Source organism: Talpa europaea (genome assembly GCF_964194135.1).
Source record: "Talpa europaea genome assembly, chromosome: 3".
In the NCBI taxonomy this organism is placed as follows: Eukaryota; Metazoa; Chordata; class Mammalia; order Eulipotyphla; family Talpidae; genus Talpa; species Talpa europaea.
In genome coordinates, this window is record NC_140069.1 from 32,692,049 (window position 1) to 32,836,227 (window position 144,179).

The 144,179-nt window shown below is 38.0% G+C and overlaps 3 protein-coding genes across 3 annotated transcripts; 1 reads left to right on the top strand and 2 right to left on the bottom strand.

The window, feature by feature from the left end:
* Window positions 1-31,624: 31,624 nt before the first annotated feature.
* Window positions 31,625-68,652, bottom strand: TMEM67 (transmembrane protein 67; the record flags this gene model as incomplete). The annotated part of the gene is given in 29 exon segments (XM_084229144.1): window positions 31,625-32,031; window positions 33,178-33,320; window positions 35,262-35,364; window positions 35,912-36,016; window positions 36,120-36,236; window positions 39,494-39,610; window positions 40,068-40,148; window positions 44,693-44,833; window positions 46,680-46,819; window positions 46,914-47,013; window positions 48,021-48,107; window positions 48,355-48,453; window positions 50,015-50,113; window positions 51,137-51,193; window positions 52,261-52,366; window positions 53,943-54,066; window positions 54,641-54,797; window positions 56,841-56,906; window positions 57,234-57,320; window positions 58,265-58,373; window positions 58,481-58,635; window positions 60,065-60,127; window positions 61,425-61,499; window positions 61,592-61,661; window positions 63,356-63,449; window positions 64,532-64,625; window positions 66,226-66,314; window positions 68,428-68,625; window positions 68,628-68,652. Coding segments are annotated over 29 exon segments (2,982 nt in total). The 3' UTR covers window positions 31,625-31,950.
* Window positions 68,653-83,311: 14,659 nt separating this feature from the next.
* On the top strand, window positions 83,312-86,194 carry RBM12B (RNA binding motif protein 12B; the record flags this gene model as incomplete). The annotated part of the gene is made up of 1 exon (XM_084230892.1): window positions 83,312-86,194. Exon 1 carries the CDS (start codon window positions 83,327-83,329, stop codon window positions 86,192-86,194), a length of 2,868 nt encoding a protein of 955 aa, XP_084087018.1. The 5' UTR covers window positions 83,312-83,326.
* Window positions 86,195-90,537: 4,343 nt separating this feature from the next.
* Window positions 90,538-111,906, bottom strand: CIBAR1 (CBY1 interacting BAR domain containing 1; the record flags this gene model as incomplete). The annotated part of the gene is given in 9 exon segments (XM_084229791.1): window positions 90,538-90,624; window positions 92,475-92,594; window positions 97,657-97,770; window positions 102,729-102,833; window positions 106,825-106,830; window positions 106,833-106,967; window positions 108,785-108,853; window positions 111,122-111,356; window positions 111,881-111,906. Coding segments are annotated over 9 exon segments (897 nt in total).
* Window positions 111,907-144,179: the final 32,273 nt, after the last annotated feature.

Sequence of the window (144,179 nt, forward strand, 5' to 3'; positions counted from 1 at the left end):
CAGAGAGATCTCCTATCCTTCTTCTTATCTGACAGTAAAATTCTTGCTTTTCTACCTAACTCTGGACTCGGCATTGAATTCTTTCCTCTCTGAGACAAGGTCTGAGAAGAAGCCACCTTGGTGTCCACTTCTTGGACCCAGGCCCGAGTCAGTGCCCCACATTAGTAAAGGACTTTGTGGAAACAACCTCTGGATTTAGAGTCTGACTTCCTGAGCATGAATAATGTGATCTGGTTAGGTTTGTAACAAATTTGGGGGGCTCACTTGGGATCCCCTTTTGCTCAGGGCCCAGGAACCATCCTTTGGGACTGGGAGGAACCAGCCTCCTACTGGCAGCTGCCTGAGTGCTTTTCTCAGGGGGCTTAGCCTGGGTGACTGTCAGCTATAACCACATCTTTCAATTTTCACAAGGGAATTAATGCCTGCACAGCAATCCATATTGGTGAGTAACTGAAAGTGGGGGGCATCATTTCTTCTAGGGTGGTGTTTAGAGACTACCATCAGTTCACAGATAATCTGCTTTTTGTTGAGTCCCCCTGGGGGTAAGCGCCAGATACGAAATCTTTGGAGATGCTCTGATTCCTGACTGACCTGTCTGTTTCCCTTGAGCTCAGTCAAGTAAGTGGACTTTTTCAGGTCCCCTTGAGCTAATCTTGTTAGTGAATGAGGAACACCATACTGGCTGAAAGTCCCTTAGGATGCATCCTGAAGAACAAGACTATAGTTATGAGCCTATGTAATGGAAGAAAATGATCTTCCTCTGAAACAACACACAGCCACCAGCAAACAGCTCTTACAGGATTCCAATTTGAATTCTCGCTGTGATTACCTCATAAACTCTTTGTTTAACTATCATTGAGACTTAGTTTTCAGCTAACAATGTTCATTAGGAATAAGTCTAAAGAAGATAGAAGTTGCTTACTCATATAGAGGAGCTCAGAGGCAGGATCCAAAGCTGATATGACCAAACTATGATCTCCAAAGACTCTAACTCTTTCTCCCTTGCCTTTTTTTTTTTTTAATAGAGGCATGTTTTATTTATTTATTTATTTGTTTATACATGCACTGGGTACAGTCAGAAGCGCGGGAGGGTGAGAGAATTCACCAGAGCCAGAGCGGGGAGCAGAGCAGGCAGAAGGACCGAAGTACACTGCTGAGGGGAGCAGCGGGCGGCAGGAGAGGTCTGCACACCATGTGAGACCCTCCTCCGGAGGCCAGGGAACAGCCGGGGATTGAACCAGCCCAGCAGAGGCTGCGGGCAGCTTCGCAACCCAGCGCTCAACTGCTGCGCCACCAGGGAGGCCCTTTCTCCCTTGCCTTTTTTGGCCATCTGACAAGGCTGTCATGTCTACCTTCCAGTTACCTTGAAGGAGGAAGAGCTAAAAAGGGCATACATGCTGTTCCCTAATCCTCACACTTTGGAAGTGGTATACCACACCTTCACTTGCGTTTCTTTAGTCAGAACTTAGTCACTGGACCGTATACAGCTACAAAAGAAGTCAGGAAAATATAGCCTTTATTGTTGGGTGGCCACAATACCCAATACCAGAATATTAAGTTTCCCATTAATAGGATAAGGGAGGAAATGGATTTGAGACAGACAATTGGCAATCTCTGCAGTACTCAACTTACATATTGCCTGGACCTTGTTTGTTTAGGTAAATAAATACTATTGTGCAATGTAGTATATTCAATGCCATTTATGCAGCTAGTTCAGCAAAACAATACATTTCATGAGAAAATGAGGGCCTCCCTGGTGGCATAAGGGTTTAAAACGCAACCTATGAAGCTATCTGCAGCCACTGCAGCACGAGTTCAATCACCGGCCAGGGAGGTGACCCACATGGCACAGCAGACCTCTCCTGACTCGCCCACTGCTCCCCTAAGCAGTGTATCAGTCCATCTGCCTGTTCTGTTCCCCACTCTGTCTCTGGTGATGCCTTTCACTCCTGCCCACACCTCTGGCCTGTACCCAGTTCTTGTATGCATAAATAAATAAATCTTTTTTAAAAAAAGAAAATGAGCTTGATATTTGGTCCTCTAGAATGAACATGGCATGTAATAAGTAAGAGGAGGAACACCTCAACTTGCTTTGGACACAGTATCTTCCTGATGAACCTTGAAGTGTTCTCCATAAAAGTCAGTTTTATCATTCAGAAGGAAAAATTTGAGGCACATTTTCCACTAAATGAAATGCCTGCAGCTATCTTACTACTGAGTTTGTTGTTGTCGTTAGCGACATGGACCAGCACTTTGGTGGAAAATAGCAATGCAGCATACAGCTGAAGCAGCAAGCTAGCAACCTCAGGCTACGTAGGAGATAGCAATCCCAGCATGTTCTCTTTTATAAATTGGGAAGAAATGATTCCTTCCTCCCAGAGAATTTATGAGGACTAAATTAAGTGTATGTGTGTGGCGGAAGTGGGGGGGAGGTGGGGTGAGGGAGAGCTTTCAATTTACAAAATATACCACTGTTGTAAGACTTTTAGGCAGTAAGCAGCTATCCAACCATTTAATATAAAAGGTAAAGTAAAACACAAGAGCAGGCGTGCTCCAGCTAACAGAGCCAGAGCTTTAAAAATAGAAGGGCCTCTCACCCCTTGTTTGACTCGTGAGATTGGACAACCTTCTCAGAGTAGTGCATTTCTTGCATACCAGGCCATGGGGCAGAGTTTCTGGGAGTTCTACACCACCCTGTTACTCTCAGAGACAACCTGTGTCCACCTCCCACTCTGGAGGAAGGAGAGGGGAAGGCAGAGACAGTAAGGGCTGGGTTGTTCAACTTCTGACTCAACGACCCTTAGACTGGGTTTGGGCTGTGGAAGCTGAGGCTGGGATTGGCTACCTGGCCAAACCATTGTACCAGAGAGAAAGCCCGGACCCAAAGTCAGGAAGTATATTATATGTGCCTATACCGAGTTGAGAGGGGCTAGGAGTGGGGACAAGTATAAGGGGTCACATTAAGAGCTGGAAATTGAAGAAGAACAAAATCAAAGCAAAAGGAGAACAAGAATTGGGAAGTTAAGAGGCCAGCCCAATTCTGAGGGATCTGCTCCAATAGCTTGAGGGTGTACAGAGTACACAGGAGTGGCCTGGCCCACAAAGTCCTCTGGCCAATGCAAAAAAAAACTCTAAGTGAAAATTTCAAATCTTGCTAGGAGTGGCTAATCACAGGTGAAATTATCGCCAAAATGGACTACTTGAAAAATGAATTTACAGTCACTATCATGAACAATAAATCAAGCTGTAAGGGAATATTATGCCTGGAGATATTAGTCTGTGCTAGTATTAAGCCATCATGACTATCAAAACATTTAAAAATTAAGCATGCAGAACATTACTAACAATAGCAATGAGAACAAAGGGGTGGATAACAATAAAATAAAATGTAAGATCATTTTAAAAGTATTCTATATTTCATCTATGTCTCACCATTGTTGTTTTTGTACTTATTTTATGGTCCATGTATAGAATTGTATATACCTCATATAACTCATTACTGATAGGAGTACCCAGTGCTACATAGGATAGGACAGTAGGACTGCACCCTGGTGGTCATGCTGGTAATCAAACGTGTGATTTCATGTGCATCCATACATAAGAGAGAAAAAAAGTTTACTTAGCATAAAGCCAGGCATCTGGGAGATGAGTTCCTATCACTGGAGATGTTCAAACACAGACCAGAGAGATGATTATTTGTAGAGGGGATTCAAATAGCATTTGGAGAATTAGAACAGATAGATGGTTTTTAAAGACTTAAACCCCACATTCTATATTCCCATGCTCGTTCTGTTTCTCATGTATTTTAGTGCAACTTCTTTCCTGGAGTTTATCTCATTCTGCTTTTTATTATATTGATTTATGGCATGTTTGTTCTGGTAGATTAAATTCTTCGAAGGCACAGATTATGTTATATTTCTCTTTGTATCCCCAAGTTACATGAAACTATGTTTTGCACATTGGAGGCACTCTATACATGCTTTTTAACTTAAATAGTAATTTCAATAGTTAATCTATTAAATAGTAGCAGTATAAAAGCAGAAATTATTTGGGGAACAAAATAAACCAAGTACTAAAAAAAGCGGCAGAGGAAGTTGTTCAGAGGCCTCAGATCATGTTTGATTTGAGCACAGCTCCTTTCTAGTACTGACTACATCACCACTAATTAAAACATTGACCTTGTGTAGAGAGGATCAAGCTACCTCTTCGCGAACAGGTCATGGCATTGCATGGGGTTGGGGTCTCCCAACGACGACCCACCCACGTGAATCTGCTGAGCAGTAATCTTGTGTTAAGTGCTGTGCATTTGACAGTTACACACTGAAGGCTACAACAAATATGGCATCTGTTCTCAAAGAAGCCAGAATTCAATTCAGGAGACAAAGGAGAAGGCCTGTTCAGGAAACAGGGAATGCTGACATACCAGAAACTACCTCATTATACACTGGTCCCACTAAATGTTCTAGAGGCCTGGGCACAAGAGGATCCCTGTGGGTTGGAGTGGCTGGGCAAGGTTTCTTAGGAAAGAAAAACTTTCGAGCAGAACTGTGAAAGAACCTCCTGTGCCAGTATTGGTGAGAACGGCATCCCATGTCAGGGATTGGCCCCTCTTGGTGATCAGTTCCAGACATTTGCCCTTAGGAATCAGGGTAATGTCAGAGAACTTCGGTCATCCGCCATGTGACACTAACAATACCCTTTGTCTGCTGCCATAATAAAGCCCCCAACTCAGTAAATGTTGAATTGTGTTTGATAAGATGTTGATAGTTACTTCCAGTTATAAAAAAATTTATAATTATATAAGCAAAGATAATTTACTGAAGGAAGGATAATTTACTGAAGATCCGGGGAAGCTGGTCTTGCGAGGTTGTCTATTTAGGCACTGTCTGAAGAAAGGAGCATAGCGTTGGGAGCATGTGGCAGACACAGTTGGGTAAGGTAGCAAAAGTACTGCACTTGGTCTTTACCTGTGACCTGAGCTACCAAGTGGCCCTAGGCCCCTTGTCCTTTCCTCCCAATCCTGACCATGCAGAGGACATCTCCAGCATGGTGACCCTGCTGAGGCTGTTTAGCACGTTTGTCCTCACTAACCTGGCCAGGTTGTCACTGGGCTCCACTGGAGCTGCAGAGAACTGGTTTGGTTTCATCCTTAGGGCAAATCCTTATCAGCTGCTAAGCACAGAGCTCAGCTCTGTGACCAGAGAGACTCACAAATGACAGTTTCTGGAGGGAGACTTTGCTATTAATGGGTCAAGAGAGCAAGTGACTTTGGGCACAGCAGACACAGGACAAGTGGAACTCAGACAAGTATCGTTTTCTATTTGTTGTCATCAGAGATGAGGACCACGTGGGAAATCAGCAATCAGAGACATTTGCATTTGCTAATTCTTTTTCCATTCAGCAAGTAAAAATTGAGCTGTATCTCTTCATTTTTTTAAGGATTTATTTATTTATGCATACAAGTACTGGGGTGCAGGCCAGAGGTGTGTGTGGGGGGTGTGTGTGAGAGAGAGGATTCACCAGAGAGAAGAACAGGAAGACTGACTGAAATGCACTGTTGAGGGAAGCAGCAGGAGAGGTCTGCTACACCATGTGGGTAGTTCCCTGGCCGGGATCCAACTGCAATGGCTGTGAACAGCTTCACAGTTTGTGTTTTAACCCTTTGCGCCACCAGGGAAGCCCTGTATCTCTTCGTTTTTGTAACTGTTTCACCAACTCATTCATTCAGCAAATTTCTATGGATGCTTAAATATATCAGGCCCTGTTCTGTGGGTGTACCATGTAGAGACCTGTCCTGCCGCCCGGGAGCTAAGCCGTTCTTGGAAAAAGCAGGAGAGACAGCAACAGGTACAATGTGACTGTGGATGTTGAGGGGACACAGAGTGGATGTGGTAGTTCATGACAGGGAATTGAGGAAAATTCCAGGGATTAGAAGCATTTGTTAAATCCAAAAATAGTGAGAGGTGGGATAGGAGAAGAAAACCCAGACAAAAGGACCTGCTTAAGCAAAGGCAGAGAGGAAAATATGATCAGTTCTCCTAAAAAAATACGATCAGTTCTCCTGAAAGTTCATTCACTCAACAAATATCTACTGACCCTCTATTATGTGCCAGGTACTGGGGTATAGCACAGAACCCAACAAACTAAGGCCCCTGTCTTTGTGGCGGTGTTATGCTAGCAAGACAGACAAACAAGAAATAATAGACATAATATTCATAATTAAAGCATGTGACAAGCACCGCCCAGGGTAGTTTAATGCTTCCAAAGGGCAGGTGCAGTAGGGGAGCTGGGGGATGACTTGGAGTTACTTTTCCCCAGCCCATTACCAAATTTTTGCCCAAGTGATCATCCTGAAGTCCTTCCTGTCATTCCTCTGGTTAGATCATTCAGTGGCTGCCACTCTGAACACAGGTCCAACTCTGAACCCTTAGCATGCCTTAAGTGTTCTACATCTGCCTACACCAAGCTTCACTTCTGGGGTTGTGGATGCCAATCAAATGTCTCTCCACTACCTACTCACCCTTCAACTTTCCCTCAGTCGATCTCCAAGTAGAAGCCCGTCCACGTGTCCTGCATGCCAGCCAGAATAACTAATTGTAAGGGCATCAGCTCTACATCGATCAAATGAGGCTTGGACCTGGTATGTTGTGGTAAAGGGCTTTTCTCTTTGACTGCACCACATGGTCTGCAGACATAAGATCTCAAACTGGGAAAGACATTTTTGCTCATGTGGGCAAAATCAGCCTGAAGAGAAATCATAAGATGGAGGTTCGAAGAAGGGCCTGATGTGATCTGGAACCTGAGCTCTGATAACAGAAATGACACAATCCTGCCCTGGTGGGTCCTGATGCCACCTCAGCACCACATTACAATGGGCTGGAGATGCAATTTCTCAGCCCCACCCCAGACCTACTGAATCAGAAACTATAGTCCCACCATACATGTTTTTTTTATTTTTTAATTTTTTTCAAAGATTTATTTATTTATTTATACAAGCACTGGGTATAGTCAGAGGCGTGGGAGGTGAGAGGATTCACCAGAGCCAGAGCAGGGAACAGAACAGGCAGACTGACGAAGTACACTGCTGAGGGGAGCAGCGGGCGGCAGGAGAGGTCTGCACACCATGTGGGACCCTCCTCCGGTGGCCGGGGAGCAGCCGGGGATCGAACCGGCGCTGCAGAGGCTGCGGGCAGCTTTGCAACCCAGCGCTCTGCTGCACCACCGGGGAGGCCCGCCATACATGTTTTAACAAACCCTGCATGTGATTACCGTGCTCCTAAAAGTTTGAGAACCAAGAACCTAGAGCAGTTACCTAAGCCAACGAACTGCTTTTCATTTTTAGTCAGGGGGAGTTGGGACTTTGGCTGCTTGCATCATCTGCACTTTGAAGCAGCAGGACTCAGTTCATGTAACGACGAATGTGATTTCATTTGTATCCCTTGCTGCCCCTGGAAATCAGCGCAGTGTGAGCAGTCCTCTTGCCACTAGGTGAAAATTTAGAAAGGCCCCATAACTTCAATTCTTTCTCTTTCCTCTCTCTATTTTTTTTATTGTGGTAAAATATACATAATACAAAGAAACATAAAATGTACCATTTTAACTGTTTTTAAGTGTGGTCTGTGACATTATTTTGATATGTGTTATAAACAATCACCACCACCATCTACTTCCAAAGCTTTCACATCTTCCCCAACTGGAACTCTATACCTATTAAACTTTCTCTGCTCATTCCTCCTACCACAATTCTGATTTCCTTGAAATGACTTTCTGTCTCATAAACTTGCCTGTTCTCAATACCACAGGTAAGTGCCATCACATAATATTTGTCTTTTCATGACTGGGTTATTTTATTTAGCACAATGTCTTCTAGGTGCATCCTTGTTGTAGTATAACTTAGAATAGTGTAGACTTCTACTTGCTTTAGGCTGAGTGAGTTCCATAGTATGTACATGCTACATTAAAAAAATTTATGTGTGGGTCAACCGACACCTGGGTTGCTTTCACCTTTGGGTTACTGTGAATAACCTGTGAGTAACCTTTAGGTTACTGTGAATAACCTGTGAGTAACCTTTGGGTTACTGTGAATAGTGGGTGTATGAATAGCTGCTTGAGTCCTTGCTTTAACTTTAGAGACTTTTCTTATCACAAACCCGCTGTCCTTTCTTGGCCTTTGGGATGAGGGGATGTAGTGTTCTGAAACTGGTTCTGGATATTTGGAATACTTTCTCTTGTGCCTCAAAGCCTCCGTTGAGACATGCAGCTCAATGTCCTGTTATACAACGGAAAACACATGCATGGTTGTTAATCTCTTGTGATCATTCTTCAAGTATGAGTCATAGCCCTGCCTCAAAGTGAAAGCGAAGCTCACAAGTACTTAGAGACTAGCAAGAGCTGGGTCACAGAAAAGTTTTCACATTTTTAGGTCATTTAATCTGTGTAATGACCCTACCAAATGAGGTTCTTCTGTCCTTTCCAGCTGAGAAGACTCAGCATCAGAGAAGACAATGGCCTGTCTGTGGTCCCACACCCAGAAAAAAGAATCCAGACATGAGTCTATTGGTCTGCTAAGATCTTCTGCCATCTTTTCATCCTCTATTCACCTCTAACTGGAGAAACAAAAATGTGAAAAAGTAAATTATAAAGTACTGATGTTATATGTCAGATTTCAAAAAAGGGAAATACCAGTGTGGACTACACTGATTAAAGAGTAATCTATGTTAAGATCAAACTTGGGGCCTCCTTGGTGGCGCAGGAGGTTGAGACATAGCGCTGTGAAGCTAGCTACCTGCAGCCACTGCGGAACAAATTCAATTCACGGCCAGGGAGGTGACCCACATTGCACTGCAGACCTCTCTTGACTCGCCCGCAGCTCCCCTCAGCAGTGCATTTCAGTCAATTCATCTGTTTTGTTCCCCACTCTGTCTCTGGTGAATCCTCTCATCCCCCATACCTCTGGCCTGTACTCCAGTACATGTATGCATAAATAAACAAATCTTTGGGAAAAAAAAAAGATCAAACTTGATCGGGGCTGGGGAATGAGTAATATTTAGATGAACAGGAGCTAGAAGGGAGGGCATTCCTGGGGTATTAGGCAGTGGGAAGGAGCTGGGAGTTAGTGTGGAATATGTGAAAGGCACAGGCTGGACCTTCCTAGTGGAGTAGAGGGTGCCTATCAGACAGCAGGAGAGGTTAGACCAGGAGGACCTCATGCACATCAGAACAGAAATGGAAATCCACATGAGCTTTTTGAAAGCAGCATGGTAAAGCATGTACTGCTGGGGTTAGATTTGATCTTGACTCTCTGCCATGTCCCCATGGTTCCTGTTTCCTTACTGATACAATAGGGATGATAATACATACTCTGTGGATATTAGTAGTAATACCCACATTATTAGTATTATACACATAGTGTATTACGAACACTGTGTGTATAAAGTACGTGGTAGCAGGTGTTACTATCATCACCTCATCAGTGTGTTCACCAGTAGAGATGTACCTGGGGTTCCTAAATAGAGTGGTTGAGCAGAGGGGCTGTTTTCAAAAGACATATGTAGCAACAGGACACAGTCTGGATTGCTGAGGGTAATAACTGAGGCCAAGGGGCGAGGTGGGGTCCCTCAGGTTACTGAGATGTGAAACCAGGGGCTAGAACATGGTGGAAGAGCTAGAATGGAGAGGGAAGAGCAAACTAAACTTCTTTGAAGGGAGAGATGGCATGAGGAGATGAGGAGGAGGCTGGGAACATCGGTGTCACTGATGAAAAACTGGAGAGCAGAGATGCCATGGGGAAGCTGCTGTGTTCATTTCTGGGCACTTAGAGTTTGAAATGATGATAAGTCACTAAAATAAGAGCAAACCATTTGTTTCAACAAAATGGAACTGATACCAGAGAAAGTGGGTGGGGGGGGGGGGATCAGTGCCTGAGAGAGCAAAGCAAGAGTAGAATTGGGTTGAATGAACTGGTAAAGTCCTCATTATATAAAGAATTCTCATGTAAAGCAAGTAACAGAAAATAGGGCTATATATATATAGAGAGAGAGTGCGTACTATATATATATATTATATATATATAAAATATATATAACACTATTCCTCCACAGGAATATATAACGTATATAATATATATTTTATATATATATATACACACACATATATATTACTGTGGAGGCTGCCACACAGACCTAGGACCTTGAGGGCTGCATGCATGTCCTTTGCTTACTTAGCCCGTGGGTGCCACCATGCTGGGCAAAGAGGCAGTGGTGAGTGCTATGGCGGGAGGAGGAAAAGGCAATGTCGTGGAAAGTTGCATGTTTCTACTGCTGGGGAACTCTGATCCTTTGTCTGCATATAGCTCATGTGCCCGTAATAAAGTAATAAAGGGAAAGCATCAGCATTGACCCTAATGATAGCATACTGACATTCAGAGCATATTCTATTGGATTTTCCCTTCACACTCCTAGGTTGCTAGGATACCATTCAGAACCATTCCAGCATAGATTTCTTGAAAGTGATGAAATTTGAATCCCCCAATATTTTAACTGTGAGTCATTATTTTTAAAAACTAAAATGAAATGCATTTGATTTAGCAATGGTCACAGGGTTGTATTCTTCTTTAGATTTTTTTAAAAAATCTTATTTTGTCAAAAATTACCTAATCCAAGAGCTTTTCTCAGAATGATGAGTTTCTCTTGATTTTGAATCACCAGATTTTTTCTATGTAAATCACAGTGTCCATAATTTCTCCAAGGAACCAAAGCATCAGAACATCTGTTATTTACATTTGTTATGTACATTTGTTATTTGAAAGAAATGGCATGCATCATTAGTTGAATCTTTAATATGGGTTCCGTCTTATTGTTATTCTGAATTCACGCAGATAGTAAATGAAAGTCTTTAAAATTTACATAAGCAGTACTAGGTCATTAAAAGTAACCTCAGGGTAGGAAAGAGGTTAGAAAGAGAAGATTTTATTCTTGTTTTTGCTGCAGGGCCAGACAGCTGCCCAAAGCCAACTTGAGAGTTTGTATGTGCAGATGGCAAACCTCAAACTTGAAATTTTCTCATCACTAGCTTTTCTGTTTGGCAAACGTGAACATGAGCTGGTAGCTCTGGTAAAACCAACAGCCAACCATATGGAGATTGTTTCGATGACCTCTGCTCCCCCCCATTTCTTTCAAATAACAAATGCTCTCCTTCTATAATACTCCTATTTCCCCCAACATTCTCTAACATAGAAACACTGAGGTGTGTTTGTTCACCCCTTTTCCCTGAATTGTGGGTTTTATGAGAAAGAGACACATCTGCCTTATTCACCATCATGTTCCCAGTGTAGTTTCTGTGTCAAATTGTAATAGCATGCACTACATATTTGAATATGTAAATCCAGGAATGACAGCATTAAGCTGGTTCATTCAACCAGTTATGTGAAATACTGAGATAAATTTCTTGATTATGTCAATATAATATTTTACCTATTGTTTAGGTCACCTATGTCACCTATTGTTTTATCTAAGAATCATAGAAACTTGGAGTTACAAAGGCCTTGTAAGTCATTTAGTGCAAAGCTTTTCAACTTTAGATACACACTGGCATCATCTGCAAAATCCTGATGTTCCTAGGAGGAGGAGATTCTCATGCATTGGTCTGGGGTGTGGCCCAAGCACTGGAAGTCTTAAAAATAACTCAGGTAATCCTTATGTGCAGCCAAAGCTGAAAAGCACTGATTTACTGCAACTTTTACAGGTAAGAAAGTTGAGGCCCAGAGGTTTATTGACTTGCAACATGTCATACAGATGTTAGTGGCAAAGAACACTCTAGTGTCCTGGCTCTCAGACCATTGCTCTGTTCCCAGTATCTGTGTTGTTCAGTCCTTACTCATTCACAAGCCACTTACTCTATCAGTCAGTATTCCTCTCAATATCAGCTCTCTTTTCAAAACTTAACATATCTACTTGAAAATTAACTTTTGTCTCATATGATAGCTGGAAAAATCTTTCACCTGTTATCCAGAGGTGAGAACTAAAAATCAGGAAAATAAAATGTTGCTACTGAGTTTGACCTAGATAAAACTGTCTGCTGGAGACTCTAAGTCTGAAATTCATTCTCTTGCTAAAAAGAACAGCAGGTGACAAAGTTGTATGGACACACAACTATCATTATACTGAGGATTTCTCCTTGTCAAGAGAATTGAGAACTGAAGTGGAGTGATGTTTTCATTGTATGAGTCAAATAAGAAATTTCAGAAGAATTAAATAATGATTTTTTATTAATGAACATATTTTATGTCTACACAGCATCTCTAATTACCTAGAATGCCAAGGTGCTGGAAGCTCACACTTTGTAAAATGCTCCTCTGCCTGCATAATTGAAGGCATGACTATTTCACTGATATCTCTGCAATGACCATATAATCAAAATGATTAAAGGTCAAAATACACAAATTGTATAATTCTGGCATAGAAAGAACTGGACATAATGAGGAAGAGAAGAAAAAACAGAACTTTCTTTTGATATGCCAAAAAGAGGAGAAATTCAGCATGAACATCTTTTCTAGAGCTCTTGACAAATTATGTAATTGAGTTCTGATGCCGGTTATAAACCAATACATATTCAGAGTGTTTTCTCCAAGTAGAAAATGCAAAAACACTGAGGGGAATGAAAATAAAAGGTACCAAGGGAAGGAAGACCTTGCTGAGACTATCAGCAAAATCAAATTCAACTAGACCACATTTTCTAATGCAAATTTCTATTTCTGAGGGAAAATTTTTCTTACCAGTGACAGGGACCAGTAGATTAGGAGCCATTTTTTATATCACCCCCAATTATGAGAAAACCAACCTAATATGTTTCCTCAAGCATTACTCCATAATGAGAAAACATTAGCTGGGACAATTGTTATAGTAGTTATCATAAAATGCAGACTTATTGACACTCAATTTTTTTTTTTTAGGCTGAAAATGTCTTTGTCTACTTTGTGCTGTTTAAAGTTTGCCTAATCAATGCTGGTCTAGTGCTCTGTCCTTCCTGGAAAAAAAAAAATGCCAGCTGAGATCTTTGGTTCTAACAAGGGAGAAGTCACGATACATTCCTTTTCCTTTCAACACATTGACTAGGAAGGTTCCCCTGCCAGGAACTAAAAGGCTTTAATTTTATGATCCATCAAAGCTTTTTCTTATACATGATGTAGAATAAGCTTTTCTTTTCAGAAGGTCTAATCCAATAGCCTCCCAGACCTCAGGATGTCACCCAATGGCAGGTGTGTGATGTGGAAGAAGAACAAGGGAGAAAACTATTCAAAGCTGAGCTGCATGTTGCATAACACCCTGTGTTAGAAAATCTCGATCCATAAAACGCTTACCTACTTTGTGGAGTTTAAAGCAGAATGGTGTTCCTTTTTAAAGAATTGCTTTAGAGTTATCTTCCTGTCAGCATTCCAATTATTCTATGACTCAGTGGGTGTATATCTAGCTTTTTTAAAATTCTTTTTTTGGGTAAGAATGTTGAAGAAGTTTTTATGAGAAGTTTGTAAAGGAAAAGTTTATATAATAATGCTGAACTACATCAAATACATTTCAGGATTTGAGATAAAATGTTTAAAAAACAGTGTTTGAAAATGGAGCCTTAACTATAAAGCATTTTCCTTGGTGCGTCTGAACATATGTTAATCCTCTCCTGCGGAAGAATTAACTGATATTTATGGCAGGATAGAGGGTATTCAATATTCACCTCTCTCAGGTTTAGGGATTGGGACTTTCATCAAAGAGGAAGGGCGGTCAGTTTGCATTTTTATACACAAGGGATTCATCTCTCCTAATTTTTACAGAACCTGAGTGTAGGCATTTTCTGTTTCATCTGTAGTGGAGACTGGCTCACTGCTCACCATATCCACTTCCACCTTCTCCTGAGGTAGACCATTCCCAGGCCCTCAGGCATATTCGTGAGAATCTGTGACTAGTTCTGGCAAACGGAACCGGTGCAGACGCATGTTGTCATCTCCAGAGCTGGCCCAGAAACATGCTCTGGTCCCCACTTCCTGAGTTGCTCTGCAATGGCAAAGCATCCAGGTGAGGACCCTGAGGCCAAGTCACAGGATGAAGAAGGGCCACAAACATCCCAACACTGAACTTTGAAGAGGTATGAAAGAAACTTTCACTGTCTTGAATCACTAAGATGTTGTAGTTGTTTCCATTTTGGTGATTTTTAACAATAGCTACTAATACATCATTACACAACTTACATAACATTCAGTAGGCTACTAATATACCCAGTGCTTGCTTCTCTCTTTTGGTCTCCTGCCTTCCTCTTTTCCTTGCTCCTATTGTCTTTTTCATGTGATTAAGTCCTTCTAATTAGCAAACCAAAATGCTCTTATTGGATTTAGTATTAAGGCCTTAATAATGTAGAAATGATAAGCTGACCCAATTAATTTAATTAGGAGAAAAAGTCCAATCAGTTCAATTTTTTAAAAAGTTCCCAAGTTAAATATCTAAAGATTTTTTATTAAACAATTGAATAAACTGGTAGCATTTATCTACAAGAATCTCCTGGTAACTGTACAAGTGAGGTTATCTCAGTGCTAATGACTCAGCAGCTGTGCACACAATAGCCTTCTTCTGATGAAGGAAACCAAGTGCACAGACTTGAAAATAGATCTAAACTCTGAACCATCTATCTTTAAGTGATCAGCACTGTGGTTTCCAGGGGGTAGCCGCTGACATTGTAACACAGTGCCAGGCAGAAAAAGTATCCTCAGTGCTAGTGGCTGGGGAAGGCTTGGGGAAGGTTTCCAAAAGAAGTAAGAGTTTCAACGTGGCTTTCAAATATCTGAAACTAAATTCCAATCTGATTTTGTGTGAGCTGTTTTCTCACAGACTCAGCATGGCAATTCACCTTTCTGCTTCTCTTTTTGCTCCAAGTTTGTGGTTCTCAAACTGGGCTCAGGAAGTGCCTTCAGAGGCCTTCTCAAGAAATGTACTCCAGTTAACTTACCCCAGAAGTGACCAGGAGATTTTCATTTCTTTCCATTTTGCAAATTGGGCTTTTGCATAAGCATCTATTTTTTTTCATGGAGAAGGTTCCTTGGTGTAAAAGATGTAGAAACCATCGCTTTATGTGATCTACCTGGACATCAGATCTATTCTCATAGCTTTCATTACACAAATAGCCAACTATGTCCAAATGAGAATCTACAGCACACCTCTTTCCTAAGGCCCCCATTCACAGTCCCACTCATATTTCACCATCTCTACTTGCTGGCTGCCTCAGAGCCACCTCTTCACAATATTCCTGAAATAGATGGCATTACCCTGCCTACCCTCTTCCTGCAGAAATGACATCACCATTCACCTGATGACTCAGCAGAAAATGGAATCATCCTGATCCCGTTCCTTTCCCTCCCCAAGTCCTATCAGTTACTTAATCCAGTTTTTAAAGTGTCCTAATTACCCATTAAATATGTCCTGCCTCTTCAACTTCATTTCCGCTACCTTAGAATAGTGTAGGCCCTTGTCATCCTCCTTCATTCTCATTATATATCATATTATTCTGGCCAGGCCTGCCATGATTTTTCTAAAATACAGAAGAAATCATCAAAACTCTCTATTTATGTATTGCTGTTGTGTACATTATCACCTGCAAGTCTCACAGCATTCCAGAACAAGAAGACATTGTTATTATTTTAATTCAGAACAAGAATTTGACGCTTCAGAAAATTACCTTGATCAGGCATCCTTACAGTCATAGAGCTGTGTTTGAATCCCAAGATGCTGAAATTTATGCTGTTGATCACCATATTATCAAACACATCCATCTTTGATTTAAGATCTTCAATTCCTCAATATTGCCAACAGGAGAAAATTCTGATATTTTAGCATGCCACGAAAGACTTATTATAGTTTGTGCCTGAAGGGACTTTAGCAGTTAACAGTAATGGCTAATTTAGTAGTTAATAGTCCAGCTCCGAAGTCTGGAGCCACATTCTAGTGTAAAATCTTGGATAACTTACCTGGGGCAGGTTACCTCTCTAAACTTCCTATTCTTCATACTCAAAATGAAGATAGCAATAGAGTCCATCTCACAAAGCTGTGGTGGGGCTTAAATAAGCTTGTACACATCAAGAGCTTCACCCCCTGCTGGCCCCATAGGAAGTGCTCAATGAATGTTGACCCTTGGCATCAATTCACAAGACTCATTCTGCACTATTTGCTTTCTTTCAAGCAGTCGCACTTCCTGTTACCTCCCCTGTAAAATCCCAGTTGAAGATTCCCCCTACCACTTAGTGTAGGCTTCTATAGTTAGACTCTTGTTTGGGTAACACAGCCCTAAGACAGCAGGGGGAATGCCTGTGGGGTTGGTCACTATGTCTTGGAGACAGTCCCCACTGCAATTGCAAGCACTTCCCAGTTGTTCTGCTTTAAGATTCTCTTTCCTTGATTGGCCTCTCCCCTCACTCTTGCCACTTCAGATGTCAGATTTGTCCTCCAGGTTTGTCCTTGTCCCAACCTGCCAGCCCTGTGCCCAAATCCAGCGATTTGACGATTGTCTCACCTCAGCTCCATGCCAGCGCCGTGTCCTTTTAGTGCAAGGCTCTGGCATCTGGGCCACGCTTTCTCTGCCATGTGACCTCAGTCGTCTCAGTTCCTCTCTCTTCTAAAGCTGACAACTCTTAGGCTAACAGTGGCTTAGAAAGGACATTCACGGATCTTATCAAGCTGTTATGTTATTTGTCTTTCTTGTCCATTTGATTGAACTCTTTCAGGACAGAAAGATGTTGGCTTTGATCTTGATAGATCCTCCCGAGCACCTGGTTTAGAATAAAACCTTAATGGGCGCTTGTGAATTGAATAGACTATTTTTCCCCAAACAAGTAACTGTGAGTCTTGGGGGGCCTTGTATATAATAACTTAAATCACACAGAAGTATCTAGTAGTCTACCAGATCTTCTGAAACTTCTCTGATATAGCCATATTCACATCAGTGGGACATATATGTAGCTTTGGTCATATGTATTTTTCCCCCCAGCAGAATATAAAAGCATCCCACCTATAGTGGTTTTTTTTTTCTTTCATTTGTGATGATAGGTTTTTAAAAATTTGCCTATATCACCAACAGTCTATTCATTTATATCTTCATTCCATACATTTTCAAGGTTATCTCTTTGCTATTCATCAAAAACTTAGTTATCAGTGATTCCCTCACTATTGTAAATTCCTTGAAAGAGGTCTCATCTTTACTTTTTTGATGGTTTTACTGTTTTGGTGGCATCTTGAGGAAATTGATGCAACATGTATGCTATAAAATTTTGCTTAAATTGAAATAGATAACTGTCCAAGTTTTACAGTAAAATAATATTTTGTGTTTGAATCAATAATCATGGCTTTCATTTGGATAAAAATTTTTTACCACTGGAAATACATATATTCTGCAAAACATATATTCTGCAAAATGACAAGGTTGTCTAGATGATCACTGTCTCTTTTCAGTTCTGAGTATCTGTAATGTATGGTTCAGTGATTCAGTGAAAATCCCGCAGTCTCTGTGTCTCAGAATTAAAATTCTGGTGTCTGTCTAAAACGAAATCCTAAAATTCAATTTTGTAACTAAAAAGAAAATTACACTTTGAAATTATTAAAATTTTATACATATGTTTTAGGGAAATGTTAACAAATGTAATGAGGAGAAATCACTTTTTACCTACTAAAAATCGATTACCACTGGTGCTGGGAGTACTGGACGCCCTGGTGAAAGCACAATATGGTACTTTTAAGGAGAGTGATTTGACAGTGTGTATCACCTGACTTAAAAACACATATTTTAAAAATGCATGTAAACTTTGAACCAGTGATTATTCGTCTAAAAGGTTCTCCTAAAGAAATAATGGAAGGTAGATACAAGTTTAGTTAAATGGTGATTCTTCTCAGCATTTAGATTAGAAAAGAAGAAATTCATTACATATTTGTGTCTAAATGAGCGCCACTTCTCAAACAAGTCAGATGAATCTTTAGGACTACAGCACTCTAAAAATTGTGAGCTGGGTGCACTAAAGGGAAACAACCCCAATCCATTCCTTTCTGTGACTCCTTCTGTGGATGAATCATTTTTCTGTTAAACCTACAGGGTCACTTTCCTTTATTCCTTCCCAACTTCATTAGGGAATTGAGCTTCACCAGATAATTGAGAAAATTCAAAATAAGAGACAAAGTCGTTTGAAGGGAGAGAATCTGCATGGGATAAAGGAGCTGAGAAGAGGTCTAAACACATGTATACACACATGTGCATACACACATGTGTATACACACACATACATGCACATACATACATAAGGTAAATATCTACAAGAGGCAAAAGAGGAGGCTAGAATGGAGCTTCTCTCCAAGCCCTCTGCGGGTCGGGCAACACTGATGACGCGTTTAGAAAAGGAAAGAGCTCTCCTGCGCCACCTGCTGATATGAACGTGTATATGCACCAGACAGAAAGATCGTGTTACTAGACCCCTAGTCACGCTCCTAAATGGTTAGGTCCTATAAATCTGGGTTTACAATAGGAAATAGCCTAAAAGTCCAACGATGGAAGATGGGTTGAGAACATTTTTATAGAAAACTATTGTATGGGAGGAAAAATTATTTTCCTTCTGCTCTTCTAAGTTCTTGTCCTGAAAGACAAAGTAACTGATAAAACATGCAGAATTTTAGGAACATGTATAACTTATGTGCACATGGGAGACCCCCAGGCAAAACTAAGTAACTCTGCCAGTTGGCTTAGAATTCAGGAGTGAATATGTAGGAAATGTAGACTCCTTAGGGGACAGTAAATGATTTTTAGGAAAGGTAAATGAACACTTACAAGAATCAATGTGAGGTGTGATAGTTTGTGACAAAGTTTGTCTGGGTGTGGTGTCTAGTCTAAGTCTCTCCTGCAATAAGATTCAGTCAATCTTCTTGGGCTGATAAAACTCCCAAGATCAATGATAAATGAGTCTGACCCAAGGAAAGGGGAAGTGAGGATGTGGCACTGTTTAGAAAAGGGACACCTTACCTGCCTGTGGAGGACCAGGACAAGCTTTCTGAGGAGGGAAGTCCAAGCTAACAGTTGAAAAATGAGGTAGGCTTTAGCTGAAATAACAGAGAGCTTTCCACAAAGAGACCATGGCATGTTTGGAAGCCTCAAGGGAAGGTGGGAGAAAAGACAGACATATTGATTGAATGACAGCGAATTCATTCCAAGAACTTAGTCTGGAGTCACTGGTACTTCAAAGTTGGGCCTGGATGGAGCAAGAAGTTGGAGGAGCAAACAAGAGTAGAAGATGCAACCTCTTTAAGAAGTTTTTGGACTTGATCTTGAATGACCTCTCAAAGGTCATCATGAGAAATTCAAGGAGCTGTCACTGGGGTGGGGTTAGTCCTATTGTGTACCTCTTTAGGAAGAAACCATTTTTAAAATATTTTTAAAATCAATGTCTGAGGAATACTTAATCATTAGGGAACATGCTTATTTTGTGTAGTTTTTTTAAATCAGGCTACAAAGCAATTTACAGTATATTATACCATTATGGAAGCAAGTATAACTATGGCATATAATTTTAAATGTAAAAAAAAAGGGGGGGGAGAAATGGCCTAATGTCCAAATATAGTAGCTATTCTAGTGATAGAATTACAAATAGTTTTTGCTTTCTTTATGCTTTTCTGTATTTTCCAGAATTTCTACAAGGAATATGTATTATTGTTATGGTCAGAAAAAAAAATCAAATGCAGAAGAAATGTGCATTAGAGACAGCAGTTTTCTAAGGGTCAGAAGTCACCAAGGATCCCAATGATGTAAAAAAAAAAAAATAGCTATTTGGTGGGGAAAAAACCAGACTCAATGCTGAGGCCTGATGGAACTCAAGGGCCATGACATTGCATTCTCATTCTTCTATAGTAATTTGAATTGTAATCTGAGCAACGCCAAAGGTCACCCTGTTTATCTTTTGACATACAACATAAATTTCCCTATTGGCAGATAAGTTTCACCTGTACAGCTAATATATGCACATATTTTTACATGTCTAATTATGTTATTTGCATATGATTTCAATCCATAAGTCATGGTTGTAAGAATTCTAAGCCATAGTGCTTGCACTGGACAAACAAGGTGAACAACCAAAATTATATCTTGTCTTGATATAACTATTTTCAGAGCAGCAGTGGTGTCCTGAGGACGATTTAACCTTCAGTTCTCCATTGAGGACTTTGCCAGCAACCTACCATAGAACTGCTTCTGGCCTTAGTTTTCTGATCCACAGGTATGAGAAGGAAGCTAATGTTGCTAAGGTCTATGATTTGGGATTTCTTTTTGCCCATGGTAAAATCTGACAACATCCTAAAAATACAATCAAGACTAAACACTTTGAATACTAGTAATCTTTATTCTACAACTTTTACACGTAAGGAATAATTTCTATTTTTTTTTAAAGATTTATTTATTTATTTATACATACAAGCACTGGGTACAGTCAGAAGTGCGGGAGGGTGATAGAATTCACCAGAGCCAGAGCGGGGAGCAGAGCAGGCAGAAGGAGCGAAGTACACTGCTGAGGGGAGCAGCGGGCGGCAGGAGGTCTGCGCACCATGTGGGACCCTCCTCTGGTGGCCGGGGAGCAGCCGGGGATCGAACCAGCGCTGCAGAGGCTTCGGGCAGCTTCGCAACCCAGCGCTCAACTGCTGCGCCACCGGGGAGGCCCAATAATTGCTATTTTAAAAAGAAATGTCTGAAGCTGCTTTTGCATTCTGGAAGGTGAAAGAGATAAGGGTGATATTTAAGAAATACCTGCAGAGGGCTTTTGGTTATAATATGCAAGGCATATTCTAGAAAGAAGTAATTTGTGACAGAGAACCAAATTGTTCTGTAGGTAAAGTAGAGAGAGGGTGGATTTTCAGTGTCAAAATAAGTAGTGACTAGATCAGTAGGAGTGGTCTTAGTTCTTTATAATCTCCCACGATGTACTCCAAGTAACACGCAATGTAAGTAAAAGCCTCCAAAGAAAGAAGGCTATTAAAACCAAGGATAAATGGTCAAAATGTTCTCAGACCTTGAAGTACAAGAGAGAAAAAGAAAAACTTATCTAAACTTTGTTCTGAGAGTTGCTTTTATGGACACAGCAGAGACTGGAGGCTTGTTGACAACCTTGAGCTCATCTGCAAGTCTGAGATCACAGAGGCGGAAAGGTGCCCCAACAGAAATCCAAAATTCCAGTTCTCTGAAGAAAACCTCTTTATACGTTATGTATGAAGTGCCCTGTAACTAGCCAATGAACTTCAGTCAAGTCCAAATTTCTTTGCCCCTAACTTGCTTCTTAGCCAATAAAGTTTAACTCTTTTGTTTTCAAAGGAGTTTGAAACTTTGTTTTCAAACTCTGGTCCCCCAAACCTATATAACCTGGTTTTCTTTCTTGATCAGGGAGGTAGATTTGATCAGGTAGGTATCTCCTACCTCTTTGCCAACTGACTAACAAATGAAGTTGATTTCTCTCTTCAAATACCTGACGTCATCTTGTTTTGCACAAATAGGGTAGAGAACCCCATTGCTTGATCACACTTCGAGGAAAATCCTTTAGCTCCAATCTTCAATCAGTTGTTCTGCCCAAGGCCATTTTTCTGTACAGATTGAGAATCACCACTGGCAAAGGAGGAAGGCTTAGAAATCCTGGGGATACCAGGAGGAGCCATGAGGGTGAGGGGAGGCTGATGTCCCTGGAGCACACAGCAGTCAGGGTCTAAAACACAAGACAATGTAAATTCCCCAAAGTGCAGAACTGACTCTGGAAACAGCAAAGTTAAAGTTGTTTTCTGACCTGTGTGTGCTGTTATCCCAGAGGAGGGGCTACAGCCTACAGTTGCTTAAGCATTCAATTATCTCATAAGTAATGCTTTGAGGAGGAGCGGGGCCCTCATAGGAGTGAAGTGGTTGAAGTTACAGGAGGTAAGGTAAGAAATGGGAATTCAACCAAACCACTCAGAATGAGAGGCAATTTGAAGAACATTAAGTCAACACACCTCTACACACTCTGGTCTTCTGCTATGACACAGGTCACACACATCTGCACACATGCGCACATTCACACTCCTACACACTCTTCTACGAATCCTCAGAAATCCTGGAAGGAACCAGGACTTCTTACAATATTTGGGTTGAGGGCTGGAAGCTCATCATTTCATCTGGACGTTAAAGGACAAGATAGTCTCAAAAGGCTGGAAGGCTGGTGAATGGTTTTCTTTGAAGGGTATGATTTTTAATAGAGTACACATTCTTGTCATCTTAGTAAAATTTAACTTCAATTGGCTGAATATTTTTTCTTTAAAAGGGAGTGGCAGCTTCCCTTGTAGTCATTTGTTGGTAAAATTTTCGACAAATTTGATTTCTATTTTAACCTGATTAGCTAGTTGAGCTCTACTCACACTCATCCTCACATGTGCTCTCAGCCTGGTCATTCAATCAATTCCAAAGATGTGTCTATCCTAGGTCCTCCCTAAGATCCTTTCACCTAAGAGGGCCAGAAGAAATGCTGATCCAACACATGAGCCACCTTGTTATTAAGTTTTGTTTCCCTCCCATTTAAATAATGGAGTTTTAGTATCAGATGGTATGTATAGTCCCTCACTTGAATGCATAAAACTGGGAATACTTAATGGGTAACTGCCTGACCTTTCAAGGTTATTATCTATTATTTTAAAATATGTAAAATTAAATTTACATTCAATGACTTGTCCAAGGACAAGTGAGCTCATTATGAAAATTACCTTCATCCAGAAACTTACATGCAGAAAGCTATGAATTATAGCTCTTGGATTTAGAGATAGAAGAAGTCCTAGAGATTACTGCAGTTCTACATGATGGAACAGAAGCTTTGAAGGCATAACTGACTTAGCCAAGGTCTAATTACCAAGAGTGACAGGACTAAAACCAAAACCTTTTCACTTCTAGTCTATCATATGTCTATTAATGAGTTGTACCACTTTTACTTCATGTCCAACCATTTTGTGTTCTTTCCCAAGCCACTTTTTATTTGGAGGACCTTCAAGCCAACCTTAATAACAAAGCTTGTTATTTTATGGATATAGATACACATGTATGGGAAAAATTATATTTTCCAAAATGATAGAAATACATACATAAGAGTCTGTTATGATCCAGTTAGCTTCTGACCCTTCAATTTATGCTGTGTGCCAGGCAACTTGCTTGGAAGGTTCTTTAGCATTTCATGTGATAAGGTTCACTATCCCAGAAGGCCAAATAGGCACCCTCCGTTTATGAGATTTTGTCTGAGATGTCTTTGTGTGCATACCCAAATAACACCAAGCAATCTATGTGGTCCATCCTTTCTCCCAAAGAAGGTAACACCTCTGCATTCCAGACTGATTGCTGGGAGGCATCTATAGAAGGACCTGCATGACGAGGAGTCTCTATCATTCTAGCAGCTCTAAGTTATTTGCAAGTTCTGCCCTATCTTGAACTGAAATCCATAGTAATATGGTTACAAATAATTGATTCTTGCTCTTGGGAGTTATGTGGATGTCAGTTCCTTTCATGGAACAAATATTTGAAGCCATCATGGTCCTGCTAATCTTTTTTCCAGTTCCTTTTTTATTCTTCCAAGGGGCATCTCAACATTCTTCACCATTCTGATCACCACCCTCCAATTAAAAGCCAATCCGTGAAGACCCTAGAGCCAGATGCATTCAAAACTAGACATAATACCACACATAAGATGTGTAAGGCCACTTCTTCCTTTATTTTGGATACTCAATTAATACGGTCTTAAATTGCATTAGCCTCACCCAACTGTTGCTCCATATTGAGCTTGTTGGTTAGTTGAAACTGTGACTTCTTCTAGAGCACTGTTTTCAGGCCAGGTCTCCTCTGGGCTACCATATCTATACCGAATTCAGATGTGCCATAAAAGTATTCAATAAATATCACATTAATTTGTTTTGTGGTTGGCATAATAATTCAATCACAATGATGTATTCATTGTACACCTGCCTTTTCCAGACACTGCTAACAGCTCTATGTCTGAGTCTTCCAACAACCCTCTTGAGACAGATTTAACCAGTTTTATAGATGAACAGGCTAAGAAAGGATGAAGAGTACACTTATAACCAAAAGCAAATAAAATAGGGAAGTGGAGAATTCAGATGCTGATCTCAGAATGCAATACTTTTCTTCTTAGCTACCATAATACTCTGCCTCTTTACTGCATAAGCATTAAAAAAACAAAAATAAAAAAGTCAAATTGAGACTTTCCATGCAGCTTAATCATACTCAGGGGCAGCAGACAGAATAAATGGATTTTGAGTCTCAGTTTGGTTTATGTGGGACAGAGATTCTGGTGCATTCAATCTTTAGAAGGTAACCCTTTACTTTCTGAAGGTTAGTGCTAAATTGGGTTGGTAAGTGATCATTTGCTTTGGCAGCTGGCATTACTGTGCTCCTATGACAATTAGGCAGTTAAAGAGGATACATGGAGGGTCTCCCCGGTGGCGCAGCGGTTGAGCGCTGGGTTGCGAAGCTGCCTGCAGCCTCTGTGGCGCCGGTTTGATCCCCGGCCACTGGGCGTGGGTCCCACACACCGGTTGATCCCCGGCCACCGGTGAGGGTCCCACAAGGCGTGCAGACCTCTCCTGCCGTCTGCCGCTCCCTTCAGCAGTGTATTTCGTCAGTCTGCCTGTTCTGCTCTCCGCTCTGTCTCTGGTGAATTCTCTCACCCTCTCGCACTTCTGGCTGTACCCAGTGCTTGTATAAATAAATAAATCAATTAATTAAAAGAGAGAGAGAGAGAGAGAGAGAGAGAGAGGATACATGGAATGACATCCAAATATTTATTAAAATATTGGGAATCAAATTGCCATGCAAACACCAGCTACAGTTATTTCCAAGCTGACTTGAAAGTAGTTCAGTAGTGATGTAATTGTAAAACAGCTCAGTGATTCATTTTATGTTTTTTAAAGATTTATTTATGCATATAGGACCAGCGTAAAAGCCAGAGGTGTGGGGAGTGAGAGGATTCACCAGAGACAGAGTGGGGTACAGAACAGGCAAATCGACTGAAATACACTGCTGAGGGGAGCAGCGGGCAAGCCAGGAGAGGTCTGCTGTGCCATGTGGGTAGCTCCCTGTCTGAGGATTGAATTTGTGCTGAAGTGGCTGTGGATAGCCTTGCAGGTTGCGTCTTAACCCCTTGCGCTACTAGGGAGGCCCAGTGATTCATTTTAAAATTGCTCTTTATATGCGTTGGTCTAATAACAGCTGTTTGTTTCCTGCTCTGTCAGTTCTGTCCTTCAGTTCCTCATGAGGAGAGTGGTAGCCAAAGAAAACCGCTAACAGGGAAACATGATCAGAATAACAGCCACTCCCAGCAAGGAGCAGACCAATTCTCAAATAGGATTAGGCCACTGACTTTGCCTATGTGCTTGGAGCTTGTGCTACAACAATCCTTTGGAACTGTGTGTAATAATGATGGCTTTGAGAGAGGCTCCAGAAAATAAGAAATGTTCAGTGAATAAAAATGCATTTAGCTACCTAAAGCAATGGGAAAGGCCAGAAAGATAGACTAGTTGGAATTAAGAGCTTAGTTTGTTTACCTGTTTATACATTATATGCTTGACACTAAGCAAGTCCTTTCTCTGCTGTTGGTCAGTTCTGTGAAATGGCAGATCCAGTCTTCATAAACAGGGTTGCTCGCCCTTAGGGCCCTTGCACATTCTGCTCCTGACGTCTGGAAATTTTCACCCTCATTTCTTTTTCTTTTTTTTTTTTAACTTTATTCCTGAGTTTCTTTTTTTTTTCCTAAGATTTTATTTATTTATACAAGAACTGTGGTACAGGTCAGAGGCATGGGAGGGTGAGGGAATTCACCAGAGACAGAGTGGGGAGCAAAACAGGCAGATGGGCCAAAGACACTGCTGATGGGAGCAGCAGGCGAGGCAGGAGTAGAGGTCGGCCACGCCATGTGGGTTTCTACCAGGCCAGCCAGGAATTGAACCTGCGCTGCAAAAGCTGCGGACAGCTTCACAGCTTGGTGCTCAACCCACTGCGCCACTGGGAAGGCCCTTCACCCTCATTTCTAAAGCATCATCCTAGCTGATTTTTGTTATCCTTTTACACTCAGTGAAGATATCCTCTGGTACCCCTCTCTGGACCATCAGACTATTTGGTGAAATACCAATATATTTTAGGTAACTTAATTTTATGTTCTTGTATCCTATAGGTTTTCTTTCGGTGCTTGTGGCAGGCAGAATAATGGCCCTTCAAAGATGTCTACATCCTAATCCCCAGAACCTATGAATATATCACCTTGCATGGTATAATTAAGGATCTTTATATGGGGGATTATCTGGTGGAGCCTTTGTAATTACAGGAAACGTTTTATGTGAAAGGAGGCAGAACCTCAGAGTCAGATATTGATTTGAAAGGGCTGTGCCGTTGTTCTTCAGTAAAGGGGGAGGGACCAAGAGCCAAAAATTGTAGACAGCTTCTAGAAGCAGAGAAAGACAAGAAAGCTGAGTTTCCTCTAAAACTTCTGACAACTTGGTTCTAGCCCAGGAAACCCACTTCAGACATCTGATGTCCATAACGATAAGAAAAGTTGTGCTTTTGCAAACCACTAAGTAATGGTAATTTGTATAGCAGTTACAGGAAACTAATACAGTATTTATTACACTTTCATTTATTTTTTCTTTTCTGTTCAAATATAAGCTCCATAAAGGTAAGGGCCTCCATATCCTTAGCATCTAGTGCAGTGCTTGGCATTTGTAAAATATAGGATAACTCACTGCAAATTGAGTAGGCAGATATTACATACTCTGCATGCGATTTGATTTTTTAAAAGATTTTAATGTAAATGTGTATTTTATTGAAGTAAGGTGAATGATTCCATATCATTACTCAGCTTTTTTCCCCTGAGGCACAATCTGTTCTATGATTCTTCCCTAGGAGATGATGAAAGCAAACTTCTATTTTTAGCTTCCCCGACCTGAGGTGAAACTCTCAGCATGCCATCTACCTTTACCTTCTGAGCTGCCAGAGGCTCTGGTGCAGCACCAGCGGGGACAATAGAAGTAAGGGGCAGGGACAAGACATGAAGTGAGGACCCACACTGTGCGCGCTACTGCCATCTGCTGTCACTGCGCGGTCAGTCAAATGAGACATCAAGTCTTCCTGTCTTTAAGAACTCCCTTTGCTTTATGTAATAAATGTAGGCTGGAAGTTCATTTGCCCCTGGTCCTTACCAATACCTGGTATTTTAAGTTTTAGAATTTTCACCACTTTAGTGGTTTTGTTGTGGTAGTTCGATGTTATTTTTGCACTTTCATAATGGCTAAAGTTTTCATATTGTGTTTTTTAGTCATTTGAAAATCCTCTTTTGAAAGATGACTACTTAAGCCTTTTGTCCATTTTTCTATTGGGTTGTCTGTCTTTTCCACATTGATTTAATGAGTTTTTTAATCTTGATGGTATTTTGTCAGATTTGATTTTAAACATTTCTCAAATTGAGGTTTGCCTTTTTATTATATCTTTTGATGAATAGAGTCCCTAATTTCAATATAAATTTATGTAAGTATAAATTTAATGTAAACTATAAAGTCCAACTTACCAATCTTTTCTTTAATGGTTTGTTTTCTTTTGGGTCGTGGCCTGCACCAAAGTCATGAATCTATTCTCCTATGTTAACGCCTAGAAGCTTTAGATATACCAACTACCTAAAGTTGATTTTTGAGTGTGATATAGGGGCAAAGATTCATTTTTTTTCCATCATGATGACCAGAACACTGTTAAAGTCACCCTTGTCATAAATCAAGTCAGTTAAATCTGTGGGTGTTTCTAGACATCATTCCACTAGTCATTTGTTTCTCCTTGGGCTACAACGATGTTTTTTTTTTTTTTTTGTTATAATAATTATAATGCAAAATTAATTTTTAAATAAAAAATTTATTTAAAATTGCTTTGTGCTGCCCCTGGCACTCCAGCAATTTATCAGTGTCTTAATACTTGCCCCAGTAGAACTAAATTGGGTCTCTTTCAGAATTAAGTGTTAATGAGACTCACTGCCACTATGACTAAAAAGCTAACACTCCAGTAGCATTTACTTTGTATGAAGTACTCTTCTAAGCACTGTACAAACACAAACCCACTTAATCTTCCCATTAACTTTATGAAGTAGGTACTATTATTCCCTTTTACAGATGAAGAAATTTAGTCTGAGGGAGGTAAGTGACTTGTCCCAAATCACTCAGCTGGTAAGTAGTGGAGCCTGGACTTGAATACGGACTGTCTGCACCCATTCTGGGATCTTAACTGCTGCTCTGTGCAGCCCCTCACATAGCAGTTTATCTCCTTGTGAACCACGACATGCAGCCAGTAACAGAGGGCAAGTGTGGGAGCACCCTTCCCCTTAGCCCATGCACCATCAATTATTCCAGAGCAATTACCTGTGGATGACTCCCTCTTGTCCCACTGTCCACTCACTCACTCTTTCAGGTATTGAAGAATTCATCAGGTAGACTCAGTAAATTTAGCTTAGTTAAACCTTCCATGTGCTGTGGCTTAATTTAAAAACCTAATGATAAGGCTCCTGTTTTCTTTTCCAACCTCATTTTCCTCCAAACCTCCATAAGAAGTGTTCTGTGTTCTCTTATGTGATGATCAGTAGAGAGTAGACACAAAAGACAACACTCAGGAAGCTTATTATACTCACAGGTCCTAGAAACAGGAAGCACAGCATACAGGGCAGATAACACCACCCCACCCCACCCTGCACAGGGCCACATGGGGAAGCACCCGTGCTGGTCAAGAGGCCTAGGTCACAGCCTTCATTAGTTTCTGTAAGAAAGGCAAACAGGGTAAAGTTTAAGACTCTAAGGTATAGGAAGGGTTCCTAGTTGCCTGGTACCTAGTTCTGGGATACTTAAGACAGAGGGATTTTTAACTTCTGTTTGTAGAGGTCAGATAGAGAAGGTGTGGCTCTGTACTGCTTAATTTGAATGTTCCTATTCTATTGAGCCCTTTGCTAGCTGTAAGAATTGGCTAATTGGCTAGTCCCAATTCTTCGTATCTCCCCAGCCAGAAAAAAAATTTAATATCAAAATATCGCAATATAGGAATATTAAAAATCACACTCATACTCAGTATTTAAATTACTTCTACTATCCCAACTGCCATTTGCTTCATGTCAGAGTACAAGCTGTTCCTTGCTTTGATTGCTCATCTTATCTTTAAATCTTAGATCAAAAACCATATTTCTCAGGTCAAAGCAATGATGCTCACAGATACAGTTAAGAGCTTTCCCCATATCACACCCTGATGGCTGTAGCATTGTTCAGATCACTGTAATTATTGGCTAATAAACTGTCCCTTCTACTAATGATAAGACCCTCTGAAGGGTGGGGTGTGGGAAGTGGTAAAAATATTTGAATGAATTATAAATGAATGAGGCAATGAAAGGAATTCTCCTCTCCAGAGACAATATTCTACTTTCCTCCCTCTGGAGCCAGATCTACAACACAAAGTGATGACAGCTCCTTCTTGCCTCCTTTCAGAGGCTTGTGACTACCAGAGCCGCTTCTTGGCAGGTTGGGGTAGTTGAAGTAGAAGGATGGTTCAGAATTTTCCTTTAATATCATGGAATTAATTTATTAGCAAGACAGAAAATATATACAGAGGCAGATATTTAAACTAAAAATTATAAAAATGTCAGTGTTCATAGTTTACTCACTGTGATGTCTGTCTTAATGAGTTAATCTGCAAGCAATAAGCAAATGTTATTCCCATTGTGGAGATGCAGAATGATGCTCAAGGGTACCAGATAACTTGTTTAAAGTCCCAAAGCCAGTGACAGGAGCTAAATTGAAATTCAAATCTAGGGCTTCTGTTACTAACCTGGGGCATTTTCCATTAAGTGATAATGTGCAACTTACATATGTCCCCTCAGCTTTTACTTAGAGAGAGATAAAAAGATACATGTTTTATGATTGCAAGCATTGAGTTAATGTTGTTTCTCAATCTAGAGAATGAGCAGTCTTTTCAAAAGACAGCTGTTAGGACAGTAATGCCAGTGAAATAAGTAAATAAAAACATCTCAACAGGGAGACTGATCTGTGGAATATTTTAACGGCCTATGCATTTGTAAGGAGGCTACAAAGCACATAGTAGCTTGTAAATGACTTCTAGGTGAACCTAGAGTTTGGGCCATTTTGAAATGATGAAGAGATTTTTCAAGTATTTCCAGGTAATCAGTAAAATTAGGAATATAAGACACAGAATACAATGACTTGGTGCTACAGCAACAGACAAAAGATAATGGATTTAGTGGAAAATTATACCTGTGATCATACAGTTTCAATTGTTACCATGTGAACAATGGAATCCACAGTATATTAAAATCTGAACACATCACTAGGGATCTAACCAAATAAAAAGTAATGTATAAAACTAGTTTAAAATGATTTTTAAAATGTTTTTTCTCTGTTCTAATTTATCAGCAGGTGAGTCAAGATATCCCTTTTTAAAAAAAAATTTCCATTTAAAAACATTCACACTAATATGAACTTTTATGTGGAATGAGAGTTGAGTTTCTTTCATATGCTTCTGAGTGGGTGGTTAAAAAAAAAACCCATGCTGGCACATTTAATTATGTCTTAGGCTTTCATAAAGGCATTCCTGTACTGTGACCTGTAAGAAACTGAAGTTTCAAACACTTATTAGCCCTCCCTCTTTCCCCTCAGTCATCCTCAAGATTTGGGGAAAAGCAAGATTTGATTTTGGCATTGGCTTATATTCCTAAATGCTATTTCATGAAATATATAATAACACCAAATATTTTATTCTTTATTTACAGTTCAGAAATATAGACATATTTTACACATATTACACATAAGTTTTTACACAGCATTAAAAAGAAGGCAGTAAGAACTGTTAGTTTTGGGGTAAATGACACTAATTATACTTGAAATGCAAGGTGTCTTTCAAGCACCTTATATACAATGAAAAGAATCATTAAAGAACATACTGAAGAAAAAAATCACATCATGGAAAAGAGTCACATGGCTCAATATTTATTAATTATATTTTCAATTCTAATTTTTTTCTTCTTAAAAAAAAAAAAAATCAACCCTAATGTATGAAGCCTGAAAGTTTCCTTAGGCAAAATCATCTTGTCACTATAACATGGTAATTTTACAGTTTATTTTGTTATTTACAATCTTTAAACTTTATAAAGGGCAAAACTTTGGGAGGGCTCTTAAAATGTTAACTGAAAATATGTATTAAAAAAACTGTATTGAGGGAAATGTCACACATTATAGCTTAAAAAGTATAAGTGACATTAGATTTGTAAATACACTCAATGGGCTGACCTAGTAATATAGACACACAAAGGAATTAAATTGTACCATTTCATGTGATGCTTACTAATCCAACAGTGAATTATCCACTACGAAACAGGGTAAGCAATTAAAAGGAGGCAAAATGAGTCAGTAATAATATATTTTAAAATTTCTAAGTAAATTTGAAAATATTTTTTAACATTTTAAACTATAAAATATTTAAAATAAGATACTGAACTAAAATCTAGGCTTCAACTTGGAATCAAATAATTTTGTAAAAATGATCTATAAATTACAAGGACATTTGTTCTGATTATCATAAAAAAGTGCTGAAAGCTGAAGTCAGGCTTTTGTTTTGCTTCATTGTTAATGCTTCTAAATTATGAGTTGGTAAGTAAAATACCATACATAATAAGAAAATATATTCCATTATATCACATTAAAGTCACAAAGTTATAAACCCACAAGTCATAAAAAAATAAATCTTTTGTATATTAAAAAACAAAAAAAAATTTGAAAAAATAATGCAAACTAACCTGCTAATCATGACATTTTCTTTTGCCATGATTATACGGCATCTTTTAAGTTACTCAACAAATTAAATCAGAAATCTTTGATCCACCAATGTTTTAGAAGCCAAATTCTTCTGCCCTACTGTATTACGGATAAATCTAAAAATCTGGAAAAAAATTAAGCAATTCAGAATTAAAAGAAATTTATAAAAGGAAAATTATATATGCACTTCAATTAAAATATTTAAATTAAATATTTAAATGAAACAAGCTAATTATCTCAACTATTCACTTTCCTCTACCAGACATCTGAATGCCATGGTGATACACAGAATTACTTAAGTCTATTATCATCTTAAATAATATCAAAGTAGCATATGTTCCTATTTAGAATATATTTTGTTAATAATACAATTCCTCTGGCCTCCATGGTGCTGCTACGTCCCTGAGTTCAGTCCCTGGCCAGGGTGCTAACCTACATATGGAGCAACAGACCTCTCACCCGCTGCTCCCCTCAGCAGTGTATTTCGCCTGTTCTGCTCCCCACTCTGTCTCTGGTGAATCCGCTCATCCCCCGCACCTCTGGTCTACACCCCAGTTCTTCTACACACACACACACACACACACACACACACACAAATCCTCTCAAGTTTATAGAAATTCACCTTTAAATATTTGGCAAGGCAGCTTTCCTCCAGCTCTAAAAGCTACAGATTAGGGATAGAATTTGTTCGTAATTCTAATTTCTATCAGCGACTAATAAATTATCTTATTTAGTCATATACTTCCTCAATATAGTGGGGAATATTTGGGTAATATTAATAACAACACTTTAAAAACAAAGCTGTCATTTCTTGAAATCGCCATTTCAGCCTGCAAACCCATCTATGCAGATGCTTTTTGTCCACACCGGTGGGAATGCATGAGTTACAAATTAAAGGGGCTGTCTGGTGGCTAAGCTCTGAGCTAGATGTCTAGGACTTGTCTTTTGTTGTGTTAACATCTGGTGCAGAGGGTGAACAGGACTGTTACTGACACTTCTGGCACTTAGGAGATCAACAAATTAAGTGCCTTCCTACTACAGTCCTTTCACATTTGCTCAAACAACCTAGACCCTCCCCTGATGTATTTTCCTAATCTGAAGGAGAGTGTAGACTGAGGTTATTGAAATTTTACTTCCTTTTTGGTAGAGTTAATCATAGGACAAACCTTTACAAAGCCCCTGTTTGTAAAGGTTACTCTCTGCTACGAGAATATATATCTATTTCCAACAAGTCTTTTAAAAGAAACACAGAAAAAAAATTTAAACTTACCTCTTGTTGGAGGTATGTAAGGCAGGCTGCTAAAATAAAACTCTGGCAAGCCAAATCCACAACACAGAAGAATAGCAGGTCAAAAATAAGAAGAGTGGCTTCATTTCCATAATACAGAACACTGCTGAAAGAATAACCTTCATCTATAAAAAAAATTATAAGATATAAGTTAGAAATTAAAAAATAGAATAAACCGGTGACAATTTCTGGTCATAAAATTTGGATGTTTAATAACAACAATATAAACTAGTTACTACTTATAATACTTCATGAGTTACCAAAAAAATAAAGAGCATTAAAATTAGCTAATCTACAAGATAAGGAACTTTGCTTTTTAAAAGCAGTTTTAACACTTGCATCATGGGTTGGTAATTGCTAGCACTCTGAGTATACAGTTAATATAATACTTTTCAAAGACCAGGTAATATTCTTCCTCTATTTGTTTAGAAATTTAAAGGCTAAACTGAGTTTCAAAAGATTTTCTCAGATAAGGTAAGTTAAAAAACAAGATCTTCCACCTCTGTTCCAGCAATGAATGACCTCATGTGAGACTGAACTTATTGCACACCTTTACTGTCCCTTACAATTAATGCCTTATTGGACATCTCTTCCTAGATGTCCCAAAGATACCTCAAGACAACAACATAGGGCCTCCCCTGGAAGCGCAGCGGTTGAGCTCTCGGCTGCGAAGCTGCCTGCAGCCAATGCAGCGCTGGTTCGATCCCTGGCCGCCGGCGAGGGTCCCACATGGTGCGCAGACCTCTCCTGCCGCCCGCTGCTCCCCTCAGCAGTGTATTTCATCAATCTGCCTGTTCTGTTCCTGCTCTTGCTCTGGTGAATTCTCTCACCCTCCTGCGCTACTGACTGTACCCAGTGTTTGTATAAATGAATAAATAAAATCTTAAAAAAAAAAAAAAAACAACACAGTCCAAAACCAAATTCTTTCTCTTCCCCTCACAACCTGTTCCTCCCAGGACGTAGGACCACCACTCACCACCTAATCAAACAAGCTAGAAACCTGGACAAGTTTGACCATTCTTTTTCTTCTACCTCTTTTTTTCCTTAACATCACTGGCAATCTCTTCTTTTTCTTTATCCACCATCACTACACCAGTGCAACCTGTGCCTGCAGAGAATTCTAGCCCAGCATCGTTCCAATCACCCATTCATGGACCTATCTTCCATCATTTACTCAACAAGATGCCCAAGGGAAGGACCACTGATCTGGGTACCCAAGGACTGGCACAACAGTGATGCTAAGTAATGTGTAGGCCAGGACATTGGTTATACTGGTTCTATTCTTATCAAGCCATACATGACACTATCATATTCAAAGTGATATATATATGTAATATACTATCTTTGTAATACCAAAAAACCAGATTTAGGCACTATTCCTGTTGCAGATTATATGCAAATTTTTTTTAAAGATTTTTTTATTTATGCAAGAACTGGGGTACAGGCCAGAGGCATGGGAGGGTGAAAGGATTCACCAGAGACAGAGTGGGGAACAGAACAGGCAGAGTGATGAAACACACTGCTGAAGGGAGCAGTGGGCGAGACAGGAGAAGTCTGCCGTGCCATGTGGGAATCTCCTTGGCCGACCAGGAATCCAGCTGGTGCTGCAGAGGCTGCAGATAGCTTCACAGCGCTGTGCTCAACCTGCTGCACCACCAGGGAGGCCCTATATGCAATTTTTAAGAATTTGGATAAAATGAAGGATTAAAGATTAATCACAAATATTATTCTTTATGTATTTCATAAATTTGCCAATGAACTAATAACATTCAGAAAAATAAGAATCCGTTATATTTGTTTTACCCTCTCTTCTACTTGCACCATTGAATTTGGAATTCAGTCTTTTTACTATCTTGTAGAATGATTATTCTTATAGAATGACTATCTCTTATGTTTTTCTTACTACATGATATAATAAAATGGAACAAAGAAAACTAATTTTGTGATGTTAACTAAATTACATTTCCTGTTTTTATGTGAAGTTATAACAAAAGAAAAGTAACAAGCTCTTCTTGTTCAAACTTTGCAAACAGCAATCAAGCTCAACAAAGGTATTTGAATGGTACCATTGTAAAAGATGCTTTTTTCCACTGGCTCCATAAATTCCATGCCCAGAATTCTTTCAAGAAGCAACTTATCTTTTATAAAGTAGTCCATTTCCTTATGAACCTAATATAAAAAGACAGTCATTTCAAAAATAGCAATGAAATGTTTCCTAAATTAATGTAAAATCAGGAGAGAAATGAAAATTGAACCGCATGCAAAGAAAATATGGTCTTTAAAAAGAGTGAATTTTCTACACCAAGGTTTTATAACCCGGTTTTATATCCTAAAATATTTAGTAATTTTTTAAATTTGAAATGCCCTTAATAAAAGTATTTAGAGCTAGATATAATGAAAATCAATTTATAACAAGCTTTTCAAGTGTACACCCATAGACTATTTCTACAGTGAATAGTACTATTATTTTGGTAACTGGCTAACAAAATTCTAGCGCAGACATGTTTTAAAGTAATCATTGTGCCAATAGACATATAAAGTTCCATCTTATTTTTATATAACTTGACTCTAGCCCTACCTCACAGTATTTACTTTGACAGCCAAAAAAAGGGGGGGAGTGGGTTTTCTAAGTTCACTGACTTAATTCTCTGTCTTGGTTAATTTTTTTAAAATTGCATTTTGATTCTGTCTTAAATAGAATTGCTAACATACATACATGGTCGATGAAAGATCCAAGAAATTTATTCATAGTATGATACGCTTTTATACTCTGCTCAAAGGAACTTGCTGATGAACTCAACAGTCTAGCAGGGCCATTTTTCTAATGTCAAAAAGAGACAAGAATAAATTCAACATGTCTTACATTTGTGGTATTTAAATAACAGATATTGGCAATATATATCTGAACTGTACTTTATACAAACCCTTGTTAGTGTTTCATGAATTCTGTCATAGTGTTGTCTCATCTGGCTAGAAACTGCAATCTGAAAAGTCTGGCCATCTGTGTTGGGTACCAAACCTCTCTGGCTACACAAGTTTTCCTGAAAAGTTAAAGGATTTAAATTAGAATAAAGATTGTGAAAATTTGGTATATCTCAAAAAGAAAATACAGTTTTTAGCTAGTATCACATATTACCAGGTTTGGAAGTCAAGTGAAATTTTACTAAAACTGCATTTGAGATAAAGATTCCTTGTTACCCAAGGTTCCTACTTCCCTCTAGGTTTGACTAATTTCTGTTTTGGGATACTGTCTCGAAGGTTTTTATATACCTTTTATATAATATCACCTCATCTCCTCTGCCCTACTTAAAAACAAATTTCATATTAAGTTCGCTGTATGCTGAAATGCTCAGCATTTTTTATGAATCACTTTATCATTCTGTAAAGGATACCAAACATCTAGTTTTAGAATTTTTTTTTTAAGATTTATTTATTTATTTTTACAAGCACTGGGTACAGTCAAAAGAGTGGGAGGATCAGAGAATTCACCAGAGACAGAGCGGAGAACAGAACAGGCAGACTGACGAAGTACACTGCTGAGGGGAGCAGCGGGCGGCAGGAGAGGTCTGCGCGCCACGTGGGACCCTCACCGGTGATTGGGGATCAAACTGGCACTGCAGAGGCGGTGGGCAGCTTCGCAACCCAGTGCTCAACCACTGTGCCACCGGGGAGGCCTTAGTTTTAGAATTAACTACAATTACAACTGCAAATGATCTCTTTGGTTTTCTAACATTTATAAAATGCTTTCTGAATTAACACCAATAAAAATGTAATACATGAATGAAGAGTTAATGTTAAGGGCTAGAGACCCTTATGAGAGCTCCTTGACAGAACTCGAATCCTGACAATTATTAACATGTAAAATTTGCCCCCTTCTAGAAAATTTCCATTGATGTTTCCAAGTCAGTGCAAGTCCTCTTGCCTCTATTCTCTTGCCTTTATTTGCCTACTCCAGAGTTTCTTCTTTGTTTAAACTGAATTACAAACAATATAACATGTGGTTTTCCATGGACCTAATGGAAATAAACATGTAGTGAATTTTTCTATCTAAAAAAGGGGAGGCAGAGATATTTCCCTGATCAAAAAAAGCACAAGCTATTGCAGAGAATTTATAAAATATGGAGAAGTACCCAAAAAAGGGGGGGGGAGGGGAATCACCTATAATCTCAACACACAAAGACACAGGCATTTTATTCCCAGTTTTGTCTAGGATATTCCAAGATGGCATAAAATAGGATCATACCAATTTCTTTTTCACTTAACATTATATCCTGGGCAGCTCTCCATCTCATTTGATATTCTATAAAACATGATTTTTAATTTCTGCCTAAGTACTGGTTTAACCAATTTATTTAATAGTCTCTCATTTTTACATGTTTTTGCCCTTATTAAAAAAAAAAAAACCACCCGAGATAAAGATCTTGAAATGAATTAGCTATTCACTTTGCTAATTATTTCCTAGAGTTACATTCATAGAATAGTAATATTTTACTATGTTCTTAGGGTTATTAAGCATTATCTTTTAAAAAAGTTTGCTAATTTGAAGAAGGCAAAAATATTTTTTTATTCATTTCTTTATAAGTCAAACATTTTTAAGATCTGTAAGATTGTTGGGCATGTGAATATTCTATACTAATAAAATAAAATCAATCCTTTCTTGATGCTTTCTATTCTCTATGCTATAGAATGTCATCTCCCAAATGGAAATATTCTTTTCTAGGTTTTTTTTTTTAAATTTTACATTACACTTTCAACCAGTGTGATTTCTAATAGTTAACCAACTGATCTAGTTTAATGGATTTAATAAATCATTCTCCTTAGAGGATACAATTTTTATGTATTAAAATTCTTATAAGATGAAGGCATAGTATCTTAATGAACCCTCTTAAATTATATTTTTCTTTCAAGTTTTATTAGGGAAGTTTTCTAATGTATATAGTAGAGAGAAGGGTAAATCATTCATCATCCAACTTCAACAATTACCAACATGTCACCAATTTCTACCACCCTATGTACCAAAATCTATTCATCTAACTTTCTTCTTCTTCTTCTTCTTCTTCTTTTTTTTTTAAAGATTTATTTATTTATGCATACAAGAACGGGGGTATAGGCCAGAGGTATGGGGGATGAGAGGCTTCACCAGAGGCAGAGGGGAACAGAGCAGGCAGATCAACTGAAATACACTGCTGAGGGGAGCAGCGGGCGAGTCAGGAGAGGTCTGCTGCACCATGTGGGCAGCTCTCTGGCTGGGGAGCCTACTCATGTTGTAGTGGCTGCGGTCAGCTTCATAGGTTGCATCTTAACTCCCTGTGCCACCAGGGAGGCCCCTAACTTTTTTTTCTTTTAAAGCAATCCCAGGTACCACGTTATTTCATTTGTAAATATTTCAGTATGTTTCTCTAATAGTCTTTTTAAAAACTATCATTTTTATACCTATCACATTAACCATTCTTTAGTATTATTTAATATTTAGCCTACTTAATCTCCAAGATTTTCCCCATAGATTCTTTTTATAGTTTGTCTGACTTGGATCCAAGCAATGTCTACACAATGTATTTGATTATTTTGTTTCTTAAATATATTTTATTACCTCAATTTCTGATTCCACTACTACCACCACTATCCCTCTTTTTCATTTTATACCACTGACTGATTGGATACACTGGGTGACCTGTCATATATTCAAGATCTGGCTAATCAGCTCCTGTGGTTTTATTCAATTTGTTCCTTATGCACTAAAATTTTAGTTTTGGCTAGCCGAGAGGTTTGACCATATTTGGGTTCAATTTTCTTAGGCGAGATTATATTTTGGGTGATGTTATGTTACTTCTATGACATCGTAACCGCAAGTTCATAATTTCAGTTTTCCTAATTTCTACTTGAAATAAGATTGAGCCAGTGTACAAATTATGTCAGTCCGATTCCTTACTATAGTAAATTTCCTGTCAAACTTCACTTAATTGTTTTAGCATCCACTGATGATTAAAGCCTATATATGTATTAATCCATTAGTCATTATATAAAATGATGAGCTAACTTAGAATTCCTTTTACTTTTTTCTATTAAGGAAGAACTTTTCCTCATGGTTTATTTGGTTACTCTGAACTAAAATTCATTTAGGAACTGCAGGATTTAATTTGGTTCTTTCTCTTTATCAATGTTCAGGGCAATGAGCTGGTATTCTAGAAACTTTCAAAAGTAATCAAAGAGGATTTCTTTAAAACATTATTACAAATCCTATATTAAGCAAAGGGAACCCATCTCTCAAAAATCAAAAAGATATAAAATAAATTCATACCGCTTCTCTTTTAAGATTCATATTCATTTCTTCCATATTAGTATCTGCATGCCCATGTACTGATCTACCATGAATATAGTACCCAAAGCATTTGTGGGATAACAGAAACACTGATATCTATAAAAACAGAAGAAAAAGGAGCCATTAGCAACTCATCTGTAAAACAACAAAATTAAGGTTTTCTTAAAATTGCTTCCTTTCTCTCAAACTAATGATGGTTGGGGATAATAAAGTGGTAAAGAATAATGAAGTTATTTTGCAAAAGTGCATAGAAAAGAGATTGAAGATATTTTCCAAGAAAGGAAGACTTAGGGTTGATATAAGAAAACTTTTCAGGGATTCTTGGCTGAGTGGTGGCATAAAAAATACATCATTAAGAAACTGAAAATAAAGAAGAAAAAAACTAAGGCAGTAAATATTAACTTGCAGCGCATTGTAACTATCTCTGGAATTAACCAGAGAAAATTAGACTAAAAATCCAATTATACCAAATCACTTTCAAAACCTCTTTTAATGTGCATATGACCTTTAAAAAGGGAAAATAAGAGTTACAAGATAGTCAGGAAGTACTTACATTACTCATACAGCATAAATCAACAAATTGCCGAATTTTATCTTCTATAAATCTCTCATAAAACACAGCAAAGAACATGATCTGAAACATTAAGCCAAGTACACACTTATTAGCTTTCAGGATTTAATTTTCTTTTATAGCCACAGTGTAGAATCTTAAGAAAAAAAAGTTGCAACTAAGAACACAGTGACCTCTAATGGTTCCCATGGAATATAATTCTGCTGTCATTCCTTCTGTCAAAGGAAGATGATTTTGGAATTCTGTTAAGATTCATTGAGGGGCCTCCCCGGTGGCGCAGCGGTTGAGCGCTGGGTTGCAAAGCTGCCCGCGGCCTCTGCGATGCTGGTTCAATCCACGGCTGCTCCCCGGCCACTGGAGGAGGGTCCCACATGGCGCGCAGACCTCTCCTGCCGCCCGCTGCTCCCCTCAGCAGTGTACTTCGGTCCTTCTGCCTGCTCTGCTCCCTGCTCTGGCTCTGGTGAATTCTCTCACCCTCCCGCGCTTCTTACTGTACCCAGTGCATGTATGAATAAATAAACAAACAAATAAATAAATAAAACATGCCTCTAAAAAAATAAAAAAAAAAAAGATTCATTGAGGGATCCTACTTTGAGTTTTAAAACCTCTTTTGTGTCATTAAAACATGAAAGGATAAACATGGGAAGGAAAAAGAAGGTGACTTTAAACAATTAAAAATTTAGGATAAACTAGATTTATGTCTAATTCTACAGTTTTGGCCATCGCATACATCTCAAAGCCATACCTCTTTCAACCCTGGTCTTCCTTGACAGATAGCACATAAAAACATATCAAGTATTTTATTTCACCTACAGATAATGTGTTAAGTATTTAAAGATTGTGGTTTCATATGTTTTCTTAGATTTAATGACTATACTAATAAAGGGAAATCTTATAGACCTTTTTGGACATTCTTCAGAGAAAGACAACATTTCCTAACCAACCACTCTAAGGCTGTCCCTACAGATCCTGGTGTTCTCTATTCGTAACCTCCACTCCCCTCACCTCCATTTACTATTTCTCTGTGGATGCCCTTCACAGCAGCTGTCACAATTTGTCACTTGTTCTTATTACAGCATATCCCTCCTTTAGCACAGTGCATAATATATAAAATGTACTCAAATATGTAAATGAATAAATGAAGCAGGGGCCTCCCTGGTGGCGCAGGTGGTTGAGTGCAGCGCTGTGAAGCTGTCTGCAGCCTCTGCAGTGCTGGTTTGATCCCCGCCGGCCTTGGAGCAACCCACATGGTGAGCAGACCTCTCCTGTCTTGCCCGCTGTTCCCCTTAGCAGTGTATTTCAGTTAGTCTGCCTGTTCTGTTCCCCAGTCTGTCTCTGGTGAATCCTCTCACCCTCACGCGCATCTGGCTTGTACCCCAGTTCTTGTATAAATAAAAAATTAATTAATTAATTAAAAAAATAAAAAAATAAATGAAGCAATGGCAGCTCATTATTTAAAAGGCACTTCTTCCATCTAGTGGCCTAAAAACATTAATAAGATCAGTCTTTTTTTGGCCAACTATCAATATGATATTTTCTAATAAAAATATATGGAGGGAAAGCCAACTTAGCTTCGGGATCTCTTTCCTTTTTCCCCCTTTTTTATCTTTTTTTTTTAAAATTTATTTATTTATACATGCACTGGGTACAGTCAGAAGCACGGGAGGGTGAGAGAATTCACCAGAGCCAGAGCGGGGAGCAGAGCAGGCAGAGGGACCGAAGTACACTGCTGAGGGTAGCAGCGGGTGGCAGGAGAGGTCTGCACGCCATGTGGGACCCTCCTCCGGTGGCCGGGGAGCAGCCGGGGATCGAACCGGCGCCACAGAGGCTGCGGGCAGCTTCGCAACCCAGCGCTCAACCGCTGCGCCACCGGGGAGGCCCCCCCTTTTTTATCTTGATTGAGGTAACAATGGTTCACAATACTATACATGATAGAGGGCAGCAAGTTCACACTTCCTCAGATGTGTATGTTACCACACCTCTCCCACCATCGAAGCAGCTATAGTCCTTTACCAGAGACCACTAGGTCAAGCCTTCCTCCGTGATCCCAGCATCACGGTAACAGCAAAACACTTTAACTAAACACTCTGTAAAAATATTTTTTAAGCCCTTTTAAAAGAGTAACATTCAAATTTTCAAAATTGAAGAATACCACTTCAAAGTTGAAAAGGGTAGGTAAATAAAAGGAGTAAACAATAAATTCTAACATTATAAGAAACAACAAAAGGTTTTGTAAACAAACTTAATGGAACTATAACAGGTTGTTAAAGGAATCCTTAAAGGTACTTGAGGAATAAACACTAAAACTTTAGAATATTTCCATGGAGAGAAATACTCCTGGTCAGAATAAAAGCAAGAGAGAAAAACCAAGGAGTTCAGGTGGTGGTGCTGGAGATCGCCAGCTGCTGCTCCAACAATCCTTTCTCCTAGTAACAGACCCCTCCTTTGAGTGGGCACAAGGCTGTTCAGATAAAAGATGTCAGGAAGAGGGATCAGAGGGAGGGAGGGAGGGAGGAGCACAGGGGACTGAGGTGATGGTGCACGGGTATGCACTGGTGAAGGAAACTCTATGGGGACTACACCTGAGGGGGTGGGGGGAAGCAAATAGTTTAAAAATAATCAATGACGTAAAAAATAATATAAAAAATAAAAAAATAAAATGTGATATTGGTCGCATAATAAAAAAATAAAAATAAATGAAAAAAAAAAAGATGTCATTACTGCGAGGTGTGGCCATGCGGCTAAGTTCTAGCACCTCTTCAAGAAGTGCTCTTCTTCGAGAGCTTTTTCAGCCATTATGGAGCAGGAGGAGACCTGAGCATGGGAGTACAGAGTGGCAGAGCAGAACAGGCTTCTGGGTCATGACAGCCCTGCATTGCTGACCTTTGTTTTACTATCTCATAGAAGTAATAGAGGTCACTTTTATTTGGCCACTGCTATTTTGGTTGTTGTACACAATCAAATTACGAAAGGCTATAGGCATGTTATTCCTTTAAATTCTCTACATCCAGATGAATATGACCCATTCACAAAAACTTACACTGGCAAATGTAGAAAATCCTCTGACTGTTATATTGATGACAAACCATCAAACCCCATACTCTGTTGATTCTATCTTATTTCATATTCTAATTTTTGCCTTTCTTTTCTGATTATCAAACTATCTCTCATTACTCCATTCCTATAGTTTTAAGTTTGAACAAGTCTCACTAATTAAAATAAACGTAAATTTAAATAGTCTAAAGTCAGGTTACAGAAATGCCACCTGGTTCCAATTCTACAGGAATTTGGGGATTTTAATAATCAAAGTTCTATTAGAATAGCTTTTTTTTTTAAATATTTATTTATTTATTTACTTATTTATTTATTTATATAAGCACTGGGTACAGTCAGAAGCGTGGGAGGGTGAGAGAACTCACCAGAGCCAGAGCGGGGAGCAGAGCAGGCAGAAAGACCGAAGTACACTGCTGAGGGGAGCAGCGGGTGGCAGGAGAGGTCTGCGCGCCATGCGGGACCCTCCTCCTGTGGCCGGGGAGCAGCCGGGGACCGAACCGGCGCTGCAGAGGCTGCGGGCAGCTTCGCAACCCAGCGCTCAACCGCTGCGCCACCGGGGAGGCCCTAGAATAGTTTTTAACCCAGTATTTCTAGAGGTTCCATCTTCATTTGTTGACTTGAAAGTTAAAGGGATTTTTAATCAAACAAAAAGTCTCTGCATTGATAGGAGTGTTTGGAAACAAGAAAAAAAAAGTGCAGATATTAGAGTTAAATGCTTTGGCTGCTTCTTTCTTTTCTCCCTTTCATTTCTTTTTTTTCCCTTAAGTTTTAACATACAAAGGAACAGTATATACAGATGTCAAAATACAAAAAAAAAAAAAAAAAAAAAAAAAGATGATATGGGAAGTAAGCACAGAAAGGAGCCTCCACTGCAGTCATAGGACCTGACACTAAGTAGATTTAAGTTTCAGTTATTTCAATAAATACTTCTAAAAAAATTTCACAAGGGGTACTTGCAATCTGAGTGAGTTTAACAGTATCTAAATAAATATAAACAGAAGAAGAAAAGAATATTAAGGGTAGCTTAGCTATCCCTGCAGTTGCGTTTGTGTGTGCATGCACGTGCACCCACGTGCACGCGTGCATATGTGTGTAAGAAGCCCATTATATGACTAGAAAGCTGAAGCCCATTATATGACTAGAAAACTGTTTTATGTTACCTGAAAGTCCCTTTAGAGTCCCACTATTTATAAGATAAACTCTGAATCAAATTGCCTGGGTTCAAGTTCCAGTTCTGCGAATCACTAATTACATGAGTTTAGGTAATTATTTAATATTTCTGTCCCTCAGTGTCCTTATCTGTAAAATGAGTATACTAGTAGAACTTAATTTTGAGGGCTACTATAAAAATTAAGTTAGTATGTGAAATGCAATTAATAAATACAGTGTATGGTTTATAAGACTATATAAGACTATATAAGAATTAGTTATTGTTCTTGTCAGCTTTTTTCTGCAACAGAGATCAGGATGTGGTCAGCATTTGAGGACAATAAGTTGTAAACAGTTATAGATATCAAGAAACAATGCTGTTTAAAAGTAAAATCTCTTGTTACCTGTATAATTCCAATGCCTAACCAAAGAGCAGCAGACACTGCATATCTTAGGATGCGGCTATATGGAGCTAGATAGCTTGCTGGGCTTCTGGAAAGACTGCCCGATGAGTCCATTAATGCTAAGTTCTTGAAACCCACAACCTGGAGTAAAAGGAAAATGGTAACTTAAACAGACAGGCATAAAAAAAAGTCTTAAAACAAACAAATGAACCCTCCTCTAGTCTGAAAATGAGACACTCTTCCCTCCTCTTCATCTTGAAAAAACTAAAATATTCAAGTGTGTACAAACAGTAGAAAAATCTAAATAAAAATAATTGTTTTTAATTCACTTGAATATTTGACTGAAGCAGAAGAATGACTCGTATTGTTTTCAGGTAACATGAAGCTGCAGAAGGAACTGATGACTTTTAAGCCATATTATGTTTTTAAAGTTAATTTGCACACATACATTTGCATCTGTTTTGTCCAATGTAGAATTTTAAATTATTTAAGGAGGAATAAACAAATGAAAAATTTTAATAAGGTGATTTCTTATATGCAGATACTTGATTTTACAATGTGTAATAGCTGATACACCTCTGCACATTTAACTTGGATTCTTAAGCTTTAGATTCTTATAAAAGCCCATGATGATTTTGTAAAAAAAAAATAATAATAATTGTTTTTAGTTACAAAGTGTTTAGTTAGATCATATGTATTCCGTTCAATATGACAACTACAAGCTTATGGTTGTATGCACTAACAAAGCTCAAAAATATGTCAAAAGAATGAAATTTTCTTTAGTAAACTACCAATGAGCAATCAGTATTCCTTCTGTTTTTAACATAAGCCAGGAATTATGCAAAACATGTTTTTATACTTGACTTTCAAAACGTCTTCTGAGGAAGATACCTTCTTTGATAAAAGGATGTCATGATTAAGTTTGGTGTGACTAGCACAATCACCTCCACGCCTTCCACCCTTCCAGAATAAATTCTGACAAGTTTTATAGTAAAGAAAATCTACATGACTTTATTGAATGCAGTGTTTTCCAAATTTTCTGACTTGACTATAGAACTTTTTTTGTGTAATACATTTTAAGGCTCTATAAAACATTCTCTAGCAAACACTAAATGAATTATTCAAATATTGTTCCTATGTCCTAAGGCTCTAAAATATTATTTATATGCCTAAGAGTTAATAATTCATATGTAACTTATTTAAGCAGTTAATTCCTGAGAACACATGATTCATAAAAAAGTTTCCGCAGTTCTGTCTCATATTCAGTACTAAACACTTCCTCTTTAATAATTTCAACTAGATCCATGAAATATCTGTAAAGTGATCATAAGCATGTACCCAGAGTCTTGTTCAGTTGTAGCCCCAGCTCTTGGCATAAAACAGAGCCCAGAGTGGTGTTCAATGATAATTTGTTGGAAAATTTTCACATTTTAATAGTGGCTTTAAAATAGGAGTGAGAATACGAATGATAGCGGGAGGAGACTTTTTAAAAAAAAAGGATTCCTGGGGTCATTTCAGAGCTAATAAATCAAACAAAATCTCTAGGGATAAGGTAAGGCATAGGTGTTTTGCACGTTTCCCAAGGGATTGCTACAAACCAGTGGTTTAAAAGCTACCCCTCATCTACAGTCCTACAATTCAAAGAGACAGAAAACAGAAAGATGGTTGCCAGGGGCTAGGGTTGCAGGGGAGTGGGAATTATTTAATGGATGCAGATTTTGGTTTTATAAAATAGAGTTCTAAAGACTAGTTAACAATGTGAATGTACTTAATACTACTGAACAGTATACTGAAAAATGGGTTAAATGGTAAATTTCATGATATGTGTAGTTTATCAGTTTTTAAAAAGTCGTTCCTTTTTAGTGATTTGATCACATTACTTTACCTATGAAAACTCTTTCACTGACATGAAAACTTAGCTGGAATATTGAAATTAACATTTAGGCGGTACCGCAAAATTTCATACAATATGTCAAACAGTTCATACCTCCAAAAAGAAGAGGACAGTAAGTACTTGAAAGAGTGGATTAATTTTTCTCACAGTCTGAATTTCATTCCATTCATTTGCTACAAAATAAGTTCTCCATATGCTTACAGGAACAGTAGCACTTCGAACACCACCCTCACCTGGTCAGAGAGATAAAATGAGTAAAAGGATTCTACTTTATTTGCTCCCCAAGTGCAGCAAAATAATTTTGGTACAGTTGGGTATTTGAGTTACCTTCAACAGCTTTAAGAACCTTTCCTTTAGGACGTTCCCAATCGATAAAGAATATATCTATGGTAATTTGGGATATGAGTTTATGCAAAAATTGCAGAGCCTGAAAATGATAAACAAAACACCAAAAAATATCCACATTAGTCTGCTTGTGAAACCAAACAAGCATCTTGAATATGTAATTTTCACAAGTGACAAATGAAGTTACAATATTAGAAGTCATCAAATAACCTGGACTCACCAAATTCACAGAATTTTCATACACATGCTCATTTACCTTCCCTTCTTACATCTTTCTTTAAAATAGGGATACAAAAAAGGAGACAGGGGCCTCCCCGGTGGCACAGTGGTTGAGCATTGGGTTGCAAAGCTGCCCACAGCCTCTGCAGCGCCGGTTCGATCCCCGGCTGCTCCTCGGCCACCAGAGGAGGGTCCCACATGCGCGCAGACCTCTCCTGCCGCCCGCTGCTCCCCTCAGCAGTGTACTTCGGTCATTCTGCCTGTTCTGCTCCCTGCTCTGGCTCTGGTGAATTCTCTCACCCTCCCGCGCTTCTGACTGTACCCAGTGCTTGTATAAATAAATAAATAAGTCTTAAAAAAAAAATGCAGGAAAAAAAAAAGAGAAAAGAAAAGGAAAAGGAGACATACCCTTCCTCCTCAAACAGAGATCTTGCATAATCAACTCTTTCCCAAGGTTTTCAAAAGCATACTTTGGTTTTGAGATTACCTGACTAATTAAGTAAAGGTGTTTTTCAACTGTAATTTGCTTGTCCTTTAACTTCAACTAATAAAGACAAAATTCATGCCTGAAGGTAGTTTGTCACATTGTAAATATGTCATCAGATTTTAAAGAAGAAATAATGCTTATCAAATTTCCTATACTTCATGCTAATCCAAACATATTTACAGCTTAAGAAAAACTATTTAAGTAGATTTTCCCAATGAGCTCTATTATAATAAAAGTAGACTTTCTATGTAAAGCAGAATAATTTGAACTTCCCTTCAAGATTAAGCTAAATTATACACCAAGGATTTTGAAAGCATTTTAAAGGTGTAACAAGTTTAGTAACACATCTTTTAAATTCAGTAACCTGTATTTTTGAAATTTACCTTCAGAGCAAAAGCACATCCCACATAAGTAACGAAACGTTTTTCCTGAACTGGCAATGGTAGAAAAACGGAGACAGACTTCTGTGCCTATGATAAACATCACACCATTAAAAATGACCACACAAGGCTTCTATTAAGCACAATTTATAAGCCAAAGAAAACAAAAGAGGGAAGCTGGTGATGCACTGAATAAACATAGCACATTGGGGAATGGTAAGTTTAGCACCCACCTCAATACTCTTGATCAGAAATACCCCCAAATCAAGAGTTCCTTTATAACGAGAGCTTACCAGATATTCTGATATTGGCATTTAGGTTATAGTTAGAAACTTACTTTGAAGAAAATCAGCCAATAAAGTCCTGTTCCCATTGTGATGATGAAGAAAACGTTGGCCAGATCGCCAGCATAATATACTAAAAATTTCATAACTGCCTGTAATTTAAAAGAGAATTACAGCTGTTACAGATGCAACCATTTATACTATCACTTTTAATAATACAGTATTTACCAGTTTCTCAGGCTTGAAGCCTTGTTTCACGTATCCATGCATCAGGTAGAAAGACTGTGGCCACTTCCTAGATAAGCTTTTGGGTTCCTGCTTTTTGGTCCATTTCCAATAGCTTTCTTATTCAACCCTTCTCATCTTTCACTATCTAAGGAAGTTAGACTGCTTCGTAATTTTCTCCTAGTTTGAACCCTTTACCCTAATCTAGTCCCTGTACTACCAGCAGAGTTAGCTTTCTAAAATGTAAGTAAGACTGAGTCACATCTTTCTTTTAAAAAAATGTATGGTGAATCCTCATTAAAATATAAACTTTCACAATCTAGACCAAAAATGGCTTTTACCCTCATTTGCCAGTTCCAACCACTTACTCAATAACCACTCCACAGTTTCATTTCAATTATTTTGTGGAATGAAATGGACATTGTTTCATCAAATGTTTTTCCCTTCTCTCTGACAAACCCTGGTGAGCTCAGAGGGCAGAGAACATGTCTGTCTTTGTTCCCAGCATCTCATAGAGAAAGGGCCCTCAGTGACTATTTGTGGAATGTACTAATAACTCAACATAAAGTTCACTTCTTGGTAAGCATTTCTTGACTATCCCAAGCCCCTCTCCTCTGATTCCTTAGCACATAGGCTTTGGAATCAGGAAATTATCCTGGCACAACCAAGTCACTTGGTGGTTTTCCTCATGCTCTTCAAGAGCAAAATGGAGATGCCAGCTCTGTTACTGAGTAGTTAAATGAGTAGAAAATTTATTTAACCTCTACCACAATTTCATCCTGTGTAAAATGGGAATGATAATAATATCTAAGTTCATAGAAATATTGTGAGGATTAAATAAATTATACAAGTAAAGCTTTAAAAAGGGCCTGGGACATTGTAAATATTCAATAAATATTAGCTAAAATTTTACATGTAAATTTAAAATGAGAAGTAAAACCATAAAGTTAATAGAATAAAATGTTAAATATGAAAATTAAAATTTCGTGTTTGAGAAAAGAACATGTAGGTAAAATAACAGAAAGGTCACACTTAAAGACACTTTAACGTTGAAAACCCAAAGTATATTTATATTTAGAAAAAACAAAATAAGTCCTTGAAATAAACAAGAGAAACCAGGAACCTAAGTGAAATCTGAGCAAGGAATATAAACAGAATTCACAGGAAACACAAATGATTATAAACATATGAAGAGTTTTTGGAGCAATAAAAAAATCAACAAATACATAGTACTTGTACCACAATTCTGGCAAAAAATGGAAAGAATGGGAAAGTCAGGTGTCGGTACAGGTGTGTGGAAATGAGTCCTGCTAGTGGGGGTGCAGACTGACACACAGCAGCGTGGGAGGGAAATGAGCACTGCATATTCCTTTCCCACTTGTATACATCGGAAAAACTCAAGGAAACTTTTTACTCCTCCTCTGTGTCTTTCTAGGATATGAAACAGTAAAAAATAACACTATACTTTAAAAACTCCTGAGAGCATACCTGTAAATCAATTAAAGGACTCCCAATGCGCCTCTTCCACCCTGCTGTCCTCAAAAGAGATGATAAAACGGCTAGTCCCCCCAGCACACCCAAAGCAATCTAAAGAGAAAAAAAAAAAGAGAACATTTTGAATTTATGTACCTTCCCTCACTCATTCATGTTAAAAAAAATACTCTAAATAATAAGACAATATTAAAAAAATGGCAGAAGGTCTGTTTAAAGCGCATAGAAGCCAAATAAGGGATGGCTTGAATAAGAAAATAAATATTAGTGGATTATATCCCACTGAGTAAAATAAATATCCACAAGTTCATACTGTTTTTAAAAAATAATTGAATAAATCAATCAATGTGGGCAAAGGGACAGCTCCTCTTTAGAATTTTAATGACAAATACAGAAGAAATGATGGAAATGGAAAATCACCAACAAATAAATATCAAAGTAATCATTTTTACAGGCAAGAATCATTAATGCATGTTAAAAGTTAAAGGGCAAAAGAGAAATGAGAAGAAGGATAGCTGCATAATCTTAAAATTTCTCTCTATAAGATATTTATTATTATAAATATGGAAAAAATAATGACACCATCTTAGCCATATGACCAGAAATGAGACATACTGCCATCAAGGACCTTCTGATATGCTGCACTGAGAAAGGCACAGTGCCACCTCTGTGGTCTCTGCACTAAAATTATATCTAGTCTCAGGAACATATTACATAATCCCAACTGAGGGCCAAAATAATTGACCAGTACCCTTCAAAAGTATTAGGTTATTAAAGACTAAAAAAGACCAAGGAACTGTCACAATCAAAGGAGACTTGGGAGACAGGATGACTGAAAACAATATGCAAGCCTGGATGGTTAAAACACTTGTGAAACAGAAAAAAGGATGGTTAAAACATTTGTGAAGTTCAAAAGTACCTAGATTAGTTAATAGGACTGCATCAATATTAATTTCCTGACTATAATCACTGTCCTTTGGTTATATAAAATGCTAACATTAGGGAAGGCTGGTTGGCAGGTGTATGGCAAAGCTCTTCATTTTGACAACTTTCCTGTACATCTAAAAAAGCCATTTTAATTTAAAAATATACTGTAAAAATTTAACAGGTTAAACTCACATCTGTCTGGACAAATGCTTCTCCTTGGTTCATTTCATATTTGACTGAGAAAGAAACCTGATAGTTAAAAGAAAGCAAATTAGCCATACTGAAATTAAATAACACAAACCCACTTTTCTATAAAAAAATTTATAGTAAAGATTAAGAATTGAACTTTTAATAATGATCTTAAAATTGTATATATAGAAGCTGATTTATAATAATAAACATGTGAAATTTATATAATGTTATAATGCACTATTACTTCAATAACAAATTTTGGAAAAAGTACATTTGTAGCTGGATTTGATCATAAAGGACATATTTTTATACTATCAATATTACTATAGTTGACATTTACACAAGTTTAACTGCGGTAGAGAAGCAGTACAAAGCCTATCTGGCAGCAGGTTCAAACAATTCTCTAGTTCACTTCAGTGTTACTAGTAAGTAAAGCTGATAATCTGAATCTCTTTTTGCCTACTGAAGTGTGTGTCTCTATCAAGCAGGCAGACTGATGAGATGAAAATATACATGCCTACACAAAATAGCTCCTAGTTCAAATAGGCAGGAAGACAAAATCCTAACAGAAGCAAGGTGGCCAAAGAGGGAAGAAATTAGAAGCTGTATCTCTGTACATCCCAAAATCCTGAATAGGGATGCCCAAATGCTATGGGACATTGTCACTGAAAAACTTAATTCTTGCTTTTTTACACTTAGGATCCATAAGAACTAACCTCTTACCACTACTAGTTAAAAAATGGTACAGATTTGGGCCTCCCTGGTGGCACAAGTGGTTAAGCACCACACTATGAAGCAATCCACAGCCTCTGTAGCATGAGTTCGATCCCTGGCCGGCCAGGGAGAAACCCACAGGGTGCAGCAGACCTCTCCTGGCTCACCCGCTGCTCCCTTCAGCAGTGTGTTTCAGTCAGTCTGCCTGTTCTGTTCCCCACTCTGTCACTGGTGAGTCCTCTCTGGTCTGTACCCAGCTCTTGTATGCATAAATAAATAAATCTTAAAAAAAAAATAGTACAGATTTCACTATGTAAAGAGGAGAGTTTACTTTAAATTTGAAAAAGGACTGTGTTTTGACCACAATATAACTTGCATCATATAGGGACCCCGATTAGTAAAAAACTCACCTTCACAGACTGCCTGTCAGGATCCTTAATATCAATATCACTGTAGGCGATGGTTATTAAAGGAGGGTAGATGTTTCCACTTTTTGTGTTTGGTACAAGGTGGATGCTATTTAGGAGAAAATAATTTCTAGTTATGAAGCTATCTAGGTCCTTAAAAATACACTTAACTTATTAATTTATTTTGAATTTAAATGTATAGTCTTGGTAATTTCAGAACCAACTAGTTAATGAGGACATCTGTTAGAGAAGTTTAAATATAAGCTAATGGTCCCAATACAAACTATCTTAAATGATCAAAATTTTAAATTTCAGGGGCCTCCCTGATGGTACAAGGGGTTAAGCACAGCGCTGTGAAGCTGTCCACAGCCTCTGCAGCATGAGTTCAATCCCCGGCCTGCCAGGGAGCTACCCACAAGGTGCAGCAGGCCTCTCCTGACTTGCCCGCTGCTCCCCTCAGCAGTGTACTTCAGTTTATCTGCCTGTTCCGTTCCCCACTCTGCCTCCAGTGAATCCTCTCACCTCCCTCACCTCTGGCCTGTACCCCAGTTCTTGTATGCATAAATAAATAAATCTTTGAAAAAAAATTTTAAATTTCATATATATCCTCTGAAAGAAACTAGAAACTCTTCTTGATCTAGGATCTATGGTGTTTACATATGAAATCACTAAAGTACCATAAACCATCTTGGAGGAATATTCAAAAGGCAAGTATTATATGAAGCCTAGAGAAAGGCTTCAAGAGAAAGATGAATTCCTAACAAAAAATATGTGTGAGAATCTAGTTCTGTTTATGGCATACAGTGGTATGCCATACAGTACATTTTGCTGAATTCAAAGCATTAGTAACACATGGGTTGTAAACTCAAAAAGGAAAGTGCCAAACATGGCTTCATCAAGATCAAGTCAGGTCTGACTAGGCTATATCTCAGTTTCACCAGGGATACTGCATTAGCAGATTGAGAAAATGATAAAAACACAGAACTTCAGGATTTCAACAAGCTATAAGACAAACTTCTGTACTCCCTACTTTATAAGATTGTTGTGTAAATCAAACTGAAATAACAGTGAACAAAAAACCAAACAATGAAATATTGGACCAATGCAAGATGATGGTATTGGTCAATGTACTCAAGGTACACATCATAAAGTAATGGAGTAGAAGAATAGATTAAGGTTTTAGAGATAGAAGTCTCATACTGGAAAAGAGAGAAATAAGAGCTGCACTGTACCCCATGAAGGGTCATCATTAAAGAACCCTAGGAAGGAGATGTTGATAATTAACCAGTATTAAGCAGGAACAGTAGCTATTAAAGATAATGAAGACAGAGGAGGCCTGCCTATTACAATCGTAGGGAGGGAGGGTTCTTTCTAAAACACCCATTCGGTCCACTGATAACTCACCTTCCCTCTACTTCTCAACCCATTCTAATTCAGCCGGACAAAAGTTAGACCTAGAAAGTGAATTTTGACAAAACTAGTCAAGCTCTTCTGATAAATTTTTTCACTTGGCTCCTCATCTCTTTTGGTATATACCAAATCTAGAAATTTGGTATATAATCTAGAAAAATTTATTGCTGTTCCAATTCAAATGTCCTTCCTGTTGTCATCTGATTACTATTGACAAAAACTTTCTTTATGACATGGTCTCATAGTCAAACTTAGTGCATTAGAAGTTTGTTTACCTCAATGATATTTGGGTCGCAACTCGAATTACTCTTGGCAGACTTCCCAAGTCATTTTCTCGTCCACTTAGTGTATCCACTAAGAAAATGCGCCGCGTCAAAAGCCACTTGTCAGAGCTACTATCTTTTACATTAAAAGAAAAAAAAAAGAATGACATTAAAAAAAATCTTCAAATTATTCAAGACAGCTCTCAAGAAGTTTACTGAACAAATTTGAAACATAAAACTAATACATGTTTTAATATGATTGCAAAAATAGCTACAGATATAAGAAAATCCTAGGTTTTCACTTCACTTAAATGTTTTCTGATTCTTTGGATTTTTCATCAGTTTGAAAGAATTTTCCCTGCAAATTTCCTTGCAAAAGTAGGGTTTTAAAATATGGGAAACAATAAAAGCAGCTAATTTTTATAAAAAGCAGCTCAAGGTTTGAAGAAGCCTTAATTTGTAGTTGTATTAGCATTTCTTAGAATACTTTTTGCAATAATATAATTTCTTAACAATAAGCTCCACACATTCAGGAAAAATGTTAAATTCTATATCAGCAATCTTATTGTTTTGCTTTTTTGGCATAATACAAAAAAGTCACATAAGAGAGAACTCATGACCTTTCTTGTAATTTGTAGTTATTAAATAATCATGTCTGACTTATTTATTGGCTTGAGCTCAGAGAAAGATAGTATGTACGGATGGCTTACCTTGGTTCACAAATATGTTACTGCGTTGAAGCTTTAGGTTTAACACAGGCACAGCCCAAATATATTGCTGTTGATTTTCATTAGTGTATTCAAAGTACACATCATAAAATATAGGAGTGGGAAAGTCGGCTAAGATCTTAGAAACAGAAATCTCACACTGGAAAATAAAATTAAAAAGAAAAGCAACCCAGTTGAAAATATGAAAGTGTACTTATCTTTAAAGGAGTGTTTTTAAAATTTTGTAGACAAAATACAATATAAGCTAACTTATTTATATGCATTTTCACATGGCTTCTAAAATACTGCTACTCTAATATTGGCTGGTGCTTCTACAACCCAGTTGGAGAGAGTAAGCCTTCATTCCCAAATTAAGGGTACAATGGAATAGTTTAAAATCTCCCTATTCTAAGGGATGAAGTCCTAATTCTTTTTCCTGAAGTCAAAACTATTTATGATGTGGTTATCCCTGGAGCCAGATTTATCTCTCACTCCCCTCTACCAGTCTATGGTCCATTCATACTAATCCACTTGCAGTGCCTAAATACGATATACTTAGTCTGTCTCTCTGATATGGCAAACGCTGTCACTGCCTCACATTCTCTTCCCCTCTGTGTTCTCGTGGCAAACTTGTGCTCATTATAGAAGTCCAAGTTGCACTATTTCTGTGAAACTTTTCTGTATATCACCCTCCAAGAATTGCTGATGGTCTGTCCTTTGTACCAATATATACCTAAAGAACATCATATTCTTTGCAGTTTATGTCTACATAGCTGTTTTCTCTACTAATGTGTGAACTACTTGAGAGATAACCAGGCTCAATGGAAAAACTATGTTTTTTGGTTTTGTTTTGTTTGTAAAGATTTATTTATTTATTTATACAAGCACTGGGTACAGTCAGAAGTGCGGGAGGATGAGAGAATCAACCAGAGCCAGAGCGGGGAACAGAACAGGCAGACTGATGAAACACAATGCTGAGGGGAGCAGCGGGCGTGGCAGGAGAGGTCTGCACACCCTGTGGGACCCTTGCTGGCAGCTGGGGATCGAACCGGCGCTGCAGAGGCTATGGGTAGCTTCAAAGTCCAGCGCTCAACCACTGCGCCACCAAGGGAGGCCCAAAACTATGTTTTTTAAACCTAGGAGAACACTGGCTTGAGTAAATAATCTCAGTGAGCAAATATCCTCATCTGTGAAGCACAGATTATATGTGTGTGTGTGTGTGTGTGTGTGTGTGTGTGTGTATATATATATATATTTATCTCACATAGTTTTGTCATGGATGAGATGTGGTAATAGTGATAGAATGCTGAGCACATAGCAGCAGGCATTTAACAAGTGCTGATTTTCCTGGGCAAGACAGGTAAACAATATCATTAAAAAAAAATAAGTTGTTTCTGATTATAAGTAAACCTATGTTCATGATAGTGGGGAGCAGAACAGGTGGGTCCACTGAAATATACTGCTGAGGGGAGCAGGGGGTGAGACAGGAAAGATCCACTGTGCCATGTGGGTCAACACCATGGCTGGGGACTGAACTCATGCTGCAGATTGCTTCCTAGTGCTGACACTTAACCCCTTGCGCCACCAGGGAGGCCCCTTCATTGTGATTTTAACAAAACAGAAATCACAGTTTTATTCTCTGGTGCGTATATGTATTTTATCAAGAAGCATTTTTGCAAGGTTGTAAATGTCTTCCAAACATTTAATGGCTCATAATATTCCTTTCTACCATACTATGATTTCAAAATGGGTTATTAACAGGAGGAGGTTCAGGGAGAGAAAGGAGGGAAGAACGGAGGCAGAGAGGAATGCCCAGAGGAGAGAAAAGGAAGCACTTTTAGTTACTGGGAAGAGGAAGGTGTGAGTAACATTTTTATTAGTCACTAAAAATAAATATTTTTATTTTATTCAAAATGTGTAGAAGTAGATATTATATTTTAGACTATGTTTAGAAGCAAATAAATGATTATGGAAATCTAACATTATATGATGTTTTAGACTCTAAAGATGACAAAATCCTCTCTTCTTGCTGATTAAATAATGGTTTTCTATGCCTAGATAAAAAACTATTATCAGTCAGTAAAATTAATCATTCATTACTATAAAAAATTTCCAATTTTGAAAATAGAATGATTATTCTAATTATTGCTGATATGAAAATTGAAGCTAAAATATAGACTTTCTTAAAGCAGCTCAAACTTACATTTTGTTGATAGGTTGTTCCAAAAGAATAAGCAGCATTTAATCTTGTCTCTGTGTCTGGACAAAGCTATAGCAAAAGAACAAAAATTTTATAAAAAAAAATTCTTTTGTAAAGGTTTTCTTTGCTTATACTCAAGATTTCTCAATTTCCAACAGGGACATATGCTTTACATAATACTTATTTAATATATCAAGGGTATAAAAGGTGAAGGGGCACCTTTGCTACAAAGTCATAACTTCAAGTAAGTTTAAGAAATTTCAATTCAAAACACAAGAAAAAAATCAACTTTAGAACAGAATTGATGTTCTATTTAAACTATAATTTGGTCTTCCTCATCACTGCCTCAGGTAAAAATAGGACACTTAGTAATTCTTTAACTAGAATCATATTCACCTGTAAAACACCTCCTTCTAAAGTTTGCCACTTGAGAAAATGTCCTCTCACATCATAGGAAGCAGCGACAAACTTCAGTTTTGTGTTCTGATTAAAGCAAAGCAAGAATAAAATGTCATATACTTCGAAAGCAATAAACTATTGAATGATCATCACTTTTTCCAGAGGTCAAATATTAAATTCAACTATTTTACCTAGAAGCAAAATGAGTCTAAGCATCTCCATTATTAAACACACCTTAAAAAATGGACTGGTGTTTTTGTACATAAAGAACTTTTAGTTCAGAATTGAGGTAGCACTACTGACAGGTAATTTCTTTTTTTTTTTTTAATTAATTTATTTATTTATACAAGCACTGGGTACAGTCAGAAGCGCGGGAGGGTGAGAGAATTCACCAGAGCCAGAGCGGAGAGCAGAGCAGGCAGAAGGACCGAAGTACACTGCTGAGGGGAGCAGCGGGCGGCAGGAGAGGTCTGCGCGCCATGTGGGACCCTCCTCCGGGAAGCAGCCGGGGATGGAACCGGTGCTGCAGAGGCTGCGGGCAGCTTCGCAACCCAGCGCTCAACCGCTGCGCCACCGGGGAGGCCCCTGACAGGTAATTTCTTTCAAACTTATTAAACGTAGAGGTGAGGGGCTAGGAGAGGGTATAAACTATTCATTCTAGAAGGTCAAAATCTTGGCAGCAAGAATTTGCTGGAGAAATGGCTTAGAGCCCCAACCAATCTTATGAAGCACTTCTTAAAAATGCAGAGATACAAAAAGACAGTGGTAGTTTTACATTTGGTGATGAAAACCACCCTTTCCAACCCCACAAGTACTAACTTGGTTCCATAACTGCATAATCCAGAGGTATCCATATACTCCAGATAGCTAAATTCTATATTGCTAGTTCCTATAGCATCTTATACTGGTTTAGCAATATCATGTTTAAAAACCAAAGGAAACAAGAATCACAACTAGCAACATTCTTATAACCTTTTTTATGGATAATTCAAAATGTAGTTATCCTTTAATAATATAGTGACTTGTACCTGGTTTTCCCCTTTAAAACTGAAATTTGTTGGAAGAGGTGTAGTACTGAGTACTTGAGGTGCTAGTCCTAGTTGGTCTCCATAGGACAGCCATGGAAGAGTCTGTCTCCTATAAACAATTACAATTGTTTTAATAATGGGGAGACAATATTTTTTATTACTAACATTTGTAAAATATTTGGTCGAATTATAATTCATCAATCAAAATATCCTTACCAAAATGAAATAGAATAGATAGTATGTAATGCAGCAGTATTTTCAAAGATATAGTGAAATAGCTGACATGCATCAAAAGTATTAGGGTCATAAGAATTCATATTCATCACACACATATTTCCAAGAGCTTGGCAAGATGTTAGATTGGCATGTACCTATGAGAGAACAATGGCAAAGAAATGTAATATGGACTTTAATATCTTAAACCAAAGTTTATATAATAATTATGCTTGTTTTTAATTTTACCTATTAGACAAATTCTTTTTCTGTGTATTCTATTACTTTTTAAAAATACTTTTTCTCTAGGTAGAAAAGAACTTTCACCATGACAGATAATGTGTACATTTTAATTGTAAATTTTAAGCAAAAATATAAAGACAAACTATTGAAAGAAACTTAAGGCATGGCATTTAAAATAACTATTAAGTAGAACAGCTGTATTTGAAAGAATAATGATGTTTATGTAAGAGCTTTTGCATATAAATCTAACCCATTTTATATGATTTAAGTAATTGTTTTATGAACAGCAAAATAAGATCATTCGTTGAGAGTGCTCCACAAACTTATTTCTCAGTTTTCCCCATCAAGAAAAGGCAACTCCACTTTTACATTTATTCCAGTCAAGCATTGCAGTGATCTTTGTTTTCTCCCTTCGAATATCCATCTCATCAGTAAATCTTGTTGGCTCAATCTTTAAAGACCATCCAGAAAATAAACACTTCTCTCATTTCCATGGTGTGACCCCTATGCATAGGTCCACTATCTCTCACTGAGATTACTGGAATACTCTCCTCTCCTAACTGGTCTTCTTGCTTCTGTCCTGTCACAATAACAACTATTCTTCACACCAGCAAGCCTTTCAAAATGTTAAGTTTGATTATATCTTCCTGTGCACAAAATACTTCTATTTCCCTTACATTAAACTCCACGTCCTGGCGTAGCTACTTCTTTTATCCTGAATTCATCTCTCCACTTTCCCTGCTGAATCTGCTCCAACTATCCCACCCCCTTTCCTGTTTCCTAATCATGAACATGCCAGAAATCTGCATTTATCATGGTCTCTGCTTACAACACTCTTCCCTAGATATTTACATGGCTCACTCTTACTTCAGGTCTTTGCTCTAGTACCATCCTCTCAGAGATGCCTGTCCTGACCATCCTATATAAACTAGCACCCCCTCTTCGCCCAGTACTCTTCACCTAGATTTGTGGTCATAGCACTTAGCACCACGTGACATTTACTTAGACTAGAATGCCATGAGGGAGCTACTTTCTTTTTCTGAAATATATAACATAATTTGATGTTAACAGGGTCTGGCCCACAGTAGCCCATCAATAAATTTAATACAAATCAGTTTCTCTTCCCACTCACTTTGAGTTGAATCAACTTAGACATATCTGAGAACTGAAATAAAAATTTCTGAATGTATTTCTCTTTTAGTCCACTAGAAAGTATTTATTTTCTTATAGAATGTGACCAAGGAGATGCATCTACTTAGAGAGAAAACTTTTATCATCTGGAGAAAAATGGTACCACAATTCTTCAAAATGAAATAAAATTATTTTCCAAAATTTCAAACTTACCCAACAAGCAGTTGCTGATGACTGCAAATACTTTGTGAACCATTCTGAAGTGAAAGACATACCCTGTAAACAAGAAGATGAATTTTAGTTTTATGTCCCCTACACTATTAGAAAGACATTAATACATATATTGTTGAAAGGAATACTTCCTCGATATCAGAAAAATAGATTCTAAAAGAAATGTCAGAATTAATTCTTAACAATGTCAGTTACTACAAATAGCACTGCATTACAAAATCATGTCACTCAGGCAAAAGACATAGGGGGACAAATTATGGATAGAATTCAAAACACTATCATGCCCTTTTCAAGGATACAAAAAACAAACTGGGAATTCAGCAGGATAGAGGCAGACTAAATACACTGGGCTCATTTCTTCTACATATTCACAACCAAATCACAATAAAACAAACACAACTCCTAGGCGATAAACAGATGACTAGTGCATATAACAGAAGCAAAAGCACAGCAGAAACGGGTAGGAAAACTGATTTGACTGTGTTTAGAGTGAAACCAGCACAGTACGACCATGATAGGGAGACCCTCCGCTGTTAACACAAGAGCATATCTATGCCCACTGTGGGGATTTTAAAAACCAGGCACCACAGTGAGGAAAGGGAAGTGAGGAAAGGGAATGTACAGAGTTGGTGCATGGGGCCAATGGTTGATCAAAAACAAGATGATCAAAGGTTGAGAAAATATGAAACTAGAAGTAATAAATCTAAATAATACTATAACTGAATTTAAAAAATACAGTAGAGGGGCACAACAATAGACAATACAAGTAATGGAGAAAATTAGTGGCCTTGGAAGCACGGAGGCAGAGAACATGCAAATAGAATAATAAAGAGAAAAAAATGAAAACTATATGAGTCTTTGGGATAACCTAAAGAGAAATAATATCCATATAGTGGGGGCTCCAGAAGGAGATAAGGTACAGGAAATTTATTTAAAGAAATAATGCTGAGAATCAACTTAATCTGGGAGATGAACCAGACATCCTGATCCAAGAAGTCTAAAGAGTACCATACAAAATAATATCAGGCTGATATACATTAAAATTAACCCGGTGAAAGCCAATAACAAGGACAGAATATTACAAGCATTTGCAGGATCTGTAAAGACCTTTCTAGTCTAAACAATCTGATATTCACTAAAAAAAAAAATGAGGTAAGATAGTGAAGAAAATAACTATATTATAATGCATAATTACTTGTGAATCTATTGTTTTTAGATTGATAATTTCTACTTTAAAGTGATTTACACGTTAATAGTTCTCATTTTACTCCCAAATTAATTAGCAAAAATAGAAATGCAAAAGATCTTTAAGAATGGAACAAATACATCAAATCATACTTACAAGCTCTCCATAACGGGCAGTTGAAATCATACGTGGAGGAAAATTCACTGTGCTGCTGAAACATAATCCCCCTGTCTTCATAAATAAAAAGGGAAAAAAAAAGTTTATGGAAAGGTATAAGCCATTCAATTTTAAAATGTGTGCTTTAACAATTTGATTAGGCTTACGAAAATGTTAGGTTTTAGACATGCACAGGACCTGCTGGCATTAATGAATGTTGGTTCACATCGGATACACCTGTCAACATAACAAGAATAATTTAAAATGTTAATGAATTATACAAAGCTTAATTTATTTGAGAACTTATCTTCCTAAATACTGGGTTAGAAGAGATTCATTCTGTTAAGTAATTAAAAACAGACAAATCAATGCTGATTTGAATAGTTTTTTTAACCATTCTTTGTATTATAAGGCAAGGTGCAAATATATCATATAAATCAGTAATAAGAGAGCATTCTTTTAAAACTACATAAAATGTATAAAACAAGTAGTAATGAGTAGCAAAAATGGTTAAATTACTCAATTAAAAGTTCAACAAACTCATAAATGAAACCCAATGATTATTATAAGTAGTTATATCACATATACTCTTATTTAATCTGCCACAAAGTAAAAAGGTAACATAAACTAAAAGATAAATAGATCTATCCCTTCGACAAATACTTTCGAAGTGAATTAATCATCTTTGTTTATGTTAGGAAAATACATGTTTTATTAATGAATGATAGGGTGGGGGAACATTGGACTAGTGGAAATATGGGTTTACATGAGAATGCATTAATTGCTAGATAGAGCTGGTAAGAGGAGAGGCTGGGACATGGTATAGAACTCAAACTAGGCTTGGGGAGAGGAAGACTTGGGGATCAGCCCGGTAGTCAGCTTGAGAGAAAAAATGAGTGCTAAGTATCCTCAGGAGAAGCTGCTCATGTAGTTTCTATCTTAAATTTGGGAATTGAAGATAAAATTATCTTCAATAATTTTAGAAGTCATCATTTGGAAGGAAGTCATCATTTTGAACTAAAGAAGTTGAAAAAGGGATAATGTGTTTGAGTTAGAGAGAGGGATGGATATGTGCCGTGTGTCCACATATGTGTACATACAGGGGGAATGGGAAGTAATAGAGAACAGGGCTATATATCAGGTTACCCGGGTTATTACAATTATCATGTATTTATTAACATGCCTTTTATGTAATAACATAAAGCCTGGTACCGGGCACAGAGTAAGTATGTTGCAAATAGAACTTATTATTATATACTATATATTACACTATAGATTTGTACGAATTACATAATAAACAAAAATAGCTACATTTCATTGAGCACTTACTCTGGATTATACTAAAAACTTAATTTCTATGCAATAAATTGTGAAGTAGATGGATGGTATATCCTCATTCTAAAGACAGGAGACTATTTACTGGGTTAATAATGGGAGCTACTCACCATCAGACAACTGATGAAGACTAAGATAAGATTTGAACCCTATTCTGTCTCTTTCTCTGGGTCTCAACTTCACATGTTAATGCTCAATTTTATTCTTTGCAGACTAGCAAATGACATGATAGGAAAGTACTTTAAAAAGGTACAGAGGCCTCCCCAGTGGCGCAGCGGTTGAGCGCTGGGTTGCGAAGCTGCCCCCAGCCTCTGCGGCGCCGGTTCGATCCCCTGCTGCTCCTGGGCCACCAGAGGAAGGTCCCACATGGCGTGCAGACCTCTCCTGCCGCCCACTGCTCCCCTCAGCAGTGTACTTCGGTCCTTCTGCCTGCTCTGCTCCCTGTTCTGGTGAATTCTCTCACCCTCCCGCGCTTCTGACTGTACCCAGTGCTTGTATAAATAAAAATAAATAAATCTTTAAAAAAATAAAATAGCACAGATTGTACATCATTAGAAGATGACATTCATGAAGACAGGACTCGGCACACTGCTTACCTGTTTTGTAAAGCATTTGCTATTGTAAAAGAATTTTCAGCACACAGCTTACAAGTTGCTTGAGCGAACAATGTTCCATTAGTATCTCTTTCCACTAAATAATTAAAAAACAAAATTGACTAGTCACCATATAAGCTTCAATATACTTAGTAAAATCCACTTATAATTATTACTGTAAGAATAAAACACCTTATTTTCATAAAAGGCATGTCAAGCACCTCCACAACAAAGTGTAGAAAAGTAAAGTATTCCCCATTCCTATAAAAACACAAAAACTAATTTCCCAAAGCATTATGATAATAAAGTGATATTTTTCCTCTAAAATTTTATGTCTTACTTGTATGATCCATTTAGAGTGCATAATGTTCATGTACTACAGATAAGTTGCTGTAACTTAGGAGAGCTTTTTGGTAAAATCTCTTCAAACTTTAAATTCACAATGCTACAATTTCATTTTAGATAACTAACCTATAAGAGCACTTGTCTATGTGTATAAGGATAGTCATGGAAGCATATGTTAGAAAACAACCTAAATATTTAAAATAGCAAAATAGTGTTATAACCATGCTATGAAATACTCTGGTGTGGGTTAAAAAGAATGAGGTAATGTAACAGATTATATTGTAGCTGAAAAAAGGATGATGTAGAACAACATCTTTGGTATGAAACATTTATTTATTAATACCACCATATTTTCTGTGGCTACAAAGTTTATCTGTACATTAAAAACAGAAAAAAAAAGGAGATTCTAGAAGGACACAGTCACACATCAAAATGATAATTACTTGATGGCTGAAGGAATAACAGAAGATCAGCATTGGGAAAATGGCCCAAGACCATTAGTCCCAATCCATAACGTTTCCATGTTTTATCCTTAACATTTTAAGTTTTTGCAAGGTGATTAAAAAATAACCTTAACAAAAGCAAAGGTGAAAAATTGCTTCTTCCTATAGTCATCTCCCGTGTCAGTAAATGGCGGCATTATTTACTGACTCATTGACTCAGGTCCCATACTTAGTATCCACTTTTCTGCCCATCCACCACATTTAAAATATATATGCAAATATGAAAATCCAGTCAGCTCTCCTTTTAATATAGATTAAAATGAAGCATTCTCTCTACTTGCACAACACAAATGACAATTCAACATTACTATGTCATAAAGAATCTACTTACCTAAAATATGGCCAGTGGGGCAACGGCATTTTCCTTCTCCAGTTAAACCATGAGGGCATGCAATGCAATTCCATCCATCTTCAGTAACACCATTCTAAATTAAGAAAAAAAATGATTTTATCCTTCTTAATTTACCCTTTCAAAATTAATCATGTAAATGAAAAATGTCAAGACACTCTACTATTTGCAGGTGATAAATCATATATATGAGTTACATAAAAATTTCTTGGATGCTGACTTGTGTTTATATTCCAAAAATTAAGCTATACATTAATACTATGCACTGACTCTGGGCAATAGTTCTTTTTTCGTGATTTTCCAGTTCAAATAAGTCCTTATTTTCATAATTAGTATTTCCATCCAGTTTTTCCATTTACAAAGACAAAACACAGCAAAACTCAACAGAATTTAATCCATAGCCAATTAATAGCTTAGTCTTGTCTTTTCTAAAATAATTACTGTAACTTAAAAAAATTCAAATACACTGGCTTTAAAAATTTAAGTTATGATTCAAAATAAGTTTTTATGGTATATAAAAATTACATGTAAATAGTTATTTAAATCAAATTATAAGGATATTTCTCTAGCTACTAATAGTTTATAGTAAAGGTTTTTGTAAAATATGACAATCGTTCAAAACTGGACTTTTCACATTATATGGGTTAGGAAAAACCTGGGACAAAATTACAGCAAATACATTACAAACATGGATAGAACCAAAATTAATAGAAAACAATGGTAATAAGAAAACAATGCAGCAAATTATTTTAAATTTTGGCTGAAAAGATTATCAAGAAATGCTCCTATAGTGACAATATATTTATATAAGATTATTTTAAAATTATGATAGTTTAATTACATCACTAATTAATAAATCTGCTTTGATACATTTCATATTAACTGTTTTTTATCACAGGTAATTCAGCTAGGGTCAATATTTCCAAAAATATAAAAATGAGTATCATCAAACATATATGTCCTAACCATAAGTTAGGATAACTGGTAACTTTATATTAAATTTTCAGATAAATTTTCTTTCCCTAAGGTAATGAGAAGAAGCAGTACCATAAAAAAAAAATAAAAACTGGCACACAGAGACTCTTACTTATCCAAAATGATTGGAAAATGTATTGTTGTCCATTAAGAATCATCACATAGAGTAACAATTTACCAAAGTTTATGATATAATGAAATGACTAGTAAAACAGCAAAAGATATTATTTAACCTATTTTATAATGCAACTGACATTTCATGAACTTATTATACCTTAGATGTCATTATGAACCTGAATTTTTATATAAAATTTATATAATAGGTCTAAGGCACTGAACTCAATCTATACCAAAGAATATACACATCCAAAATTGACCTATAGATGCATCATTCATCTTTATTTTTCTTTATAACTGAGTTATTCTAAGAGGAAAAATAAAGATATATAAATTTTCATAGGTTTGTGCTTTTTGGATTTCAGAGTAAAACAATTTCAAGTAAAATAGTACATCTGGGCTTTCTCTAAGCTTGTATAAAATTTGACCCATCTCCCAGAGTTTACTCTAGTAAAATCAAAGTTAGTGTAGTAACTTTAAAGTCTGTGGGAAAACATTAGAGTGTGGCATTAAATTGTAGTTAAAAAAAATAAAGATATTTAATTAACTAATTTTACAGTGAAATAACTTTAAATATTCCATACCATGGGTTCTGGGCACTTTTTACAAATAATATTAGGTCCTCCATTATTAGATATCATCTGAAATCCTGGTAGACACACACAAGAAGTTCCTAAAAAAGAAGAGCCAATTTTAAGGTTGAGCAATAAAAATGAAACTCCAAGATAGGGAAACTTTTGGTAATTCTTAAGATCTTGAGAGGTAGTATAATAGTTAAGGGCCAGACTCTGGCAACAGTATCTTGCTTTCATATCCATAAACATATTCTTTGGGTTCTAATTTCAATTCTGCTACTTAGCTGTGTGTCCTTGAAAAAGTTACTGAACTTTTCTGGCCATCAGCTTTCTCTTTCATAAATGGGTATAACACCACTATCTCATAGGGTTAGTACAAGTATATGTAGAAGTCTTGGAATGTGTCTGGCATACAGTAGGTGCTGTGTTTGCTACTATTTAAGTGCAAGCATAACTAAATTAGTAAATTATTGGACTAATAAACTAATAGTCAAACTACTGATTAACCATTATGGGAAAGTTTACATTTCTATTTTACCCAACCATAAACATATATTCAATGAATTCAAGTTTACTTTACCAAACAAAACTTCATAAAGAATATTACCTTAATTCAAATAAGCCATTGCTTTTTTTAATTAAAAAAAATTTTTTTTAATAGGCATGTTTTATTTATTTGTTTGTTTGTTTTGTTTATACATGCACTGGATACAGTCAGAAGCGCGTGAGGGTGAGAGAAATCGCCAGAGCCAGAGCGGGGAGCAGAGCAGGCAGAAGGACCTAAGTACACTGCTGAGGGGAGCAGCGGGCCGCAGGAGAGGTCTGCGCACCATGTGGGACCCTCCTCCGGGGCGGGGAGCAGCCGGGGATCCAACAGGCGCCGCAGCGAGCAGCTTCCAGCGAGCAGCTTCGCAACCCAGCGCTCAACCGCTGCGTCACCGGGGAGGTCCAAGCCATTGCTTTTTTAAATATGTTTGACAGATAGTAAATATTATAAGGTAATCACTGTTCAGCACTCTGGAAAAGGACAGTATTCTCTAAAGAGGTATAAATGGAAGCAGTACAGTGCATGTGATATCTGGGTTCATAATTATCAAACCAACAGCTTACACTTACTTTAAGTCTGTGAACTGCTTTTTCATTCATTGTTCTTCACTTGAAGAGCCTGACCTGACCTATATGATGACTTAAATGAACATATCAAATTTAGAGATGGCTGATAGTACTAGATGAGTCACCAAATTGAGATTGAAAACATCTTACACTTTGGGTAAAGTTTTATTCTGAGCAGTTTCCCAAATCCTAACGAAGATGGACCTGTTGGTCCCTTCCTGCTCAATGTTTCTAGGATTTGCAAAGCAAATAGTGCTAAATAACATCCTCCCCGTCCGGTCATTGGCTCCTCTGCACCTCAGATTACTTCCCATTTCTTTTCTACTTTGAGACTGGCTTTCCAGATGCCTCCCTAAAGACTCCTCAGTTGAGGTGTGCAGGTCTGGTGCCAAAAAATTAATTACGAGCCCGAGTTCAGGGAGTATCGGACTGAGGGTTTTCCAGCCTCACGTGTATGCAAGCTGCAATCCTCCAGGAAATCCTCTCAGGCGTTGGCAGTTAACTGTGCTAAACCATGCTTCACACAGACGAAAAGGTGTTTCAACAAGTCCAAATGTTAGGGAGAAATGATGTCCTGAGCTAATCCCATACAGGCTTTGTGGACTCCACTCCCAGTCCAGACTAAAGCCATCAGGACATTGGGAAAGACAAATCCCATCACCACCAAAGGGAGGGTGGCTGGGACCTGAGGGTGGAGTTGGGCAGCCAGGTTGGGTATAAAAACCAAACACGTGGGCCTTGGGGTGGTTCGCTGTCGATCGTCTCCTGGCTTCACGGCTCCTGGCTCGCGGCCAGCTCTCAGAGTGCCATTTTGGGATTCCTGATCGGTGGATCGGGTAGGACTCATTTAAAACTTTGTCTCCCACTTTTCTCCCTGAGCTGTACATTTCCTCATTTCCCCTTCCCTTGTAAATAAACCTTTTATTAACCTTTCGCGTGTGCCTGCAGTAGAGCATTGATAAGTCCTTTTAAGCGCGCGGGTGAGGACCCACAGTCAGGCACCCCGTTTTGTATCGGGGTTGCTCTACAACACAAGGACTGGACGCAACACCAAGGCGGGAGTGTACTTATCCCAGGGCCCAGCCCAAACCGCCTCACCTCGAGCGTCCCGCTTCTGGTTGGCTCCACAGGGGACACAGGATAGCGCGGAAATATCGAAGTATTCGTTGTGGCCGCACATCTCGGGCTGCCGGAAAGGAAAGGAAAAGGTCTGGGCCTGCGAGACGCCAGGGAGGACCAACGAGAGGAATGCAATCTCTGCCGCCAGGGATAAGATGCACCAGGCCGCCATTGCTACCCAGGCTCGGCGCCGTCCGTCACCATGGTGCAGACGCCGGCGTCCCAGGAGCCTCTGCGGCAATTCTACAGAGCCGATTGGACCACTCCGACCAGGAAGTTCGGATGTCCGCCCGAGATGCCTGGTTGCTAGGTTACCAAGGCCGCCGGATGCTGGCTAGAGAGCTAGGGGCGCGCCGACTTTTTAAAACCGGGGGACGCGACCCATGCGTGGGAGTTGAAATCAATTTAGGGGATCGGGAAATAGAAAATCACAACAAAGGAAATATCTGATTGTGTCACATAAATTATGAGTAAGTATTGTTTCATTTAAACTGTTGGATGTTATTTACATCATAATTTATCCAGACTAGATAATTTTCATGTTCAAGATTTTCTATAAAATACACGTCAATGAAGTATGAAAAACATTAATTTTAAATATACAATAGTGGAATAGTACTATGTCTCAGGGGCGAAAGAGTCGTAGAGGAGAGAGTCAAATATAAGAGGAGCAATAATTGACCTTCTCTTGAGCAGGAAGGGATCAGAGTAGGAGAACCATTTCGGGGGAAGATGGTCATTTTCTCTCAGACTGGAGGAAAAGAGGAGAGATGAATAAAGCCATAAAGAAGTCCTGGACTGGGGTGCAGAGGAACTGAGCAAGATCACTTTCCTTAGTAAGGGAAAAGACAGTTATTGGAAGGAAAATCAGAGATGAAAACTGGCATCAAGTCTCGACCTTGCTTGCAAGGCTAGATCATGTTGGAGGGGGAGCAATTAAGAGGATGGGGCTAGGAAAGATGTGGGGAAGAATATACTTCTGTTATGGTGAACATAAGTTGCTGACTTAGGTAGAGAGGAATAGCAGAAATGAATGGGCAGGTCTAGTGACTGAGGAAGAAGTTGGAACTAGAAATGGGAATCATCTTGAGTGTTACAAAGTCTATTATGTATTTGGGACTCACTTGGTAACACATATACTAAAATGGGAATGATTTGGAGAAGGCTAGCATGGCCACTGCACAGGGACAATACACAAATTTATGAAGGGTTCTAGATTTTTTAGTCTTCTTGTGGTAATCATCCTTGCAGGGAGTTAAATCATTTTCCAAACACTATGGAGCATGTCTATGTGTAGACACATGTCAGGACAAGGGCTATCCATGGTGCTTTCCTTCAGAGACCACATAGTTTGTTAGAAAAATCAACATAGAGACAAATCCTTAAAATGTATTGGAATTACTGTTCTAATTAAGGATGTGTAACTGGAAGATAGGATGAACTCTGCCTGGAGGGCTGGGGGAAGGAAGGATATCAGCAAAGAAGTCACAAAAGAAGAGATATGTAGGACAGGTCAGACTGAGAGCCCAGCAGGAACTGACACAGAGGCTTGTAAAAGCAGTCATATCAGGAAAGTCATATCTCAATGTCCCTGGGGTGCAGGGTATGTGTGGTCAATGACAAGAGGTGAGGTTGGACAGCTTGAAAGAAATACAAATGTAGGCATTTGAATGCTCATATTTGCTACCACGGTTACAAGCTTAAGACTTTATGCTAGGGACTAAAATTATAAGACCTGAAGTTTAGAAAATATCCTGGAGATATATGGATGCCATCTAGAGTTAGAGGTGACTTGTGAGGCTAACACAGAAATCCAGGGTCTAAATTAGGGCAACTGAAGAAGGAAGAGGCAGGAGAAGGTGAATGAAAGAGTCATTTAGGAGGAAGAATCCTAGGAATTTTTTATGGTTTGGACAGAGGGTGTGAAACCAAGGATCAGTCCCAGGTTTCTGATTTGGGTAGCTAAGATAGATAGAAAATATGTGGGGTTGATAAAAGCTTTCTAAATGCACCTTACTGAATAGATTAAATAAATAAATTTAAAGCAAAAATGAAAATTATAGGGGTTATTTAATATGTTGAAGGCAACTAAGGCCATGGATAATAATTGAAATAATTTCATTAATTCCTTGCTTTCCATTTTCAGGCACTGCAATATTTCATTTGATCCCAAATTGGTACCACCATGCTTTGCAGATGATAAAGCCAAGGCTCAGAAAGCATGACCTAAGGGCACACTTAGGTCATCATTTTAACCTGGGCAGTTTGACATCAGACCTCACACTCTTTTTTTTTTAAGATTTATTTATTCATGCATATGAGAACCAGGGTACAGGCCAGAGAACCAGGGTACAGGCGGGAGGGTGAGAGGATTCACCAGAGACTGAGTGGGGAACAGAACAGGCAGACTGACTGAAATACATTGCTGAGGGGAAAAGTGGTGAGACAGGAGAGGTCTGCCACGCCATGTGGGAATCTTGCCAGGTGGCTGGGATCGAACCCGTGCTGCAGAGGCTGCAGGCAGCTTCACAGCGCTATGCTCAACCACCTGCACCACCAAGGAGGTCCAGACCCCACACTCTCAACCTTGATTCTTTTTTTCCCAATAGCAAATGCATTTATAAAAAGAATAAATAAATGTGAAAATAACTGTGCTTTAATTTTTGGAGGTGTGAAGAAAGTTATTATAATGTAATATTACTGTATTTCAGAGCTACTATATGGCTCTGCTGTTGCTAAGATAACATGGTGTCAGAGTGCTCAGCAGTACAAACTCCGGGGCCGGTATGGGGATGAGGGAGGTGTGCCTTACTCTATAGAACAAGGCGGGGCTTCACTTTAGGGTCTACATATATGTGTGCTACTGCTGCTCTAGAGAAAACCAAAAGGCAAATGAGAACATGAGGGGATTGATGAATTGAAAGTCTACAAAGAGGGTAAAGAGAAGATTCAAAGTGTAGAAGTGGAGGTTGTGGTTAGGAAGGGAAATAAATGAGTTCAAGGTCTTAAAGTTGGTGCACTTTGTGTGGTGAGCCTTGCACTTTCCCAATCTCTAGACTCTTTGTGCCAATGACTACTATATTTAAGCAATTGTGGTGTCAAATTCAATACGTTCCAGACTGAACTTGGCTTCCTTGATGAAACACTCCTGGTTTTCCTCCAGGTTATTTCTAGAATAAGCTTTCTGGTTACTCCTACTCTTTGCCCTTTGTAGGCTTAGTATCCCCTACTTGGTTATTAAATATGGAGTATCTGAGCCCTCAGTCCTAGACTTTTGCCTCTTCTCATTCTTTGGTTCCCCTCCTTGGTGATGTCAGTTATGTCTGTGACTTTAATGACCACTTTTGGCAGATGACTCACATCTTTATATCCAGATCTGAACCAGTATTTTCAATTGCTGGCTTGAAAGCTCCATCTGGGTAGAATGAAGCATTTTTCATTAAGGGTATCTAAGAATAGCTCAGTCTCCATCCTTTTCCCCCTTCCTCCTTGTCCTCTTGCCACTAGTGGCCTCTATGTCATTTAATGGCACCATCATCCAATTTGTAATCTAGGCCAAAAAAGCACTTTGATATTTATTTTCCTTTATCTTTTCATTTCAGTCCATAGCAAGATTTCTTGATTTTCTTCTTCTCAAATATCATCTCTGAAATGTCTCACCCAAATTGAATCCTTTTTTTAACCTCTACCTTCACTGCATCCTAAATGTTATCTTCTCCCATATGAATTAATGCAGCAACGTGTTTTAAAAATTAATTTTTTAGTTTTAGACACTATCAATTGATTGCCTTTTATGGAAGATGAAGGTTTGCTTTCTACAATGCATATTTTCTGAATGTGCATTTCAGATCCCCATCTTTTATATTTATTTTAAAATTTCAATTAGAGTAGCAATCAGTTCCACATTATTGTAACTACTTAAAGCCTATTCCCAACTGAGTTATATGCCATATCACAATTTTTGTCTTTTTCTTAAGGGAATAATTGTCTTCTTTGCTCTTATCATGTACTTACCATTTTTTCCTGAAATTTTCCTTGGAAGTAATAACCTCTTTTCAATGTGTTTAACACATTTACTAAGTGCCAGGTTCTCTTCCAAGTGCTTTTAATCCTCATAACAGCCCTTTAAGGTAGGTATTGATACTCCCAAATTGAGATACAGAGAGAGAGTCAATAAGAACTGCAATTAAGATTCAGGCATCTTTGTTCTTAGCTACGATGTTACGAGGTCTCTTGTCATGGGATTAAAGCAAGAATGATGAGAATATGTAATCTATTAAACTGGAAGAGGTAAAGAGGGTGATGTTAAAGAAAGAGCTCCAGGGCCTCCCTGATGGCACAGCAATCTGCAAAGCTGTCCACAGCCACTGCAACACGAGTTCCATCCCCCAGCCAGGGAACTACCCACATGGCGCAGACCTCCCCTGCCTCGCCCGCTGCTCCTCTCAGCTGTGCATTTCAGTAGATCTGCCTGTTCTGCTCCCCACTGTGTCTGGTGAATCCTCTCACTCCCCCCCACACACACACCTCTAGCCTGCACCCTAGTTCTTGTATGCATAAATAAAATTTTAAAAAATCTTAAAATTTATATTTTTGTATTAAGGCTTTCTTCATTAATCTGGTGAATCTTTGCTATTTATGTATGTATGTATGTATGTATATACTTTGTCTTTGTACTGTACGTACATTGGAATGGAGCACACTGCAAAAGCTAATTGGAAGGCTTACAAACTAGGTGGAGCTTCTTGGCATGTCTACAATGTCCAGGGTGATTTGTCTGGGCAGTTCATAGGGCATTCCCGTGTTGGTACATTCTATCCCCACTGCTCACCCCTTGTGCTAATAAATTTCCAGGCTCTTCTCCCTCGAGAATTTAAGCCTGGCTGCTAGGGTTAGTGGGAAAAGAGTATAAGTTTCATCATTCTGTTTCATAATTCATGTAATACCCTTCTTTTATATATATAGAACCCCTGATCTCAACTGTACTGTTTGTTCCCTAGTCATATTCCATCCAGAGAATAAACCTGTAATCTTCTGCTGTAGTGGGGGAGAGACAGGTTTCTGGTACTGGAGGGAAGGGGTCTTAAATTCATGTTTTTAGTGCTTTATAAATTGATGTTCAATTAACTTTTTCCCCAACACAAGTTTGATACCTCCTCGTATGTCTTTGAGAACTTCTCCAATTGCTTCTGAGCTTTTCCCACGGTCAATTTAGGATTTAGACCTCTTGGATTCACAAAAGAAATGATCACCTATCCATCTACTTCCTGCTTGGAAAGTTTTATTGCTGCTACCTCATGCCCTATTATTTTCATTCTTGTCAGCTTTTGCTTCTTTGTGAACCTCTTTTCTGTTATTTTATTACGATATCTAGAAGGAGTTGAAGTAAATGCCTGTGTACAAACTGCCACCTAAAACTAGAAACCAAAGTAACCTGCTAACCTGTCTTCATACACCTACTCTTCCCACCCTCTGACCCATTTTCCATACCAGAGTAGAACTAATCTTTTGAAGTACAATTCCAATGTCACATCTTAAAATAGCTCATTGGTTTTACAGTTCAAAGTTCAAAGTCTTTAACATGACACACCGGGCATGACTTCTTACTGCACACCAGTGTACTCTAGCAGCACTGGTCTTCATTCAGTTTGCTGAATGCTGCTGTCTGTCCACTCTTTGTCTGAACAAGCTCTCTTACCTCACCACTCCTATTTCCCTGTACCTTGCTAACTCCTCTTTTCCTCTCACTTCATCCATCAATTCCTTAAGGAACTCCCCCTGCCCTTTGTGACCAGGCAGGTTCATCCCTTGAAATACTGTCACAGAACCACAGATTTTTCCTTTATAGCTCTTATCCCTATTGTAAAATTATATCTAGTTGAAGAGCTTGCTCATTTGAGTTTCTCTCCTCTCCGAGACTGCAAACTTCTGAAGAACAAGGACATGCCCATTTTTTCCTCACTCTTGTCCCTTTAGTACCTGGAGTTGTGCACATCCCATTGCAAGAGTTTAACACATATTTATTGCAAAGGGAAAAGTCTCAAAATTTGCCTTATTCCCCTCATCCACTAGGTTATTGCCTTCTTCCAAATTAAGTGGAGCTTTATGCTTTCTCCTCTCATTTTAACACTGGGACGGGGCAGAGGACCAATGTGGATTAGGGTCTGGACCACAAGGTCTCTGGTTACAGCACTAAAGAACAGAATTCTCTGTGTCCACATGACATGATGTCAAACAGAGTATCACACACCAGTTATCAATTCTAAGGGAGGATTCTGAACACTTGTGTCCATTCTACTTTGGATCAGAGTGACCAAGGAGAACACAATGCAGTCAAATTCTGAATGGGACAAAACTTTCTATACACATAGAAGAGACAGAGCAAGATCGGTCTCAAAATTGGTGTTGGTGCTCATGGCTAATGGTCTCTTCTAGTTGGTGACATAGGCAATTGGCCTATACATGACACCCTTCTCATGCTGCAGTGGAAGGAACCCAGTGCCCTACTCTGGGAGGACAGATTTAATAATGGGGTTGGCCAAGTGCCATATGGCCCACACACTTTATGCAAAGACAAAAGAGTACTCATTGAGTCCGAAACAAGGGAAGATGATAGGTGATAAGCCAGGCATACTCTCTACAGGCTCTTTAACTCTTGGTAAGGAAGTGTTCCATTCTCCAAGGTCCATTTGCATATGGCTGAGTGAGAGCTAAAATATTAGTATATGAGATTGTCTTTTTCAACACGTGGTCTTTTGGAGTCTCTTTTTTTCTTACATTTGCTTAAGAATTTCTCTTTAGAATGATTTCTTTCTCTAGCTTCTTCTGTTTATGTACTTGGGACTGGATAGAATCCAGAGAAAGGAAGTCTAAGAGGAGACATTCTATTTCTGACGGGGTCCTGCCCACTTACTAGGAATGGGTTCTACACTGAGCTTTGGGGGCAAAGTTTCAGCAGTAAAGCATGAGGATTTTATCTAATACCTTGTCTGCATGACTCCTTTGTTAACCACTAACAGTGGTAAGTTTTCAGCATCTCAATCTCCTCTAACATTCTGCTGTGCAGACAGGCAGGAACTTCTTACCTCAGTTGAGAAGCTGTCCAAGTTGGAATGTTGGGAGTCCCATTTGATTCTTATTTACCACATGCTCTCATTTGTTGATTCTGTTAAGTTCCTAGAATCTGAGTTCTGTCATACACAATGGAACAAGCTCTTTTATTTACTCGGTGCCCAAATAATGCTCCAAACATCCCTAGGTGCTTTCAGTTGTGCCTCTGAGGATCACTAGAGGGGGAAAATTGTCAAGGAAATGCAGGTCACCAGAGTAACATGTAAGATTTCATGTTACATGCCTTTATTGATGCTTTACTATATTCCTTTAATATTTTAATATATAACTAGCTCAACAGCCGTATTATCATCTTCAATTAATAGGTGAAGAAACTGAAGCAAAGGTTCAGCAACAAAAGTGATACAGCTAGTACATGTCAGAGTGAGGCTTATCATGGTATTCTGATTTTTGAGCCAGCATTCTTAATTTCTAAGTTATATTGGAGTTTATTGTGAGTTAGGGATTACACTAAGTGTTTTATAATCATTATTTCTTTTGGTCTTCATAATGGACCTGTATGGTGGGTACTGTTATCTTCACTCTACAAATGGAGAAACATAATGGTAAAGAATTCATCCATAGACACGATGTAGCAGAGCTGGAACTTACACTTGTTCTGCCTGACTCAAGAGCCTAGTTCTAGCCCTAAGCTCTACACATCCACATGTGATGACTGGCTGCATGTGTGTGCTGTCTGCTCGGCTAGAGCACAATATGAGCTAGAGTGTGAGGAAGGAGAACTCTAAGTTCTTCACCTCCATCTTTCAGGAGCCTTAGTAAGATGCTTGTGCAGTCTATGATCAGTGCTAGCTGAATTAAATAGGCGTCAAGGTGTGCAAGAAGATAAAGTCCTTGGAGTTCAGAAGATTGAGGAACTCAGACTAAGTGATGAAAGGCTATTCTTGAAGGATGTTGAAGAGAGAGGAAGGGCAGCTGAATCATTCAGGAGAGTAGGTAGTGCTGCAGTTGTGATAAAGCCCACGGGGAGGCACAGGCAGATCCAAAAATAGGCATTGCTTGGGTTGGGGGGTAGGTCACATGATTCAGGATCTCATCTTCTGTTTCGATACTGTTTTCTCTCTCTGTTCTCTAACATGACTAGGTTTTCATGCTGACACACCAAAAGCTCAAGAAATATTCAATAGATAGAATATCATGTAATTAAATCAACTACCTAGACTGAGACTTTCCTCTCTCTCTCTCCTCCCCCCCACCCCAATTGTAATGGTATAGCCATTTGAGAGAGGCAGATAGCACAGAAAAGACAGGCTTTCAGGGCCTCCCTGGTGGGGCAGGCGGTTCAGCGCCGCACTGTGAAGCTGTCTGCAGCCTCTGCAGCACAGGTTTGATCCTGGCTTGCCTGCCGGCGAAAATCCCACATGGCAAGGCAGACCTCTCCTGTCTCGCCCCTCCCCTCAGCAGTGTATTTCGTCAGTCTGCCTGTTCTGTTCCCCCCTCTGTCTCTGGTGAATCTTCTCTGTCTCTGGTGAAGGAGTCTGGCAAAACCTGTCTAAACCCGTCCAGGGGAAGGAATCTGATCTAAGCACATTTGGCCAGATGAGTTTTATAATAAGTGCTGATTAAATGATAGCGGTATTTTTATTTAGATGGATGAAAATATTTCCAGGTACCCTTACTGAGAAACACTTTTGAAATTAGTTAACTCCTCATGTCCTATTTCCATGTTTAGCAAACAATTCTGATCATTTGACTTCATTTAAAGAGTGTATAATTTAGAGAGGAAAATGCTGGTCAGCCTGAGTTGACCTCAGTTTCACTTCAGTAGTTTTCTTCTTGTGAATTAATATTGACAATATGATAGCATTGCTGGAGCATTGCTTCTGTGTGCTTGGTTAAAGGGAGTCTGCCTCAGAACATAGAATCTTCTCCCAGTGTGTACAGAGATGTAGTTTTTGAAAGCAAATGACTAGGGTTCAATTCTTGGCTTGTATTTACCTATGTAACTTTGGGCAACATTACCTAGCAACCTACCATGCAATCCTTTATGCCTGTTTTCCTTATTTGTAACATAGAAAATAGTAGCTTCCTATGAAAGCAGTTGTAATAATAAAATGAGATAATGTACAGGGCCTGGTACAAAACAACCTCTTAATAGATGTTAGCTTTTAAGATAAAGATCGTTAGATCTCAGGCCAGGATGAAACCCTGCCCTGTAGTGACTAATCAAGCTAAATGCTACCTAGTTAATAAATAAGTCTAGCTTCCGTACCTACTGCTTGTCTATGGGTCATATTGACATTTGAAACAAATTACTAATGCATAGTCGCAGCTATTTACATGTATTAACTTATTCAACACTTTCTTCAAACCTAAGAGGTAGGTACTACTTTTTTTTTAAAGATTTATTTATGCATACAAGAACTGGGGTACAGGCCAGAGGTGTGTGGGGCAGGGGTGAGTGATTCACCAGAGACAGAGTGGGGAACAGAACAGGCGGAATGACTGAAATACACTGCTGAGGGGAGCAGCACAGGAGAGGTCTGCTGCGCCATGTGGGTAGCTCCCTGGCTGGGGATCGAACTCGCGCTGCAGTGGCTGCGGATAGCTTCATAGGTTGTGTCTTAACCTCTTCCACCACCAGGGAGGCCCCATAGGTACTATTATTATACCTATTTTACAGATGTGGAAATGAGGCATAGGGAAAATATTTGCCCAAGCGAGTAAATATTGGCTCCCACCCCAGGAACCAGCTTTTATGACTTGTTAAATAGAATACCTCTTCTCAGTTATATCATTAAATTAATGAAGAGGTATTTTACAGTGAGGGATTCAAATCTCATTTTTCTCTCATCTATAACGTAGTTTTTGCTTTCTTAGTGAACTTTGAATTCATCCATAAATGTATCAAGTAGTTATAAAACATGGTGGGTTGCTTTATTATTTGCAAAAAAAAAAAAAAAAAATCAAGCCCAAGGTTGTTCATCAGCTATTTCATCGGAGGGATCACAAAACATGCCTGTAGTTGTACTTTTCCCCATCTTCCAGACTGGCTTACATGTTCTCATATTTCAAAAAACCAGAAGGTGGAGCAATAAATGAATACTGGCACTTCCTCACGAAGTTATTAATGTGTGTAAAGCCGAATAAGCATGCATTTATGAAGGTCCTGGCTGTTGGTATTGTACCTAGGGAACCTGTTGAGGTAATAAACGAACGTTTCTGTGGCTTGTTCAAGAGTTTTTCAGAAGACGCTTACACCAAACAGTAACTGCAGCGCTGAAATGATAACAGAAGCCTCTACTTTTGCAGCTCTTAACGCCGGCAATCGCGAACGTTTGAGCACAGTACCTACCGCAGCTTCACTACAACGAACTTGCCGACTCGGAACTCTGTTTCTGAATCTCTCGGTTCCGGGGGGGTGGGGGCGCCCGAGTCGACGAGCACGTGAGCGTGCGCAGAAGCGCTGCACACCCCCCGCCCCCCCACCGCCCCGGCCGGGCAGGCGCGCTGACCCGCACCGCCTTTCTTCGCCTGACAACGGGAAGCGAATGCGCGTCGGGGCGCGTGCGCAGACGCGGCCGGCTGCCGGGGCGGTGGGTTACGCCTGGAGAGCGCATGGGCAGACAAACTGTACGTCCGTTTGTCCGGAGCCGAGGGGAGAGTGGGCGCCATCTTCTTCTAGGCTCGCTGAGGGCCCTGCCTGCGCTGCGGAGGCTGACGCGACGGAGTGGCCCCCGCCCCCGGCCTTGTGTGTCCGACGCGGCAGCAGCGGTGTGTGTTTATTGCCAAGTGCGAAGCAGTTACCCTCGGGGCGCCGGGGCCGGGCGCGGGTGGCGGTGGGGCGGCGGGACAGGGAAAGGCGGGGCCGGCGGCCGCGCCAGGAGTTAGCGTAGATTCTGCCGTTAGGGCCCCCCCTTGCCTTGCCAGGCGCCTCCTCGCTCGCTGTCTCCTTGTGCTGCGCTGTGTACGCTTCCCAGTCTTCTTGACAGTGGAGCGCTGCAAGGGTTGCATAGGTATTTTTTTTTTTTTTCCTTTGCTATGTCATCGTAGCCAGGCGTGGTGGAAGAGCACGGCAGGCCGGGCTCGTTAGCGTTGCGGAGGGCCCGAGTGCTCGGCCGGGTCGGGAGCACCTCGCCCGGGGCGATGTAGGGTGGAATATCTGCCCTTGAGGGACGGCGTAACGGAAGGGCGCGGAGGTTGGGCGGTCCAGGTTAATTTGAAGGCTGCTTTCACTGAAGGTCTGGAGACGGCATCGGATCCCACGTAGCAACTTTGGCCTGGCGCGAAGGAAGGAAGCTCTGAGCCCCGGGAGTATGGACAAAAGCTTTGGGCAATAGAAACGCTATCTTCGGATGCTCCCCGTTTGAGGAGGACGGCTATTATGGGAAACGCTGTGCCTGTGGATGCGTCTTCATTTGCAGTTCCTGTTGGGGACTACGGCTCTCTGTCGACTAGCCTTTGGTTTTTATTTTAATCATCTACGTTATAAAATGCTAAAAGGCACATCATCATAAAAGATAATTGTGGACCGGGGTAGATTATTTCCTGCAGGATAAACGAATGCGTTTAGGGTCTGTACTTCAGCATAACTTGAGTTTTAGGATATTGTCGCATTTTTCTTAACCTCACTAATTCTGGAAAATGACTTGTTAGTCTCTAGTTAAAATCAAACAGATCCGAGATGATACCTATTTAAATTCATTGGTCTTCCCGTTTTCCGCTTACTCTTGCCTTTGCATAATCTTTACTGAGAATGGTGATCACGTGGGATGAATGGTTGGATAAAATCAAAATTAAAGTGAGCTTATCAAGTGCTCAAATAAGCCTGTAAGGACCTACTTCCTTTTATTCGTAGGTTGAAAGACCTAATGGATAACTAAAATCATCAACACAGTCACAAAAATAACTTGCATTCATAAGTAGAAAAAATTTAAGTTCAGAGTACTTTGGGGGTGTTTTGTGTGTTTCTGTGTAAAGTTCTAGAGTGGATTTTCTGCGGAATTTGCTTAAGGAAATAACAGGGAGCTATAGCAAAGGCAATCATTTTGAGAGCTGGTCTGTTATGTAGATGGTTTTCAAGGTGTGTTGTAGAAGGATAAAAGAGGATAAAAGGTACATTAAGGTACTTAAGGGCAAAGAAAGTTTAAGCATTGGTTATATTTAACTCACAAATAGAACAATATTTTAAATTAGTCTGCTTGAATTGGAATTAATGAGATTTGTACTCATGTACTGGTGAGAATTGTACTACTTAAACATTGCTTTTAAATGTGGTGGCTAGAGAGGATAACTTATTAGAGAGTCTTAGAATTTGACATAAAATTATTCCTTGACACAGTTCAAGGATACATTTATGTAGATACATTTATGTCCACTGGTCAAATTCCTTCTACATTTGTTAAAAAATGTGTAGTAGAGGCAAATGAAGGGTGGCTTACACTGCTTTCTAAAAACACATTAAAAGCCAAAAAGGAGCAAAGCAGTTTGCATAGGAAGAGAGCCCTGGAATTTAAATATGAATAATTATTTCAGAAGGCATTAATAGTTTTTATTACAGTGTAGCTGGGGATATTGGTTTGTTGAAGGAACTAGGCTTATACTGAGATTTAAAATTTTTTTTTGGTATTTTTTTTAATAGACATTCTTTTAGAACTTCTTTTTGAACAAAATGTACAAAAGGTAAAGAAATTTCCCTTATACCCCAACTTCCATATATGTATCCTGAAAAAATTTTAGTAGTAAACCTCACTAATATTTTTGTTATAAACATAGCATTAATAATAATGCAGATGTGGAATATGCAAAATAATTTATAGATATTAGTTTGTAGTTTGCTATTTTAGTTTGTAGTTTAAAAATTATAATTTATGAGCCTTTTTCAAAGGAAAATAAACCTCGCTGACCTCAAAAGATTATGTGGAGGAGTGTTATGTCTAAGTACTGAGTTGAAACATTTATTTACACATGAACATAAAACTTATAATTATTAATTTAGCAGATCTTAATTATATGGTAAGACTACATTAATATTATTTTGGATATCTCTGAAAGTGGTAGATGTAAGTTTCTTAAATATTAAGTTGAGATTTTTCAATAGTTAACACGATCATCACCAAATATTCCAATTTAATATATTTTTTCTTTTCTACATTATCACTTGTGTTTCCTCAGTAGAATATAGACAGTTGTTTGAGATGGATTAAAGTTAGTGACATTAAACTTTTATATTTGAACATTTTTTGTTTGGCTTGAGATAGTTTAATAGTAATTTTTAGGAGTTTATGATAAAATCATGAGTAGTAGTAGCTGAGATTTTTGAATTTTGGGTTATTTTGGTGTTTATTTGCCTTACCTATAATGGATTCAGCAAATTTTGGTTTGATGTGTGGAAGTGTGAGCTGTATAGATAGAACATAAAGTTATATCCAAATGATAGCGATGGCTTGGATTTACTGCTTTATTTATTTATTTTTTTTTCATGGAACAATTTTTTTTGGAAGATTTACTGCTTTAAAAATTGGTTTTTGAATTTGAAGCATTAGTGTTTTGTTTAATTGTAGCATTTCAGTGGTTGCCTTACTTTGATTTTGTCCTGTGCTTGAATAGGAAAGGAGACTGGCAAGTGAGTTATTGCAGGATAAACAAATGCATAAAAGATATTTAGTCTTTCCACTGGTGGAAGTGATAGGATTTTGGCAATTTTTGATGCTTTCAAATTATGATTTTACTTTTAAAAGATTTTTAAAGTGGATATAACATTTGCATATAGTGGAATACATAGACCTTAAGGATAGAATTCATTCAGCCTTGATAAAATTTATACACTTATGTAACCTCTCCTCCAGTCAAAATATTTAACATTTCCATCACCCCTTTCCTCATAACACTTCCAATCAAGGAATTACAATTTTAGGTAGGTTTTTTCCTTTTTAAAAACAATTTGCAGATGTCTGCTTGGAATATGTGCCTCTTTCTTGCTGAAGGTTGATTAATTTCCCTTGGAACAAAGAAGACTATTTGTAATGCCCATAGTTGTGATTTCTTTCTTATCTTGCCTCACTTTTAATAGGTAATTCTGAAGTGAATATCATAATCTGGCGTTGTTTAAGCTCAATTACAGAGTCCAAGGATTAATTATATTTCATTTTCTTTCCACAGTTAAGTTGCTTTTACAGAGTTAACAGGTCTCCAAGAAATTAAAAAAAAAAAGGTAAGATATCCAGAGCTTAAGGCTTTTCACAGAGACTTGAAAAAAAGAAAATGTAAAGTAGAATAGTGCATCTAGGTACACATGGATTCTGAACTCTTATGTCTGGTCAGTGATTCATTAGTGGGAGGCAGTTTATTTTGAGCAGAAATTATATACTGACCGTAGATGGCTTTTCTGAATTTGTAAAATTTATTGTGGTTGGTAAAATTCTTTAATACACAAAGCTTTCTTTAAGTTTCAATAGAAGATATGTTTCTAAGTGAGTCTGAAAATAGTTTGGTCTTGTTGTGAAGCAGCACTTGGCAGACTTATAAAGATTTGCTATTTTCGATGCTCATACTGTACGGAATAGGTGATATGAAATGTTTCTTCAAAGTAGTTGGTTTATTTGTATATTTAGAATGGGAATTTTTTTAAAAAGAATTTTTAAAAGTCAGTTATTTGTGAGCTTATATCTTGCTTTCATTTATAAAAGCTGAAGGTAGGAATCAAGTAATTTAAGCTAAGTTTGGGATAAGGTACTTCAAAAATAAGACTTGCTATTATGTGTACCTTTTTGTCTACAGGTCATTATTGCTGTGGTTTGAGCTCAGCATGGCTGTAGTCATCCGTTTACTGGGGCTTCCTTTTATTGCGGGGCCTGTGGATATTCGCCACTTCTTCACGGGATTGACTATTCCTGATGGAGGAGTGCATATAATTGGAGGGGAAAGAGGGGAGGCTTTTATTATTTTTGCAACAGATGAAGATGCAAGACGTGCCATAAGTCGTTCAGGAAGGTTTATCAAGGATTCATCTATAGAACTCTTTCTTAGTAGTAAGGCAGAAATGCAGAAGACTATAGAAATGAAAAGAACTGATCGCATAGGAAGAAAGCGACCAGGATCTGGGGCATCAGGGGCTGGCAGCTTATCTAATTTTGTTGAGGATATTAAGAAAGAAACAAGTAATTCTGGATATGACTCTTCAGTTAATCAAGATGATGGGTTTCATACCAATGGTACAGGACATGGTGATTTAAGGCCAAGAAAGACACGGCCATTGAAGGCTGAGAATCCTTATTTGTTCCTACGAGGTTTGCCTTACTTAGTAAATGAAGATGATGTACGTGTCTTTTTCTCTGGTTTGTGTGTGGATGGAGTAATTTTCTTAAAACATCATGATGGCCGAAATAACGGTGATGCCATAGTAAAATTTGCTTCGTGTATTGATGCTTCAGGAGGTCTTAAATGTCATAGAAGTTTTATGGGTTCAAGATTCATAGAAGTAATGCAAGGCTCAGAACAACAGTGGATTGAGTTTGGTGGTAATGCAATTAAGGAGGGTGACATTCCTATGAGAACTGAAGACCATTCTCCACCAAGAGGCGTTAATGATAGGCATTTTGGAAAACAGTCACGTTCAAAATCTCCCAGAAGAACACGTTCTCGTTCTCCTTTTGGATTTTATGTTCACTTAAAAAATCTGTCCCTAGGTATTAACAAAAGAGATTTAAAAAATTTCTTTAGAGATACTGATCTGTCCAGTGAACAGATTAAGTTTTTATATAAAGATGAAAGAAGAACAAGATATGCCTTTGTGATGTTCAAGACGCAAAAAGACTATAACACAGCTCTGGGTTTACATAAGACTGTTTTACAGTATCGCCCAGTTCATATTGATCCAGTTTCTAGAAAACAAGTGCTGAAGCTCATTGCATGTTATGAAAAGAAAAGACCACCATCAATAGGGAAAGAGAGGCTTGGACATGTTTCTCAAAAATATTCTCAAGAAGGCCACTCAGGCCAGAAGCTGTGCATCTATATAAGAAATTTCCCATTCGATGTTACAAAAATTGAAGTGCAGAAGTTCTTTGCAGACTTTTCGCTTGCTGAGGATGACATTTACCTGCTTTATGATGACAAAGGAGTTGGTCTGGGTGAAGCACTGGTGAAATTCAGGACAGAAGAACAGGCCATGAAAGCTGAACGGTTAAACCGACGACGATTCTTGGGGACAGAGGTATTACTGAGACTTATATCTGAGGCACAAATGCAGGAGTTTGGTGTAAATTTTCCATTGATGTCCAGTGAGAGGATGCAGGGTCATTCGCAGTCATGTGATAGAGAGGACCATTTTCATTCATTTGACTCAAATGATCCACCAGTACACCCAGTTGGCCTTTCTGAAAACTTGAGGCATCAGCAAGAGGACTTGAGACACCTGGATAATTTCAAGCACCCTCAGTCAGACAGGCGCCCTCCAGAAGACTTTAGACATTCTCCAGAGGACTTTAGGTGCCCCTGGGAGGAGGACTTCAGGCGCCCTCGGGAGGAGGACTTCAGGCGCCCTCGAGAGGAGGACTTCAGGCACTCTTGGGAAGAGGACTTCAGGTACTCACCGGAGGAGGACTTCAGGCACTCACCGGAGGAGGACTTCAGGCACCCTCGGGAGGAGGGCTGGAGGCGACCACCTGAGGAGGATTTCAGACGGCCTTCCAAGGAGGACTTCAGGCGACACCTGGAGGATTGGAGGCGGCCTGCCGAGGGAGACTTTAGGCGGCTACCTGAGGAAGATTGGAGGCGGCCTTTTGAGGAGGACTTCCGGCGTCTTCCGCAGGGGGAATGGAGGAGACCACCTGAGGAAGACTTCAGGCGGCCCCCTGAGGAAGACTTAAGGCGTTCCCCCGGGGAGGACTTCAGGCGGCCAGCCCAGGAACACTTCAGGCGCCCACCCCCAGAACACTTCAGGAGGCCGCCCCCGGAGCACTTCCGGCGACCTCCCCAAGAGCACTTCCGGCGGCCATTCCCAGAGCATTTTAGGCGACCTCCTCAGGAGCATTTCAGGAGGCCACCACAGGAACATTTCAGGCGACCCCGAGAGGAAGATTTCAGGCACCCACCAGATGAAGATTTCAGGGGTCCTCCTGATGAAGATTTTAGGCACCCTCCTGATGAGGACTTCAGGAGCCCCCAGGAGGAAGATTTTAGATGCCACTCTGATGAGGATTTCAGGAGGCTCCCTGAGGAAGACCTCAGGGAAACTTCAGAGGAAGACCCTAGACTTCCTGACAATCTTAGACCCCCTGGAGAGTTTCGGAGCCCACCTGATGATTTTAGAAGCCATCGACCCGTTGTGAATTTTGGTCACCCAGAAGGTGGCAAGTTTGATTTTGGAAAGCGTAATATGGGAAGTTTTCCTGAGGGGAGATTTATGCCTGATCCAAAATTAAATAGTTCAAGTAGAGTAACTCCTATTAAGATAATGAATCTTCCATTTAAAGCTAATGTTAATGAAATTCTAGACTTTTTCCATGGTTATAGAATCATACCTGATTCTATTTCAATACAGTATAATGACCAAGGATTACCTACAGGGGAAGCCATTGTTGCTATGATAAACTATAATGAAGCTATGGCTGCTATTAAAGATCTAAATGATAGGCCAGTTGGCCCTCGCAAAGTTAAGTTAATTTTGCTCTAGAGAGCATTTCTAAGTTCAAAATTAACCTCCTCACACAGTATTGATGCAGTAAAATGCATTTGTTATTAAAAGGTGTTTTTTTTTAATTAAATGAAGAAACGATTTTATTTTGATCTGTGAGTAGAACAAATGTAAATATTATGTGAATCTGGTTTTCTTTTGCCTGCAAATTGCCGTTCACCTTTTCTAATTTAAAATTATATATATATTTTTCCCTGAGGGTGGGGGAGAGAATTCCCTGAGTTCATTAATTTTTGTTGATGCCTCAAGACTTGTGTAAAGTAGAGTTGTATTTGGGGAGGATGAATTTTATATTTGCTTTTGTTTCCATTTGTCGTTTACATCTTTTACTCAAACTATATAAGGAAAATGGTCAGTGACTATTGTTCAGGTTTAGCATTTTTATTGATATTGGCTGCAAATTAATGCTCTCTTCCTTGTCTTGAAATATTACTGTGTTAAGCCTCCTGTTAACTATATATAGTTCAAAATGGACAGACTGTGAACTTAAAAGTTTACGTATGTAAAAAGCTGAGGAGATTCTTAAAGTTTCCATGTTCATAACTTTGCGAAGTTTTATAAAAATAAAAAAGATTGCAACTGAATAGACCAACTAAGTAACTGTACTTGTATTTATATAAAAAGAAAAAAGAATTGCAGCTTCTTTTATGAAGATTTTCAACAACTACATAAAAACAATATTTATGATAGATGGGACCAAATATCCTATAATAATAGTGTAGAGTGTTGTATATACTTCCATGGTTTCCTCAACATCTCATCAACCAAATTTGTAAGATTAACTTAAACTACTTAAGTCAAAGATAAGGATGTAATTATAGGTACGAGGACACTTAAAGGCTTGTGCTGGGAAGAATGTGACAGATGGATATAGTTTATATAGCTAGGAATGATTCACTGATAATTCATATAACGTATATTTTTAATTAGAACAATTTTTAAAATTTTGAAACTTTGTACCCATTTAGTTTTTTTTTAAACCCAGTAACTAAATATGATGCTTATGTTGTTGAATTTTGACTTCTTTGCTTCAACATATAATGTAGACATTTTGTAAATACTGGATTTAATTTTCTGTATCCCTAATGATAATATGGTTAACATTTACTGGGCACTTAACTACATGCCAGAACAGTAATGAGCACTTTACATGCATAATCTCAATCTTGATTCCCCAGGCAGGATAGAGTATTCTTTACCTTTGTTTCACAAATGAGATAATGAAGTTTACATTGGTTAAGTGATTTGCATAAAGACATTGTTTAGTAAATTAGACTAAACAATGGTTTAGACCATTGACTTCATGTTCCTGATTTTGTTTAAAGTGTCACATTAATTTTAGTAAGAACCATGCTAAAAATATTTTTAAGAATGATACCTTCTTACCTCCACTGTTTTAAAAGTAGCATTAAAAAAGATAAATTTACCATGCTGTAGCATTGTTAGTGAAAGACAAAGTAACTTTAAAAGTTTTTATATATCCAGGTTTCTCTTGCATACTAACATTTTGTGTGTGTGTGTATACATAGATATATACTTCTAGTTGAAAATTGTTTATTAAACATGATTTGACTGTGGTATTTTATAGTTTACTTAAAACACAGTTAATTTTTCTCAATGCTGTTATCCAGAAATTTCCCAAAATGAACATATAGGCATAAAATTTGAATTTATATATGGTAGTTTAATCATTTGATAATAGGATTTTTCAGAATTAGGATACTTTGTCAGTACTTAGTCAGTTAGTACTATAAATATTTTGGATTGTTTTCAGTGATTTAAAGAAGCCTAGGAGAAGTCAACCAAAGTTTCTGTGTTTTAATAACATATACTGCTTCCTAGTATAATGAATAAACTGGTAAATTTGGTTCAAAAAGGCACTTTAATAAGCTTACAAATAACTGGGGAAATGATTAAATGTTCAAACCAGCAAAATGAACAAATAGGAGTAAATATTCTAAATGCCTAATGATTATATAGATGGTTCATTGAAGACTTAATGAATTCTTTTCAAATATCAAGCTGATACATATGCTCAAACTAAGCTGGTGTGGGATGATGGTAGATAAAAGACCAACAATAGTAAACACTGGCTTTGTATTTTGGTTTCAAAATGGATGGGTTGACAGGAATATTTTCATAATCTGTTTAAGATACTTTCTAATTAACTTTTTAAAATCGCTTATATAGGAAGTAGGGTTCTGCTGATGGGAGCCTTTTTTCACATCTTCCAACTTTGTCTTCAGTATAATGTTGATAACTAAAATTGGCCATGGTAGGAGTATTTTACACCACGTAAATTGGCAACTGCAGTGCATTGGGGCATTTTCCACCCGAGAGAACCGGTTTGCCAGCACACTGTCAATTTCAAATACGTAAGAGAATATTGTATTAGATGCTTATATACCCAGCTTTAATAATTATCATTTCATAGCTAGTTTGGCTTCCTACTCCCAGATATATTAGGTATACCAGGGGTATATTGGGTATCTTAATTCCCAGTGGCATTTTAATTATCTTAGAGACAAGCTTTTTATCTAGAAGTTACCTGAAAAGCATAGATCATGCTTAAAAAATAATTCTATAACCAAGAGATAGGTAAGACTCATTGTATTAGGAGTGCTCTTTTATCCCTTACTGAGAAGGTTGTTAAGAACAATGGCTTTTTTCCCATCTATGCCTATAAAGCAGTGACCCCATCTTTGTATTAAACGTAAGCTGTCATTGAGCTGCATTACATGGTTTATATTTGTGGTCCGTAATTACATATGAATTGACTCACTTTTTTCTCAATAATCCTAAGTATTTTAGAGATTAGAAATGGAGATGTATAGGCTAAATGACAGGTCAGATTGGTTGCTTTTTTACAAGGAAACTAAGTTTTTACATTTTTAATTGTTTACATCTTAAATGGTTATGTAAGTACCCATGTTTAGCCTTGATTTTTTTTCCTCTGGACTTAACAGTGAAAAAAAATGTGGCTTTTTAAGAAAGTTTGGCAGCCTACATCTGGTCTACAAGAAACTTATGTTTACATTGTTAAAAGTATTATCATGGATAGTATTCTTTTTGTGTTTAGAATATTTCTCTGAGGTTGGCAGAGCATATATTTTATGTCAGAATTATTTGCTGTTTGCTTTACATCTCAGGCACTGTTTTAACTTTACAAATCGGGCAACAGGTGCTCAAAAGGAGTGAATTGCTATAAACAGCAAAAGAACACCAATATCAAATTTAAATATTGAGAAGGTGAAAATGCAATATCAATTTTCTAAGAGTATCCATATTTAGGGTGTTAAGAGTACTGAAATAATCTTATGTCTGTTCTCAGGAAGGAGTGCTTTGTTAAGATCAGAATGATGAGTGACAGTCAAAAAAGCTTTCTAGAAAGTCTTTATTTTTCTGATATAATTGCTTTTTGTGGTTATCCCAAAAAAATTTTATAAATTTCATTATTTTTATATGCCTGACTGGAATCCATGAAACAAAAGTATCAGATATAATGAAATCAGATACTATAATGAATTTTTTTATATTTTCAGGAATAAAAAGTGACTGTATACTCTTAACAGGGGTGACAGTTAAAATTTTTCGTGAATTTTTAATGATTTATGGTTTTCCATTTCCATGTTTTCTTTATATTCCATCAAATTAAAACTTTCCAGGAATTGTAGAACCATTTAGCATGGTAGCATTTTAAAACCATAACTAGGCAGAATGTGGCTTTTTTGAATCTAAAATGTACGCTCTTTGTATATTTATGAAACTGATATCCTAGTGTCCCATTACCATAAAGAATGATTATTACGCTTTTTTGCAAAGTAAATTTCTATATACTAATGGTAAAATTTCAGGGTTTCGTAAAAGTGGAAAAATTAAAAAAGGTAAGATGTCTTTTGCTTAAAGCTTTTACAGAATTAAATTTGTATTTTATCAAAAGGACTCTCTAGAATCCTTTTCTGGTGATAAAAGCAGGGTATTTTAACTTAAAGGAAGTGGAATTACAAGATTTTGGGTTGTTTGTCACCTACTACTTCAAGTAAATACAGTGCATTGGTATGAAATACTTTTGAAATAGTTAAAAAAAATGGAACACTACAGAACCACATACTACTAGGTAGGATACTGAAGTGAATGACTGGAAAAACTTGTGTAGTATTTTTTAAAACCTTCATTTTTGGTCAGCATGAATTTCCTTTAATTATTTTTCCATTTCCAGTAGAAATTTAATGTATCAAGTCAGTATAAAGTTTTATAATTTAGTAATCCTGAATTCCAAGTCATTCAAGATGAAAATGGAAATATAAGTTTATGTAAGAAAATCAGTTTTCTTCTGTAACGTCTAAGTCGTCTTCATCATCTTCATCATCATCTGCTTGTTGATCCTTTCTTAGTCGACAAGTGGATACCTATTAAAAGTTAACACATTAAAAAATACTTGAAAATATTTTTACATGCTTTGTATCTACTTGTATGCTGTTATAGGAAAAAACAGAACAAATATTTCAGAAAAATGTCCATATGTAACAATTTTTAGTAATGTAAAATTCCCTATGAATTATTGTATTTATGGTTGAAAACAACCACAAAGTTTTTCATTCATCATGTTATTTTTTGAATAAAAATTTGAAATTAACCATTTGATTCTAGTTGAATACCAGTATTTCAAGAACATAAAAGACTTTCAGTACAAAGTATAGTTTCAGTTTATGATTAGTGTGAAAAATGGCCTAACTTAAATAACTGTCACAAAAAACCAGGTATTTGAGAATCATCAAAGCGATGGCAAAAATAAAAGAATATTTCAACTTGTGCAGCTGAAATACTAAACTTTAAAACTAGTATGATTTAAATGGAATGAGTTAAGAAATTTAGGCTTTAGGTTGTGATATTTATCGCTTGGCTCACCTTGCCTCCGTACCTTTTTGAGGGTGAATTATAACTCCAGGGGACATTTGGCAATGCCTGAAGACAGTTTTGATTGTCACAACTGGGCATGTGTGCTAGTGACATCTTTTGGGTAGAGGCTAGACATTTGTGCAACATCTATACAACGCACAAGACAGAACAGTACTTACCCTCCTTCGTCAGGTTATCTGGCCCAAAGTCAATAGTGTTGAGGTTTAGAAACCCTGGGATAATGCCTAAAGTGCTACAAAGATGTTAACTAACTTAGGGTAACATTCTAAATAGTCAAAACTTTGTACTATGATAGTAGTTTGGGATTTATGTGTTAGGAACTTACTGCTGGAATAATAAAAATTTGGTTGAGGGGAGAGATGTATAAATACAAAGCAGTAAATAAATGGCTAGAGGATAACCAAAATAGGTGTTGGGTCAGTTTTACCTCAAAGTTGTATTTTGAAAATATTTGGCTCAAGTTTTAATTCTGATGGCTAGATGAAAGGACACACCTCTCTAGATCAGGAGGAATTGGCCTCCTGTTTATTTGTTTTGTTTGTTTTGTTTGTACATGCACTGGGTACAGTCAGAAGTGCGGGAGGGTGAGAGAATTCACCAGAGCCAGAGCGGGGAGCAGAGCAGGCAGAAGGACCGAAGTACACTGCTGAGGGGAGCAGCGGGCGGCAGGAAAAGTCTGCGCGCCATGTGGGACCCTCCTCCGGTGGCTGGGGAGCAGCCGGGGATCGAACCGGCGTTGCAGAGGCTGCGGGCAGCTTCGTAACCCTGCGCTCAACCGCTGCGCCACCGGGGAGGCCCTGGCCTCCTGTTTTTATAAAGCTTTCTTATAACAGCCTTACTGACTTGTTAATATATTTATTACTACTCTTAGACCACAAAGCTGGTGTTTTCTCTGTGACTATAGGAAAAGGTTGTTGACCCCTCATTCTGCATACCACGTAACTCAAGGCTTTTGGATGCAGAGTGAAAAAACTGGGTCATTATCTAAAGTTCTTGATTTATGAAAATATTCAGCATAAACTCGCCTTAGGTATAATTTCCAATAACTCTTAATAGTGGGATTAAACCCTAAGTAGTTTGACTTCAAAATCTGTGTTCTTCATGTTATACTAGAGAATAAATATAGATTAGCATTCTTCTATCCTTTCCAACCTCTGTTCCCAAGTACTCTGCTTTAATGTGTATTATAGAAAGTGGTATAAAAAATTACAGATGCATCTAGTGCAACCTGTCAAAGAAGGTAAGAAGAGGGTAAATTAAAGAGGTCATATGATAGAAAGGAAATGAACAATTCCAAAGGAGCAGCTCATACTCCTTAGATGTTTGGTTTCTAGCTCACCTGTCCTGTTCCAGATACACACTTAGCTGACAGTGATCTCTGAAGAGGTGACTTAGAATTTGCTCTTACAATATCTAAACGAGATGAATAATCTGGTGGATACAGTGAATTTCGGAATACCTGTTGCAAGGATAAAACATTAAGTATATACTAAGCAGTCAAAAAGTAGAAAGTCATGTTCAGTTCACGTCTATTAACACTCTTAAAACACCCCCATAAACAAAACTTCAGTTATAAATTTGAAACAAAAATTAAAAGGTCTTAGTTTAAAAGAGCAAAGTTAAAATATTCTATTTGAACCATGTAAGATGAAGATGGGTCCTGAAACAATCACTTGAGAGGTTTTGCTGGGGAAATACGAAAATTCTTACCTTCAAAGGGAAAGTAGGTCAATACGGAGGCTTTAAATGATACCTTTGATTATTTCTGTTCTGCCTATCCTCAAATTTTACCAATTTAACTGCACTGAAGGACTTTTATACACTATCACATAATAAATTAGAATCACTATAATTTATGGATTCTAATCTCAGGAATCTGGAATACTATTACGTGTCAGTTCTTTTTCCTTAAAGTAGTAGTGTCAAAAATCACAAGTCATCTTTGTCTTTACTGACATTGTCCTGAAACAACATTTCCATAAATGATATTTTTAAACTCTTCATGTTCTGGGGATACTATTTATACTCACAGCTCTGTTCTGCTTTTTAACATCTTAAATATTTTTATTTTTATTATTATTTTTTAATCTCAGCAAAAATCCCAGAAATTTTTAATAGAAATATTTAGGCAATTCCAAAATAACATCTTAAATATTTTTAAAGGGTTTTACTTGAACCTATTTTTATAAATTTCTCTGAAAGATCTTATCACAGTGTTTAATGGTCATTCTTCAAACAGTTCTCTATACTCTTGTGATAGTCATTTATGGTCCCAACTATCTTTTGTTTTCCTAGACCTAGTGACTATATTAGATTGACCCTTACAATGTAAGGCCTCCCCATACACATAGATCAAGCCAGAAGCCTGGGTATTCTCCCTAACTTTCTCACCTGATGTATGTCTATTTTAATTTACACATCTCTATTTGTAGTTTATTTAGAATTTCCTTAATAAAGATCAAAACACAATGTTTATTAAAAAAGAAAACAAAACTTTGTGGCTCCTGACTACCCAGAATCCAAATGCCTTTTTTATTTTTTATTTTTTTTAAGATATTTTTATTTATTTATAGAAGCACTGGGTACAGTCAGAAGCATGGGAGGATGAGAGAATTCACCAGAGCCAGAGCGGGGAACAGAACAGACAGACTGACGAAACACTGCTGAGGGGAGCAGCGGGCGCGGCTGGAGATGTATGTCGCGCCATGTGGGGCCGTCGCTGGCAGCCCGGGATTGAACTGGCGCTGCAGAGGCTGCGGGCAGCTTTGCAGCCCAGCGCTCAACCGCTGCACCACCAGGGGAGGCCCTCCAAATGCCTTTAGTAAATCCAAGGCTTGAGATCACCCAAATTTGGGCATCCCTGGTGGCGCAAGGGGTTAAGATGCAACCTATGAAGCTATCTGCAGCCACTGCAGCACGAGTTAGATCCCTGGCCAGGGAGCTACCCACTCACCTCTCCTGACTCGCCTGCTGCTCTCCTCAGCAGTGTATATCAGTCTATCTGCCTGTTCTGTTCCCCACTCTATCTCTAGTGAATCCTTTCACCCCCCCCCCCACACCTCTGGCCGGTACCCCAGTTCTTGTATGCATAAATAAATAAATCCTTAAAAAAAGATCGCCCAAATTTACCCACCACTTTTTACTTAGAATATTAATTGTGGCCTGTATACCTATATGCAAACCTTATTACACGTGGTTACTCAGCGTGGAACCACAGCAAATTTATTCATCTTTTAAGAATCAAGTCAAATGCCACCCTTGTTCTGCTTTCCCCTTTTCTTCAGTCAATAGTTCCTACTGTTAATACCCTCAGTTCAGCTTTCATCTCTCTGGTTTGTAACCACACCTTTCCATAACTAGTTGTAAGTTCTTTTAGAGCTAAGAGCCCTGTTTTATCTTTGAACTCGTAGCTTAAGACAATAAGCTGTTCTAAATTCACTTTTGCCGAATGAGTAATATTACCCAAGCAAGGGAATGTCTTTACACGTTTCTTTAAGTCTTTTTTTTTTTTTTTTTTTAAAGATTTATTTATTGGGCCTCCCTGGTGGCTCAAGGGTTAAGCACCGCACTATGAAGCAGTCCACAGCCTCTGCAATATGAGTTCAATCCCCAGCTGGCCAGGGAGCAACCCACATGGTACAGCAGACCTCTCCTGTCTCGCCCGCTGCTCCCCTAAGCAGTGTATTTCAGTCAGTCTGCCTGTTCTGTTCCCCACTCTGTCTCTGGTGAGTCCTCTCACCCCCTGCATCTCTGGTCTGTACCCTAGCTCTTGTATGCATAAATAAATCAATCTTAAAAAAAAAGATTGATTTATGCATACAAGAACTGGGATGTAGGCCAGAGATGCAGGGGGTGAGAGGATTCATCAGAGACAGTGGGGAGCAGAACAGGCAGATCTACTGAAATACACTGTTGAGGGGAGCAAGGGGTGAGACAGGAGAGGTCTGCTGCACCATGTGGGTTAGCTCCCTGGCTGGCTAGGGATAGAACTTGTGCTGCAGTGACTTCTGATAGTTTGATAGCCCTGAGTCTTTAACCCCTGTGCCACCAGGGAGGCCCATTTTTTGTCTTAAGGAATTGCAGAACAGAAAAGGAATCTGGATGAAACAATGCAAAGAATGCTACTTGTAATGAGGACAATTCAAATGTTACATTAAGAGGTTACTGAAGACCCAGTTACTTTTTCATGTGCAACACTGACATCCTGATAATATATAAAAACTGGATGACTTATTAACTGATATTTGGAAGGGGTATTTTTGTTAGAACATTAATTTTTAAACTTTTTCTAGCAAAGATAAGATTAAAAGAGGGAAATGGAAGACAATATATAAACTTTGGGATAAAAGTCTAAACTGGTTAAAAATTACAATAGAAGAACAGCTTTAGAGAAATATTAATATGTGAGCAATAGTGTATGTTCCAATATGGTCCAAGATCTGTAGGAATGAGTCTCAGACCTGAATAAGCTCTGAAGGAATTGAATAGAGATATTTAAAGCTGAAAATGATAAGCTTTTTATGTGAAGAACATAAAATGGTTTGCAATATACCTAGAGACCTAATTGCAAAAAGTTACCTAAATTACTTTCAACAGTTCTCATAGATTGCCGAGGAGACTATCAAGTTATTTATTTCTCTGTCCTTTCTGCATATTTTCTCTACTTGTTCCTAAGAAACCTTGTATTTAAAGGACCCTTTCTCTTGGTACCTGTTTGATATAATCTTACTCCCTTGGTTCCACAACTCTTCCCAAACGCCTCCCCTTTTCTCTTTACAATTTCTGTCTGGTCTAATAATAATAGCTCATTACCTATAGTTCATTGACATTTCTACCTCAGGATCTTTGTATATCTGTCTGTGTCCTCTGCCTGAAAATTGTTGCCAGGCATCCTCTTGCTGATCTCTCAAGCTTCTAATTAAGAAAATCATTGGTTCTCCACCCTATTTAGAATCCTATATCACATATCCACAACACATCTTATTTTTTCTTTATGGGGCTGGCTGCATTATAAAACTAGAACAATTAAATGTCTAAACATCCTGGTAGATTTTTAAAGTTTTTGCTTTTACAACTTAGGCCATTTCTAACTTATAATGCTAAATTCTCAGTATTTAGAATGGTACCAGGCATATAATAGGTGCAAAACAAACAGTTGTTGAATGAACATGTTATAAGTACTAAAAAATCTTTTATAGATAAGGAAACTGAAGAGTGAAGAAGTTAACTTGCTAAATGTTGTCTCATGAGAGTGTGGGGAAGTGAATACTCAACAAATGTATCACACAGCCCTGAGACCTTTAGTTTTTCGTGAAATCTTGCCTCTTAGAAACTACTTAGCTAGCTGATTAGGATTTGGTCGTAACAGTTGTGCTCTCCCCAAGAATATTAAAAAAAAAAGTGTGACAAAAAGATGTTGATGGCCTCTGGAATAAAAGGAAAACTTTGGGGACCAAAGGGCTTGAAGAAACTTTAGTATCAGTTTATTAGAAAACAGATGGCATGTCAAGGATATTAGACAATGGAGACTATTACACCTGTAAAGGGGTAAAATGCAGAATCAATTTTGAACCTGCTACTCTCAATGCAGTGTTGTTTCTTACAGGAAACATCATCAAGAGCCATACTTCTGGTAGTAGAGTGTTGAGAGGATGAAAATACAGCATCTATACCAGACTTTTGGGTTTGGGTCCCAGCTGTGTTACTAGCTCTGAGAACTTCTGGGAAGTTTCTTAATCTCAAGGTATCTCTGTTTTTCATCCGTAGAAATGAAGCATAGGTATTTTTATCAAGTTGATGGGAGGACAGTAGCTGACCCAAAGTAATCACTATTATAATCATTTCTTGTTATTTTACAAATGGCAGATTAAAGATCATGTTTTTCAAAAAGACATGAAAAGGAATAAAAATTAAGAGATTTTAGAATTTTGAAAGAATGAACATGTAGGAAGCCATCCATTGGCAAACAGCATAACTGATGTAGCTGTGAAATCAGATTTTGGGATATGTACCCTTCTTCACTTTAGTTAAGCTATAATCTGGTTTTACTGAAATAAATTTCCTGGAACCAGCTGAATAGCTAAAGAGAAAGCTGAAGGCTTTCATTTTATGAATAGGTAAGTTTGTAAGAAAAATAATTGGGGAATTTTCAAACTTGTCAAATAGCAGGCACTTTTAAATTCTCTCTCTTAAAATAGAGAATTCTGCTTACATCATGAGAGTATATAGCCTTTTTCAGTAAAAAAGATAACATTATTTCAAGTTAGTTAAATGAAATTTAAAAAGTTAAATAGCTTTATTTAGATTCTATTTTACTAGCTATTAATAAATTAACTCTTGGAACTTTACCATGGTTAATGTGAAAAAGTTGAACAGAAAATCACAAAATTCCAATGTTTGGGAGTGCACATAGTTACATAGAAACCATTTCATTGCTCTAATTTAAGGTATTTTACCCACACAAACTAATGTTCTCAGAAACATTTCCATATTAACAGAACTATGCTTATACATAGGCCTACCTCTAAATCTTCTTCTTCATCAATCTTCTGTATGTTTTGGAAGGCAGCAGTATAGACCTCCAAAGCTTTGCCATGAAATAACATTTCAATGGTGATAAATTCTGAAAATATAGTCTGAAAAAGAAAGATCTAAATTTAAATAATCATAATTTGCCTTGTGAAGTAATTATAACTTACTGTAATTTTGGCATTTTATGAAATACAGAAGTACCTATTTTTCTAAAGGGCAAATAAAGTACAAATGATAGCTGCTAGAATAAAAAGTTACAAAGAAATTTTGCAGCATGTCACCATTCACTTTCCTTCCCCCTTTTATAATCAATTCTATTTATACCTTGTAATTGACATTTTTTTTTAAAGATTTTTTTTTTTTTTTTAAATAGAGGCATGTTTTATTTATTTATTTATTTGTTTGTTTGTTTTGTTTATACATGCACCGGTTACAGTCAGAAGCGTGGGAGGGTGAGAGAATTCGCCAGAGCCAGAGCCAGAGCGGGTTGCAGAACAGGCAGAAGGACCGAAGTACACTGCTGAGGGGAGCAGCGGGCGGCAGGAGAGGTCTGCGCGCCATGCGGGACCCTCCTCCGGTGGCCGGGGAGCAGCCGGGGATCGAACCGGTGCCGCAGAGGCCGCGAACAGCTTCGCAACCCAGCGCTCAACCGCTGCGCCACCGGGGAGGCCCTGTAATTGACATTTTTGATAAAAACAAGTTTGACTAAAATGTATGCCATTACGTTACCACTTGCCTGTATTAGAGCAATTCAGTTCTGAAACTGTTATTTTAGTAACTAAAACAGATATTTAAAAGAATGCTTTTTGAATCCCATTAGCTTTGTTCTGAGTATATGTTACTTGTATTCTCTAACCACAAAGGAATTACAAGGTAATAATGATATTTCTACAGCTGATAATGGCACTTTTGCATAGAACTTTCTAGTTTATATAACTTGTCAGAGTTACTGCTAGAATGTTGACAGTTGGATCTGGATTCCTCAAAGGTTATAGCTCTTACTGAACTATGCTGTGCTTGCTGGAATCAACATTTCTCTCACAAATAAACTGTGCAGGTAGACACTAACTATGATGAAAACTTGACAAGAAGATCATGAGTAAAGAGAATGAAGATGTTTAAATGGGGGTGAGATAGTTTAGATAGGGAAAAGATGCAAATCATACAAGTTTCCATTAAAATTGGATCTGTTTTGTTTTTTTTTTCACCTTCTTGTCCCTTATCAAAATAAAAAAACAGAGTTATCAATGTAGAAAGAAGTGGGCAGAATAAGAACTGGGTAGTAAAAACCCAAGCATCGTTCTTAAAGGGGCAAGATGGAAAGTATGGGTTAGGTAATAAGGCAATAGTCACAGACCCTCTTCCCTTCATCCCTGTTCTGCTATAGTAACCACCCACACAGGAATGACCTGTACTGTGGTAGATAGCAGACTGATATTCATCAGGGTCCTATGATTGTTTTTCTCCCCCCATCTCCGTTCTTAAGGATTAGAAAAACATTTAAGAGAGTATTAAAACAGGGTTCCACCCAATGGAAACATCTGTAGTTGAAGATATCCCTTTTGTTAGGCACTTGTATCAGTCTGTACAGAGTGAGCTCTGGTATAAAAGACTTAAAACTATGACTAATAATGACCCTTCATATAGGTCACAGAGGGCTTTGGCATATTGGACTAGCAACTGACTAGCAGTAAACAGCATTATGCAGATCTAGACTAGCCAAAACAATCTTAAAAGGGAACAAAGAAGAGAACTCACACACCTTGATTTTAAAACTTATTACAAAGCAGATGCTAATCAGAACAGTGTGGTATCAGGATAAGGACAGACATGTAGAGCAGTGAAAGAGAATGAGAGTCCAGAAACAAAACCATGTCACTGGTTTTCAACAGGGGTACCAAGACAATTAAATGGGGAAAGAATAGTTTCTTATACAGACGGTCCTGAAAGAACTGGATTATGATGTAACAGAATGAGGTTTAACCTTTAGCTCACACCATATGCAAAAATTAACTGGACCAGAGACTTGTATGTAACAATGAAAACTATAAAACAGGATAAAACAGGGATAAGTCTTTAATGATAATGGATTTGGTAATAGATATGACACTAAAATCATGCACAGCAAAAGAAACTATAAACTGGACCATCAAAATTAAATACTTTTAGCCTCAAGGGACACACCAAGAAAGTGAAAAGATTACCCACAGAATGGGAGAAAATAACTGCAAATCATATCTGGTAAGGTAATTGTACTAGAATATTTAAAGAATCTTACAACTGAATAATAAAGACAACCCAGTTACAATATTGGCAAAATGTCTAAATAGAAATTTCCTTAAATATATACAAATATCCAGTAAGCATCAGCAGGGAAAGGCAAATGAAAACTACAATGAGCTATGACTTTACATCTACTAGGGAGGCTAGAATGAAAAAGTCTGATGAACAGTGAGGGTTGGTGAGAATGCAGAGAAACTGGGACCCTTATATACTTTTGGTGGGAATATTCAACCACTTTGGAAAACAGTCTCACAGTTTGTCAAGTGAGTAAAGATAGTTACTATATGACCTAGCAATTCAGCTAGGTATATACCTAAGAGAAATGCAAATTTATGTCCATACTAAAACTTATGTTATAAAATGTTATAAATGTTATAAATCATAAAAGTCAAAAGGTACAAATGACCCACGTATTAATCAACTGATGAATGGATAAACAAAATGTAATATCCAAGTAATGGAATGTTATTGAGCCATGAAAAGAATGAAATACTGATACATGATATAATATGGATGAACTTTGGAAGCATTATGCCAAATGAAAGCTAGTTACAAAAATCATTATTTTATGATTCCATTCATATGAAATGTCCAGGATAGTCAAAACCATAGAGATTTGAAATTAATGTTGGTTGCTTTGGGCTAGGGATATGAGGATGCAGGGAGGCAAAGCTAAAGTATACTAGGTCTCACTTTGAGATAATGAAAATGTTCTAAAATTGAGTGGTGATGATTACACATAGCTGAACAAGCTAAAAACCATTGAGATGTACATTTTAAATTGAATTTTATAGGATATGGGTTATATTCTCAATTTTTAAAAAAGGAGGTTTCTGTCTTTTTTTTTTTTTTGGTGACCATGCGAGCCTTCCCTTTTCCAGAGACAAATACAGTAGACAAAGAGAAAAGCTTGGAAACTCTCTTCTCTGTGTACTCTCCATGGCAGTCCTCATTCCATGTCCTATTATTTTGGGGAATTAAAGGCAGTAGGAACTGTAGTTGGAAATCTGTACTCACTCTTTTTGTCCAGTTTAGTTTTATTAATTATTGGTGTTCAGGAAATTAACAACATATATAGAAGGTTCAGCATACAGGTGAACACTGTAGTGAGTAGGCACAAAGTACCATGTATAAAAAAATCTGGAGGCATGAGAAATTGTGGTGGAGTGAGGATTCCTATCACTAAAACCCTTCACTGGAAATGAAAGGGCTCACACCTCATTTCTCCATATTCATTTTTTAGGTTAAAGCTAATTATTTAAATAAACTTCCTTCTATTCTCCCTCAATTTTAGAGGGGATTTCAGCAACTGCCTATACTCTGCCACCTCGGTGAAGGTATTAGTCCTAGGAAGCTTCCCTAAGTAGCAGTCTACCATTACACAGCAGAGTGTAGAATGAATTAAGAGGCTTTTAAAAAAAAAAAAAAAAAATGCATACAAGAACTGGGGTGTAGGCCAGAGGTGCGGGGTTTGTGTGTGAGAGGATTCACCAGAGAGAGTGGGGAGCAGAACAGGGAAATCTACTGAGATACACTGCTGAGGAAAGCAGGGGCTAGACAGGAGAGGTCTGCTGTGCTATGTGGGTTAGCTCCCTGGCCAGGACGAACTTATGCTGCAGTAGCTGGTGAAAGCTTGATAGCACTGTGACCTTAACCCCTGTGCCACGATGGAGGGCCTCACCCCCCTCCCATAAGAGGCTTTTAAATACTTTTTGATCTTCAGGATCACACCAGAAACCTCTGAGCCTGGTTTATCAGAAAAATCAAAGGTTTGAAATCCTTTTAAACTATGATAGGAAATTAAAAAATAAAAGTACAAATAAATGGATTTTTGTTTTATGGATTGTGGAAAAAATGATGTAAGTGGCAAATGCTGCTTATTTTATTGATAATATAACTTCTGAAAGCAGGATTTTTTTGGTCAATAGTTGTAAAATCACAAAAATGCTTTTTTTTTAAAGCTTACTCCAGGAAAATTTGCAGTGAGCCAAAGGCATCTTTAGATGAGTTGTTTTAAATGTTTTAAGATGGTCATAAGCAATTTTTAAAATCTTTCCAAGATGCCTATGAAAAAGTCACTGAAGACCTTGTGAGGTCCATGAGCCTGAGGTTTCAGATTTAGTAAAGTGTTACAAAAAAATAAAGGTGACACTTAGTGTGATACCACATCACAGTGGATGCAAGTTATATGTTGGCTACCATTATCCTATTTATTGATAATATACAACTATTAGAAAGCTTTATGCTATAAAGTTAATGATAGTATATTATAATGGAGAGCACAGCATTTTAAAATACAGTATTGTTTTATAGCTCAGCTTTGGGCTGTGACATTCTGGGTTAAGTTACTTTATATTTCTGCATAATTTTTATATAAAATATGGTAACATTACTTCATTCTTATGAAATTGCTATATAGTTTAAAAGATAATTTATGTCAAGGGACTGGAATAATGCAGAATACATAAAAATAATAATTGTTAGTTCCCTTTGATTAAGTATTATTAGTGTTAAAAGTAGGCTATCTGGCCTTTGTTTGGGAATGTAGCCCAAACATCATTGATTCCATAAGAAAAATAATATCATTGATTCCATAAGAAATATATACATCATTGATTCCATAAGAAAATAATGTTTTCTATATTTTCACTTGTATTTTTCACATGGCCTATTTATGGGCTAAAAAAAATCATCATAGTATTTTAAATTTTTTATAGTTAAATAAAGCAAAAATATAAAGTTAGGAAACATGTTTTGAATCGAAGAGTTACTTTATTACCTTTATATCCTTTATTTTCTGCTTTTCAAAATTGTCAATAGTTTCCTCCAGATGTCGAGTTGTTCGGGTAGCATCCATTGTAGCTCTTTGTAATTCGGTTTCTGCCTACAAAAGTGTTCCCCAACCAAAGATACAGAAAAATCAAGTTGGAATTTATTCAGCTGAGTCATCTGTAAATGCTATCATAGCACTACTGGCTTTTTGGCATAAGTGTAAATTGTTCAGTGTATTTTGCTGCATAAAATAAAAATGTTCTACATTATAAACACATGCAGCAAAAAAATTTTAAATCTATTAAGTGACATGGTCATGATCTCAAGCAAAAGAACTCTTTCCTTTCATAAAATAATTTTTTTCAATATCACCCTTGGATAATTTACTACAGAACAATATTCTATATTTCTGCTTTCACCTGTCACTATCTGTCCCATTTGTCATACTATTCTTTTTATTCACTCTTCTTACCCTTTCTCCCCCCAAAAGAAAAGACTTGTAACATAAGTATTTTCATAAATATTTTTAATTTTCTAGTTCTCCCAGTGTATTAAATGTTTCTAACACTGTAATATCCTCATCAGATAGCTAGAATAAATTACAAATATTTATTTTAATATGGGATTTCTATTTGAAGGTTCTTATAAGCTAATAATTACTATTATATATATTATAGCTTATAATTACTTATAAGTTATATTATTAGCTTGTAATATAAGTAATTATATAATTACTTATAGTAACAATGTTACTGTTTAATTAATACCTATTACAAAATATATATCTCAGAAACTAATAAATTAGATGGCAAGTCTAATGCTTTGCTTAACACATGCTAATGACAAGTATTGATGCTATCTAGGTCTATGTTATATGATCTGTTTGGTGGCCACTAGGCACATGTGGCTACTGAAATTTAAATCAATTAAAATTACATGAAAAATTTAAAAACTTGTTACTCATTTATTCTAGTTACAGTTCAAGAGTTCAAAAACCATATATAGTGGCCACAGTAAGATATAGAACAATTCCAATCTAATCATGTATTTCTGTTAAAAAAAGCATCTCTTCTTTAGAACAATAGTTACTCCAAAATATTTAATTTTTTTGTTAAGCAGTTAGCATAGAGATTAAAAAAGACATTCCAATTTTCTGGTTAAATTCTTTCTAATAAAGTTTTGTTTACTTTGCTAGTAGTGTATCACATATTATCATTTAAGAGTTAATTCATAGAAAAAAGCTTATACTTGTCATCAAAGTTTTGCAACATATAATATTCTGACATTTGGTTTCTTTCCCAAGAAAATGTTTAAAATGAAATAAGTAAAAGGGTTTACTACAAGGGTCCATCTCTTGACACACCACTTTATTACCCACCTGTGACTGAAATTTTTCATAAAGGAAAAAATACATTTCAAAGAACAATTTTTTAAAATAAATTTAAATCATATACCCTTACAAAATTCTATGTTCTGCAATTAGATCATTACAACTTTGTATTAATTGTACAGTCTTAAAATTAGGTTAATTCAAATACACAATTTCAACATACTAAGCATTAAAAAATATATTCATACCTCAAAGGTTTCAAAGTGTGTGTTTGTGTGTGTATACATTTGTCATGTAGGGTATAAAATTTTTTAAAACCATATAAACTTGACTTTTAGTCATAATCAGTAATCAAAAACAATTTATTATTGGGCTTGGGATTTTTAACAATATAAACTTACCATGGGAAAATCAAAATGAAAGTGATTTCCTTTGAAAATCAATATGAAAAAATTTCTAAGTTACTCGATGCATGTTAAACTTTTACTAATGAGAATACTCAAGCAGAGTAATTTCCCAATACTGTTTATTACATGGACTGATGTAATTCTTTCAGCTACTTTTGGCTTACATATTTCCCCTCCATTTGAGAATTCTGTTAAAATTTTTACAGGTTGTTAAGAGTTGGCTAAACTAGAAAAGTGTGGAAGCAGAACTCGTGGCTGAGATATCCGTATCTTAATATTTCACCATCTAGCAACTTCTTAAAGTCAACATTTCTTAGTCTCAAATTCTTTTACTTCAGCATTGCAACTTGCCTACACACAGCTATTTTTAGCAAAGAGGATATAGATTTCTATTATTGAAAATTCTTCAAAAATCCTATAATGTACCAATTTGAGTAGGAAACACTTTTGATTAAAATATACTATATGACTCTAAGGATGTAAATATATTTAATGGAATAAGTTATGAGTGAACAATGGTTTTAAATAGGATGAGTTAGGTTAGTGTTTTTCAAATTTTGTTACAGGGGTTTTGGGGGCTGGGCAGACAGTCTGGGAACAATTTACCCCATCCTCTTCTATCAGAGCTACTTCATTTTATTTTACACATTGACTTTAATGTGCTTCTTTTTAATAGATGAATTCTAAGGGTTTACCTAGGTAAACATTATATGATGCTATGATTGCATATTTTTATATTTGTATTGAATACATTATATGTGTATTTACACTGTCTTTTATTTTCTCGTCTCAGATTGTCAAAATCAACTGGAGTCACAGATCTTTCCCAATGAATGACTCAAACAATTCACTGATAGTAATAATCTATTCAGTTGTTATTTATTTCCCCCCATATGAATACACAGACATGATTCTAGGTATAAGACTACCTCCTCCATAGTAGTTTTTATAGTAGAGCATCTAAGACAGCCAGATTCTTTGCCTTACAAGCAGATTTATTTCTGTATTGACTGTCCATCCCAATACCCTTTATTCAGTCTTGCCAACTGCTCAAGATTCTACATTTAGATTTTAGGTTTCATCCTTCAGGTACTCTCCTCCAAACAAAACGACAACATACTAACCTCTGGCTTAATTCTTAAATCTGTGACACTCCCTGGCCACACCTTATTCTCTAGTTGTCAGTTATGAATTTTCTAGTATTCCTTGGTGTGTCTGATTTGCTTATAGAGTATGTCCATACTCTGTAATCTCCAGTTTGCAGATGTTAAGTCTCAACTGCATTCTAGATGTTCCTATCCCAGCCTTCAATGGGCAGCCCCAGCCCTTTGGCTGCCCACTTTTATTACAAGGTTGGGCTTATGTACCTTTGGTACAAAGGAAGGAGGACCAGGCAATTGTCATAGAACCAATTCGCTACCCTCAGGAATGGAGGTGTTCTGGAATCTCTAACGCCCCCAAAGAATCACTCCTCAAATGGTTTCTGGCTGAGCTGGGCAGTAAAAACCTTAAGGAAGCAGGAAGGAGACATAGAAGAAAGAATAGGAAAAAGGCAGTGGGAAAAATTAGTACTTTCTATACAATTGTACCTCTCCCAGTGCTGGCAAGTAGGTATTATTTTCTATTCCATTTTGTCATAAACAAAGCACATTCTAAGTTAAGAAATAGTCATTCTTATCAGAAGAACCTTGTAATAGTAGATACGCCTTAATCTAGATTTGTGTCTAGCTGTGGAATCTCAATTATACACCTTCCTTTCTCAAAAGTAGGGCAGAGAGAGCACTGATATATTAAGATTAAAGATAGATCTTTATACATTCATCTTATAATTAGTCATGTGGGAAAAAGCTCCAAATTTTGAATTTGGATGTTCTATAAAGCATCTACATTTATAAGTGCTTTATTTTTTGAACATCTATTATGAAAAACAAGAAAGGGGATTGAATTAAGTGGTATATTTTCTTTAAAATGAGCTTTTTATTTATGCATACAAAAACTGGGGTGTAGGTCAGAGATGCAGGGGGGGGGGGAGAGGATTCACCAGAAACAGAGTGGGGAGCAGAACGGCAGATCCACCGAAATACACTGCTGAGGGGAGCAGTGGGTAAGACAGGAGAGATCTGCTGAGCCATGTGGGTCAGCTCCCTGGCTGGATGTCCAACAGAACTCATGCCTCAGTGACTGGGGATAGCTTGATAGCACTGAAACTTTAACCCCTGCACTACCAGGGAGGTTCTAAAATGAGCTAATTTCTGTAGTGAGAATTTCTAAATGCATGTATTTCAGTTAATCTTTATATTCCAATCTCTGCCCATTTAAGAGTAGAAATGTAAAATTTCAGTATGTATTTACTTGTGTATGCATACCTTACAAAACATTTTTTTAAAGACCCAAATTCAAAGGATACAATAACATGCCGATCAGATGGATTGCGCTGGCGTGTTCTTTCTAATTGAGTTAACTGCTTAGCTTCTCGATTCCTTGCTGTTAATGTTGCTTTGAGGTCATCCTGCAAATAAGCATTTTTTGGTTAATAAAAATCTTTGATATAAGAAATGAAATCCACACATTGTGTTTTAAAAATAGGATAATCCTCTTTGTTTTATGCAGGTACCATCCCCATAGTAATCATTACTGTTACATAACCAGTGTGTGTGTCTTTGTGGGTGAGAGTGTATACATGTGTGTTATCCTCTCAAAATAGTAACACAGACAAGATTTCAGTGCACACTTATAACTATATAGACTATTATATGTATTTATGTAACATTTGGATGGTTATGGCCATTACATGTGTATATGTGTTTGTTAAAATGCAAGGAACATTTAAAAGGGGAGAATTTTACTGCATATAAAAAATACCTCAGTAACTTAAAAAATACAAAGTTTGCCACACTCATTTTTAGCCTGCATGTTATTGTCAACTTTAAAATAGAAATACAAACATTCGTTTAGAAAAATAATTTGTCTATATATTACTCATGACTGCAAACACAAATATTTTAGAGCTTTCACAATAATGCTTCATGTTGCTACATAGTACATTTAGTAAGTTCATTTAAAATATTCCATTAAAGGATTAAAGAACTAGACATAAGACCTGAAACCATAAAATACATAGAAGGAAATACAGGCGAAACACTACGTGATATGCACATCAAAGACATCTTTACAGACACATCACCCAAAGCAGTGATAGTGAAGGCAAAGATAAACAGCTGGGACTACATCAAATTAAAGAGCTTCTGCACAGCAAAAGAGACAATAACAAAAACAAAGAGAAACCCCACAACTGGGAGAACATTTTTGCACACAACACTAATGATAAAGGACTGATCACAAAAATCTGCAAAGAGCTGATGAGACTCAACAACAACAAAGAAAACAGTCCAGTCAAAAAATGGGCAGAAGAGCTAAAAAGAAACTTCTCGGAAGAGGAAATGCAAATGGCCAACAGGCATATGAAAAAATGTTCAACATCACTTGTAATCAGGGAAATGCAAATCAAAACTACCATGAGATACCATCTTACACCAGTGAGAATGGCACATATTAAAAAAACTAGCAACAACAAATGTTGGTGAGGGTGTGGAGAAAAAGGAACTCTTCTGCACTGTTGGTGGGAGTGCAAATTGGTCCAACCACTATGGAGAGCTGTGTGGAGATTTCTGGACCTACTAAACATAGAGCTTCCATATGATCCAGCAATTCGACTCCTAGGTATTTACTCAAAGGACACAGAAACATCAATTCCAAAGAGCACCTGCACCCCTATGTTTATAGCAGCACTGTTTACAATAGCTAAGCTTTGGAAACAACCCAGATGCCCAAAAATAGATGACTGGCTCAAGAAGATGTGGTACATATACACCATGGAATATTACTCAGCATTCAAAAAAGATAAACACATGCAATTTGCAGCAACATGGATGGCGCTGGAAGGGATCATGCTCAGCGAAATAAGCCAGAAAGAAAAAGAAAAATACCGGATGGTCTTACTCATAGCAGGAATCTAGAAAACTTAAATAAGGGACCAGGAAAATGAATAACTATAAGAAAGTGAAAATCAAAATCAACAAGCAACTATGAACCAGAGACACTCTATGGGGGGTGGGGGTCAAAATAAGGGGGTTGCAATTGTATGGGGAATATAAAAATAAAATTTATTAAAAAAAATTCCATTAAATTCTAAGAAATGATGCTCCAGAGTGTGCGGAAAGAATGATTCAACACTATTTTGTGTATTTTATTAAAAAATATTTACTGGAAACCTCATACTCTTTGCCAGAATATTTGCTAATAGTAGAAAAAAATGAATTTACTTACTCGTTTCATTTTTACAATGCTTCCATAAGCTTTCAAAGGTTCAACTACTTTGGCTTCAAGTCTTTCAACCTATTAAAAATTATTATAAAATATAACTGAAAAGAAATGTAAACATCAAAATTTAAATTCTGAAATAAAACCCGTGTTATAACAAGAACATAATTACTACACAGATTTTTTTTTACAAATTTTGATTAAAATGTCACAGTTTAACTTGACTTTATAAATAATTACCAGAAGTGCATAAGATTCTGAACTAAACTCACATTAAAAACCATTAAAATATACAGTAAACACACATGCAGAAAAACACCTAGTATTCAGTATGACAAGAAATGTCTCAGGTTACCAAGGAGTTTATTCTTGCTACACCATTATCCCTGAATTATTACTTTTCTAACTCAAAGTAGTAGCTCTTAAGTAAGTTTTGAAGACATCTCAGATTTTAATACAGCTACCACTTTCAGTGTGTACCATGGTGTTGACTACTATACACACATTATCTTTGAAATGTAACAGTCCAACTTACCAAATAAGAACATCAAAGCTGAAAGATAAAATGTATTGTAAATATTTAGAGCAACACAATCCTTGAAAGCAACAAAGCTAAGAGAGACCACTGCATTCACTACATATTTTTCCTGGGAAGTCATTTGTAAATTATCAAAGTTAGAGATCATGATAAATGGTCTCAGTGTTGCTGAGTTGTCAAACTATGGCTGATCTCTCTTTAATTTTAGAACTAAACAGTTTTTCTTAAACATTACAATTTTTATCACATTTTGATAATGGCTTCTTTTACTAATAGTACTAGAAGAAGGCATTGAAGAAACATAATAAAGGTTAAGTATATAACTATAACATAAGAAAAATAACTCTTGGATATTAAAATTTTCTTTTTTAGAATAGGTAATACAAGATGATCTATATTTAATAAATGATCATATATTATTTTTGTAGCAGGAAATCCTTTTTTAATAATACACGCATATCTAATCAATGAATATATTTAATTTCATATTGATTTTTCTTTAGTTTCTATAAGCAAAACGTATATGAATATTTCATTTTGAAAGATTTTAGGAAAATGAAGAAAATTAACCTCTCATTTAGCATTTAAATATTAGGAAGCTTAAAATCAAAACGATGACTTTTCAGGGTAGTTTATACCATTTCTAATAATCCATACACTGACTTATCAGTGTATGGATTATTCATCCTTTTTCTGTTCTCCTTTTTGTTGCCTACCTTTTGTTCATTGTTCATTAGCACCTCCACCATTTGGTAAGCAAGGGAAATAAAAAGGAGAACAAATGTAAATCAATTCACTTTGCTATTTGATAATGGCATCAAAGTTTTCTAGAAAGAGGCATTGGAATTATTGCCGAACATGGGGTTTTAGGATTATTTCTAGGTATAAATTATTTTCGAAACGTTAAGTCTCCAGTTACGTATAACTGAGAGTTGCTTATTCATTACAGAAGAATTGTCAATTGATAAGAATTCAACATTTTCCCAAAAAGTATCCCCAAATGAAATTACTCCTTAATTTTCTATATGAATAGCAATTATATATTCAAAGACCTTCATCCTCTCTATTTGATAATTGAAATCTCTCTTTTAGGCTTTAAAAAAGGACCCAAAACACTGATGAGTAAAATACTAAAAAAGCAATGCAGCTCTAACAGGGCAACTTGTGACACCTTAACCTGTTTCTGAAACCTAATATAAATAAATATAAGAATATAGGGAAAGTGCTTATGAGGTGTTAAAGGAACAAGGGGGCTTTTAGATAAAAACAATTACAACAGAACCTTGCTTCTTTCCCCAGCAGCAAAACAAAAACAAAAACCAAAAAAAAACCTCCGCAAATTCTCAGTACTGGTTTGCATCCACGATAGAAATCAGAGCTTCTTTTTCAGGTCACCTTTCCAGAGCAAGACCTCTTGTCCATTTATTACTAGTTCACCCACAGTACAGTTCCCAACATCTTCCATTTCCAGACATAACGTTAAAGCATACTTACCTGCACACAAGACACAAATCATGCTTCTTTTCTTCCCTATGGGTACTGTGTACCACCCCTCTAAGTAGCTACCCTTGGCCAAAAGTTGGCAAGTGGGGAAATTCAAGACTTCAAGACACCCTAACGTTTAGCGTGAAAAATGGTAAAATCGCTGAAAGCTGCCCTTTAATAGACTCACACAATGTTACAGACATGAAAATGTGTGTTGGCCACTGAAGTTGGGCAGATTACACGTGAAAAGTCTTCAGGGGTGCTTCATCCACAACTTCAGGGCTCATTCTTAACAATGACGCCGAGATCTCAGGCCATACCTCTGCCTGTCGATAATCCTGAAGTTTGGCAAACTCGTCCGCAAAGTTTTTCAGTCCCTGCTTTAAATGTGGGGTCTCTGTAGAGGCATACATGTTGATTTCATTCACCAGGAGGTCTGCTTTGTCTCGCAGTCTGGCAGTTTTCCGCACGTAGGCAGCAAAGATTTGGCACAGCTCTCCGAAATGCTTCTCCACGTTGGTGACAGCATCTTGCAGTTGTCTGGTCTGAGCGTCCCTGGAGGAAAAAGTGACACAAACATCAATTCTTATTAGAGACGAGATGGCTTCCTCTTCACGTCCCTCTGACAGGCAAACATTGCCGGGTCATTCTGCAGCTCCCAAGGCAAACGCCGCCAACGATCTCACCGGCTCCCGTCCCCTTGGCCCTCCCGCCGGGCCTGGCCTCGCCTCTGGGCAGGGGCGCGCAGAGAGGCCGACCCGGCCGGCCCGGCGCTGAGCGGGCGGCGGCGGCCCCGCTGCACCCCCGGGCACCGGCCCGCCCGGCGGAATCCGCACCGCCCGGAACCGCGCTGGGGCCGAAGCCCGGGGCGCACGGGAGCGGCGTCCCCCCGGCCCGGGGCGCCCCCCGACCTGGCGGCGCGCTGCAGCCCGGGGAGCCAGGCCCTGGCGCGCAGGGGGCCCGGCCAGCGCCGACCCGAGGGAGACACCGGGCGCGCAGGCCCCGCGGAGGGAGGCGCCACTTCCCCGCCCGGGTCCTCGCGCGGGGGCGTCGGGCAGGTAGGGCCCCGGGGCTGTTACCGGCTTTCCAAGCTGCGCCTCAGCATCTTGCCCCGCGGAGGCCGGGGGACCCGGGGCTGGGGCCCAACGACTGGGGCTCCGCGGCGCCGGGCTCGAGCTGCGGCCCGAGCCGCCGCCGGCAGCCAGAGAGCCCGCCCCGTGCGCCGCCGCCGCGCCGGCCCCGCGTTTCCACGGCAACGCGGCGCGCGCCCCCGCGGTCAGCGCGGGTGGCGGCGGGAGCGCGGCGGGGGCGCGGGAAGGCCCCAGCCTCGCGGGGAAGCCCCGGGCGGGCGGCGCCCCCTGCGCGGGGTCCTGCGCGCCCCGCAGTCTGGATCCTCGCGATGGCGGGTGCCGGCTCCTGGGCCGCCCTTGCGTCCTCCTGCAGCCCCGCGCCCGCCAAACACCCGCCTCCGGCTTCTCCAGGCTGGGCTGCGAGCACAGGAGGTAAAAAGTCCATCAACCAGGCACTAGGACGGGACCAGAAAGCTTAAGGTCATTGGGGAACCAGTCTCTACTTATGTGACATCTAGTCTCAGAACTTGGCAGCTTCTCTGTGGAATCTGAAAATGTGGGTACTGGGAAATTGCTTTTGGAGGAGCAGTGCTTACTTTGTCACCCTTAACTTTTCATTTATTCAGCAAATATTTGGTTACACCATCTCCCTCCTCCCTTTTATTTTGCGGAAAAAATTGTGTTAGATGCTGGGATACAAGATAAGGACGCATCCTTCTTGCTCCCACCCCACACCAAAGGACTTAAGAGTTTGATCAGGAGAGACACAAACCCTAACAGTACCCCGAGAGAAGCCAGAGGCACCCATATCCTTTCGCTCCTCTTCCCTTGGTTTAGGAGGCTCTCTATGACCCTTGACAACTCCCATGTTTCCCCTCTTTCAGAGGGCTGGCGATAGGACCCCCTTTTCTGTAGTAGACTCTGTTGATTCTGTGCCATCTCTCCTAGTCTAGACTTTGTGCTCTTGGAGGCAGAGGTAGTGTACGTAGCGTTTAGGTGGTGTTTGCTATTTGTATGGAGGCATCAAAAGTTTATTTTGGACAAATGGATGTCCATGGGCCTTGGTTAGCTCTCTTACTGTCTCCTGTTACAATGCATACCTCTCATCTTCCTTCACATTCATTTGGCAAGTTACCTGTTGAATGCCTGTGTGTTCTGGGCATGTTGGGCACTCAGTGATAACCTAAAATCAGCAGTCTTAGCTCTTGTAGAGCTCACTCTCTTGTGGCAACCATAGACAGTGAGCAAAGGGACACACTTAACAGTGCCAACGAGGTACTGGCTATGTATCAGCTTTTGCTGTGTAATGAACACTAGGAAATATAGTGGCCTATGACAATTCTTTAGCTAATTCAGGCTTCTGTGAGTAGGCTGGATGGTTCTTCTGTTTTGGGTTGCTAAGCTGGACTCTCATACCTTTCTGGTCAGCTGCTGGGTGTGCTGGTAGCTGGGTGATCTCACATCACCTCAGTCTTAAGTCTGGAGTGGGACAGCTACCAGCAGGGCCAAGTACTTGTGCAACATATTTTTCTTTCTCCAACAGGCCAGCCTGCCTCTTTTGCATGGTTACAGGATTCCCAAACAGCAAGGCAGGATGTGTCCTACTTCACAAGAGCCTTTAGAATCTCTGCCTGTGTCGCATTTGCTGCTATCCTGTTGGTTAAAGCAAGCCCTATGGCCTAGCCCAAAGTCAGAGTGGGAGGGCATTCAATTTATTATGGGTAGGGGTGGTTGGTAGAGGGACGGATGAATTAGTGGCCACTTTTGCAATGCAGCACAGGTACTAAGGACCCTGAATCATTCGTTTTCCTCAAACAAAGCTTTTTATTGGCAAGTGGTGCCATCTTGGAGAAGGGCAGTTAGTACTTAAAAAAATCATCTCCCCAAGGAGAGTGAAAGAAGATTATAAAGGAAAGAAAGAAATGAGGAGATATGTGCAGTGTGGGGTGTGGAGGAGGGTTCTTCAGTTTCAGGTATAGGAGGGTGCTGGGTCCTCCAGGGATAGTCTCACATAATTACTGATGGCATTTCTGAAATAGTTGCCCTTTTCTGCATCATCAATTTAAAATAACCCATGGGTGTTCATCAGACACTCATGTTATTAGCATCCTCAGAAGGAACAGAAATATTTCATTAAGCACTGAACAGCCCATTACTATGGCCCTGAGGAATGTGATTCCTAAGACAGGGATCAGGTCATGGTCCTTCACTCAGGCCCCAGAGTGCAGAATCTCTGGGAATTATCGTTCCAGTGGAATGAAGGGTCCCATGGAGGCAAAGAATTACATTAGCATCATTCACTTATTTATTCAGCACCACTTACTGAGAACTTGTGTTGTGCTGGATTTACTATTCTTCAATTCAAGAACACAGCTGGATCAGTTTTCAGACTTTTTTTCTAGTCTGATTTCTTTGGAACTTTAGAGAAAATGATGTCATGAAAATTAGACTATTTTATTTAAATTACATTATTATTTTACTAACCTAAGCTTCTGCTCTCCTCCCTACATTTCCTATTTAAGAAATGAAAGGAAAAATGTAAAGTGACCAACTATATATGTATTTTTGGCATAAACAGCAGGTTCATGCCTAAGCAATAAAACTTCAAATGCAGCTGCTCTGTGTTAGGTAGTTTGTCAGTTGTTTTAATGCTGACAGAAATTAAAACTTCTCTCAGGAAATAGATGTAGTTTTTTTGTTTCTATTTTCTTGTTCCTTAAGTATTCAATATTTTGCTGAAGTTATAGTGACTCCCTCTGGTGGTGAATTTAACCCTGAAAATTTGTTAGGTCAAGCACTGAAGCCAAGGAGATAGAATAAAACTGCACGAGACTCATATAGAAATCAACTATAACTGGTTTTATTCTTGGTGTGTTAGGGAGGGTGTATCATTAAGTGAAAGTACATGCGCTTTGATGGGCTCTGAGATTTCACCCTTGGATTTAAGCATAGACTCCATCTCTCAAGCATTAACGTGTATCAGTAAGTCTTACCTCGAGGGCATATTAAAACACAGCATTCTAGACTCCAGCCCCAGAGTTTCTGATTCTGGTGGTCTGGAGTGAGAACCAAGCATATGCTAATGTAACACTTTCTCAGATAAATACCTGTGCTGCTGGTGTAGGAACCACACTTTGAGAAGCATACTTTGAGATACATAGAGTGATGAAACTAAGCCTTTCTTTCCTCAGAGTTTAGCCATTGGGTGATTTGAGGATCAGTAGTGCATTGTGTGGTATCTGACATAGTAAGCACTTTATGGAGGTTAGCTCCTATTAATATCATAGAGTCATATCATTAATATCGTAAGACTAATGGTGGTGACTAATGAAGGCATGAAGACTAAAGGTGGTGTCCTGAATGGGACAACCCATAATCATGCCTAATAATGTTGAACCTCTTTTCATGCTCTTATCAGTCGTTTGTATATCTTCGTTGGAGAAGTATACATTTAGATATTTACCCATTCATAAAATGGGTTGTTTTTTTATTTCTGACTTACAAGAGTTCTTCACGTATTTAGATAAAAGTTCTTTATCAGATATATGATTTGCAAATATTTTCTCCCATTCTATAAATTGTCTTTTCCATTTCTTTTTGGTATCTTTTGAAGCACAAAGGTATTAATTTTGAGGAAGTTCAGTTTATATGATTTTTGTTGTTGCTTGTGCTTTTTGTGTTGTGTCAGAGAAGGTTTTGCCTAACCTAAGGTCATGAAGAATCACTCCTATATTGTCTCCTAAGAGTTTTATAGTTCGTACATTTTCATTTGTGTGTATGGGCCACTTTGAGTAAATTTTTGTCTACATTGTGAAGAAGGGGCCCAGTTTCATTCTTTTGCATGTGGATATTCAGTTTTCCCTTTCATTGAAGAGATCATTCCCTCCCCCCCCCCCATTGAATTGTCTTGGAGCCCTTTTTGAAAATCAATTTACCATTAATAAAGGGGTTTATTTCTGGGTCTCAATTCTCTTCCATTGATGTATTTGTTGATATTTCTGCTAGTACTGTATGTCTGATTACTGTAATTTTTGTAGTAAGTTTTAAAATTGGGGAAAACAGGATATTTTTTAAGACATTGTTTTAAATTAAAATGTTTAATTTTATTGCATTTAATCAGAGAAAAAGAAAATACAGTAAAACATAAGGGTGTCTTGAAGTTTAGGAAATAAGTTTCTTGGCCCATAAGATGTTAGTTCCTAAAGATTGCTCTAAAAAATTAAAGGAGATTGAAAAAAAAAGAAGGGAATGGAGGCATCAGACTCCCAGACTTCAAACTATACTACAAAGCCATAATCATCAAAACTGCATGGTATTGGAACAAGAACAGACATACAGACCAATGGAATCGAATAGAAAATCCAGAAATAAACCCACAGATTTATGGTCAACTAATCTTTGACAAAGGAGCAAAGACTATGCATTGGAGCAAAGAAAGTTTGTTCAATAAATGGTGCTGGGAAAACTGGGTCGCTACATGCAAAAGAATGAAGCTTGACCACCACCTCACACCATACACAAAAATCAACTCAAAATGGATTAAAGAACTAGACATAAGACCTGAAACCATAAAATATATAGAAGGAAATATAGGCGAAACACTACGTGATTTGCACATCAAAGACATCTTTACAGACACATCACCCAAAGCAGTGATAGTGAAGGCAAAGATAAACAGCTGGGACTATATCAAATTAAAGAGCTTTTGCACAGCAAAAGAGACAATAACAAAAACAAAGAGAAACCCCACCAACTGGGAGAACATTTTTGCACCCAACACTAATGATAAAGGACTGATCACAAAAATCTGCAAAGAGCTGATGAGACTCAACAACAACAAAGAAAATAATCCAGTCAAAAAATGGGCAGAAGAGCTTAAAAGAAACTTCTCTGAAGAGGAAATGCAAATGGCCAACAGGCATATGAAAAAATGTTCAACATCACTTGTCATCAGGGAAATGCAAATCAAAACTACCATGAGATACCATCTTACACCAGTGAGAATGGCACATATTAAAAAAACTAGCAACAACAAATGTTGGCGAGGGTGTGGAGAAAAAGGAACTCTTCTGCACTGTTGGTGGGAGTGCAAACTGGTCCAACCACTGTGGAAAGCTGTGTGGAGATTTCTGGACCTACTAAACATAGAGCTTCCATATGACCCAGCAATTCCACTCCTAGGTATTTACCCAAAGGACACAGAAACATCAATTCCAAAGAACACCTGCACCCCTATGTTTATAGCAGCACTGTTTACAATAGCTAAGCTTTGGAAACAACCCAAATGCCCAAAAATAGATGACTGGATCAAGAAGATGTGGTACATATATACCATGGAATATTACTCAGCATTCAAAAAAGATAAACACATGCAATTTGCTGCAACATGGATGGCGCTGGAAGGGATCATGCTCAGCAAAATAAGCCAAAAAGAAAAAGAAAAATACCGGATGGTCTCACTCATAGCAGGAATCTAGAAAACTTAAATAAGGGACCAGGAAAATGAATAACTATAAGAAAGTGAAAATCAAAATCAACAAAAAACTATGAACCAGAGACACTTTTAGGGGGGCGGGGGCGGGAGGGGAGGGATTGGGGTCAGAATGGGGGGCTGCAATTGTATGGGGAATATAACAATAAAATTTATAAAAAAAAAATAAAAAAAATAAAAAAAAATAATAATTGCAAAAAAAAAAAATAAAAAAAAAAAAAAGAAATACTGGAATAATGGAAAAAGTAGATCTTTGTATTTTGGTTTTTGAATGTATTCAAAACTTTAAGTAACAGCTGATTGTAGGGTAAATGGTTTTTTAGGCTTTTCTGCCCTCCCACCATTAGGATTGCCCTGCCTGATGGGGCACCTGCAGTTGTTACATTATTGCAAACTATCTTGCTTACTTCTGTGGGCCATGGGAGGAGTATTGAGAGAGTCATCCACAGAAGCAGAAGCAGAAGCAGCATGGGAGGCAGGAAAGAGAAGGGGAGAAAGAAGGCAGAGAAGCCCAGAGTGAAGACTTGCCAGGGGCTTGGAGGCCTTAACCTTAACCCATGCCTGCCTTGTACCTGTTTGCTACACTACATGTAAAGGTCAATAAAAGCCTGAGAAAGCCAAAAAAAAAAAAAAAAATTAAAGGAGATTAAAAAAGGGGATGATAACAGAAGTTACCAAGTAAGTGAAGTTTTCATATTTTGTAAACATGTAGTTCAATTTCAGATGATGTAATTGCTCTCTCCTAGGAAAAAATAAGTAAATTAGCATCTTCATGTTCCCATCCCTTCCCTTTCCTTCACATTTTGTTTTATTAATAATTCTATTATTTTATATTATCTGTGTTACTAACAATGTCTTTGAAACTATAATACATAAAGTAGCTTAATTGCATTGACTCAATAATACCTAACCATCCATTTGTGCACTTGTAAAATTGTCGACTTTATAAGCACATTTTAGCTTCATGGTTCTGTTCATATGTATTTTTTAAAAATTGATTTTTGTCGTTGATATGAGTTTTTCTGAGTTCTCCTGGGTGTTTTTAGTGAGACATTAGATTTCTGTTTAATCAATGTATATAAGTGATTGCAGCCATCATTATTATTTTTATTGTTTTTTGATGCTCCCATTATTCAAGCGCTGGCCAGTGGGAGCCCTTGCATTTGGCTGCTATGTTTTTTCACATATTCCCATTTTTCTTAAATGTGCTCTATGATCTGCCACAGAATGTCCCAGGTTAATCTTGTACCTTCTCTTTCCAGTACTTGGAGTCAGCTACTTCTCTAAGGAATAGCTAGAAATCACTTTAAATTGAAAACTCCAATTTCCTTACTGAAACATAATCTTAAGATAATTTTGGGAACAGCTAGCCTGCTGAGTAAAGAGTTGAAATGATCTATTTTGATGATTAGCAGTCATGGTCACTGAGACAATGTTTATCTTTTTTAGCCACAGAATATCACAAAAGATAGGTTAAATCATAGCTAGTTGTACTCTTCTATTTTTATTTTTATTCTTGCAAGCTTATTAAGGAAAAGAAGAAAAGAGACATCTACATAGACATAGGCGGGCAGAGAGCTGCCTCTTCTACTTTTAACTTAAAGTAGCAATGTTCTAAAATAATCTGAGATAAAACACTGTGCCATTAGAGGCACTTTTGTGTAGTTTAACATACAAAGTTAGTATAATAGGAAGAAAGTAGAATGTTTCTTCAGATCATCAGTTTTTGGAAATACTTCTCATTCTGGTAACAGAATCTAACGAATACAAAGTTTATATGACATATACTATGAAGCAGAAAGTTCAGCCATTTATCAGAATGTGTCTGTAAATATTTTTTAGAAATATTTACTTTTCCTTTAGATAATATTATAATATAGAAAAAGAAAATTATGTTTTCATTATTGAGAGTATACCTCAAACTTGTATAATCTTTAAAAATTCTCACATACTTATTTTTCATTATTGCTGTAATATTTATAATACTTTTTCTTTAGATAAACTGGACCTCCTGCACTAGTGCTTAGCATTTTGAGTATGCTAAGTATCTTGAGTATCCCTAGAATTGATTAGTATTTATTCATTCATTCAACAAATATTTATTGAAGGCTTGCTTATTGCCCTGTACATTGAGTTGGGTACTGGATATACTCAATGATAACAAAACAGGTCTGTTATTTATGGTTCATAGAGTTTTTAGCTTAGTGAGGCTACAAATAAGTAAACAGGCAATTACATGGAGATGTGATATGTTCCTTGATGGGGACACAGGTCATGTTCTAGGGGGCATGGAAAGATATGGAAAATCACCCTCAAATCCACTCTCAGCTAATAGGTTGTTGAATTCTTTATACCCCTTTTTGTGGGTAAAATATCCAAGGATCTCCCTCATGTAGACTCAGCCCTCTGGAATGGCTCTATCATTATTGTTAGCTGACAGAGGTGGTAACAGGAGAGATTTGGGATCTCTGTTTTCTATGTTAGACATTGGCAATTCTGAATCAGATCTTAAAACCCTTCTTAAAGTGGACACAAACTCTGCTGTTCAAAAAAGAGTTTGGAGGGGGTGTATATGGGTACATTGAAGCTCAGGAGGCAATGAATTCTCCCACCATCACATTCTCTTTCTGTGTGTCGGGGAGATCTTTTTGATAGGCTCCCCCCAAATGCTCCACCTTCTGACTTCAGAGTCCTGGTAACATTAGTGTTGATCATTCTGGGGATCACTGCTATGTGGGTTACCAACTCTGGCCCTTTAGTCTTCCTGTTAAGTCCTTCTTATGGTCCCCAATATCCTGGCTCCTTAATGACCTGTCTACCAGCCTAGACAAAGTGACAGTCCTACCAGCTACTGTGCCATGATGGTCACTGTTTCTCATTTGTTTCATCTAAATCTCTAGCCAGTAGAAAAGAAATATATGCTTTCTATTAATGTAGCAGCATAAAATAATGTAAGTTTATTTTTTAATGAGATTGTACTATGTAGGCCATTTTGTGATTTGTTTTAAGAAATATTGGCAGTTTATCTTGGAAGTTTTTCTCTAACAGAATACCTATACTATTCTCCTTCTATTTAATGTTTCTGTAGTGCTCCACAACATGAATGTTCCATTAGATATTAACCATTAACCTACTGTAAGACTATACGTTCAGGGTCATTTCTGTAGCTAATTATCATTACCGTAGTGTTGGACATTTAGATTGTCTACCATTTTCTGCTGTTACAAATAATATTTAAGTGAGCATCTTATTAATTTGCACAAATGTATGCAATCTGTAAGAAAAGTTCCTGGAAATTGAACTGTTGGGTAAAAGTTTCAAAGTATAGATTCATAATACCAAATTGTCCTCCAAAAAATGATGGTCAATTTCTGTTTCCTTCAACAGTGTGTGAGAAAATTTTCTCTACTACACCCTTGTCTTTAATGAACATTATTCATTCTTTACATTTTTGCCAACATTGGAAAATGCTCTTTGTTTTTATTTGCATGTCTTTACATAGTAGCGAATTTGAATGTCTTTTAAAATACATCATTTTTTTGTCCTTAAAAAAAAAAAAAAACCTTTGTTCGGAAGTAATTTCAAAGCTACAACTAGGAAAACAGTACATGGGACATATGCATATTCATTACTTAGTTTGTCTATTGCTAACATTTGGCTTCATTTGTTTTATCATTTGCTCCTTTGGGTATATTTGCACGGGGGTACATTTGTGTGTGCATAATTTTTTACTGAGCCATTTGAAGGTTGCATAATTATAGCTCCCTACTCTTAAATATTTCCATGTGTATTTCTTAAAAATAGGGATATGTTTTTTACATAACTGCAATAAAGTTACCAGAAAAATTTACACTGATAAAATCTTTTACTCATATTCTTTTTAATTTTATATATTCTATTACTCATTTTAAAATTTTAATCTATTACTCATATTCTAAGTTATTATGTCCATTGACGTAATAATGTCCTCCATACCATTTTTTCTCATTCCAGTAAAAGATCCAGTCTAGCGTAAGGTACTGCATTTAATTGTCTTCTCTCTTTAGCTTTCTTTAATATGGTACCTTTTCACATGCCTTCTCCATCTTTTATGACATTGACATTTTATAAGAATGTAGTCTATCTCACCCTATCTTTTTAATAGAATGTTCATTTTGTGGTTGTCTGATGAGACTATGCATTCTCAGCAAAATTATTGCATAGTTGATGGTGTGGGTTTCTCAGGGTGTCATATTGGGGATACTTATTGTCCATTTCTCCCTCATTGGTTATGATAATAGTCACATGTCAAGTGTTCATGGTGTGAGTACTGGGGATTATGGTCTAGAGAGGAAGCAGAAATGTAATTGAAAGAGGACAACCTCGTGTATTGAATGCTATAACAGAGGTGTGAGCAATGGAGTAACTGAACCTACCTTTAAAGGTAACTCTGGTCAGAGAACGCATCACAGAGATAAGTTATTTGAGAACAGGGACCATGTTTATGTATGTTTGTTTCCTGCATAGCATCTTGCTCTATACTCATTAAATAAGTATTGAGTAATGAGTGAACAAAATCTGTGTAACTCCAAATAAAACTGTCAGACATAGTACATAAATATATTTGATTTTATCTCTCTGTTTAGCTCACCATTGATTAACAGAGTTGAATGTTTTAAACACTAAGAAAATATATTTACATGCTGAGAGAAAATGCTTATAGTAAATTAGGTACAAAAATGTAGTTTACAAATTTATAAGCTTTCCTGATATAGTTTTATATCCAGTTAGAGATCTTGATTACAAAATTGATATATGTGCAGAATCATAGATCTTGTTGCAAGGAAGGATTTCATGAATGCATCCGTCCCAGTCCTACCTCTTCAGGCAGAGGTCAGTTTCACAGATGAAGCCAGGGGGTCAGAGAAGTTTAATGCTTCAACAAAATCCAGGTTATGTGGTTATCAAGAATCTATTGCGCTGATCCAGTGACAAGCAAATTCTTGGCAATAATTGGTGCTTAAGTCATATTTGAGGAATGATGGTTCTTTCTTCTTAGGGCATTGTCTTTCCCATCACACACACAGAACTATTAGGAATCCCTAGAATTGCAGTTTCTATTTGTGGTCTCTTGGGGTCATGGCCAGTCTTTCAAGTTACACCCTGAAGTCATAAGTTCTGTTGGTGGAACTAATACCACTGTCTAACAGAAATATAACATGAACTATGTTAGAAATTATAAATTATGTTGTACTTATATTAAAAGGAAGTCTATACATTTTACTAAATGAATATATCCCAAATTTTAGCACTTCACATATAAATGATGTACAAATTACTGATATATTTTATATTCTTTTTTCATAATAAGTCTTAGAAACACTGTGTGTGTTTTACATGTAGCACATCTTACTTTGGACTCACTACATTGGAAGTGCTAGAGAGCCACATGTGACTAGAGGCTCCCACATGGTCTGGTACTTAACAACACCGGTGTGTGCTGGACAATGCAGATGTAGCATGACCTTTGTTAATCTGTTATTTTTATGCTTTGCTTTGTTCATTGCCAGCTTCCAACAGACGAATATCCCAAAGAAGTGTTTCTTCTCTCCATGAGACCTGACCTTGCCATAAACTTAGGGTGTGGTCCAGATCTTTAGTTCTTTCATAGAATTGCAGAATTTTGGAGGGGGATTAGACAATCTGGCAGTACTTTAATAAACACATACACACCCACTCATCTATTTCTCATGCTTAGGACCTTAATAACCAGTTGTGCCGTTTTCTGATCATGACTAATATTTTTAATTAAATTGATCTGCATGTTTATGATTGATACATCATAGCACCGAGATGAAATTACTCTTAAATATGAAGGGAGGAAGGGAAGACAGTTTTGATGAAAACTTAAAACATATTTTAAGTTCTTTATTTCATATGTTGCTAGGGTACATTTTTCTTAGATGCTATTAAAGACAGAAATCTTTAAAAGATAACATTTCAAACTAGTGGATAGCGATAATATTTTAATAAATTATCATGGGACACTGAGTGACTGTAGAGCTGCAAAATAAGAAAGTTGATTTCAGCTTTTCTTCTTTATCAGTATCATAGGATGTGGAGCTAGGATATATCGTTTCGTATATTCACTGGTGGAGTGCAAAACTGAAGGACAATTGGGCTATCTGTCTCTCTCTCTCTCATTGAGTTAACATTGGTTACATCACTGTCTGTGATCCAGAGGCACAGGATCACACCTCCTCACATGCTTGTCCTCATAACACACCCACCATTAGGGCACCCATTGTCCTCCACTTTAGCCCATTGGACCCTCTCTACACCCTGCTGTCCACTCTCTCCCTTCCCCACTGGTGACCTCAGTTCTACAGACTGACTTCTAGTGTTTATTATTGGATTGGTTTGATTGACCCTTTTTTGTGTGTCTTTATATTTTACATATCAGTGAAACCATGCAGTAAGCAAAATCTATTTAAATAGTATGTTTCCACCTCTAAAGATTTATCTAACATATATATTCGTATATGTGCATGAAGAAGTATGTAAAATGCAATTTACAGTAGCAATTATTTATAATAATAAAAATTAGAAAACTTCCAAAATGTCTATGAAAATAGGGTTAACTGAATTATCCTATGTCCAGAGAATAGCTTATTATATATTCTTTTAGAAACGAGACCTCTGTAGGATCCTTGCCGCAGACCAGCACAGCAGTAGACGATGAGGCCACCTCAGGGTTGAGAGAAGCGTGCAGGGTGGTCAGGGAGTCGGCGAAAGAAATGACAGACACACTTCAAGAGTGAAAATCTGAGTGTAATTTTCTTTGAGTTTGTGACCAGTATATATATGTTTTCCAAAAGCACAGGAATGAATATCAAAGAAATTAGCTTGCTCATGGGCTCAGTCTATCACCATCAGGGAGGTGATCTACATAACAAACAATGACCATTGTAGAAGAAAGGAGGAAGTTTAGAAAGACAGATAAGGGATTAAAGTTTTGGGATAAGATTTTTTAGCATTCTTGTAGTGGTTCTTGGTGGTCGTTATCTATTGATAAGCTTCTGCCTTTTCAGGGAACTTCCGCTGCACTTCCTCTGCTTCAGGCTGTTCTCTCCCCGCGCGCTGGGCACCAGCCGGATCTAGGGACCGTGGCGAAAGCCATTCCTAAAGATCACTGCGGGGAGAGGTGCAGCAGGTAGGGTTTTGCTGTTCTCCCCCTGCGCGCTGGTTGCCCAGCCGGACCTAGGGACGGTTAGCCCTAAAGGTCACTGCAGGGGGAGGTGCAGCAGATCCTGGTATAAAACTTACTCTAAAAGATATTAAGAGAGGGAAAACAAGTTACAGAACAGTATATAGGGCAGAGGTCAGCAAGCAATTCAACTTGATGCCTGTTTTTGTAAATAAAGTTTCATTGGAGCACAGATTCTTCCTTTGTTTACATATTATTTATGACTGCTTTTCTTCTGTAGTGGCAGAGTTGAGAAGTGGCTGCAGAGAGTATACAGACTGAAAGGCAGAAAATATTTACTATTCCGTCTTCTAGAAAAGTCCTGTATCCCACCTCCTACATATCCACCTTTTCACAAATATAAACTTGAACACCTCAATGGCATCTTCGTTGAAATTCTCTGCCTTTAAGGCAGGTACAATAAAAATCATCAAGGATACATTTCTATGTGACTTTTAATATAATCAATGCATGGAAGGAAATTCCATTTCCCTATGACAGAATCTATATTGAGCCAAGAAAAGCAATCGGAAAGGTGGGAAAATTCAATCAAACAATTCATTATTTTGTGTACAGAGTACCCTTCCACTGGCTTGAAGGATTTATTTTTCTTCCCTGAACTCACTGTAACAACTGCCTTGCCTGCAGGCAAGGTGGCAGAGCAGTGTGAGACAGTATTTAGCTGTGTGACTAACATTGCCAACTCTCAGAGTGAGAAGAATGGACATGATGATTGTTCGAACCCAATGCTGGACTAACACGATATTGTTCAGTAAGCTCTGGGCTTCTTGTATACCATGTCAGCATGCTTGCCTGCTGGATGCATTGCCTTGCCTTTGAATGGGCTGGCACACCCAGGCAGGGATCATCTGTTTGAATAGCATTCTGTGGCTGGTTTGCCCTCTTTGGACACAAGGACCCTGGCTGCAATGTTAGTTAAGGTCATGCAGTTCAGCTTCCCCTTCTTAATACCAGGAGAAACTGACTTGAGATTTTGGAGACATTGAAATAATTGTATGTGTACTGTGGAATACATTATACTTAAGATAACCAGGGAACTTAAGTATAAAAACATAAATAAAACAAATTTGTAGTAACATCCATAACAATGGGGTGATTCTAGGTAAATGTTAAATCCTTTTCATTTGTGTTATTCTCATGAGGCCACTTAACCAGATTCTCTATTGTCGTGAGACTGAATCCTTTCTCTTCTTTAGCTATCCCGACGCTGGCCAGTCTCCCTCTATAGCTGGTGCTGGTTTTTCTAGCATTCTGGGCCATAAAACTTTCTTTTTAATTAATTAATTTTTTTATGACTTAACCCATTGATTTTTCATATAGATATATTAATGATGTACCATTATTTTACATCCTTGTTAATTTTTTCACAACATAGGATTTCTCCCCTCAGGTGTGGTCATCATAGTTGTCCCACCACCAGAGCACCCATAGTCCTCCACCATAGCCCATTGTGCTCTTCTCCTCACCCCCTTTTACTCCCCAGGACCCCCTTTTGGATCCTTCTGATCTATTTTTAATTTAACAAAATATTTTGTAATACTTTGGACCCCCACACAGAATAGAGCCATAGTTATCTCCTTAACACCTTCCCCTTGACTTCTTTTGACTTTCATATCTTTGCATTTCCTGGTTCTTTCATGGTTCTCTTTCAAGCTGTTCCTGTGCGCTCCACTCAGAGAGAACCTCTCATCCTAGCTGGTTGTCTCTAAATCTCCTGGAGAAATTTATATGCTCTTGTTTTCAATTCTCAACACTTTACTCTTAATTCTCTTTACTGCCTTGGAATTGTTTGTTTTTGTGCCTGTTTGCTCTTTGACCGCAGATCGTGCATTCGTTGCTTCGTATAGCAGACCCCTGAACAAGAGGCCACAGAGTAAGTCTATAACCAAAGGCCCCTGAATGAATGTGCTGTTGTTGAAAACTCCTGGCAACCTTAAGTGTCTAAGATTCTGTGAGCACCAGTGAAACTAGGGCAGCAAAGGGATTCAGTAGACAATATTTATTAAGTACCTATTATGTGCCAGACTGACATATGTCAGAGAACAAAACAAAGATCCCTGGGCTCTTGAAGTTTATTTAGTGCTGAGATGCAGGCAAAGACTAATAGACCAAGTAATTCAGTTTTATAGTGTGTTAGAAGATAAGTGCAGCAACAAAAGTTAAAAATAGAGCAGGGTCAGAGAGTAATTGTGCAGGTGTCACGGTGGATGATTTCTGGTCTCCTTACTGTTGCTGTTAAGTATGGCAACTATTGATATCCAACATTTGAGTTAGCCAAAGTACTTTAGGAGCTCATTCAGTTCCTATACTAGTCATATGGGATAGGTATTCTCCTTCTTTTACTTTCAATAGTACAGATTAGGGAATAAAGAGAGGTTCAGTAACTTCACTTAGGTCACACAGCTAGCGCATGGCAAAGGTGGGATTTGGACTCAGGCAGGGCGTAATAATATAAAAGTTCAGGTTCGTAATGAGTATTCAATCCCCTGATATTTATGGCAGGTGATAATTTCCTAAATTCTTCACTTCACTTTTTCAATCTATAGTATTTTTTTTTCTTTTAAACATGATAATTTCATTGAAAGATAAGGACTCTTTTTACAGCCAGGGGGCAGCAAATGATTGCGTTTGAACTACATATAGGGCAAAGGAGCAAATGCTGATAGACTTTGAGGACCGTGCACACTTTGGTGGTGAGAAAATGATGGTGACCACACCTGAGGGGAGGAATCCTGTATCGTGAATAAATGAACAGGATGTTTAAAAAATAAGCACATAAATAATTGTAATTAGTAAGCCACTTGATAAGAAAATTGGTATCTTCCCTGAGTTTGCCTTTATTCTTCTAGAATAAAACTAATCACTTTCATGCTAAAATTCACATTTAAAAATATTACTTTTAAATAATAAATTTAGACATAGAAGTCATGATATATTGATCTGAATCTTGATGGTAAATATCAGCATTTACTTTGATTTTATAGTATTTTAAGATGCTAGATATCTGTATTCTTCATAGATATGTTAATTGCTGTTTTCACAACTAGAGAATGGAATAAATTGTGTGTGTATTTATGCTCATATATTTCTAATTAAAAATGGGTTTTATAATTCATGTATGTAAAAATTTTTTTTAAAAAAGAACTCAAAAAGGAAGGAATTGGTATGGAAAAATGGCCCCAAAATACTAATAAATATTTATTCATTTAGATTTTCCAAATGTAAAAAGGTGTATTTGTTACATACTATACCTGAAAATTTGAGAGTGCTTTAGCACATTTTAAGGGATAATACATTGAATAGCACTATGGGGTATTTGGTTTTCAAGGAATCTTATCAAAGAGCAACTCAATTCTTGATGACCTAATTGGGAAAATTGAGTCCTTAACATGTTATTTCCCCAAATCAAGGGAAAGAATTGTACTTGGGCGCAGGATCCCTAACACTCTGATGGATATGAATTTTAAAACTGAGGGAATGCATGATTCTTTATTAATTGTAGTGAAGAAGGCAAGCACACCTTTGGGGAAGGGCAGGGCAGCCAGGGGTGAGAAGAAACTAGGCAGCCTGGAGGCAAGGGTGGGGCAGAACCTTCAGTGGGTTTGACTTGAGCCTGCTGGGTGAGGGGAACAGGCCCAGTTCTTCCTCCTTGACCTGGACTATCTGCTGACCCTGCCCACCCAGGCCAGCTCCACCACTCACGTATTCTCTAAGGCCCCTGCTCCTCTCAGGAGGCTATGACACAAGGTCCCTTTCTTTTATTTAGACCAACCTCTTTAAAAGTAGTTAATGTGTTTGAAGGAAAGAGAACACATCATGCTACCTGTCAGTGCTAACACTTTCAGATAACTGACTTTGTCCAGGTTAGGAAGCAGCATTGAGTCTTTCTCCCAGTGCTTAGCCTCCAGGTTTCATTTATCAACCCTTTCCCCCCTAGGCCCTTCCTGAACCCCCTCTCTACTGTCACAGCAGGGTGTGTCATCCCTGAGATCTGGCCATGGTTTGTCACAGCTGTCTCTCTCACATGTGGTGAAGGAACACATCTTTTATATTCGAGTCCTTCCTGACCCTAGCACGTGCCTGGCTATTTGACAAAGAAATTTCCACATTTTTTTCCAATAAAAAATAGAAGTAACGGGCCTCCCTGGTGGCGCAGCGGTTGAGCGCTGGGTTGCGAAGCTGCCCGCAGCCTCTGCGGCGCCGGTTCGATCCCCGGCTGCTCCCCGGCCACCGGAGGAGGGTCCCACATGGCGCGCAGACCTCTCCTGCCGCCCGCTGCTCCCCTCAGCAGTGTACTTCGGTCCTTCTGCCTGCTCTGCTCCCCGCTCTGGCTCTGGTGAATTCTCTCACCCTCCCGCGCTTCTGACTGTACCCAGTGCATGTATAAACAAAACAAACAAACCAGCAAACAAATAAATAAAGCATGCCTCTATAAAAAAAAAAAAAAAAAAAAAAAAAAAAAAATTAAAAAAAAAAAAAAATAGAAGTAACCCTTTCCATATATACATTTGTATAAGTCAAACAGTTTATGTACAATAAAAGTATTATATAATATTCATAAATTTATATACTATATACAATTATACATCTACACAGAATTTATATCTTTTTCCAGATTTGGACCTAACTCGCCCTAACTCAAACTGGACCCAGAGATGCTGCTTCAGCACCCACCTACTCTGTACACACTCTTCATATTGGAGCTCCTCTATAGACCCCATCATAACCCCAACCCAACCTCACCCTCCTGGTGCTTTCTTGACTATGTTATTTCTGTGGAATCAGAATCACTCTGGAACCACGTTTATGTCTGTTTCAACTCTTCCAACAATCTACCTGTTACTCCTTTTGGCACACATGCATCCTGAACTCCTTCACTAGGCTTTCCCTCTTTGAGCTTATTCATCTTTATATTCTCGGCAGCACTTAGTGCTGCACATACCATCCTCCTCCCTCTGGGTCTGTCCTTGCGCTTCCCTTTGTCAGGAGTGTTTTCCCCCAGATACCTGCATGGGTATCTTCCTTCAGATCTTGAAACCAAAGTCTCCTTTGCAGTGCCTAAAATCCGTCCCCAGAGCACTTTGTAGCAACCATTTCTGCATTAGTCTTTCTCCTTAGCACCTGACGCCGCTGACATTCTATATATTTTGCTCATATATCTGGTCCATTTTCTGTCTAAATTATAAGCCCCTGGAGGATAGGGATTTTTATCTGTTTTGTTCAGAACTCTATCCCTAGTTCTTAGTGCACAGTAAGTGTCCAAAAAATATTTAACAAATCAAGGAATATAGAGAGTTGCATTAAATACATTCAGTAGATGTAAACCAGAATATACAGGCATTGGATCTGAGCCTAGAACTGATGTCAAGGGAGATGAATGATTCTTCCCAAGATGTGTAGAAGGGCACTAGCTAAACCAGTTCACATTTACCTGGATCTGTTCAGTTTATGAAAAGCCAACAAATTGTTTCATCAGTTGTTTACAACAAACTGTTTAAAAATAAAGAGTACGCAAAGACTTCCTACTTATTCCCATAGACCGAAGGGAAACACAGGTCTTTGTCTCCTCAATTGCCAGAGAAATGATCATGCTTCTAAGACATCTGTTCAGCTCATCATTTTTGTTTCCTCCTGTGGTTTATACAATTGAGCTCATCGGTACATATTTGTTTACATGAGATGGCATATGGTATTGGTCAGTTCTGACCATGGAAATGTCCTGAAGATTTGCGGCAGTCCTGGGCCTTACAATATAGTTTTGTTATTGCAATATTACATTTCTCTCCTGGTAAAACAATGAAGTACTGAGAATGTTGATAGGAATTCTGAATAAAGATATTTAGAATTCTTACCCTGCTGTAAAATAGTGACTTGCAAGAAGATTTAGTGAGCTCACACTAAATAAGTTCTTTCACTTATCAAAGGCAAGCTTGGAGCTGGGCAATTTCAGGGAACTTGATACTTCAGAATAGAACTTGGAAAAATATTGGAACTTTTAGTAGAATATATAAAAAACAAAATAATTTCACTTTTCATTCAAACACAAATATTTTCCAGAAAGATTTGCCTTTGAAAAATTTTGAAATTTTATCTTGGAGTAAAGAAAAAAAGCATGAGTAATGCAAATACCCTTCTGAAAATTATATGATTTTGCTTCTAAAGCAAGAAAACTCTCTTATAATCTTGATCTGTTTTATTTAGTCATTTTGCCTCAATTTGAATTAGAGTTCTCGGTTTTGTTAAAAAAAAAAAAACCACAAAAAACAAATCTGGATGTAGGAAAGACTTTATTTGAAAAGATTATTGGAACGGGGAGGAGACTATGGAGCGCTCTGAGAGGCAATTGTAATATGAAGGAGGGTATGCTCGTGAAATCTGCCAGTGTCTCAAGAGTTAACAACAGGGTGTTTATTTTTTTAGAGTGAACAAGGCTAGCAAGAAGTGGGTGTGGGCAAGTGGGGTGAAAGGCTGCTATACAGGATGATAAATCCTTGATACTAGCCGAATTTCTGGGAGGGCCTACTAATGGGGGCTGCATGCTCTCCCAGTCTGAGGAGACTCACGTAGAGGGGCCTTAAGAAAGGAGAGAAGTGAAGCAGCGTTTGGTTAACAAGCAATTTGTTTCAGTTGGTCAGTGGGGACAAGGGACTCAGCTAATCATTTATGAGGCAAAGGCTGACCTTGTCCTCGGAAAACAAGAGCAGCATCTGAATCTTCTCTAAGTCAAATAAGAGGGGCGGTTCTTTGCAATAAGCCATTTCCAGATCATAGAAGTCAGATTTCTTTTAATCTTACCTGTTCTCCAGGAATGCAGGGCTCAGGTAAATTCCACATTGTCAGCTTCTATGCCCAGAAAAGCTTTGGAAAATACTCTGGCTGAGTTCTCTTTATAAAAAAGGACTACAGTGAAAAGCAGTCTGGTGGGTGCTAATTTTGACATTTGAAGTTTTCTCTCTGAGGTGTTCCTGGGAAAAAGGGTGACTATATGAAATATCTCACTAAGATAGGAAGGTTATTGGAGCTTTATATTATATATATATATATATATATTAGAGCATACACACATATTTATGATTTATAATATATTGCTTTTTTTCGTTACTGAGGTAACATTTGTTGGCAACACTGTATATGATTTAGAGGATTGATTCAATTTCTTCAGATTATCCTGGCATATATTGAGGGATGTTATTTACTGGTTTATATGGTAGCTGGTTTGCAGAGGCATTGCATATTTAATTTTGTAAGTGAGAATTGAAGGAGGAAATACATCTTTAAAACACTGATTAATCAAAATTAGCATTTAGAAACTTTACCAGAAAGGTAGACACTAGTTCCCCTAAATTGCTTGCTTTACAAAAAAATTAAAGGGTATTTCCTGACTCTTTTCTAAAAAGTTTTATTTTACAATGAATGCCATTGTTGTGGCAGAAAGTTACATAAGGATAGAAGGAATTAAAGTTAAAAGGTAAGTATTTAGTTTTGTTGTGTTATGTTTAAAAAGTCAATTAAAAATCCCAAATTTAGATTCGAATCATTTTTTTCTTTTTGGAAACAGGTTGCATTGGATGCATTGCTTAGAGATAACTTCCAGATTTATTTTCTCCTGTAGCTATGTGTTTATATTAAATTCTGATTTTTTCTCAAAATAGCCCAAAGAAAATGAGGAAAGTGTATATGAGAGAGTTATATCATTTTATTAAGCTTCTGAAATTGCACACATATGCAAAACAAATTAAAGCAGGCTGGAGGTGGGGAGATATTTGAGAAAGCTTCTGTAGGTGTGACCACCTTGCAGGAAATGTGTTCTCCTTGGGAACCACCCATGAGGAACCTGGTATTGTGTCCTAGTTCTGTCACTGACCAGTGGGGTGACCTAAGTTACTTACGTTTTCCTTCCTCATCTGTTAAATGCAAGCTAGCTGGTCTGTAAGGAACAATCTAATTTTGAAAGCTTATACTATTGTCGAAAAGCAAAAATTTCTTGATTTATGAAGGTAATCAAAAAAGACTTGGATTGGGCCTCCCCGGTGGCGCAGCGGTTGAGCGTTGGGTTGCGAAGCTGTCTGCGGCCTCTGCGGCGCTGGTTCTATCCCCGGCTGCTCCCCGGCCATGGGAGGAGGGTCCCACATGGCGCGCAGACCTCTCCTGCCGCCCGCTGCTCCCCTCAGCAGTGTACTTCGGTCCTTCTGCCTGCTCTGCCCCCTGCTCTGGCTCTGGTGAATTCTCTCACCCTCCCACGCTTCTGACTGTACCCAGTGCATGTATAAACAAAAAAAACAAACAAACAAATAAATAAATAAAAACATGCCTCTATTAAAAAAAAAAAAGACTTGGATCAACGGATTTCCAGCTCTGAAAGATTTGCAGGAGATGCAATTAGGATGGAGAGTGAGAAAGGAGATAATTAAATTATATAAAGCCAATGGTATAGGAGAGATTTTACCTGTAAAGAGTAAAGTTCTGAGGGGAAAAAAATAGTTCTTACTGGTGATACTTTCCTCAATATCCTGCCTCCCTCACAACCTCTCAGAGAGCCTCATCCTGGCTAGGTATCTTTACAGGCTCACTTAAGCCAAAGGAATTCCTCTCTTTCTGTTTGTCTTCTCTCCCTCCTCCTCAGTTTCCGATGGATACTCAACCTCTCACCACCTAAGGCTCACTTTGGTTTCCAGAATTAGCCACTTCTGTGACAGCTCTCCACTCTCCAGAATCCAGCATTTACCAGGAATGAGGTGGCTTCCGTTGCTATCCCTATTTTAGGCAGTAGATGGCGCGGGTTTACCGTCCAAAAGGTCTTCCAGGTTGTCAACTGTATCCCCAGGTCGACTAGATGAAGTTCGGTGTTGAAACATCTTAAAGTTAGAAACGTTTCGTTTTCATTTATTTATAATCGTATCTCCTAGGCAGTAATTCCACAAACTTATGTAAAATTCGCAAATAGTGCTTCCCTATTTTAGATACTTCTGCAGAGGAGTTATTCTCTGATTACGATGTCAGTGCGTAGGGAAAACTTAATGGAAATGAGCTTAAAAAAAATAAAGTGTGTAACTGACAATATCTTCCAGCTAAACCTTTGTAGTTCTAGTTGTAATTATTTTTAAAGAAACTTTTCAAATTGTGTCATGCATTTTATTTTTATGTCTTTGTATTTTTTCTTTTATCTGTAAGCCATAGCATACTTTAAGGATGAAGTTGAGAATTGGTTGTCTTGGAACTGTGTGCCATTTTCTTTCTAATGCTGTGGCAATAAGCCAAAGGGAGCATTGTAGCGCAAATGTACACATCTCCACCATTTTCAAAGGTGCCTTTCTTCATTGTGAGTGTCTCAAGAATTTTCAAGGAAAACAAAATTATGGAGAATCTGAAGAAAAATTATCTTATTAATAAATTTATAATTTTTGTAATGAGTGACTGATGTTCCGACTTAACAATTTTATTCTTTTCACTGAATGTACGTGTTAAAACTTGAGTGCTTTTGTCATTTTTTATTTTTATTTTTTTTTGGTATTTGGCCAAACACCACTAAAGCCAAAAACCTAAATGCATAAATTAAAGAGGGTTTTAACTGACACTGAAAAGTTCTTTCTTATATTTTAAATTGTGCTTTTAATTTTTTATTATTTTCTTGAGGTATGATTAATGTACAAAACCTTTACATATTTAACATCTGCAACTTGATGCATTTGAAGAAAAATATACACCCATGAAATAGTCACCATATAAATACCCTAATCTTTATCGTCACCTCTAGAAGTTCCCTCCCACCCTTTTTTATGATATTATTTATGTAGGATGCACCCATGTAACGTGAACAATTCAATATTGTTAGCTATATACACTATCCTAACTGCTCTCTAGGACCCACTCATCTTGCATAGGTAAAACTATGTACCCTTTTGTCAGCACTCCCCTGCCCATGGTGACCACCATTTTACTCTGTTACCTGTGAGCTTGATTATTTTAGATTCTGGATATAATTTGGATCATATAATATTTTGTTCTGTGTCTGGCTTATTTTGCTCAGCATAATATTTTTTAAGACCATGCATATTATAGCATATGGCAAGATGCCCATCTTTTTTAAGGATTAGTAATATTCCATTATATGTATATACCACATGTTCATCATCCATTCATTTGTTGATGAACATTTAAGTTGTTTCTTGGTCCTTCTTATTGTAACTAGTGCTGCAGTGAACATACGAGTGTAGATATATCTTCAAGGTACTGACTTTAATTCTTTTGAATATGTACTCAGAAATTGGATTGCTGGATCACATAGTTCTTCCTTAATTTTTTAAAATTATTTTTCCTGAGGTAACATTGATTTATGTCACTGTTTATGTTTTAGGCATATAGGTTTACAACTCTATAAATTTATGTCATCATACTATACCCATTGCTAAGGTCACAGTTTTCATTCACAATAGTCCAAAAGTTCTTCAAAACTCATAGTTTTTCAAAAAAAACCTTTTAATCATATTGGCTTTACTAGAAAATGTCTATTTAATGAAAAAACCAAATCAATTCTTGGTGCTGTTGTATAAGAGGATAATCTATTTCTAGAGGTAAATTTTTTCATGAGTTCTGTGATTAGTGTAAAAACACTTGAATGTCATCCATATACTTTAAATCTGGTGATTTTGAGCAGATTACAATCTAAAAATAATCTGACATCTTTCCCAGCAGTGGGGTCCTGTCATTTCTCTGTTCCCTTCTTATTCTCCAGTTACCTGAAGGCCTACACACTGAACACAGCACCTCCCTGTTTAGATGATGGATTTGTCTAGTGTCAATTCTAGATTCATTTCCTAGTTTGAGAAGAAGCTGTTTCAATATCACATGCCCTGTAGATCTCTCAGAAGGAGCAGAAACTATTCATCTGAAGCAAAATATTAGTCTATACCTCACATGCCTGTGATTCTGAAAGTATGTAGGTTTTTTTTTTTTTTCCTAAATAGAGTTAGAAATCTAAAATGACAACAGAACTTTCCTAACTTCATCCTAATTCTGTGATTTGCTGTCTGGCAACAGTCACAGCCAAACCCACAATTTAAATTTCAAACTTACTAAGTGAGAAATCGTTTTCCAGAGCCAGAACACACAAAGCAGCAGTTGCAACAATATCCTTCTACAACACATGTTAGAAAGAACATCACAAACACATTGCCCAAATTATTAATTTTTGAGAAGAAAAACACATGAAGCAAATGTTCTTGTAGAACTAATATGGTGCATGCCTTAAAAATTGCTTTAACAATAATATGTAGTTAGTGAATTATATATTGAAGACATTGGAATTCTTGTTAATTCATACTTTAACTGTTTTATAACTAAACATACCTGAGGAAACCAAATACCTTTAAAAGCTGAGGTTCTGAAAACTCAGAAAAATTTCTGGAACCAGACCTGTTTCTTTATACCTGGAATAAGACAAGAACAGATACAGATTCAGGCAGTATTTCCTTTTTCTCCCTTCTCCTTTGTGTTTCTTGTAATCAATCACGATTCGTAAAGCAATTTCACTCAGATGTTCTGTCTTCAAGTTCCATATCCAGTCACAAACCAACCTTTCTCTCTTCCAAACTACAGTTTTTTAATCCCTTGTTTCTGTCTCTTCCTTCAGTTTCAAACACCAGTAGTTTTTTGGAATCTTGTTCTCTTGCTCTCTCCTTCTCTACTCTCATGGCCACTGAGTTCTTCCTCTGAAAATGTCACCTCTCTTCCATTGCTAAAAAAATGTTTTCATTCTCTGTCACATCTGACTTGACAGGTCAAAATTCAAAATTCAAATTAATCTACTTACATTGTTTTTTTAATGTTTTCCCCCACCTTGCTCAGAACTTCGACTCCAAATACAGATTTTGTTGGTAGATTTTTAAAAAAACTTGACCCAACTGGCATGACCTTCACAGTGACATGGCCTCACTAGCTCTCCATCCCTTTCCAAGATCACTCCTCCTCTTGGTCTCTGGCCATGCCATCCCTGGCGCTTGGCTTTGCAATGCTTCTCACATCCCTCAGAGTTTTCTTTTTAAACCATAGCATCAGTTTTGGGTTTTGCATTGTTTCCCAAAGAGCATCCAGATGGCCCTTGTCCTTTGATGTTCTTTGCTGGCATCTCTAGTGCACATCCTGTGACTTGACTTTGTGTTCTTACTATGACCTTGTGTGGTCATGGCTACATCGCCAAGAATATTTCAAACTACTGATTATCTTTTTCAGAACACCCTCCAGACTGTTGTTGTTGTTGTTGATGGTGTTTGCTGTCTCTCCTTCTGGATCCTGATGACTGCTCCTGAGTGATCTTCACATATGAGACTGTGGCAATAGTTCATTTGGACATCCCTCCATGTGTATGTGTGGGGGTGGGGAGAGAAGATTGAGGCTTTAAAAAGCCCCTAACTTTATTAAGATATAACTTATATTTTGTAAAGTGCACCTGTTTTAAGTGTACAAACCAATGAATTTTAGTATAGCTACTGAGTTAGGTAAACTCCACCATCATACAATTTTAGAACATTTGTATTACCTCCAGAAGAAACCTTGTAACCATTTTCACTCATTCCCTTACTGGTTGGAATACCTGTATTTTAAAATATTGACTGCATTGGAATATCTCCATTCAGTAGTTTGGCTATGGATGGAGAAAGCTGTTAACCAACTTTTGATGGATCTTTTAATCTATCATAAAATTTCTCATCATTTACTAATGCTTCAAACTACTTGGTTAGACAGTCTAGTTGAAAATTTTTTTTTTATAGGGGAATGGTGATTTTTTTAAAAATTTTTTATTTATTTATTTATACAAGCACTGGGTACAGTCAGAAGCGCGGGAGGGTGAGAGAATTCACCAGGGCCAGAGCAGGGAGCAGAGCAGGCAGAAGGACCAAAGTACACTGCTGAGGGGAGCAGCGGGTGGCAGGAGAGGTCTGTGCGCCATGTGGGACCCTCCTCCGGTGGTGGCCAGGGAGCAGCCGGGGATCAAACCAGTGCTGCAGAGGCTGCGTGCAGCTTCGCAACCCAGAGCACAACTGCTGCCCCACCGGGGAGGCTCTCTAGTTGAAAATTTTTGTTTTTTTTTTAATGCATCAAACTCCAGTGCATAAGAACTTTTTTACTCTTGTACAATAGAAGATCACTTCTTTTTAATGATAAACTGTGTCAACAGGACAACTAATTCAACCATTTTGAATGAACTGATGATTAAATTTAGTTCATACAGTGTTGTTAAAAATGATTATTTGATCAAGAACACTTGGCATTTTATTTTGATTTTCAAATAATTGGGCATGTAGACATAATCTTATAACTGCATTAATTAACTTAAACATTGGTTAAAAAAAAACAGGACATAATGGGAAAAGAACTTCACTTTGGAATCTAGCTATGTATCTAGTTCCGAAGGTCCATGTCCTTCTTGAAAACTGACAATAGTTTAAAACATTCTATTAAATAGATGGGGATAGTTCAGTGACTAAAGTCATTGATTTGTGGACAGCAAATCAGGATCTGCAGTTTATGTAAGTAACTTAGGCACTGGGGACTACTTCTGGCATTTGGAAACTCTGAGTCATAGGCTGAGATTTTGATATCCATTTATTTTGTTATTCATGGTTCTATGTATAAGCTTTCAATTTTATTTGTAAATATTGACCCAGACCTTTTATAGTATCTCCCAGCTCAACTCCTAGATGTCTCTCTCTGAGATTTTATGCTTAACTTGTATTCCTGCACCCCTTCTTATGTTCCTTCCCACCAAACCTTAACCCCATTAGCATGGCAGCCAGCACAATGTCTCAAGCCCAAATCCAACTGCTTGGGCTCCCTTCAGTGTATTGCCACCACAAGGTCAAAGGAGTAGCTTAGCACAGTCCACAAGGCCCTCCATCCTGTACTCTGCTAAGACCTAATTTGCTGCCAAACTCTTTGAACCTTTGATGTTCTGGTATCACTTTGCTGCTAGATGTGTCTCTGCACCCACCCTGATGTTTCCTGCATCTCTTTAAGTGGTTATTCTGTCTGCAGTGGTTGCATTTCCAGCTTTCTTTGCATAGATAATTTTGATTCTTTTTTTTTTTCTCTTTTGGCCCAATAAGCATCTACCTCATGCATCAAGTCTTACTTCAGTGCTGCCTTTCAGCGAAGCCTTTTATGGGAGTCCACATCCCTTTATCCTTTGCCCTCATGCTTCTGGATATAACCTATTTATAATAGCTTTATCCTGTAGAGTAGTTGTTTGTATTTGTTCAAGAGCTCATTTCAAATGTCTCACCAGGGGTAGGAACAGTAGAGTTCATGAAATAGCTGTCAAAATAGGGGAATGGTGAGGTAAAAACTGGCATATCCATAGGGGAGATCACAATGCAGGTGTCAATTGTTGACTTTTCCATAGGAAAAGCATTCTTTTTTTTTTTAATTGATATTAGATATAGGTGAGTCTTTATTTATAATCTTTTTTTTCTATTCTATCTATCTATCTATCTATCTATCTATCTATCTATCTATCTATCTATCTATCTCTCTATCTTCCAATCACCTACCTACCTACCTACCTTCCTGTCCTTTAGCTGAATGAATTTTGGTTCATTCTTAAGGACTGGTCAGGTATCATCTTTTCCAGAAAGCCTTTCCTTTCTGGAAAGCATGTGAGGCAAAGGTTCCTCTTTTATGTTTCTAAAGATGCCTTGCCTCCCTTTATCGTTTTTGAAATGACTTAGCTATGTGTCCCCACTGGCGTGTAGATTCTTTGATGGCAGGGAATATGCTTTAATCATTTCTGTATTCCTAGCGTCTGGCAGGTAGTAGGCACTTTATGAAGGTTTGCTGACCTGAAGTGAATTTTATTGTTAAATAAATAGCTAAATTTCTTGACTCATGAGCCACTTCTGGGTTTTTTTTGGCACTTTCATTCTAAATGCTTGTTCAATTCGATATTGTCACTCTAATTTATAAATGCCTTTAAAAGAATTTTATGGGTATAAATACTTTTATGATAGCTATAGTTGTGGATCATGTCTAATCTTAGGATTTAAAATACAAAATAAAAGTCTGTGTGGTATTTCTTAAATGAACTGTAATGACTGGGTCAAAATCACTCTACAATAGCTTTAGTGTCAAGCTGATATTAACGCCCTCTATATTTATATTTACATTTATTTGTTGATCAGACATTTTTTAAACTGAAAGAGAAAAATAAAAATTATGATGGTTGCTATTTCTTCATTTATTGAGAATGGCAACCTCTGTACAACACATTTCCCATTTTTTATACTTAAACATCCTATCAGCAAATGTAGAAGAAATTGTTATTCCCATTTTACATGCAAGGAGGCTAGGTCTCAGAGAGGGTAAGTAGGTTGCCCAAAGTCACCCAGCAATGAGTTGCACACTTAGGATTTAAACCCAGGGGTGTCTACCTCCACATCCCATGTCCTTTCCACTTAGTCTCAGTACCTCCTGGAAAGGCAGTTTCTGGAAGAATAAGCAACAAAATAGGTTAAGTTGTGAGAGTAAGGAGGTAGAGAATGGGCAAGTCAGACATCACCTAGCAGGGATAAATGTTAAAGTAATAGGTCATGACCAAGTGGGGGCCAGAGTGGGTGTCCAGAGGGCAGACATCCTAGAACTATGGGGAGGACATGAAAAAGAGGTGAAGGTGTGCAAGATGTAGTCCTCCCAGCCCCCATTTTTCAAGCAACTGGCTCTGAAAGGATATATTTTGATGCTTACTGTTCGCTGCATGAACTAGGAAAATCTGCAAATGAAGAAATCTTTTCCTGACCTTGAATTTTTTTTTTCAAAAAAACAGGAAAAATATTTAAAGAAAATTATATATAGACTTGTGAAGAAATAAAGAAAAAGGGTTAAGAAATAATTATAATTGAGGTTGGTCACCAAGTAGTTTTCTGTGCAAATGTCAGGTCTTCTTGGAGAATTCGTCCTTTCTGAAATATCTTGGGAGTTGAAATTTAAGAAAAAATTATCAGATTTAATTTGAACTTTAATTTTTTTTAGTACTTTTTTTTTTTAATAGAGGCATGTTTTATTTATTTATTTGTTTGTTTGTTTGTTTATACAAGCACTGGGTACAGTCAGAAGCGCGGGAGGGTGAGAGAATTCACCAGAGCCAGAGCGGGGAGCAGAGCAGGCAGAAGGACCACAGTACACTGCTGAGGGGAGCAGCGGGCGGCAGGAGAGGTCTGTGCGCGATGTGGGACCCTCCTCTGGTGGCCGGGGAGCAGCCGGGGATCGAACCGGCGCCGCAGAGGCCGCGGGCAGTTTTGCCACCCAGCGCTCAACCGCTGCGCCACCGGGGAGGCCCTGAACTTTAATATTTAAAAGATCTGCAGTCATTCTTTTTTATACTTTATGACTTTTGGGATCCCATTTTCTTGACATTTGACCAAATTATTGAAATAGAAATGGAAAAGCATGAATTTCTTCCAAATGGTGTGAACATTGTTTTATAAGTTGGTTAACATGGAAGGATGACAGAATGCTCTATACTTTTATGTGTAAACTCTGAGCATGGAACTTCAGTTTTAAAATGGGCATCATTTGTGAAAGTTATTGCATCTTTTGCTTCTAGAATTTTCATAATAAATGCATATTTTTTCTCTTTTTTGATACAGAGTTAAAAACTTATAGTAGGTGAACTTTTTCTTAGTATGAAGGAAGATTTGAATGTGCAGGTTTTTTTTTAATTGAAAGGTGGTAAGTAACTATATTGATAAATTGTGTGATAAATTGTTGTGTGAAACCATGAACTTTGCATGGTGAATTACAATTTAAATAGGCTTAATTTTCACATATATAAGGTATATATGTGTATACATATATAGTACATTTTGAAAGGAGTTTATTATAAAACCAGACAACAAAATTTAAAAATTTCACTCAAGAAAATTGAACAATGGGAGAATGAACTTCCTTTGACCTGGGATAAATGAAGAAGTGATTTCAACCAAAAGTAATGTTTCTCCCTGCAGAGCAGGAAGGTAATATATGGAGATACCTTTGCAGCATCCTGACATGTGATTTCAGGATGCTGCCAGATGTTGTATGTGCTCCAGGAGACCTCACAGAATTGGGTAGGAGGCATGGAGTATGCTGCCTGAGCTATACACAAGGAGGACCATGGCCAGGAAGGAAAGACTGCTGCAGGAATCACCCCCATCAATAGCTGCTCTAAGATGAGGCACAGGAATCAGATGCTTGCCTTAGTTTACCTCAGCAACAGGAAGCAAATCGCATTTTGAATTAACTAGATCCAAAGTTTACTCCTAATCCTTTTATCTTGTACCTTGGACATGGGAGGAAAAAACAGGCAATGAAGCAGTTCAGATTATACAGAATTCACGATTTAAATTTAAGGCCTTAATGCTATGACTGCAGTGGTTAGGCTTACCTATTGCAGATGTTCTCCTTTTAGTGTTTATTACAAACAGGCTGGTTTGTTAATTTCTTTCTTCCTTCATTCATTTAGCTATCAAGCATTAATTGTATTATCATTTTGCTACGAGCTGACGGTGAAATAAGGCAATGCAGCTGCCCACAAAGAACTGGTGAATGGTTGTTCTGCTGGTGGAATTCAGTCTAGTTGGGGATATGGTCAGTACATTGAAAGAATAGCTTACTACACATTGTGATGGCAGCCATGAAACAAATGAACAGAATACAGTGCAAGAGAACAATGCTGGAAAGGAAATTCCCTAGGAATTTTTGAGGAGGAGACTGGAAGGCCAAATTGAAAGGAGTCAGCACTGCAAAGAAGGAGAGAACATTCCAAGCAGAGGGAATAGCATGTGCAAAGGCCTTTTGGTTTGCACTCTTGGAGGTGTGAAATTGGTTGGTATTTTTTAAGGCACTAGAATATAGCTCTCTCTTCTGCAGCTGGAGCTTTTGTGAGTAGGGGGGAGAGTGGAACAAACTGGGAGGAGGGAAGGTCCATGCCAGGTTATACGGGGGCTTTATTTTTAAAGATTTATTTATTTATGCATATAAGAACTGGGGCACAGGCCAGAGGTGCAGGAGGGGGTGGTGAGAGGATTCACCAGAGACAGAGTGGGGAGCAGAACAGGAGGACTGACTGAAATACACTGCTTAGGGGAGCAGCAGGTGAGACAGGAGAGGTCTGCTGCACCATGTGGGTTAGCTGCCAGGCTGGGAATCGAACTCATGCTGCAGTAGCTGCAGATAGCGTCATAGTGCTGCAACTTAACCCCTTGTGCCACTAGGGAGGCCCATTAAGCAGGTGATTTTATGTCAGGCAAGGAACTTGGACTTTCCTGGAAATGAAATGGGAAGTCCTTCAAACTGCTTAAGTGGGAAGGAATGGGAGGCAATTTATGTTTTGAGAAGGATGCCCGACTTCTGTGTGAAGAATAGATGGAGGCAGACAGGCAGGGAATCCGCAGAGCTGCTCTGGCACTGGGGGATGACTGGGTGGGTGGGGCCATCAGGGACTTCATGGGGATGTGGCCCACTATACGCAGGGCAGGCGGCCCCGGCAGGGCTGTGTGTGGGAGTCGTCTCTGCTGGCAGGCAGGGCCACCTCTGTGAAGCCTTGCAGCTCTGGGAACATAGCTTGAAAGTTACTGATTCATGGAGTATGAAAGTGAGGTTGACATTTTCAGATATGTAACAACTATTTAACTGAACTGGCCAGATTAGCTAGTGGTTGGATATATGGTTATTTTGAAGCTAACTTTTGTCATCTTCAAAAGTTATAAAACAGCTTTTGATGATGGAAGTATATTTACTGAGGTGTATAAAAACTGTTTACCAAACATGTTTTATTTTGCTTTTTTTTTTAAAATGGAAAGAACATGGGCTTACAACTCCATGTAAGTTTCAGGAGTGCAGCTTCACACCTCGGCAACACACCACACCACGCCTCCCCCACGTATGCCTTGTTGAAAGTACTCTTCAGAGGAAATAATTTCTCAACCCTTGATTTGCAATCTTATAACTGAAATCATGTGATGGAAAATCCAGATCGAGGGGACAGCGTAAGCAAGGAAAAAAGCCATCAGGAGAAAGAAGGAGCAAAGAAGATTTGAGTCTGTGATAAAATGGCACACACACACACACACAAATCAAACCAAGTCACATCGCCACATTGAATCTCAATTTTTTAAAAGTAGTCTTTCTTTAAATAAACAGTGTTGGAAAGGTTAAGACAATGGCTTTGTGCTTTGGAGGCCCTAGGCAGGTTGTGATTCTGTATTTAATTTTGCTGCGGTAACACATGCCCGATGGAGCACGGGCTTGATTATTGTAATTCTCTTTTAGTAGGACTTCCAGCAGGGCTTTTCTGTCACTTGCTGCTCATGCAGAATGCAGCAGCACATCTGCTGGCTGATTTGAGAATGGGCAATCATATTACCCCATCCTGTATAATTTGATATGTGTGGGTCACCGAGGACTCCAGCAATGTTTCTTTGTTTCTCCCTCTCCTCAAAAAAAAAAAAAAAAGGATTGAAAATTACATTTCTTCTGTATCCCCGCCTATCTATGTTCACAATCATTTATCTTTTCTTAGGGAGAATTGTGTGGCATTTTAC